At 43.7% G+C, this 121,896-nt stretch overlaps 2 protein-coding genes and 1 non-coding gene across 8 annotated transcripts; 1 reads left to right on the top strand and 2 right to left on the bottom strand.

Moving 5' to 3' along the window:
- The first annotated feature begins 843 nt into the window (after positions 1-843).
- Positions 844-102,347, top strand: Ppp4r4 (protein phosphatase 4 regulatory subunit 4). 4 transcript variants are annotated; one of them, XM_004665620.2, is made up of 25 exons: positions 844-969; positions 2,301-2,374; positions 30,024-30,126; positions 60,045-60,192; positions 61,114-61,187; positions 63,707-63,813; positions 64,601-64,708; positions 69,127-69,248; positions 72,076-72,198; positions 72,785-72,954; positions 73,271-73,390; positions 75,540-75,617; positions 76,724-76,807; positions 77,837-78,019; positions 79,917-80,022; positions 81,936-82,083; positions 84,731-84,875; positions 85,590-85,631; positions 85,728-85,802; positions 89,573-89,642; positions 90,030-90,116; positions 91,110-91,203; positions 92,504-92,574; positions 97,301-97,442; positions 101,343-102,347. In XM_004665620.2, the coding sequence occupies exons 1-25, from the start codon at positions 859-861 to the stop codon at positions 101,365-101,367; spliced, it is 2,610 nt and encodes an 869-aa protein (XP_004665677.2). In that variant the 5' UTR covers positions 844-858; the 3' UTR covers positions 101,368-102,347. The 4 variants fall into 4 exon arrangements, with proteins under 4 accessions (XP_004665677.2, XP_045010822.1, XP_045010823.1 ...); XM_045154887.1 differs by lacking the exon at positions 75,540-75,617; XM_045154888.1 differs by lacking the exon at positions 90,030-90,116.
- LOC123462527 lies at positions 71,724-71,826 on the bottom strand. Its single transcript, XR_006638340.1, has one exon. It is a non-coding gene; the product is annotated as a U6 spliceosomal RNA (small nuclear RNA).
- A 3,316-nt stretch (positions 102,348-105,663) lies between the features above and the next one.
- Serpina10 (serpin family A member 10) lies at positions 105,664-115,319 on the bottom strand. 3 transcript variants are annotated; one of them, XM_045154890.1, is made up of 5 exons: positions 115,292-115,319; positions 112,380-113,123; positions 109,931-110,204; positions 107,700-107,850; positions 105,664-106,014 (listed from the first exon to the last, which is right to left on the bottom strand). In XM_045154890.1, exons 2-5 carry the CDS (start codon positions 113,071-113,073, stop codon positions 105,823-105,825), a joined length of 1,311 nt encoding a protein of 436 aa, XP_045010825.1. In that variant the 5' UTR covers positions 113,074-113,123; positions 115,292-115,319; the 3' UTR covers positions 105,664-105,822. The 3 variants fall into 3 exon arrangements, with proteins under 3 accessions (XP_045010825.1, XP_045010826.1, XP_012805864.2); XM_045154891.1 differs by having other exon boundaries at positions 115,211-115,316; XM_012950410.2 differs by lacking the exon at positions 115,292-115,319 and adding an exon at positions 113,834-114,046.
- Positions 115,320-121,896: the final 6,577 nt, after the last annotated feature.

Here is a 121,896-nt window from a genome sequence, read left to right as displayed (position 1 = left end):
AGCAGGGCATGGCTCCACGAAGGCGTTAGGTGTCTGTCTTTCCACACACCTTGCCAAGCACCAGTGCCCAGCTCCCGGCCCCGCTAAGTGCCCTCCTCACAACCCAAGCTCGCCCAGGTTTGAGACCCAAGGGCTGACTCTTGATTCACTTGAGGATTCAGTGTAGGTTCTCTTCTGGAAGGCCTTTCGCGAAGCCAGTCCTGCAAGGACTGCATTCCCGAGCCCTGTCCCTAGTCACCAGGGCACACACCACGTCCTCACTGCTGGATCTGGGCACGCCCCTGCGCCCCACGACTAGAGCTTGGCTCTGGGGGTGCTTCTCTGCGTCAGCCACCCTGAGCCACAGCAGGAGTCACTACTGGAAAGTTATTCTAGCAGCTCGCAGGAGATGGAGTCCAGCGCACCTCCCTTCTTCCCTCCCCACCCCCTCTCGCTTTCCTCCCAGTGGCGCAGCTCGCGCCCCCAGCAGGCCCCGGGCGCCCCCGGGAGGCGGAGGGCTCTGCGCACGCGCCGCGGGGCACGTGGGCGGGGCGAAGGCTGAGGGAGGCCGACGGGGGGCGGGCGCAGGGCGCGTCGTTGCGCGGCAGTTGCGTCCACCGCGCGGGGGCGGGGCGGGCGGGGGCGGGGCTTAGGCGGGCGCCGCCGCGACTCTCCGCCCCTGGCTCCGCCCCCTCGCGCGCCCCGCCCCCTCAGCGCGCTGCGCTCGGGCTCCCGCCGCCCGCAGCCCTCCAGCTCAGCTCCCGCCGCCGAGAGCCGGAGAAAAAGTGCTCCTGGGTGGGCGGCGCGGGGGTTGCGCGCGCGTCCGGCATCCCGGGGCCGCTCCGGCCCGGGCGGCGAGGGGGTTTGCCCCGGCGGTCCATGCATCCGCCGCCGGCCGCGATGGATTTCAGTCACAACAGCCTGTTCGGCTACATGGAGGACCTGCAGGAGCTCACCATCATCGAGAGGCCGGTCCGCCGGAGCCTCAAGGTGCGCCCCGAGGGCCGAAACCGACCCCTGAGGTCGCCCGCTGCCGACCCCCCAGCCCATCCGCCCACCGTCCCCGGCCCGGTCCGTCCGTCCTGCGCCCGTCGCCGGGTCACAGCTTCCTCCAGAGGCGCCCTCCTCGACGCAGCCCCGGCTGGTCTCCCAGCCTGGCCCCGTCCTCCGCCGCCCCTGTCCCGACCCCCTGCTCCTCGGGAGGCGTCCACCCCTCGGCCGAGCCCCTGTCTTGGGGAGGTCAGCCTCAGTGTCCTCCCCCACCCCACCTGGGGCTACCGTGGCCCCTGCGGGGCCGCCCGCCCCTCGCAGCCGCATCCCCGCTTCTCGCGGCTTCTCCCTTGGGTCCGTAGTGCCGCCCCAGCTTCTGATCTCCGGCCCACCCTTTGGTCCAGCTTCTTCCCGACCTTTCCCCCGGGGACATCCCGAGGGTCTCCCATCCTCTCACCATCAGCCCCTCTAAATAAGATCAAGCTTGGTTTCCCCCTGTGCCCAAGGCAGCCCAGCCTTCCTTCACCTCCCAAGGAGCACCCTGTTCCCAGAGTCGTCCTGGTTCAGGGCTTCAGAGTCCTCAACCCTTGGTTCCCCTTCGGAGCCCCTGCGCATCCTTTCCTCCCAGCCCCTCCAGGACTTGTGGCTGGGACTCTACCCCTCTGCCCCACCCTCACCCCCAACCCCTTGGAAGGAGTCAGTCTTGCGCTTGCTCCTTCCACCCCCAGTCGTGCCGGCTCCCCCACCCAGCAGAGTCATCCTCCTCCCAGCCTCCTGGAGGCAACCAACCCTCAGGGCTGGCGAACCTACTTTAAGGACCCCTCCCCCTCGCTCCTGGCTGGTCCTTTAGAGCATCTCCCACCTCCCTCAGAGGCTGAAACCTTTGATTTCCTTCCAGCCCAAGTTCATTCCCTTCCCAACCCCCCACTCCTGGTCTGGTCCTTCTCATTCCTGCTCAGTTCCATTGTTTATACCTCTTTTAGCATTTTCTGGGGCGGAAAATGCTGGAGAAAGAATCTTGAGATCTTCCATGGAGATTAAAAGTGTGTGTGTATGTCCATATATAATATATACATACATATTATATATGTGTATAAAGTTGATTCCAGCAAGGTGCTGCAATCTAGAAGTTAGAAGAGCACAAACAGACCCCCTCTTTAGAAATCACCCAGTTAGAAACCTCTGTGTTTGACGTAGTTGGAGAATGCATTAGGCCCTTGGTTAGCTTTCCTTATGAAACTTTCTCAGTCTACTTAGTGAGTCACAGGGGGGTGGGGGGGGCCAAGAATGATCAATGTTTGTATGCCTACTTTATGTTTTGTGCTCGACAGACACCAGAAGAAATAGAAAGATTGACGGTTGATGAAGACCTGAGTGATATGGACAGGGCTGTTTATCTGCTCAGGTATTTCTCAGTCTCTGGAATTGCTGTTCTCTGTCAAGGGCAGCACCGATGCACACTTTTGAAATGTCATGTTTCTGTTGCATGTATATTTCCTCTCCCACTGGAACAGGGTACTTTCGTATGCATCACACTTAATTATGTTGTGAACTAGATGAGCTTTGGACTTAGGAATTTGAGACCTGAAATCAAATAAGATACCTGAAGAACATTGCCTGGAAGAAGATGGGACAGCTAATAGTTCCTGCAGAATCTCATTCTTTTTTTATTTCCCAGCTTGGTTTTGCTCACATAAGATTCAGTTAGTTTAGGTAGGATTTAAGAGTATCCAGTGACTTTTAAGAACATTGTAGAATATGAGCATTACATGCTACTTACTATATTAAAAATCCATAAATACAAGTTTGTTGCTCAGGACATCCTATTTATATTACCTTTGCTATGTGAGTTTTACAGTTTTGCCTGAGAGCAATTTTTGTTTTGAAAAAATAGGGGCTGGAGAGATGGCTTAGTGGTTAAGGTGTTTGCCTGCAAAGCCAAAGGACGTCCGTTCAAGTCCCCAGGACCCATGTAAGCCAGATGTACAAGGGGGCATATGTGTCTGGAGTTCGTTTGCAGTGGCTGGAGGCCCTGGCGTGCCATTCTCTCTGTCCCTCTTTCTGTCTCTTTCTCTCTCTCTCAAATAAATAAAAATAAAGTTAAAAAATTAATGAATCCTACTTTTCTTTAAGTCCCCACTTTCATTTAGAGTCCTCACAGGCACCTCAGAATTGCTTAAAGAAAAGTGGTTCCTATAGATAGTTTTACATTTTTCTGAGTCATTTAAAATAGCAAATAAATCGTTGGAATTTCTTCAGAAATAGACTATTCCTAAGGAATTTTAGTATATTTATTTAAACTTTTTCCTTAACTTATGCATTTTTGTTTCTTTTTGGTAAATGAGTCCGCACTTTTGATTTTTGGAACCAAACTTTGAAAACTGGTGTTTCTTGCCTTCTAGGATATCTGTCATTCTTGTCTCCTTAGCTGGGTCTGCTTTGCCTGTCTCAGGTGCTGGCCAGTTTCTTTTTTTTTTTTTTTTCCTGCTATAAACTATGTTTTTAGTCCCATGCTAGTCACTGAATAATTCTATAACAAAAATTCCCTCTTCAGGACTTTTTTTGTTTTTAAATGGTACTCGAGATTGAACCCTTTGCATGCTAGGCAACTGCTCTTTCCCTTAACTATTTCCCCAGCATCTGTTCAGGGTTTCTTCTTTTCTTAATTACACTTTATCCTACTGGTGGCATGTTGATTTTTTTTTTTCCTGCTCTTCCTTTAGAGTGTCAGTATTAAAAAGGAAAAAGAGGGCTGGAGAGATGGCGTAGCGGTTAAACACTTGCCTGTGAAGCCTAAGGACCCCGGTTCGAGGCTCGGTTCCCCAGGTCCCACGTTAGCCAGATGCACAAGGGGGCGCACGCGTCTGGAGTTCGTTTGCAGAGGCTGGAAGCCCTGGCGCGCCCATTCTCTCTCTCTCCCTCTACCTGTCTTTCTCTCTGTGTCTGTCACTCTCAAATAAATAAATAAATAAAATTAAAAAAAAAAGAAATATAAAAAGGAAAAAGAAAAAACGGCTTCTGGTGGCACATTCTTGTCATCACTTAGGAGGCCTAGGCATTTGGACACTTAAGGCAACCTTGGACTATATAGCAATACCCTCTCCTTAAATTGTCCTTTACCATTATTCTTTTGAAAAAGGGTGGACAAATGATGAATGTTTGGATAAATTTCTTTTAATATACAGCAATTAATGATCTGAATGAAGTCCCTGATTATTCCTGCTGAACTCTCTAGTTTAAAGCCTGGCTTACTGTTAGGAAACAGTGTTGCTCTACTTACTGACGAGAGCAGACACCTCATTCTAGATGTCAGTGATAAGACTTCTGTTTTAGGAAAGTTTGTTTTCCACTTTGCTTTTATTGTTGGTTAGACAACCAGGTCATCTCAGTTTTCTTTATTTTTAAGACATCAAACATAAGTTTCCCTTAGCTCTTGAACTTACAAAGCCCTTATAAAGACCGATGGGGCCCCCTGATTCTTAGAGAAGAGTGTTTTTAAAGAGATCACATGTCTCCTTTGGTTTCTCATAGCTTACCTTTAAGGAGGCTTACAAGGTACAGCAGGAGGGGAACACTGGTTTGGTTGTGTGCAGAATCTCCAGCTACCATCTCACCAACTCCTGAGATCAGGTGGGGTTTCACCTTTAGGTCAGCTTCTGGAGGGATTGTACCAGGATTGCCTGAAAGGTTCTTTCTTCTCTGGGACATGAGCTGGGTTGTCTCATAGATGTATTCAAACTGTCTCTATTAAAGCTGTCTCATCTGCTCTTAGAGTGAGCTTTCTATTTTAAGTATAATTTATTCCTTTAAAGAGTTAGTTCTTCTCAGTGCTCTAGAACTTAATACGGACTACCATTTTGTCCTCTGATGATGTTTTTCAGGTTTATTTGCCTTTTTCCTTGTATCAGACATTTAGTGTTTGCGTGTATATGTTCTGTGTATATATTCTCTGCTTTATGTCCTCTGTATGTTAGATGTGTTTCTGGAGTTCTCCCATGCATATTAAGACCCTTAGGATCTTAGGTTAAATTAACATCAGTAGGAGATGCTTTATGTTTGTGGAGGTTCTGGTAGCACTTGAACTGAATCCAGTGTGTACAAAACTGCGTTACATACAGAGTACCGTCATCCTTACACTGTTCATTATTTGCCTCTGAAGTATGCTGGGCCAGTTATAACTGCCATCTTCACATAAGTTCAGAGCGTGGCAGCACTTGCAGGGTTAGCACAGATGACTCTGTGGCTTTGCGTAATGTGATGCTGATACCCATCTGTGGCATTTAGCACTGAAGCAAAGCAGCTTTCCCAGTAGCCACAGCTTGTGTCTTAGTCAAATTCATGTCACAGCATCTTTTTCCTGTTCTTCCTCTTCTGTGTTATGCTGGCATGTACTCAAAATATGTGAATGATTTTATTAGATAACAGTCTAGGTATGTATATTGCATTTTTTTCATTAAGCAAATCTTTACTCACATATTTCCAATATTTCCTAGATAATTGTAGACCTTTAAGGCATTCAGAATACTTCGTAAGTGTGACTCTCCTAGCTGTGCAGTGTGATGTCCCATTTGTTCCTCACTCTAAGCAGTGACTTTCTCTCTTAGTATTAATCACATTCCAATCAGTTCGTTCTTTTCAAATGTGTAGTGTACTGGTTTTTAGTGTATTCAGAGTTGGACAACCATCACCACAACCATTTTTAGAACGTTTTCATTACCTCAAGAAGAAAGCCTGCCACACCTCACCTTCAGATCCTCCCAGCCTTTGGAAACTACTCACTAATGTTCTTGTTTCTGTCTAGGTGGACTTGTCTGTTCTGGCCATTGCTGTAAGTGGAATGGTATTCTTATGACCTCTTTGACTGGCTTCTTTCACTCAGGATAATGTTTTCAAGGCTCATTCACGTTGTAGCATATACTCCTTTTGATTGCTAAATAGTGTTCCATTACATAGGGCTATGACAGTTCTTCCTAGTCTGCTGGAAATATGTTTGAAGACTCCATGATGGATGCTGAAATTGCAGGCAGTACAGAATCCTGTAATTTAATGCCTTTTCCATTGTTATCAAGTACATAAATGCACTGTGATCATACTTTTCTAATTCAAGATGTGACAGCAAAACTAGTACACATTTCTTTTTTCTGCACTGCTTCAAGGAAGATTTCTTTCTTTCTTTCTTTCTTTTTTTTGCCATGTGTAGTGGTTTGAATCAGAGGACCCCATAAACTCATGAATGCCTAGTCCCCTGACCCCAGCTGATGTCAGTTTGGGAGAGGGAACCTTACTGGAGGAGATGTATTTGAGGTGGATTTCAGGAGCAATATAGGCAGCTCCACTTTGCCAGAATTCAGCTTACTTCCCTGCTGCTATTTTCCACCTGCTGTGGTAGAGGTGCTGTCCAGCCTCTGCTTGTGCCATGATTTCTCCTGTTGTCATGAAGCTTCCCCTTGAGACCGTAAGCAAAATAAATGACTTACTCCCTTCAGCTGCTTTTGTTTGTGTGCTTTGTCTTAGTAGTGAGAGGGTAACTGTAGCAGAAAATTGGTACCAGTGGAGGGGGGGGGGTCATTGCTGCTAGAAACCTTATGTGTGGCTTTTGTTCTTTTGGAACTGATTTGTGAGGGGAATGTGGTAGGATTTGAAATCTTGGACTAAGAAACACCTTCCAGTGCTGCAATTAAATAGAGTTTGATGGACTATTCTGTCAGAGTTGAGAGCATAAAAAACAGAAAGACCTATGGACTGTGCAGGCTTGGCTTATGAGGGGGAAGAAAGAGCTTTGTCAGGACTGGGCTAGAAATAGTTTGTGTGAGAGCCTTGCTGTGTTCTGCCTTTGTTGTGACAACTTGAGCAAGGTTGAATTTAGAAGAAATGGACTGATGTGAGCAGAGCAGATACAGCACAGGAAGCTATAACCTGCTTTAGCAGCAGTTATTTGAAGATAACCAGCCATTCTTCACTGGAACAGCAGGAAGAATGCTGACTTTTTTTTTTTTTTTTTTCGAGGTAGGGTCTCATTCTAGCTCAGGCTCACCTGGAATTCACTCTGTAGTCTCAGGGTGGCCTTGAACTCATGGTGATCCTCCTACCTCTGCCTCCCAAGTGCTGGGACTATTGGAGTGCACCACCACTTCCGGCAGAATTCTGACTTTTAAATAAGAGTGTCATTGTATTTGCAGTTTGGTGTGCTTTTTGGAAATGACCACTGGGAAATGTGAGGCAGGGTTGTTGGAGTTTCTATATGGAGGTCCGATGGAGTCATGAGGATGAATTATGTTTTGCAGTGGAGACTCTAAGAAAGTTGAGATGCCAAACTGTGCCAGGCTGCCAAGGAGATCTACCAGTTTGAGATGGAGATTTTCCATGGGCTGAGAGTAGTATCCCAGCTAGAGGGGTATATTTGGAACCCCAGAGATTTCACTGTGGGTTCTAGATGAACATGGAGCTGCAGGATTTGAAGTTTGCTCTATTTGTTTTAGATCCTTGCAGTGCTATTGTTTGCAGTGTGAATGTTTACTGTATGCCATTATGTGCTTGAATTTACAGGCTTACAATTATGAGACCTTGGACTGTGGGAATGTTTGAAGTGTTGGTATTAAAAACTATGGGGACTTAAATTTTTTTAATTTTATTTTAGAGAGAGAGAGAAAGACAGAGAGTTGGTGCACCAGGGCCTCAGCCAGTGCAGTTGAACTCCAAACGCTTGTACCACCTAGTGGGCATGTACAACCTTGTGCTTGCCTCACCTTTGTGTGTCTGGCTTATGTGGGATCTGGAGAGTCGAACATGGGTCCTTAGACTTTGAAGGCAAGCACATTAACCGCTAAGCCCCTGTGGGGACTTTTAAAGTTGGACTGAATGCATTTTATATCATGGGTAATCATCAGTTTATGTGGCCAGGGGTAGAATGTGGTGGTTTGAATCAGATGTCCCCAATAAACTCATGTTTTTGAGTGCTTGGTCCCTAGCTGGTGTCCATTTGGGAGGTGGAACCTTGCTGGAGGAGGTGTGTTAATGGGCATGGGCTTAGGGGTATTACAGCCAGCTCCCCCTTACCAGCTGCTTTTGTTTGGGTGCTTTGTCCCAGCAACAAGAAAGAAACTGCAGCACCACATATGCTAGCAATTTAGCATAGTTTATCAAGCTGAGATCTTCCACTTTTTCAGTTAAAAGAAACACATTGTGGATTCTCTTTGGTCTATCCACATTGCAAGCATCACTTATTTTATGCTTTGACCATTCTTACTTAAAATAAGTAGTCCTGGACACAAGCCTAGCTATTGTAGCATGGTACAGGGTGGTGAGATTTCGTCACTTGCATATGACAATATGTAGGTTTGAAACTTATGAATTGTTTATTTCTGGAATTTACTTTGTAGTATTTTCAGACGGGGGTTGAATGCAGATCACTGACATCTCAGAAAGCAAACTGTTGGGTGCAGAAGGACTACTGTCCCACATTTTGTTTACCCACTCATGAGTGAGTGGTGTTTGGGTTGTTCCCACTCAGACCTGCAGTCTTGGGCAGTGATACTGGCCTGTTCATTGTCGCTCACATTCACTGTGTCACCTTTCCCCACACCCTGGAGTGGCCCTGTTATACCTGCCCAACATGTGCCACCCCCAGGATCCGGCTGGCACCCGGTGTCTGCTATGAGGCCTTCCCTAACTGCCGACATCACATGGACCCCAGACCCCTGACTTCTCCCTGCTCCCACCTCATTGGAGTGGCTGCACCGTCAAGGGGCAGTTAGGCATTTCTTCATCTCCCCTTTTGTGTATGTGTGCCTTCTCTTTCATAGACTGTACTTGGAAGGTGAGCCATGTTTGCTGTTGTTCTTTCCTGTTCTGTGCTGTGATATAAATACATACTTGCTTTAATTTATTTATTGTTACAGAGAATGGGCACACCAGGGCTTCCAGCCACTGCAAATGAACGCCAGATGCCTTACATGGGTCCTGGGGAATTGACCCTGGGTCATTAGGCTTTGCAAGCAAGTGCTTTAACTGTTGAGCCATCTCTCCAGCCCCCCCCCCTTTTTGTTTTTTTGAGGTAGGGTCTCACTCTGGTCCAGGCTGACCTGGAATTCACTATGTAGTCTCAGGGTGGCCTTGACTTCACAGCAATCCTACCTCTGCCTCCCAAGTGCTGGGATTAAAGGCGTGCGTCACCATACCCGTCGTTTTCCAGCCCCTTATATTTATTTTTAAAAATGAATTAATTTTCTGGGCATGGTAGCACATGCCTTTAATCCCAGTACTTGGGAGGCAGAGAAAGGAGAATCACTGTGAGTTCAAGGCCACCCTGAGACTACATAGTGAATTCCAGGTCAGCCTGGGCTAGAGTGAGACCCTAATTTAAAAAAAAAAACTCCAAAAATAATTTAGTTATTTTCAGGAGAGAAAGGTATATATGTGTGTGTTGGTGGCGGGGGGGGGGGGGGGAGGAGATATGGGCATGCCAAGGCCTTTTGCCACTGCATGTGAACTCCAAATGCATGTACCACTTTGTACATTTGGCTTTATGTGGGTTCTGTGGAATTGAATCCAGGCTGGCAGGCTTTTTAAGCAAGCACCTTTAACCACTGGGCCATCTCCCTAGTCTATAAGTACATACTTCTTAGCACCATGAAGTGTTCAAGATGATCAAAGTGCTTCACAGGCAAGCGCTTAACTGCTAAACCGTCTCTCTAGCCCTAACTTGTGTTTTTTGTTTTGTTTTTGAAACAATTTTTCTATGTGAGTGACAATAAAATCAGCTTGCTTTACAGATATATATGTTTGTGTTTGTGTGTGTGTGTGTATGTGTAGTTTACAAATGATCTCCTATATTAGCAGTATTTACTGTAGCCCAGGCTGACCAGAGACTCATTGTAGCTCAGGCTGGCCTTGAACTCATGGTGATCCTTCCATCTCAGCTTCTTGAGTGCTGGGATAAAAGGTGTGATCTGACCAGCTAATAAAGTACATTTTTAATAAGAAACTCGTCTTAATCCAGGTGTGGTGGTGCATGCCTTTAATCCCAGCACTTTGGAGGCAGATGTAGGAGGATGCCATGAGTTCGAGGCCACCCTGAGACTCCACAGTGAATTCCATATCAGCCTGGGCTAGAGTGAGAACCTACCTCAAAAAAAAAAAAAAACAAAAAAGAAACTCTTCTTTCTTCTTTTTTCTTTCTCTTCCTATTTTAAGTATTTTTTTAGTTTATTTTTATTTTTATTTATTTATTTGGGGGGGGAGGGAGGGAGGGAGAGAGAGAATGGGTGCACCAGGGCCTCCAGTCACTGCAAATGAACTCCAGAGGCATGCATCACCCTGTGCATCTGGCTTATGTGGATCCTGGGGACTCAAACCTTTGTCCTTTGGCTTTGTGGGCAAGCGCCTTAACCACTAAGCCATCTCTCCAGCCTGATACTTTTTTTTTTTTTTTAGTTAAAAAATTTTTATTTCCAAGGAGAGAGAAACACAGAGAATGAATGAGAGTGGGCACGCCAAGGCTTCTAGTCACTGCAAATGAACTCCAGATGCTTGTGCCACTTTGTGCATGTGGCTTTATGTGGGTCCTGGAGCATCCAGCCTGGGTTATTTCACTTCCTAGGCAAGCACCTTAACTGCGGAGCCATTTCTCTAGCCCTCTGCCTAGTTTTTAAGAAGTCAGTGCTCCCCCTAGTGACATGCATGAATGAAATTGCTGCCAAATCAGTGGAAATGAACACAGGGCTGAAAGCTGTGGTTCTCACTGTTCACTTTGGGGAGCTTTGCCATCCTTCTGTGATCACAACCTGAATGGGGTGGCATTGAGATGCCACAGCAGGGGTTAGTTTCTGTCATCCAGCTTGAGTTTGTGTGGGGGTGGGGTGGGGGAGGTGCAGGCATGTGCCACAGCATGTATGTGGAGGTCAGAGGACAACTTTGGGTATCTGTCCATGCCTTGTACCTTGTTGGAGACAGGGTCTCTTGTTCACTACTGCATCCAGCAGGCTACCCAGATCTGTAGCCTCCAGGTGATTGTCCTGTTTCCACCTCCCCTCTCGCCATAGGTGTGCGGGACTTACAGGTGCTCTGTTCACAGCCAGCTTTCTGTGGCTTCTGAGGGTGTGAACTCAGGGACTCACACTTGTGTGGCAAGCACCTTCCCCACAGAACCATCTGCCAGCCTTCATCCAGCTCCAGACTGTTTTGTCTTTCAAAGTACCTGTTCCTCTTGCTGTCCAAAAGTAAAAGTTTGTATGGAAAACTCCATTGTATGCCTGAATTTAAAGACCTTGTATTTCTTCACATTGTTTTCATGTTCATCATTATTGTGATTTCTATATTTGATGCCTTCTCTTTTAGTATTGTTCAGGGGAGCATGTCTTGGTCTCCGCTCTTAGCCCATTCTTCCTTCTTTACAGACTTAAAAGTGAAATTATTGAATTTGAAATCTCATGTAAAGAGGTACTTTCATAAGTATATATTTTCTTTTTTTTTGTTTTGGTTGGGGTGTATGTGCATAGAGAATTTGTGGTGCAGTGTGTGATTTGATAGTATCCTGTGCGCATGTGGAGGTCACAGGAGGATGTTGGATGTCCTCTTCTTTTCATTCATCTGTTTCCCAAGTCTCTCTTCACCCAGACCTGTTGTTTTTACTAGTTTATTTTTATTTTTATTTTTTTTCAGTCAGTAAGCCCTAGCAATTTTCTGGTCTCTTCCTCTCTGACAGGACTGGGGTTTTAGATGCATGTGGTCATGCCTAGATAGAGTGGAGTAATTGAGCCAGTTGATCTCAGGCCCTCGCGTTTTCATGGCAAGTGCCCTTAACTGCTGATCATCTCCCTAGCCCTTCCTGTTTTCATTTTGTTTTTCATGTTTTAATACACACACACACACACACACACACACACACACACACACACAGAGAGAGAGAGAGAGAGAGAGAGAGAGAGCTTATACACTTTCATCCTTGCCCTTGCTTCCATTACCCTGGGGCTCCTCCTCAATGTGGTTATGGTACAGGTGGCATGCCTTGTGATGGGCAGTTGACTATCTTTCTTGTCTTATCCCTGATCTTGGTTTTCCTTGCCATCTGTAAAATAAAGCAGATTGTCCAACCAAGAATGAGAGCAGTTTGGGTTAAAGGGGGTGTACAAAGTTATTTGAGGGATTTTTCTTTTGGTGTGCAAGCTCACTCTTCTCCAGAGAGCAGTGGGGCTTCTCTCTGAGGTCTCGGTTTCCTGACCATGGGATTCTGACTCGGTTTTCAGTAGCAGTATGAGTTCTTTCCCACTGAGCAAGCCTCATGTGCAATCAGAGAACAGTTTGTTACTCTCAGAGGCTGCGTGCCACTATTGCACAAGTGTGTACTTCTTGTCTGGCTGGATGACTTTTCAGTCTGCAGGTCTCCTGTTTATTCATGCTTCTGGGGACCATTGTCCTCCTCCCTTTGTTTTTGAAAGCAAACTTTGGATATACACAGAAATGTGCACTACTGAATGGATAGCTTGTTGACGCTTCCTAAGTGAGCACACCTATGTAACTAGCATCCAGATGAAGGAAGAGAACATTGTTGTTTGGATTTTCCAGGAGCCTTCCTTGGGCTCTTGTTCTAGGCCTTCAAGCCTCCTGCAGAGGGTAGCTATTCTTCTGACGTTATGTTTTGATTCTGAATTTTATATAGTCGGAGTTGTGCCATGTATTCTCTTGTGCCTGGTTTCTTTTGCGCACATCAGAGAGGTTTATCCATATTGCTGCATGGAATAATAGACTGATATTTTCATTTCTGCATGGTATCCCATTATAAGACTACATCACAATTTATTATACCATTTATGGACATTTAGTTTGTAGTTTGGGCTTCATGCAGAGTGCTTTCTGGAAGTTTCTGTTCTTTGGGCATGCTTTCTTTACATCAGCTAAGTTCTTTTTCTGTAGGCAAGGGGATTTCTGGAACTTTTACACTTAGTGTTGATACTACTAGGCTGTTGGTTAGAAGACTCTTGATTACAGGACTCGAGACATTTTGTATATTAGCTTTTTTTTTCTGAGAAAGAAAAAGTGGAGGTTGGACCTTGTTTCCAGAAGTACCATCCCTAGTCCCTGTACTTTAATAATTTCAAGAAGTCCTATTTTAAAAAATTGCCCAGGTGCCATGAAAATGATGTCCAAATGATTTGTCTTTCTACATAGGAATTGCAGATGTCCTCATTTTCATTTTATTTTGGACAGAGGGACCGTTGTTTGACATATGAAGCACTTATAAATGGATTTCAGCTCTTTGTCTTCTACTTGCTAAGGACAAATTACTTAAGTTCTTGGCAACCTGAAGTCCTGGCTTTGGAAAAGTACTAGGTCTCTGAATTTGAGAGCTCTGGAGATCATTTTCCATCTCCTTTTCATGGTCTACTGTTCTGAGGACGACCATGGCGGCATCTGCTCCTGTCCTACATGCCGAAGCTTCAGAAGGCTCTCTGTGGACCAGTAGAACGCAGGATGATCACATGGGATCTGTGAGAAAGCTTAAAAATAAAAAGTGGACTATTTTCACCATCAATGTAAAAGTGACCCACATAATGCCACTGAAAAAGCCTGGAGCTGAACAAGTTTTTATTTTGTAAGTATAGCTATTCATTACTTAAAAAATAACTTATAAGTTTCTGTGGCTGGAAAGATAGCTCAGTGGCTAAAGGTACTTGCTTGCAAAACCTAACAACCTGGGTTAAATTCCTGAGTACCCATGTAAGCTAGATGCACAAGGTGGCACGTGTGTCTGGAGTTGGTTTGCAGTAGCAAAGAGCCCTGGTACACCTATTGTCTCTTTCATACTGCTTGTGAATAAATAAAAATATTAAAAAATAAAACTTTTAATGAAAAATTTAAAATAAGTGATTCTATAGATTTGAATAAAGCATGGATTGAATTACGTAAACATGCTATAGCTATATTATAACACATGTTTAGAGTCACAAATATCTGTATATATTTCTTTTCATGAGCATTCAATCCATATAACACATCTGGAAAGTAGACTAGGGTTCAATTTAACCTAAAATAATACCTAGCAAGTTTCTAGTTAAAACTGGAATAAAGGGCTGAAGAGATGGCTTGATGGTTAAGGTGTTTGCCCGCAAAGCCAAAGGACCTCAGTTTCATTCTCCAGGACCCATGTAAGCCAGGTTGTACAAGGGGTTGCATGCCTCTGGAGTTCATTTGCAGTGGCTGGATGCTCTGTTGTGCCCACTCTCTCTCTCAAATAAATAAGTAAATAAATGAAATATATTTAAAAAATAACTGGAATAAGGCTAGGTGTGGTGGTGCACACTTTTAATCCCAGCACTTGGGAGGCAAAGGTAAGAGGATCACTGAGAGTTTGAGACTACATAGTGAATTCCAGGTCAGCCTGAGTTAGCATGAGACCCTACCTGGGGGGAGGGCAACAACAACAAAACCCCAAAAAATGGAATAAAAAAACCCTGGAATTATATTGCTTAGTTAGCAGCCTTAAGCTGAAATGAACAATGGTTTCTTAGAATTCGTGGGGTCCGGGGAGATGGCTCAGTGGGTAAGGTGCTTGCCATGAAAGCCTGCGGACCAAGGCTCAGCTAGCTCCCCAGCACCCGTGGAAATGCTGGGTGGGTGCTGCGATCTGCTTGGAATCTCAGATCTGGGGAGGCAGAGACGGAATCCCTGGGGCTGGCTGGCTAGCTTGACTAATCGAATCAGTAGGCCCAGGTTCACGTGAGAGACCCTGCCGAAGTCAATACAGTGGAGGATGATCAAGGAAGACACTCAGTGTCAACCTCTGGCCTCCACCCATGGGCACGCACACGAATGAACCTACATGGAAACACTCAAACACAGATGCAGAAACAGTTATTGTTGACTGTACAAGTGGTAAAAATCCTACTTCTCTTAGAATTAGGGTCAGGTGAAGAGAAGCCATTGAATGATCTTTTAATGGTCTTTTAAGTCTGCACGTGCTTTGGCTTGGGCGTTTTGATTATTAGGGCATCTTTTGTGGATGATGTTGGCCATCAAAAGTGGGAGGCAGGGAGAAAGTACTGAGGTTTAGCTTTTCTTAGTCTCTACTTCTGCTTTTTCCATATATGAAACTGATATAAGGGACATATAAAATCAGTTGTATACCACCGGGTGTGGTAGCTCAGGCCTTTAATCCCAGCACTCGGGAGGCAGAGGTAGGAGGATTGCTGTGAGTTCGAGGCCACCCTGAGATGACAGAGTTAATTCCAGGTCAGCCTGGACCAGAGTGAGACCCTACCTCAATAAACCAAACAAAAAACAACCCCAAAAAACAAAAAACAAAAAATCAGTTATCCCTTGTCTGTGTGCGCCTCCTCAATCAGAGATGTCAGACTGGAAAAGCAAGTAGTAGGTGCTTTAGAAGAAATGTTTGGATCGACACCAAAGCGTCCCAGACCTGCGTTGAGCACTCCTGAACTGGGCATCAGGGAGGGGTGGCATAGTACAGCGGACACTTGTGTTCAGGGAAGTGCTTGTTTAAGCAGCAAAGGCATTAAGAAAGTCACAGTAGCATAGAAGTTGGCAGCATATTGTGTTGGAATTACTTGGTCTCAAGACTGACCCAGACTTATTTGTAGAGGCCTAGGCTCATTCCTCACTTTGACAGAACCCTGGGTCAGTTGCTTCTCTTCTGGGAGCCCATCTTGCTTACTCTGAAGTGGGAATATTAGCATCTACTCCGTGGGATTACTGAAGAGGTGAGAGCATGTGTATATGGAGAGCATGGGCTTGAGGCAGAGTTGTGTGTTCAGTGAAGGACAGTCTTTACTGTCCCTTGAAGCCATCTGTTTGCAGAGCAAAACATGTTGATAGAGAGGAAAATTCCCACACGGAAACTTCATGTTAGACACAGAGTTTTCTCTATGCTTTCTAGGCTGGGACATCCTGGACATTTTTTAAATCCTACAATTAGTTTTTGAAAAGTAGCTTTATTGAGATGCAATTTAAAGAAATGAGCATTCAGTTTGATGAGTTTTGACATACTCCTATGTGACCAGAATTCCAGTCAACATATTAAACATTTACACTCCTCTTCCCCCAAACCACTGGTGTTCTTTTTGTAATTAATACCTGACTCAGACCATAGACAGCTTCAGGTTGGGCTTTTTTTTTTTCTTCTTCTTTCTGTTACTGTCGATCACTTGGGTTGTTCTAGAATGGAGATGTAGTCTTACTGCTCTTGGATAAGTGCTTTAGAGTCATATGGTGGTATATATATATATTTTCATTTTTATAGCCTTTTGAGGTGTGATTTACATTCAGTAAGCTATACATATTTAAACAGCACAATCTGGTATTTACCTGTGGAACCGTCAATCAGATGGCAAGCAAACACACTCATCGTCCCTGAAAGTTGCTGTGTCTCTTGTCACCCTCCTGCTCAGACAACTGCTGACCTGCAGTCTGTTACTGTGGAGAAGTTTTCCATGTCTAGAGTTCTACAGACATGAGTAGCTAAGGAGCTCTCTCTTCAACATGACCGTGTTGAACTTGAAACATCCCCTTACAAATCTTTGTGTGGATGCACACTTTCCTTGCTCACGGTTAAACATCCAGGGTGGGAGGATGGGGCTGTCTGTACAAGGTATGCTTATAGTTTTAAGAAATAGTTAAACTGTTTTGGAACAACGGTGCCAGTTTATATTTCTACCGATAGCATGGAAGAGTTGCTCCATCTTTTCAATAGCATGTGATCTGATCAGTCTTTTTAGTTATAAGCCATTCTTGTGGTTATGTAATGGTATTTCAGGTGTCTTATAATTTGAATTTCCCCAGTGGCCATAGGGGGTTATGTGTTTGCTTAATTTCATATATTTTTAAAATTATTATTAATACATTTATTTCTGAGACAGAGTTTCTGGTTTAGACTGGCTTTGAGCTATGTATCTGAGGATGACTTTGAACTTCTGATCCTCTTGCCTCTACCTCTTGGTGTTGAGATTATAGGTGCTAGGGGCTTGTGCATACTAAGAGGCACTCTGCCTACTGAGGCATGTCTCCAGCCTGGTTATGTGCATTTATGAAGCAGTCATTTATCTTGTTTGATGATGGACCAGTTCAGATCTTTCCCCATTGTTGGATATGCATTTCAGCAATTTTCTTTCTTTTTTTTTTAAAATTTTTATTTATTTATTTGAGAGCAACAGACACAGAGAGAAAGACAGATAGAGGGAGAGAGAGAGAATGGGCGCGCCAGGGCTTCCAGCCTCTGCAAACGAACTCCAGACGCGTGCGCCCCCTTGTGCATCTGGCTAACGTGGGACCTGGGGAGCCGAGCCTTGGACCGGGGTCCTTAGGCTTCACAGGCAAGTGCTTAACCGCTAAGCCATCTCTCCAGCCCAATTTCAGCAATTTTCTTCCAGTGCTTTGCCTTTTCATTTCCTAAGCATGATGCTGTCACATTTAGCTTTTTCCATAATGATTTGTATGCAATTATTATATACCATAATTTTTTTTATTTATGAGAGAGAGAGAGAGAGAGAAAGAGAGAGAGAGAGAGACAGGGGCAGAGGCAGAGAGAAGGGGAGAGAGAGAATGGGTGCATGAGGGCATGTAGCAACTGCACAAATGAACTCCAGATGTGCCACCTGTGCATCTGGCTTACGTGGGTCCTGGGGAATTGAACCTGGGTCCTTTGGCTTTGCGGGCACACACCTTAACTACTAAGCCATCTCTCTAGCCCCCATTTTTTTGTGTGTATTTCAAATAATTTTAAAAGTTTATTGTTGTAATTCACTTTTGTGTGTATGTGTGTGGTTGTAGGTGTGTGGGTGCCACGGTGTGCATGTGGACTTCAGAGGATGACCCTTGGTTCTGTTCTCACCACTCCACTTCCCTTGAGCCATCAGAGTGCTGGATTAATGAAGCCCACCATGGCTTCTGGCTTCTTCTGTGGGGTCTGAGGGTCAAACTCGGGTACTTGAGCTTAAACAGCCATCGCCTCAGTGCCTCTTTGATATCTTTCCTGATTTTATTAACCTGTTATTTGGTTTATTATACTTTATGATGCTATAAGTTTAAAAATTTGTGTTTAATTCTACTTATTGTCACTTAACATTGTAATTTCTTCTTTGTTTTATATTAGTGTTCTTTTCAAGGTAGTGAACTATTATACATTGCAAGTGTTTTGAAACCTAATGATTTCTTCAATTTTATTTGGCTTGTTCATCTACCCAAAACTAAAGTTAATGCATGGTAAAGACACATACACAACTATAATATGGCTTTGTCTGGGTACTTCTGGTTGAATAGTTTTTGATTTTTTGTTTCTCTTTCATCATCATCATCATCATCATTATTAACATATCTCGTATTGGTACACAATGTGTTGGTACCCTCTTTTCCCTCGTCCCTGGCCCTATTCTTTTTTTTTTCTTTTAGCATTATTTTGTCTTTTATTAAAAAATAAATTTGAAAGAATAAAATTGTATGGTGACAAAATAATTTCAAATTAAAATTTCCTACTTCAAAAAACTAACATAGAGAACCATATTTTATAACGGGGAAGACTGAAATCATATTATCTTATTGCCATTCATGATGTCATTAAATAAAGGGAAGGAGATAGAGTTCTAGAAACAGTCTAACTGGAAAGGAGAACACATGATGTAGACTCGTGGCTGCAGAGGAGCACTGTGGCCGACACCGCAGCCGCCCAGAAGTCCCTGGCCCTATTCTGCTGGGAACCCCCCTAGTGGTGCTGGAGGCATTCCCTGTGGGGCTGTGGGTTATGTGTTGTGGGAACAGCAGTCTGTTATTTTTGGGGGGAGGGAATGCCGCTGGGCATGATGTTTCAATCTGTGGCTCTTACAATCTTTCTGCCCTCTCTTCCACAAAATCCCTGAGCAGTGATGGGTGAGTTTTATTTTATTTTATTTATTTATTTATTTTTCCATTGAGGTAGGGTTTTACTGTAGCCTCATAGTTGATCCTTCAATCTCTACCTCCCACGTGCTTTGATTAAAAGCTTGTGCCACAATGCACAGCCACAATCTATTTTTTTGTTTATTTTTATTTATCTGAGAGTGACAGACAGAGAAAGAAAGAGGCAGAGAGAGAGAGAGAGAGAGAGAGAGAGAGAGAGAGAGAGAGAGAGAGAGAGAGAGAGAGAGGGATGGATTGAGAACGGGTGCGCCAGGGCCTCCAGCCACTGCAAACAAACTTCAGACACGTGTGTCCCTTTGTGCATCTGGCTAATGTGGGTCCTGGGGAATTAAGCCTTGAACCAGGGTCCTTAGGCTTCACAGGCAAGCACTTAACTGCTAAGCCATCTCTCCAGCCCCACAATCTATTTTTCACTTAAAAAATTTTTTTATTAACAACTTCCATGATTATAAAAAATACCCCATGGTGATACCCTCCCTCCCCCCCACTTACCCCTTTGAAACTCTGCTCTCCATCATACCCCCTCCCCATCTCAATCAGTCTCTCTTTTACTTTTGATGTCACAGTCTATTTTTTTAAGATTTATTTTTATTTATTCACTATAGACGGGGGGGGGGGGAGGGAAAGAGAGAGGGGAGAGAAAGAGTGAGAATGGGTGCGCCAGAGCCTCTAGCCACTGCAAATGAGCTCCAGATGCATATGCCACCATGTGCATATGGCTTATGTGGGACCTGGAGAATTGAGTCTGGGTCCTTAGGCTTCACAGGCTTGCGCCTTAACCACAATCAATCTCTCTAGCCCATTGTGTGAGTTTTAAGTCTACTTCAGTGATAAGCTCTTAGGAGCCTCTTGATCTCTGCTTTTGTGTTGAGTATCCTCAGGATCTGTCTTCTTCACACTGGCACTGATTACCAGGTTCAGCGTGGAAGCAGCACTCTTGCTGGTCTCCCCATTTCCTCTGTGGTTTCAGCTGTGGCTTGGCTGAAGTGTGAGGGGTAGTTTATCTCCTCAGGTCTTGCTACCTTCTTTAGGTTGATCAGGAAGCAGAGTGGGAGAATGTGCACACAGGCAGTCTTCCTCCTCCTTCCCTTCTGTTCCGTCTGCCTCCTAGCCTGCTGGCTGGTAGCTATCCCCTTTTAGTAACTGACATCAAAGCTGAGATCTAGAGGCTCAGGGATTTTGTGGAAGAGGGGGTCAGGACTCTTAATTTTGATGAGGTATATATAGCTTGATTTGTTTTATAGTTATTAGTTCTTAGGCTATATTTAAGACATCTTTGCTAAACACACAGTCACCAAGTTCTCTTCCTGTGTTTTTTTTTTTTTCTTAGAAGTTTGCAGATTTTTTAGCTCTTGGTTACTTTCATCCTATCTTTTCAGTTTCTCTTACTGGGTTGATAGTATTTTTGTCTCTCTCTCTCTCCTTTTTTTTTTTTTTTTTTTAGTTTTTTGAGGTAGGGTCTCTCTCTAGCCCAGGCTGACCTGGAATTCACTATGGAGTCTCAGGGTGGCCTTGAACTCATGGCGATCCTCCTACCTCTGCCTCCCAAGTGCTGGGATTAAAGACGTGTGCCACCATGCCTGGCGATAGTATCTCTCTTTAGCTAACCTCCTCCCACTGCTATGTCATGACATATCTAAATATGGTTTAAAAGCATTTTAAGATGGTTTTTAGTTAATGAGGAAATTGGCAGGCAGGGACTTCCAGTGTTACCAGAAATCTTCCCAGCTTATGCAGTCACTTCCTAATTTATAGTTCACATGTCTTTCATCATCACTGTACTAGCTCCTATGTTAAAGCAGATTGCGGTAATCATTGTATTTTACTTTGCAAAATACTGCAGAGCAATGATTTGTATTGTCTCTTTTTATTATCATAGTAGGAATACATTTTGATCTGGCATATATATGTGCACATAGAATTGAAACTAAAATTTAAAAGTAATTATTCTATGAGCCATTTCTGGTTAAACCTTGTATATGCTATAAGTAAAGGTTGACGTTAGTGTATTTTCTAATGTAGCTCTAATGCAGTAGTAAGAGGAAATTTGATATTATAAAATTGGCGTATTTGACTTGGCTATATCCTAGCATTTCAGTTTTATTGAGTTTTGTTCTACCTTTTTTTTCCCCTGTATGTACACCTATGTGTAGATAGCAGTAGAGAAACAGATATCTCCAGGCCACTTAAACTCTTCGTATATCATTCTCCTGTTTTCCACACAGATGTGAGAAATGAGGGGCGGGGATTGGTAGAGTTTAAATTACTGCTTGATTGATCAGGGCACCCGCAATTCCATAATGATAAAGAAGAGGCTGGACCTCAGGTTTTTACCTTATCCACTAGATGGTGCTAGTGGCAATGCCTGTAGGGCAGAACTCGTGTAGATGGACAGCCTCTGAGGCTTTGAAACATGGGTCACGTGTAAGTCGTAATTCCGAAGGTGGCTTTGTTTTCATTAAGGATCCGGCACAAGAAAATTATAACAAAATCGTAAATTTATTTTATTTAATTGAAAAAATTGGATTGGAGTGATCCTTCTTTTTAACAAATTTTGTACATTATTGAATAAGTTTGGTAATGGTTGGGACAGAATGAGTTCTATGGCTAGCATAAATTATTTATATATTCAAGTATAAAAATGAGACTAATTTGCCTGATAGAATTAAAACTATCATACAATTCTCTTGATAATAAGTTACAAACTGGATTTGCCTGATAAGAAGGTGGTGTTTATGAGCTATATTTGCTTGGAAGTATAATCAGTCATGAACTTTACTTGCTTAAAAAGTAGACAATCTTGAAGAGGGGAAGGAGTCACAACAGGGTCAACTTGGATATGTTTGGAGAGAGGACACCTGTTGCAGTCAGGTTCGCATTACTGTAGAAATCACCCGTCCAAGGGCTGCGTGTGGGAAAAAGGTTTATTTTGGCTTACAGACTTGAGGGGAAGCTCCATGATGGCAGGGGAAAACGATGGCATGGGCAGAGGGTGGATATCACCTCCTGGCCAACATCAGGTGGACAACAGGAATAGGAGAGTGTGCCGAACACTGCCAAGGGGACACTGGCTATAACACCCATCAGCCCGCGCCCAGCAGTACATGGCTTCCAGGAAGCGTTAATTCCCAAGTCTTCATCAGCTGGGAGCCTAGCATTCAGAACACCTATGTTTATGGGGGACACTTGAATCAAACCACCACAACACCTCTTCTGTCTGTGATGATGGAGGGAAAGGGTTTTTACATGTGGATGCATAGGAGACCCACTTGATCAGGGAGTATCATGAGGACACACTACCTTAGTAGTGTTAGGGAGTTATGTGCTAATATTTTGTTAGGGCTTTTAATCAGTACTAGTCAGAAAAATCTCTCTGCATCTTATTTTTTGTAATGCTTTTTCCTTGTTGTAATTCTGCTATATCATTCACCAAATAATTTGAGAAGTGACTTCCTATTTTCTGGAAGAATGTATGTAGAAATGGTGTTATTCCTCCTTTAAGTGTTAGGTCTCATAAAATTAAGCTCTCTCACACACGGTCGGGACTCTGCCGTGTCTTGTGTGTCCGCGTCTTGCACGCAGTGCAGTAGTAAGTGGGTCTCACACACGGTCGGGCCTGCTGGTCAGCTGTATAAAGTTTTCAGGGTTCACTGATGGTTAAGACTATTGATGACTTTGCTCTCCTATAGGCTGCATAGGTCTTTCCAGTGTCTTGATAGTCAACAGGATATATGCCAAGAAGTGGTATGTCTGGGCCAAATGGTAAACTTATTTTTTGGCTGTCTCTAGAACTTCCACACTGATTTTCACAGTGACTGTAGCAGTTTCCATTCCTACCAACAATGGAGAAAGGGTTCCTGGGTCGTATTATCCACTTCACATTTAGTCATTGTCTTCGTGGTATGCTTGTAGGTAACCTCCACCCTGCCTCCTGAACTTCCTCCCATCTCAGTTCATTCAACTAGAAAGTATAGAAATATATTACTCATAGACTGTGAATATTGAGACACTGTATTTATCATGCTTTGCCTGATACACAGTAGACCCTTCAGTGTTAATTTTTCTTTTATCCTTGCTGTGGTCCTATTAAAAATACAAAATGTTTCTTTAGAACCTAAGCATGCTGGCTATAATCAGGCTTAAATGTTCTCTAACTTTTGTTCTGAAAAATTTTAGATTGGTTTTTAGTACTGTTATATGGAAATATTTGAATCATGTGCCATATTTAAGAGGTTACTTATATCACAGATTTTATAATTCAATATCTTCTCTTTTAGATCCCTTCATCTAATCATCTTTGCCTTAAAAAAAGGCATTTGTCTTTCTTGGAAGATTATTTCCATAAGATAATTAATTAATTTTTTCTAGTCATAAAAAATAAATTGGCTTAATAACTTAATAGGTAAAGAACTAAATATCAACTGTGTGAATTTAGTTTTCATTGTGAACTTCAAAGCACAGGGCCTGTTTGGCATGGACTACATTGTTACAAAGTCCAGCAGAGTCAGAGATTTTATGTTGTTTTGGAGTGAAGTGAGAGTTTCTGGGACTAGCAGCACTGGCCCTGGAGGAAGCCAGATCACTCACTGTCTTGCGCGCAGTGCAGTAGTGAGCGGGTCTCACTCCCGGTCGGGACTCTGCCGTGTCTTGTGTGTCCGTGTCTTGCACGCAGTGCAGTAGTGAGCGGGTCTCACTCCCGGTCGGACTCTGCCGTGTCTTGTGTGTCCGTGTCTTGCACGCAGTGCAGTAGTGAGCGGGTCTCACACACGGTCAGGACTCTGCCGTGTCTTATGTGTCCGTGTCTTGCACGCAGTGCAGTAGTGAGCGGGTCTCACACACGGTCGGGACTCTGCTGTGTCTTGTGTGTCCGTGTCTTGCACGCAGTGCAGTAGTGAGCGGGTCTCACACACGGTCGGGACTCTGCTGTGTCCGTGTCTTGCACGCAGTGCAGTAGTGAGCGGGTCTCACACACGGTCGGGACTCTGCCGTGTCATGTGTTTTGGGTAACATCTACTTCTTTCTTTTTTTCCAGTTGTTTTGCCATTAAGTAAACCAGGCTAGGAAAATAGAGGACTTTTGTTGTGCATGTCAATCAGTCTTTCTCATTAATGTGAGTTTTCAGGTGGTTGGAGTAAGGCACAAGAACAGTGAAAGTATTTTTAATGTCTAGGTTCCTTGTTACTGCTTAGGATGGAGCCCAGGTCCCCTTACATGCTAGCCAAGCATTCTACCATTAGGCTGTATCCCAGCTGTATTTTTCAGTGTTCTCTAGATGCACAGACTTGATAGATTAAATATATATTGCAAAGGGGATTTTATCAGATTGGTATGTAAGATATGGGCGGACAGTCCAACAGTGGCTGTCTGTAGGCTTTTGAGTCTAAGAACCCTGTCCGTGAGGTTGGATGCAGTTCCAGTCTGGCACCAAGGGCCTGGAGGGCTCCTAGAGAGCTGCTGGAAGGCTGAAGAAGCTGGGTGCCAGTGTCCATGGAGAAAGCACTCAAGTGCCACACAAGTATCCTGGGCAGCCAGGCAACAGGCACTGCTTTTTCCTGGAGCCTTGTTATGTATAGGCTGCCACCCAAAGGCACCCCCCTCCCCCACCACTCTGGGTTATGTAAAGGCCACCACCGGAAGGAAGGATTGCTCACTCTGGGAGCAGGTCTTTCTTTCTCAGTTAATACTTCCTGGAAATGCTCTCACAGACTTGCCTAAGAGGCATGTCTCTTACTTGATTCATTTCCTCTCTCCCTCCCGCCTCTTCCTTCCTCTCTCGCTTCTTCTGTATCATCAACCTTCTTTGACTGTCACAAATTGTTTTTCATTTTGTGTTTCCTTTGAGCATTATTGAGAACCAATGTTTCTCTTAAAAAGCACTAAGCAGCATACTTATAATTTTCTCCAAAAGTTCTGCATAGATAAGGAGCAAGAATGGGATGGATAAAGTGGATGGATGGGTTTGATATTGGTTATGCACACAATTTGAAAGAGAGATTATATTAATTACTTTTCTTGTGGCTGTGACCCAATGCCTAGTGGAAACAGCTTTAAGGGAGAAGTATGTTTTGGCTCATGGTTCAGAGAGAAGAACCCTTCATGGTGGGCAAGGCATGGCAGTGGATGGCTCCATCTGTCAGGAGTTGGGGGTGCAGCTTGTAGCTTCTTCCATAAGGGTAGCAGACATGAGACAGAGAGCTCGACTGGAATCACATGCGGGCTGTAATCCTCAAACACTGACCTTTAGTAGTCTAAGTTTTCCATCTGAGCCCCACATTCTAATATCTCCCCAGCCTTCTAAAACAGCTCCACCAGCTGAACACAAAGGATTCAAACATATGACTATGTGCCTATATATGTTATAATGATTGGCATGGATTTTGGAATTGTGCAAGTTGGATAACCTTAGAAAAGTAGGAGAGATGTTCATATTCAAACTTGAGAATAAGAAGGAGTTTAGGGATGGGATTGTAATGAGCATGAGAACTAGACATATTGAAGGGAAAATGGAAAGAATTCTCAGACAACAAGGGAGGCATAGAGCTTTAGATTCTACATGGAAATTTCTAGGTAATAAGATCTAGCTATCAATAATAAGAATGGGCTGCTGAGGTGAAATGGAGACAAATATTTATGAAATGCTATTCATCTAAGTATGGAGGAATGTAAGACTTGGCAAAACATCCTTTGATTAGAGGAGGTTGAAAACTAGCTATTGATTAACTCACTTGAGTGGTATTTAACACAGCCATGGAAGCAGTGAAAATGACTGCCAGACTATATTATAGCAAAGCATACTTGAGTTTTCATTGGCATGATAAAATGGTTCTTTAAAATAGGTGCATCTCCCAATGGAAATTGAATAATTAGCAATACTAATTTAGAATTTAAGAGATTGCTGTCCTAAATTCATTTATTTAGTCTTATTTTTCTCCTCTTCCCTTTTTAGCCACTAGTGTTCAACTTAGATGATTAACCCAGTTCTTTTCAGTTTGAGGAGTGGTTTCCTTAGTGGGCTGCATCCTGAGTAAGTATCCTAAAAACAGAACTATCCCAAAGAACAATACACCTGTACCAAAAGGAGCCAGGATGTAGCCATGATGATCATTCCTTATGTCTGACTTCTAGTCAAAGTTGGAAATTTTAAGGTCTCAGAAGCTTATTTTATTTTACAAGGATAAGATTGATTAGAAATTTATTTAAAAGTTACATATACCATATTAAATAAATTTTACACTTGTCTCTTTAAGGTTGATTGTTTTTGGGTTTCTTACATTCGTTATGTTGTATAGAGTCATACCCATTACATGTATTTGTATTTTTTATGCTGACTGGCCAGAGTCAGCAGGGGATTTCAGTATGCTCACAACCCTGAGAAACTCAAGTCAGTACCCCAATTTAGCAGTCAAGTCTACTCTTCTCAGTGTTTCTTTTGTATAATCATCAACACTTTCCAGATTTGTCATCATACTAATACTTAAGTAAACTATAGGTTACTGATATTGTGCTACTTTTGGCTATTGTAGTGGTTTAAATCAGATGCCCCACATAAACACGTATGTTTTGAATACTTAGTCCTTAGCTGATGACAATTTGGGAGGTAGCGCTTTGCTGGAGGATATTTGTTATTGAGGATGGGCTTAGGGGCATTATAGTTAGTGTCCCCTTGTGAGAGCTCAGCTCACTGTCCTGCTGCTGTTTTCCACCTGCTGTGGCAGAGATAATGTCCAGCCTCTGCTCATGCCATGCTTCCCCCTGCCATCATGAAGCTGCCCTTTGAGACTGTAAGCCAAATCAAAACCTTTCCTCCCATCAACTGCTTTGTTCCAGCAATGAAAAGTAACTACAACAGAAAATTGGTACTGGTGGAGTGGGGTTGTTACTGCTAGACACCTGATGTGTGGATTTTGCTCTTTTGGAACTGATTTGTGGGAGAAATGTGGAAGGATTTGAAACCCTGGACCCCAAAGATGCCTTGTTGTGCTGTAAGCAGAGTTTGATGGACCATTTTGGCCACAGTTGAAAGACTTAAGTGAAGAAATAGGGCTGGGCTAGAAGTAGTTTGTGTGAATGGTTTACTGTGTTCTGCCTATGTTCTGAGAACTTGAACAGGGTTGAATTTAGAAGAAATGGACTGATGTGAGCAGTTGGATATTGCACAGAAATCGAAGTTGGGCAGGAGACAGCAGTCCCCATTCAGCTGCAATTGTTTGAGAGATTACCACCATTAAGAGTGTGTTAGCTGTTCTGCATTGGGACAGCGGAAAGAATGCTTTCTGTTTTGAAAGTAGGGGGTTTGATGCTGCATGGGTGTCCTCTTCTTCAAAGTCAGCTTGATCCCCCTCCTCACTGGATTAACAAATTTGGTACTGATTGATACTGTGAGAGTGTGATAAATGCAGGAAAGAGAGGATTTGGATTGGCACTGTATCTGCAATGTGGTTTGATTTTGGAAATGGCCACTGGGCAATGGTAGGCAGTGTTATTGGTGTGCCTGTATGGAGGCCTCATACAGCCATGAGGATGAACCGTGGGTTTTAGTGGAGGCAACAGGATTTTTTTTTTGTTTGTTTGTTTTTGAGATGCCAAGGAGAGGTGGTGGTTCAGATAGAGTTTTCCTTGGACTGTGGGCAGTTCATCTGGAGGGGCAGAATTGGAACCTCAGAGACTTTGTCACTGGTTACAGACTTGGAACTTCAAGATTTGATGTTCACCCTGTTTTAGACCTTGCATTGATTCATTCTTTCCTTGCAGTGCCATCTTTGCATTGTAAACATTTACTCTGTGGCATTACATGATGTTGGTTTTATAGGCTCACACTTCAGAGACCTTGGACTATAAGGATGTTTGAAGTGTTGGGATTGATAAAAACTATGGGAACTTTTAAAGTTGGGCTGATTGCATTGCATTTTACATCATAAAATGGTAGTGAGATTATGAGGCCAGGGGCAGAATGTGGTGGTTTTAATCAGATATTCTTCATAAATTCATGTGTTTTTTCAGCATTATAATGCATAATTTAGAAATCATTTAGAAAACAAAATTAAGTATTTTATGGATAGTAAATATGACTAGGAATTAATTAATGAATTTTGTTATCTGATAGAGATTATAGCACTTACAATTAGGTTCACCTTATTGTTTTATTATTACTTTTCTGTTCTCTTTAAATCTTTTTTTGTTTTTTTTCTTATTCCTTTTTATAGTAAGAAATGCTAGCCTATAAAGCATAATTGGTTTGCTAATATCTTATGGCTATCAAAGTCTAATGATAACATGGCTTTCTTTCAATTATTATTTTGCTAAATTTTGCTTGGATACATGAACTTTTTTTTTAGTTTAACAGTATTTTTCAGTGGATTGATTTTCTCAGAAATTGTGGTGTGCCCTTTGGAGATATACATATACATACATAAATAAATAAATAAATAAATAAATAAACATACATACATACATATACACACACATACATATACATATATAAAATTTTAGAAAAAATTTTTTTAGCTTAAAAACAAAATCTCCTGCTTTGGTTTTGTTCTTCAGACTCCTCTTACTAATATGTTGCATATTCTTTGTCCATATTATATGTTTTATTTTATTTATTTATTTTTGATTTTTTGAGGCAGGATCTCACTTAGCCCAGCTGACCTGGAATTCACTGTGTAGTCTCAGGGTGGTCTTGAACTCACAGTGATCCTCCTACCTCTGCCTCCCAAGTGCTGGGATTAAAGGTGTGTGCCACCACGCCCAGCCTTGTTTTATTTTTTTTAAAATTTTTAAAAATTATTTATTTATTTATTTGAGAGCGACAGACACAGACAGAAAGACAGATATAGGGAGAGAGAGAGAATGGGTGCGCCAGGGCTTCCAGCCTCTGCAAACGAACTCCAGACGCGTGCACCCCCTTGTGCATCTGGCTAACGTGGGACCTGGGGAACCGAGCCTCGAACCGGGGTCCTTAGGCTTCACAGGCAAGCGTTTAACCGCTAAGCCATCTCTCCAGCCCTAATTTTTTTTAAAATTTATTTATTTGAGAGCGACAGACACAGAAAGAAAGACAGATAGAGGGAGAAAGAGAGAGAATGGGCGTGCCAGGGCTTCCAGCCTCTGCAAACGAACTCCAGACGCGTGTGCCCCCTTGTGCATGTGGCTAACGTGGGACGTGGGGAACCGAGCCTCGAACTGGGGTCCTTAGGCTTCACAGGCAAGCGCTTAACCACTAAGCCATCTCTCCAGCCCTTGTTTTATTTTTATATCTAAAATTTTCTTCTTTTATCCTTCACTTTCTTATTTATTTAATCTGCTATTAATATAGATATTTCTGCTTTTGTTTAATTCACATTTCCATGTTGTATGATATATTGTCCTTTACTTAGTGTGTTAATAATATGATATTTGAAATGAGTTTTCTTGTAGGTTTCTGTATTAGTCACTTTTTTTTGTCACTGTGACAAAATACTCAGGAAAAGCAATTTGCAAATTATTTATTTATTTTATACTTTTAGCATATAGACACAGAGTAAACATTATCACTCCCAAAGCCATTTTGTCTGGAGTGAGATAGTCTCAAAGTTGTATAAATTTTCACTTTCCTTTAACATTTTAAAATGTTTATATTTGCTCTTTTGGGATTTATCTGCTCAGTTCATTGAACTAATTGTTGATTAGTAGCTTTGGTTTTTTGGTCTTTAAACTTTCGCAGTTTTTATATATTCTAGATATTCACCCCTAGTCCAGTATTGGTGACAAAGATGTCAAGAAAATCAACATTAAAGGAGCAAGGTTAAATGGTTTCAGTCCCTAGTCAGCTGGCTCCATTGCTTTTCACCTGGGATGAGGCATTGTGGTGGAGAGGGGAATTGAAACTTGGGAGACTGGGGAGTTGAGCCTGGGCTGGCAGGTAAATGTCTGTCTAGCCTTACCTGCGAGGCTGGGAGTTGAACCTGGGCCTCAGGCTTTGCCTTCGGTCACAGCATCAGCTCTCCAGTCCCTATACTGAACATAATTTTATTTTGGGTTTTACTTTTATGTCTCACTGATGTATTTAAAACTTTGTAGGAAGGCATTAAAAACAGTCATTTTTCAAATTAATTGAATATTTTCTAATCATAAGAATTTAGCTTATAATTACAAATTTGTATTTCTTTTGTAAGTTCTGGTCAAGATATCCAAGGAACAAGCGTGATTGCAAATCTTCCGGTTTTGATGCGACAGAATCCCAGTGAGACGCTCCGGCGAGTCTTGCCAAAAGTCAGGGTGAGTTGGTATGAAATGAGATTTTAAACTTCCTGCTTTCTTTCAGTTGTGTGTTGCCGTTATTGGGAGAAAGTCTCAGAGCTGCCATGGCTGGTCTCATATACCTGCTAGTTGAGTGGAAGAAAGATTATTGTGTATATTTTGAGTCATAATGAAATATTTTAAACAAATTAATTCTAAAGATTTATTTATTTTTCAATAAATAGTTTAAAGGAATCTTTTAGATAGCTTAATAATCTTAATTGTTATTAAAAGATCATAGATATATCATTTGATAATCTGTTAACTAAAATCTATATTAGCACATTAATTTTATTTCTAAAACACTGCTAATAAAGTTTAGTTGCTGTTTGTAACAAAGACCCTCTGGTGATTTCTGAAGAATCAGCAATAAAGCTTGCATTATGGCCTTTACAATTTTAGTGCATATTTATTTCATTCCTTCCTAAACTTCCTCGGAATTAGTTTTCCTGTTATGATCATAAATGTTTGATCTTTCACATCTTCATATGACTACTTAATATTTATTAAGTATTAATGTAGAATGTTAAATATTTACAATAATTACTAATTTGCACCTGTGTGCAATGTAATCTTCTATTTTTTTGTTTTGTTTTGTTTTGAGGTAGGGACTCACTCTAGCCCAGGTTTACCTAGAATTTGCTCTGTAGTCCCAGGCTGGCCTCAAACTCCTCCTGTTTCTGCCTCAGAAATTCTGGGATAAAAGGTGTGTGTCGCCATGCCTGGCAGTGTGCTCTTTTTTTTTTTTTTTAAGCCAGAACTTGTGTTAATAGCTCAGACTCAGTCTCTGTGTCCTTCAGAATCTTACCTACTATGGGATCAGATCAGAGATAATATTTGCTAACAGCTTTGTTTACCTTGTTTAAGCTTTCCATTTGGTAATAACTTTTAATTTGTACATGTTTAAAATGCTGCAGTTATAAAGTGCCTTTGGGTTTTATTTTTAGGCTCTTATATAGCATGACTCCACCCCTGTGTTTCGATCAGGGATGATGTACTGTGTCACTTCTCCAAGACGCCCACGACCCCAGTCAGGTGGTGAATTGTATATTTGTTTTGGCATTTCATCCAATTCAAGTGAATCAAGCTTTTTTATGTCTATACTTTCCCAGAATCATGTGTAGTTTTGAAGTAAGTAAGCTATAGGCCAGGCCTACTGTTGCATTCAGTTTTGGTGATGCTAGTTGACAGGAGCTGGTCTGCATGGGGCTTGGAAGTCCAGTTAAATGCAGTAGGGAGGAGCCGACTTGCAGGCACTTTGGGCTGTGCAGTTGATATGAGTGAGCATGTAGCACTGTGTTGACTTGGCTAAATCTGGCCCAACGTTGTGTAAAAGAAAATAAAAGATGATAAATCGAGAGCAGTGACCATGAGAGATGCCTAAGTTATTTTGCTAAATCATTTTACTGATGAGCTTACAATGAATGCCATACTAGAACTCTTCTGTGTGTAAGGACTTTGGTTCAAGCCCCTGTATACATGTACATATGTGTGCATGTATGCATGTGTGTGTATGTATATATATGTATACACACACATATGTACATTAATATACATAGCATATATATACAAAGTATCAAATATATCTTCTGAAACTATACAGAATGGTTGCATTATAGAAGATATGATTTTGATAAACTTTTGATAAACTTGAAGTAATTAAGATTGATCATCTGTACAGATGATCTGGTTAACTGGTCAATTGAACACAGAGCAAGTGTGACTAATGAATTTGTTCTATGACACTTTTTACTTATTGCTGAATGACTTTCTTCATTTCTTTAGCTAATCTGTAAGCAACCACTTATTAGGCCCCTCATTTATCTTGCCCTGTGCTAAGTGTGGAAGACATACCACAAAGGTAGAGGAGACTCTAGTTCCGTTCTATGGTAGGAGGGCCTGGAGCCCCTGGAGCGGAAGGAAGAATGGGTGCGTGTGCTCGAGCACGTGTGAGTGAGTGGTCCTCGGTAGGTGGCCCAAGATACAGAGCTTGGTGGAACAGAGCTAGCAGCAAGTGAGGCTGGGACCGTGTGGGTAGGGGTGAGGTGTAACTTGAGGTTAGAGAAATGGTCAGTGATAAGGCATGCAAGAATTAGTTTCTCACTGAGCAGAGCAGTGACTTAATCCATTTGCATTTTATGTCAAACATTTTGGTTGGTGTTTGAAGAAGAGATTAGAGTGGGACAGTTAGAAGGCTTTATCCCTGGTCCTCATGAGCGTTGATGGTGGCCTGGATTAAAATGGCTAGAGCAGCAGAGAGTGGTCATATCTGAAATAGAGTGAACTGAATTACCATCATGGACTGGATTAGGGGAGCAAGGAGTGGCTTCCATTTTACTGACATGAGCCTCCTATAATTCTTCTGACTTGTAGTGTCTTGGTTGATGGCTGACTCTATGGAGAAAAATAATCTGAGTACTTACTAATACATCTATGAGGGTTTACCAAAGTGAACTTGAAGATATGAGCAGTAAATATTTCATGCAAGAAGTAATTGTTCTTGGGCCTGGGACAATGGCTCAGTGGTTCATAGTACTTGCTGTGAAAGCATGAAGACAGGAGTCTGACTCCCAGCACCCATGTGAAACAGCTGGGCATGGATGCACATGTCTGTAGCCCTGGTGCCATGAGGAGCCAGTGCAGGAGAGGGGTCACTGGGGTTCTGTGGTCAGTCGGTCCAGTTGAAAAATTGGGAGATGCAGGTTCAGTGAGAGACACTGACTCCAGGAAGTCAGAAGAGTGATAAAGGAAGGCAGCCAGCATCTTTCTGTGGCCTCCACATGTGTGGGACACACACATTTGCACATGCGCACACATGCATACACCACATGTGTACAAACACACCAACATGAAGAAATAATTGTTCTCAAGGGCACTCATGACCACATCTGTAGCACAAGTATGAGCAGCTTTCAGAGCTGCCCTTCAAGAACATGATTTGGAGATTTTCCTGCCTTACATGTTAGAACATTTTACTGATATTTTGGTTTTATTGCATGTGCATTTCCCCTTATTATAATGTGTTAACTATAAGCAGTTTATAAAATGAGGTTAGGGACTGGGGAAATGACTCAGTGCGTGAAGTGCTTGGCATGTGTGCAAATGTGAGGACCTGGGTCCGGATCCTCAGCACCCACATAAAGTGCCCAGGGAGGTGGCGTGTGCCTTTCATCTCAGTGCCAAGGCAGTGGAGAAGGGAATCCCTGGCACTCACTAGCTAGCTGTTCTAGACAAATTGGTAAGCTCTAGGTTCAGCAAGAGACTTTGTCTCAAAGGAAGGTAGAGAGTGTCTGAGCATGACCTACTGATGTTGACTGCTGGTCTCCACATGCATGTGCACACATGTGCATGACCACGTGTACACACATACCTACACACATATGAACACATGTATGCACACACACACAAAACTATGCTACTGTCTTCACTGTTTTAATGATAAAGGAATTTAAGGTTAAAAATAAAGTGCCAAAAAGATTAAGATTATGGGCTGGTGAGATGGTTTAGGGGTTAAGATGCTTGCCTGCAAAGCCAAAGGACCCTGCTTCAGTTCCCCAGGACCCACATAAGCCAGAAGCCCAAGGTGGGACATGTGTCTGGAGTTTGTTTGCAGTGTCTGGAGGCCCTGGCGCACCCATTCTGTTTCTCTGTATCTGCCTCTATCTCTCTTTCTCTTAAATAAATAAATAAATAAATATTTTTTTAAAAAGAACTAAGATTATAATTGAACTAATTTCATTGCATTTCCTAATTTCTGTTTTAAGTCATCCCCAGAGTGGACAGTGAAGATGGAGGAGCTAGCTCTCCTCTCAAGGGTGTATTTGAGTAAGAATCCGGGAAGGAAGCGCTTAGCCCTCCAACTTGAATTCTCTAATTGTGAAGATGTTTCAACTGTAGTTACTGTGTTTTGTTATGTAATTTAATCCTGCTGTAGTTTTCTCTTTTCTGTGACATATTAGATTAATTCTTAGTTGTTAGGTTGTTTTGGTCACAGTTGGGATTGAATCCAGAGCCTTGTGCATGCCAGCAAATCAATGCTTCATCACTGAGCTAGATTCCCCAGGCTCTGTGGATATTACATTTTAATATCAATCTGGACTTAAGTTATCCAGAAGTAAGAGAATTGATTTTCAAGTTAAGTCTTCAAAACCCTGTATCCCTTTAACTGCTGAGCCATCTCTCCAGCCAACACTCTATTCCTGTATAAAACTGAAAGAGATTACACCTGGGATAGCACAGATGACTTCTTTACATCACAGTATCAAAATGTTTCTACAGCTTTGAGTTCTTGAATTCATTTCATTGTTTATTTGTACTTTGGCTCCAAATGTTTTTGGTTCCCAAAATATGTGATAAAATTAGTTGAGAACATGCAACGTTGGGCATACAGATAGCCACAGTGAGCATTTGCCAAGGCTCACCATGTGTCAGGCACTGCACACTGCAAGCACTTTTTAAAAAAAATTATTTTTGTTTATTTTTATTTATTTATTTGAGAGTGACAGACAGAGAGAGAAAGAGGGAGAGAGAGAGAGAGAGAGAGAGAGAGAGAGAGATATTGAGAGAGAATGGGTGCGTCAGGGCCTCCAGCCACTGCAAACGAACTCCAGACACTTGTGCCAGCCTGTGCTTCTGGCTAATGTGGGTCCTGGGGAATCGAGCCTCGAACTGGGGTCCTTAGGTTTCACAGGCAAGCGCTTAACTGCTAAGCCATCTCTCCAGCCCTGCAAGCACTTTATACTGTTATCTCTGAGTCCTGATAGCACTTCTGTAGCATATATTCCATTGAGGAGAGACAAGTTGGTTAATTTGCCCAAGTCACAAAGCTATCAAGGGGGCAAGTTATGTCTGAGCAGGATGCCTCTTGACTCCCAAATCCTCCCTCGTAACTAATATTCACTCCCCTCTTAGCCAGTCATGACTATATGGTAGATCTCTAATGTAAAATTTCACTCTTCAGGCCCCAGTCACCTTTTCCATAACTATGAGAAACAGATTCCCACGTGGCCTGTTGGTTCTACTTTGCCTTCTAGAAGCCACTTACCTAGACAGGTCTTTTGAAAGCACAGGCATCTCTGTCCATACCCCTCACAGGAGAATTACTGTAAGCAATGAAGTGGCAGAATAGTGTCCACCCCTCCTCTACCTTTGGGATCCCCAGACACCAGACCCTGCTTCCCAAAACTAAACACTACCTGACTTGGGGAAAAACAAACGAACAAACAAACAAACAAACAAAAAACAACTCTTCATAATGCAGTGAAATGAAGGATTTGGAGAGGGGAAATTTTCCTGGATCATTTGGGTGGGGCCTAAACCACATCACATGTGTGTATGAAGAAGGCAGAGGGAGATTTGACTTGTACACGCTGAAGGTTGCAGATGGTGATTGGGGTGATGGGCCCATAAGGCCGGGGTGACAGAGACCACCAGAAGCTAGAAGAGACCAGGAAGATTTTTTTCCTGGAGCCTGTGGGGAGTGTGGCCTTGCTGACACCTTGACGTGGGCTGAGGATGCTGCTTTCACTCTTCTGCCTTCCAAGATGTGAGTTTGCATTTCTGTGTTTGAAGTGACTGTGCTTGTGTTCATGTGCTGTACCAACTAGAGGAGAGCTGGTCCAGGTGACTGCCCATTTCAGGTAGAAGTCCCGACTGCCGTGTGCTGTATCAGCTAGAGGAGAGCTGGTCCAGGTGACTGCCCATTTCAGGTAGAAGTCCCGACTGCCGTGTGCTGTATCAGCTAGAGGAGAGCTGGTCCAGGTGACTGCCCATTTCAGGTAGAAGTCCCGACTGCCGTGTGCTGTATCAGCTAGAGGAGAGCTGGTCCAGGTGACTGCCCATTTCATGTAGAAGTCCCGACTGCCGTGTGCTGTATCAGCTAGAGGAGAGCTGGTCCAGGTGACTGCCCATTTCAGGTAGAAGTCCTGACTGCCGCGTGCTGTATCAGCTAGAGGAGAGCTGGTCCAGGTGACTGTCCATTTCAGGTAGAAGTCCCGACTGCCGTGTGCTGTATCAGCTAGAGGAGAGCTGGTCCAGGTGACTGCCCATTTCAGGTAGAAGTCCTGACTGCCGTGTGCTGTATCAGCTAGAGGAGAGCTGGTCCAGGTGACTGCCCATTTCAGGTAGAAGTCCCGACTGCCGTGTGCTGTATCAGCTAGAGGAGAACTGGTCCAGGTGACTGCCCATTTCAGGTAGAAGTCCCGACTGCCGTGTGCTGTATCAGCTAGAGGAGAGCTGGTCCAGGTGACTGCCCATTTCAGGTAGAAGTCCCGACTGCTGTGTGCTGTATCAGCTAGAGGAGAGCTGGTCCAGGTGACTGCCCATTTCAGGTAGAAGTCCCGACTGCCGTGTGCTGTATCAGCTAGAGGAGAACTGGTCCAGGTGACTGCTCATTTCAGGTAGAAGTCCCGACTGCCGTGTGCTGTATCAGCTAGAGGAGAACGGGTCCAGGTGACTGCTCATTTCAGGGAGAAGTCCCGACTGCCGTGTGCTGTATCAGCTAGAGGAGAGCTGGTCCAGGTGACTGCCCATTTCAGGTAGAAGTCCCGACTGCCGTGTGCTGTATCAGCTAGAGGAGAGCTGGTCCAGGTGACTGCCCATTTCAGGTAGAAGTCCCGACTGCCGTGTGCTGTCTCAGCTAGAGGAGAACGGGTCCAGGTGACTGCCCATTTCAGGGAGAAGTCCTGACTGCCGCGTGCTGTATCAGCTAGAGGAGAGCTGGTCCAGGTGACTGCCCATTTCAGGTAGAAGTCCCGACTGCCGTGTGCTGTATCAGCTAGAGGAGAGCTGGTCCAGGTGACTGCCCATTTCAGGTAGAAGTCCTGACTGCCGTGTGCTGTATCAGCTAGAGGAGAGCTGGTCCAGGTGACTGCCCATTTCAGGTAGAAGTCCCGACTGCCGTGTGCTGTATCAGCTAGAGGAGAGCTGGTCCAGGTGACTGCCCATTTCAGGTAGAAGTCCCGACTGCCGTGTGCTGTATCAGCTAGAGGAGAGCTGGTCCAGGTGACTGCTCATTTCAGGTAGAAGTCCCGACTGCCGTGTGCTGTCTCAGCTAGAGGAGAGCTGGTCCAGGTGACTGCCCATTTCAGGTAGAAGTCCCGACTGCCGTGTGCTGTATCAGCTAGAGGAGAGCTGGTCCAGGTGACTGCTCATTTCAGGTAGAAGTCCCGACTGCCGTGTGCTGTATCAGCTAGAGGAGAGCTGGTCCAGGTGACTGCCCATTTCAGGTAGAAGTCCCGACTGCCGTGTGCTGTATCAGCTAGAGGAGAGCTGGTCCAGGTGACTGCCCATTTCAGGTAGAAGTCCCGACTGCCGTGTGCTGTATCAGTTAGAGAAGAACTGGTCCAGGTGACTGCCCATTTCAGGTAGAAGTCCCGACTGCCGTGTGCTGTATCAGCTAGAGGAGAACGGGTCCAGGTGACTGCCCATTTCAGGTAGAAGTCCCGACTGCCGTGTGCTGTATCAGCTAGAGGAGAGCTGGTCCAGGTGACTGCCCATTTCAGGTAGAAGTCCCGACTGCCGCGTGCTGTATCAGCTAGAGGAGAGCTGGTCCAGGTGACTGCCCATTTCAGGTAGAAGTCCCGACTGCCGTGTGCTGTATCAGCTAGAGGAGAGCTGGTCCAGGTGACTGCTCATTTCAGGTAGAAGTCCCGACTGCCGTGTGCTGTCTCAGCTAGAGGAGAACGGGTCCAGGTGACTGCCCATTTCAGGTAGAAGTCCCGACTGCCGTGTGCTGTATCAGCTAGAGGAGAGCTGGTCCAGGTGACTGCCCATTTCAGGTAGAAGTCCCGACTGCCGTGTGCTGTATCAGCTAGAGGAGAACGGGTCCAGGTGACTGCCCATTTCAGGTAGAAGTCCCGACTGCCGTGTGCTGTATCAGCTAGAGGAGAGCTGGTCCAGGTGACTGCCCATTTCAGGTAGAAGTCCCGACTGCCGTGTGCTGTATCAGCTAGAGGAGAGCTGGTCCAGGTGACTGCCCATTTCAGGTAGAAGTCCCGACTGCCGTGTGCTGTATCAGCTAGAGGAGAGCTGGTCCAGGTGACTGCTCATTTCAGGTAGAAGTCCCGACTGCCGTGTGCTGTCTCAGCTAAAGGAGAGCTGGTCCAGGTGACTGCCCATTTCAGGTAGAAGTCCCGACTGCCGTGTGCTGTATCAGCTAGAGGAGAGCTGGTCCAGGTGACTGCCCATTTCAGGTAGAAGTCCCGACTGCCGTGTGCTGTATCAGCTAGAGGAGAGCTGGTCCAGGTGACTGCCCATTTCAGGTAGAAGTCCCGACTGCCGTGTGCTGTATCAGTTAGAGGAGAACTGGTCCAGGTGACTGCCCATTTCAGGTAGAAGTCCCGACTGCCGTGTGCTGTATCAGCTAGAGGAGAACGGGTCCAGGTGACTGCCCATTTCAGGTAGAAGTCCCGACTGCCGTGTGCTGTATCAGCTAGAGGAGAGCTGGTCCAGGTGACTGCTCATTTCAGGTAGAAGTCCCGACTGCCGTGTGCTGTATCAGCTAGAGGAGAACGGGTCCAGGTGACTGCCCATTTCAGGTAGAAGTCCCGACTGCCGTGTGCTGTATCAGCTAGAGGAGAGCTGGTCCAGGTGACTGCCCATTTCAGGTAGAAGTCCCGACTGCCGTGTGCTGTATCAGCTAGAGGAGAGCTGGTCCAGGTGACTGCCCATTTCAGGTAGAAGTCCCGACTGCCGTGTGCTGTATCAGCTAGAGGAGAGCTGGTCCAGGTGACTGCTCATTTCAGGTAGAAGTCCCGACTGCCGTGTGCTGTCTCAGCTAGAGGAGAGCTGGTCCAGGTGACTGCCCATTTCAGGTAGAAGTCCCGACTGCCGTGTGCTGTATCAGTTAGAGAAGAACTGGTCCAGGTGACTGCCCATTTCAGGTAGAAGTCCTGACTGCCGTGTGCTGTATCAGCTAGAGGAGAGCTGGTCCAGGTGACTGCTCATTTCAGGTAGAAGTCCCGACTGCCGTGTGCTGTATCAGCTAGAGGAGAGCTGGTCCAGGTGACTGCCCATTTCAGGTAGAAGTCCCGACTGCCGTGTGCTGTATCAGCTAGAGGAGAGCTGGTCCAGGTGACTGCCCATTTCAGGGAGAAGTCCCGACTGCCGTGTGCTGTATCAGCTAGAGGAGAACGGGTCCAGGTGACTGCCCATTTCAGGTAGAAGTCCCGACTGCCGTGTGCTGTATCAGTTAGAGAAGAACTGGTCCAGGTGACTGCCCATTTCAGGTAGAAGTCCTGACTGCCGTGTGCTGTATCAGCTAGAGGAGAGCTGGTCCAGGTGACTGCTCATTTCAGGTAGAAGTCCCGACTGCCGTGTGCTGTATCAGCTAGAGGAGAGCTGGTCCAGGTGACTGCCCATTTCAGGTAGAAGTCCCGACTGCCGTGTGCTGTATCAGCTAGAGGAGAGCTGGTCCAGGTGACTGCCCATTTCAGGTAGAAGTCCCGACTGCCGTGTGCTGTATCAGCTAGAGGAGAGCGGGTCTAGGTGACTGCCCATTTCAGGTAGAAGTCCCGACTGCCGTGTGCTGTATCAGTTAGAGAAGAACTGGTCCAGGTGACTGCCCATTTCAGGTAGAAGTCCTGACTGCCGTGTGCTGTATCAGCTAGAGGAGAGCTGGTCCAGGTGACTGCTCATTTCAGGTAGAAGTCCCGACTGCCGTGTGCTGTATCAGCTAGAGGAGAGCTGGTCCAGGTGACTGCCCATTTCAGGTAGAAGTCCCGACTGCCGTGTGCTGTATCAGCTAGAGGAGAGCTGGTCCAGGTGACTGCCCATTTCAGGTAGAAGTCCCGACTGCCGTGTGCTGTATCAGCTAGAGGAGAACTGGTCCAGGTGACTGCCCATTTCAGGTAGAAGTCCCGACTGCTGTGTGCTGTATCAGCTAGAGGAGAACGGGTCCAGGTGACTGCCCATTTCAGGTAGAAGTCCCGACTGCCGTGTGCTGTATCAGCTAGAGGAGAGCTGGTCCAGGTGACTGCCCATTTCAGGTAGAAGTCCCGACTGCCGTGTGCTGTATCAGCTAGAGGAGAGCTGGTCCAGGTGACTGCTCATTTCAGGTAGAAGTCCTGACTGCCGTGTGCTGTATCAACTAGAGGAGAGCTGGTCCAGGTGACTGCCCATTTCAGGTAGAAGTCCCGACTGCCGTGTGCTGTATCAGCTAGAGGAGAGCTGGTCCAGGTGACTGCCCATTTCAGGTAGAAGTCCCGACTGCCGTGTGCTGTATCAGCTAGAGGAGAACTGGTCCAGGTGACTGCCCATTTCAGGTAGAAGTCCCGACTGCCGTGTGCTGTATCAGCTAGAGGAGAACGGGTCCAGGTGACTGCCCATTTCAGGGAGAAGTCCCGACTGCCGTGTGCTGTATCAGCTAGAGGAGAACGGGTCCAGGTGACTGCTCATTTCAGGTAGAAGTCCCGACTGCCGTGTGCTGTATCAGCTAGAGGAGAGCTGGTCCAGGTGACTGCCCATTTCAGGTAGAAGTCCTGACTGCCGTGTGCTGTATCAACTAGAGGAGAGCTGGTCCAGGTGACTGCCCATTTCAGGTAGAAGTCTCGACTGCCGTGTGCTGTATCAGCTAGAGGAGAGCTGGTCCAGGTGACTGCCCATTTCAGGTAGAAGTCCTGACTGCCGTGTGCTGTATCAGCTAGAGGAGAGCTGGTCCAGGTGACTGCTCATTTCAGGTAGAAGTCCCGACTGCCGTGTGCTGTCTCAGCTAGAGGAGAGCTGGTCCAGGTGACTGCCCATTTCAGGTAGAAGTCCCGACTGCCGTGTGCTGTATCAGTTAGAGAAGAACTGGTCCAGGTGACTGCCCATTTCAGGTAGAAGTCCCGACTGCCGTGTGCTGTATCAGCTAGAGGAGAACGGGTCCAGGTGACTGCCCATTTCAGGTAGAAGTCCCGACTGCCGTGTGCTGTATCAGCTAGAGGAGAGCTGGTCCAGGTGACTGCCCATTTCAGGTAGAAGTCCCGACTGCCGTGTGCTGTATCAGCTAGAGGAGAACTGGTCCAGGTGACTGCCCATTTCAGGTAGAAGTCCCGACTGCCGTGTGCTGTATCAGCTAGAGGAGAGCTGGTCCACGTGACTGCCCATTTCAGGTAGAAGTCCCGACTGCGGTGTGCTGTATCAGCTAGAGGAGAACGGGTCCAGGTGACTGCCCATTTCAGGTAGAAGTCCCGACTGCCGTGTGCTGTATCAGCTAGAGGAGAGCTGGTCCAGGTGACTGCTCATTTCAGGTAGAAGTCCCGACTGCCGTGTGCTGTATCAGCTAGAGGAGAGCTGGTCCAGGTGACTGCCCATTTCAGGTTGAAGTCCCTACTGCCGTGTGCTGTATCAGCTAGAGGAGAGCTGGTCCAGGTGACTGCCCATTTCAGGTAGAAGTCCCGACTGCCGTGTGCTGTATCAGCTAGAGGAGAGCTGGTCCAGGTGACTGCCCATTTCAGGTAGAAGTCCCGACTGCTGTGTGCTGTATCAGCTAGAGGAGAACGGGTCCAGGTGACTGCCCATTTCAGGGAGAAGTCCCGACTGCCGTGTGCTGTATCAGCTAGAGGAGAACTGGTCCAGGTGACTGCCCATTTCAGGTAGAAGTCCCGACTGCCGCGTGCTGTATCAGCTAGAGGAGAGCTGGTCCAGGTGACTGCCCATTTCAGGTAGAAGTCCCGACTGCCGTGTGCTGTATCAGCTAGAGGAGAGCTGGTCCAGGTGACTGCCCATTTCAGGTAGAAGTCCCGACTGCCGTGTGCTGTATCAACTAGAGGAGAGCTGGTCCAGGTGACTGCCCATTTCAGGTAGAAGTCCCGACTGCCGTGTGCTGTATCAGCTAGAGGAGAGCTGGTCCAGGTGACTGCCCATTTCAGGTAGAAGTCCCGACTGCCGTGTGCTGTATCAGCTAGAGGAGAGCTGGTCCAGGTGACTGCCCATTTCAGGTAGAAGTCCCGACTGCCGTGTGCTGTATCAGCTAGAGGAGAGCTGGTCCAGGTGACTGCCCATTTCAGGTAGAAGTCCCGACTGCCGTGTGCTGTATCAGCTAGAGGAGAGCTGGTCCAGGTGACTGTCCATTTCAGGTAGAAGTCCCGACTGCCGTGTGCTGTATCAGCTAGAGGAGAACTGGTCCAGGTGACTGCCCATTTCAGGTAGAAGTCCTGACTGCCGTGTGCTGTATCAGCTAGAGGAGAACTGGTCCAGGTGACTGCCCATTTCAGGTAGAAGTCCCGACTGCCGTGTGCTGTATCAGCTAGAGGAGAACTGGTCCAGGTGACTGCCCATTTCAGGTAGAAGTCCCGACTGCTGTGTGCTGTATCAGCTAGAGGAGAACGGGTCCAGGTGACTGCCCATTTCAGGTAGAAGTCCCGACTGCCGTGTGCTGTATCTGCTAGAGGAGAGCTGGTCCAGGTGACTGCCCATTTCAGGTAGAAGTCCCGACTGCCGTGTGCTGTCTCATCTAGAGGAGAGCTGGTCCAGGTGACTGCCCATTTCAGGTAGAAGTCCCGACTACCGTGTGCTGTATCAGCTAGAGGAGAGCTGGTCCAGGTGACTGCCCATTTCAGGTAGAAGTCCCGACTGCCGTGTGCTGTATCAGCTAGAGGAGAACGGGTCCAGGTGACTGCCCATTTCAGGTAGAAGTCCCGACTGCCGTGTGCTGTATCAGCTAGAGGAGAACGGGTCCAGGTGACTGCCCATTTCAGGTAGAAGTCCCGACTGCCGTGTGCTGTATCAGCTAGAGGAGAACGGGTCCAGGTGACTGCCCATTTCAGGGAGAAGTCCCGACTGCCGTGTGCTGTATCAGCTAGAGGAGAACGGGTCCAGGTGACTGCTCATTTCAGGTAGAAGTCCCGACTGCCGTGTGCTGTATCAGCTAGAGGAGAGCTGGTCCAGGTGACTGCCCATTTCAGGTAGAAGTCCCGACTGCCGTGTGCTGTATCAGCTAGAGGAGAGCTGGTCCAGGTGACTGCCCATTTCAGGTAGAAGTCCCGACTGCCGTGTGCTGTATCAGCTAGAGGAGAGCTGGTCCAGGTGACTGCCCATTTCAGGTAGAAGTCCCGACTGCCGTGTGCTGTATCAGCTAGAGGAGAGCTGGTCCAGGTGACTGCCCATTTCAGGTAGAAGTCCCGACTGCCGTGTGCTGTATCAGCTAGAGGAGAGCTGGTCCAGGTGACTGCCCATTTCAGGTAGAAGTCCCGACTGCCGTGTGCTGTCTCAGCTAGAGGAGAGCTGGTCCAGGTGACTGCCCATTTCAGGTAGAAGTCCCGACTGCCGTGTGCTGTATCAGCTAGAGGAGAGCTGGTCCAGGTGACTGCCCATTTCAGGTAGAAGTCCCGACTGCCGTGTGCTGTATCAGCTAGAGAAGAACTGGTCCAGGTGACTGCCCATTTCAGGTAGAAGTCCCGACTGCCGTGTGCTGTATCAGCTAGAGGAGAGCTGGTCCAGGTGACTGCCCATTTCAGGTAGAAGTCCCGACTGCCGTGTGCTGTATCAGCTAGAGGAGAGCTGGTCCAGGTGACTGCCCATTTCAGGTAGAAGTCCCGACTGCCGTGTGCTGTATCAGCTAGAGGAGAACTGGTCCAGGTGACTGCCCATTTCAGGTAGAAGTCCCGACTGCCGTGTGCTGTATCAGCTAGAGGAGAGCTGGTCCAGGTGACTGCCCATTTCAGGTAGAAGTCCCGACTGCCGTGTGCTGTATCAGGTAGAGAAGAACTGGTCCAGGTGACTGCCCATTTCAGGTAGAAGTCCCGACTGCCGTGTGCTGTATCAGCTAGAGGAGAACTGGTCCAGGTGACTGCCCATTTCAGGTAGAAGTCCCGACTGCCGTGTGCTGTATCAGCTAGAGGAGAGCTGGTCCAGGTGACTGCCCATTTCAGGTAGAAGTCCCGACTGCCGTGTGCTGTATCAGCTAGAGGAGAGCTGGTCCAGGTGACTGCCCATTTCAGGTAGAAGTCCCGACTGCCGTGTGCTGTATCAGCTAGAGGAGAGCTGGTCCAGGTGACTGCCCATTTCAGGTAGAAGTCCCGACTGCCGTGTGCTGTATCAGCTAGAGGAGAGCTGGTCCAGGTGACTGCCCATTTCAGGTAGAAGTCCCGACTGCCGCGTGCTGTATCAGCTAGAGGAGAGCTGGTCCAGGTGACTGCCCATTTCAGGTAGAAGTCCCGACTGCCTCCTTTCTGACCTCAGAGTTACCCATCCCGTCCACGAGGGCCGAATCTTTCCGAGTTTGGTGTTCCATTGTATCCTTGAGCCCGGAATTGTATTTGGCAACTAATAGGCATTCCAAAGCAATTTTAAAATGAGAGTTGATTGAATTTAATATTCTGAGGTAGTAAGTGTCTACCTGAAAGACCAATGGCACTTTGGCCTAGTTCACTGAAGCTCTTCTTGAGTGAGAAATAAAAACTGGATATTATTACATGTCTACAAATTCTGATTTTTGTTCCGAGAGAGCCTTTTATAGAGAGAGGAGAAGGTGGAGATGCATAAGAAGAGATAGTAGAGACATCGAAAGTTAAGTCCAGGGCTGGGGAGATGTCTTAGCAGTTAGGGGACTTGCCTGCAAAGCCTAAGGACCCAGGTTTGATTCTCCAGGTCCCGCTAAGCCAGATGCAGAAGGTGGCTCATGCATCTGGAGTTCATTTGCAGTGGCTAGACACCCTGGTGTGCCCATTCTGTCTTTCTTTCCCTCTTTCTTGCCCTTTTTCTGTCCCTAATAAATGAGTAAATAAAAATAAAAACTTAAAAAGGAGAATTAAGTCAATCTGACATTTGATTATTTAAAATCATGGGACATGTGGGAACTGGAGAGATGGCTGAGCAGTTAAAGGTGCTTGCTTGTAAAACCTGGTGGCCCAAGTTTGATTCTCCAGTGCCCATGTAAAGCCAGGTGCACCAAAGAGGCACATGCACCTGGAGTTTGCTTGTTATGGCAAGCATAAGAGCACAGGAGGTCCTGCAGTGCCCATACTAACTAACTAACTAACTAACTAACTAACTAACTAACTAACTAACAACTACCTACCTCTCTCTCAAATAACTAACTAACTAACTAACTAACAACTACCGACCTCTCTCTCAAATAAATAAAAAAATTAAAATAAATACAAAATTGGTAGATGTGATATAGTAATATTCTGATTCTGAAAAGATCAACTAGTTCTACTTTTAGTAATTTTATGTGTAACTGCATTAGAAAATATCATGTTTCTCCCCATGCATGATAGCATTTTACATTAAACATTGGTAGGTTTTCAACTGATCTTATTTAAAAATTTTAATGGAAAGCATTTAGCTTATAGAGAATGATACTTGTGGGTGATAGCCATGTTTTCAGGAAGCAGTTAATGGGCTGACAATGTGTGGAGTGCTTGTGGGCTAGGTGTGTTCCTTGTTGTCTTAGATACAGCCTTTCAACATTGTCATCATGTCTAGATAACATATTAGACTTATTTTATGTTGAGAAAATATGGCTCTAAAATTCAATGTTTGTGTATGGCTGTTTTGTTGGAATATTTCTAAGAAGCATAAAATAATATAATTTGTTTTGATAGCTCTCTGAAAAAAATGAGACAGTCTGAACTAAAGAAATGAACTCATAAGTGAATGATAGAAATTGTTTTCTTCTTTGGTTTGCATCTCAGAAATGTCCCTCTCTTTCTCAGCATAGATATTTCTGAGATAAATTAAAAGTTAGATTCTGAGAAAAGCAAAAAGATTTTGTGAAAGCAACACAGTTATACATCAGAAGCAGAACGCGATGTTCCAGGTTCCCCACAGATCACAGCGAGCCACAGAAGAGCAGAGCATTCTGTTGGAAGGCATGCTAGTATAAAGGAGGGGAAAGAGGAGAGTGAAATAACTTAGGGTGAGGTGGAAGGTAAGAGTCAACCTTGCAGGAGGCTTTCTGGCCTAGAGCCATGAAATTATGTAATGTAATGTTCCAGTTTTTTTTTTTTTAAGGAAAATGAGAAAGGTGGATTTAACTAAGGAATGAGAAAGCATAAAGAGACAATATGATCACTCTTCTGTGATTTATAGCAAAAAGTGCTGACTATTGTGCTTCTTAAGGATAATGGTTTGTTATATTTTTCTCTATTTGTATTTAAGGACAAAATTGACATTGCAAATTACTTTATAGTAGTAATTAAAGTCCCATGGAAACATTTATGAATATATAGTTTTCCTGGAAATATACTGAAAGTTATATGAGTGACATATATATAATTGGACAGGGTTTCATGTAGCTTAGCTCAATCTTGCTATGCACTTGAGGATGGCTGATCCTTCTGCCTTAGCCTCCCAAGTGCTGGAATTACATGCATGTGCCCATGCCTGGCAGCTAGTTAAAAAAATATTTACTGGGCTGAAAAGATGGCTTACTGGTTAAGGTGCTTGCCTGCGAAGCATAAGAACCCACGTTTGACTACCCAGGTCCTACGTAAGCCAGATAGATGCACAAGGTGACAAAAGCAGAAGCTCATGCATGCACATAAGGTGGCACACATGTCTGTAGTTTGACTGTAGTGGCTGAAGGCCCTGGCATGCCATTTATCTCTCTCTTTTGCTCTCTCTCATTAAAAAATATTTATGTGGGCACATGTGTGTGCACTTGTACATGGGGATTTGGGAATTGAACTTGGGTTGGCAGGTTTTGTAAGCAAGTACCTTAAATTGGGAGCCATCTTTCCAGCCCCTTCTTTTAGCTCTTACATTCTTTTTACCACCTTTTCTGCAGTGGTCTCTGAGCCTTGGAGGATGTGATAGAGACATCTTACTTAATGCTGAACTCATCACTGTCATTTCTTCTCAGCACTTTGATAAGTTTTGAGTCATCTCAGAGGTCACTATCATCTGAAAGAGAAACTTCTCCAACCAAAAGCGAGAGTAGCATTTTATGTGGGCATAAACATAAATATTTAGAGAGCAGTTTAGTGGGCATTGTATATCCATTTTGTCAAACAGTGGTAGTAGCCCCCCCCCCCCCCATGCTTATGATATCACCCTTCCTAGGCTTTTGAGTGGGTTTCCAGTACCAGGCATAAATTCCCTCCCATGAAGCAGAGCTCAAATCCAATCAGAGAGAAGTTCATTTCCTCCATAACAGACACGGCACCATCGCACCAGTTGGCCCATGCTAATAGTTTTACAGATTTAAAATCTGGGCTGGAGAGATAAACTGCTACGGAGGGATGGAAGCAGCTGTGCCTACTTCCTCAGAACCTTCTCAGAGCCAGGGCCTGCTGAGGGGAGCACATTAGCCACCTGCTTCTGGGTGCAGAGGAAGATCATTGCTTCTGTGTGAGGGCCAGAAGCTAAATCAGACGCTCTGGGAAAGAGGCGGGACAAGTGAGCCTCCAGGACCACGCATGATGAAGGACTGGGGAAGGGGAAGCCTTGGGAAAGAGCGGGAGAAGTTATGCTAAGCAGAGAGGTCTGCTGCCAGTGGAAGGAGGGACAATAAATTTGACTACCAGATTTCCATTCTCCTCAGGATATGGAGTCCCAGGATAGGAGCACTGAGAAGCTCTGTCCTTGCAGCCTGGTCTCCAAGGTCCTAAGATGGTGTGGAATCAATTAACTGAAAATCACTTACTTTTCCCATTAGCTTAACACACAGTGGTAAGGAACAGTAGTCGCTGACAGAGAGGGCCGAGTGTGGCGAGAGACCTCTGCTGGAAAGCCACAAGGGGAGCAGGAACACCGAGTGAACAGGCTGAATATCAATAGTATTGACTGAAGAAGTGTTTGAAACCAGTGACACTGTAAGGTTACCATAGCAATAATGAAACCTAAACCCAGTTAAGTACTGAGTAGATTTATTCAACCCCCAGTTAGCCTTGTAGAGGAGACATGTCCATTTCAGAGCTGTTACCCTCCCCCATCTGCAGGGAATATCCAGTATTTAATTAAAAATTCCTAATATACACAATAAAGGGTAAAAATGAGCAAGGCATAAAGCAAATATTAAACTTTTGATCAGCAATGGCCCAGTAAGTATTAGATGTATAAATTAAAATAGCTGTGACTACCATATTAGAAATATGGGCTGGGGAGATGGCTCAGTGGTTAAAGGTGCTTGATTGCAAAGTCTGTCACTCTGAGTTTGTTTCCACCCCAGAAAAGCCAGATGCACAAAGTGGTGAGTGTGTCTGAAGTACATTTGCAGTGGCAAGAGTCCCTGGCATGCCCATACGCTCCCTCATAAATAAGTAAATAAAAATAAATGAAAATATAAAAAAAATCTGTTGGACATGGTTCAGGGAATTTTATGGAAGAGGGGCCAGAAAGATTGTAAGAGCCACAGGTTGAGACATCACGTCCAGAGTCATCCTCTTACCCCCACAAAATAACTGCATGCTGCTCCCACAATGCATAAACCACAACCCCATAGGGAATATCTGTAACCCTACTGAGGAGCATCCCCAGTGGAATGGGGGCAGGGACAAGGGAAAAGAGAGTACCAACACATGATGTATCCATATAAAATATGTTGTTAATAACAATAATAAAAATCTGGTAGGGGGCTGGAGAGATTGCTCAGTGGTTAAGGCACTTTCCTGCAAAGCCTAATAGCCTGAGTTTGATTTTCCAGTTCCCATGTAAAGCCAGATGCACAAAATGGTGTATGCATCTAGATACTGTTTGCAGTGGCTGGAGGCCCTGGTGTACCCACTCTCATTCTCTCTGCTTGAAAATAAATCAGTAAAAAATATCTTACAAATTCTGGTGGAAAAGTGATACTCATGGACATGCAGGGAATTTTGACAGGGAGGAGGTGCTATAAAGTAACCAACTGGAAATGCTAAAAATAAAAAGTAATGTCAGAGATGACATTTTTGGTTTATCAGAAGTTTGGATACAACTTCATACATGTGTGCACATGCACCTCTAGCTACATCATTTTAAAACCAGTGAAAATAAAAAGGGAGACAATCTTGGGAGCAGCCACAATTAAGAGAAAAGGAAATACTATATATAGAGAAAGAATTACACAGACTTCAGTTATGAACTGTACAGTCTAGAGGACAAAGTGCTCCTTTTAGACAAACAGCAGCTGGAAGGAAGAGTTGTATCAGATCTGCACTGCCAGGAATGGAAACAGAAGTAAAGTGAGACCAGATAAAAACTTGTATTGATATGAATGCAGACAGAATGCCTGAAATGCTAAAAATTAGTGTAAGTATAAAAGAAATAAAGAGGCAGAAGTACTTCATATGTCCTTCTGTGAGGTCCAGTCCACAACCCTCCCACAAAACAACTATTAAATGAGAGTCAAAGCTACTTTTTAATTTTAATTAACTAAGTAATTACATTTGTGTTTTATTTTGTTTTGTTTTTGGTTTTTTGAGGTGGGGTCTCACTGTAGCTCAGGCTGATCTGGAATCTTGTATGTAGTCTCAGGGTGGCCTCGAACTCACCTCTGCCTCCCTAGTGCCGGGATCAAAGGGTCGCCACCACGCCCGACTCTGGTTTGCATTTCTGGGACAGCGTCTCACTGTGCAGGTCAGCTTGGCTTTGTGTTCGGCACCCTCAGCCTCAGCCTCCCAAGTGTGCACGGTCCAGGTGTGTGCCAGTGCTCTATCTCAGACAGTGCTTTAGACAATGAAAGCCAATTCCAATAATATATCATTAAGAGAATAATGCATCATGACCACCTTATCTCAAGAATTCAGAGTTCTTTCACACTTCAAAACTAGGGCTGGAGAGATGGCTTAGTGGTTAAGGCACTTGCCTGCAAAGCCTAAGGATCCATGTTCAACTCCCCAGATCCCACGTAAGCCAGACACACAGATGACATGCAAGGTTGCACATGCGCACAAGGTGGCGCACACGTCTGAAGTTCAATTACAGTGGCTGAAGACTCTGTCTCTCTTCCTCTCTCTCATAAAAAAGGCCAGTCTGTTGGGCTTGCCTCAAAAAAAAAAAATCAAAACTAATCAATGTAAACCATATTACAACCCATAAAGGAAGCCGCAGCATCTGGCTGTCTCTGTAGACACAGGACATGCACTCGACAGAAATCCAACAGCCGTCCCCGAGGGAGAGGGGAGCCCACAGCAGAGTGCAAGTAGACAGGGGTTTCTTTGAGAGGACCCCCACAATGCTGTAGGAAATACTCTGTGTACTTAAGATGAAAGAAGTGCACCCAAGCCTGTGTGCGCTCATGATCCCGTTGTCACAGCTTCGCTGGTGCTGGGATTGCGGGCACATGCCACCTTGCCTGTCCTCATTTTATTTATTTATTTATTTATTTTGGTTTTTCGAGGTAGGGTCTCACTCTAGCCCAGGCTGACCTGGAATTCACTGTGGAGTCTCAGGGTAGCCTTGAACTCATGGTGATCCTCCTACCTCTGCCTCCTGAGTGCTGGGATTAAAGGCGTGTGCCACCATGCCCGGCCCTGTCCTCATTTTAGAAAGAAGTCTTATCTGCTATGGGGTTTTCCATCCCTTATAGGCAGAGTACTCTTGAATCTGTAGCTTATTTACTTTTGCTTTAGAAAATTCTTAGCTAGCATTTTTTCAAAGGTATACGTATTCTCTCTTCTAGGACTCCAGTTTCATATACACTAGATCTCATAGCGCCTTCTATTTTTCCTTTCTTTTCTATACTTTATTCTCTTTGTGATTAACGTTGGTAGTTTTAGTCCTGACCCATTGTCCAGTTCACTAATTTATTTATATCTAACCTGATTTTAATTTTAATTACTGTATTTTGTTTAACTCTAATAAATCTTCCATAGTGCTTTAAAATATATTGATATGCTACTTTCCAGTTTACTGTTACTGAAAGAGGATGCTCTGTTTGTTTTCTTTCTTGTCTTAATCTTAGAAAATTAATCATGTGCTCTTTATAGCTGTATAGGTTGTATGAATGCATATATCCCCTTACCATACTCTGTCATCACCCCTGTATGCATAGTATGTAAGGATTGTTCCAGAACCTAAAATTAAATAGTCCAAAGTACTGTGGTGGATCTTTTTATGTAAACATTGTATTCTTAAACTCCCTTATTCTGCTGGGGAGGAACTGTGTTTACAGTAGCAGTTATTCACTTGTGTCTAGATATCTCATCTGCGTCCATGCCTTTGAATAGCATCTGCAGAAGTTCACTCACTTAAAAGTAGATCCATCCAGAGGACGTGCATGCATTTCTGCTTGTAATATCCATTTATATGTCTTGAAGGCATTTCAGAATTAGCAGGCCAAGAATTAAGTTCATGGCTTTTCTCCCAGCACTTGAGCTTTCTCCACTGTGGTCTGTACTAAAGTACACTAATATTCTTCTCGCTTACAAGCCAAGGTAGGAGGAACTATTCTTGATACCCTTGGTTCATTTTAAAAAATATTTTTGTGTATCTTAGAGAGAGAAGGTGGGGGAGAGACCGAGCGAGAGAGCACTCGCAGAGTGAATGAATGAATGAGTGCATGAGAGTATGCCAGGCTTCTTGTTGCTGCAGATGAACTCTTGATGTGTGCAACATTTAATGTATCTGACTTTTTTGTGTGGGTACTGGGATTTGATCTGGGATCTGGGATGGCAGGCCTTGCAATCAGGCACCTTTAATGGCTGGTCCATCTCCCCAGCCACTATTTTTGGTCCTTTAACTTCTCTCTTACGTAATAATCCTGCTTATTTTGTCTTAACTATTTCTCAAAATTGTACACCTTTCTGTAACTCCATGACTTCAGTGCTAGTCTGAGCTTTGTAAAGGTGTGCTCAGATAAGTGCAATAGCTTTGCAAGGCTATAGTTGTCTCCTGTCTCTCTCTCATCCTACACTACTGCTGTCTTTTCTGAAACCTTGTAGTAAGCATGCTGTTTCCAATCCTTTAAAGCTGTAGTTTGCATCTCCTCTTGTTTCCTAGCACTATGATTGCCCCTAACTGGGTCTGGGTGGTTCAGTGGACCAGTGCCTAGCAAGCCCTCAGTGCTCCAGGCACATTGGCTGACCTCTCGGTTTCTGATTCCTTTAAAAGCATCTTTATTGGCAGTTTTCATGCATGTGCAGGATGCATTTTGATCACAATCCCCTCCTGCCATTCCTCTCATTGTCTTCCCTTCCCCTTTCGTGAGCCTCTTCTTCCCAGCTAGTCCCTCTTCTATGTTGATTTCTCAGTTTCCTGCAAGGAGCATGTGGCGTCTTCAGCAACAGGGACTTACCATCTAAGTTTTGATGCTTCAAGAGCACTGGTAATAGCCTCTGTTGTTCTGGGGGCCTCCGAGGCCTCCCTGACCAACAGCTCGCTGCAATGAATTCCATCCCGGTGTTGATATAACCCTGAAACAACCCTATGGCTTCTGGGTGCAGATTTATACCAACCCCACCCACCCACCGACACTCCTGCCCAAACTCTCTCTTTTTTTAAAAAAACATGTATATTATATAGCAAGCAAAGAAGTTGGTTTCCATATAGTTTATTCATAACACTGTTGATGTTAGAAGACAGCTATGCCCTCGGCTGTACCACCAGCATTGCACCAACATCTCTAATTTTGATTAACTCTCTTCCTACTCCCTCCGCTCCTTCCTCCCAATGTAAGTGATCGCACTTAAATCATCCCACCCCTGGCAGTCCTCCTCTCTACTGGTACTATCCCCTCCTCTGAAGACTTCCTCTTTCCCTTCTCATGGCCCCGCTGTAGCTTCCCGGCCTATACTAATGACTCCAACTCCAACTTATGTATAAATATAAACACCTGAAGCTAGGAATGTGTGAGGGAGAATGTGCAGTGTTTGTCTTTCCGAGCCTGAGTTATCTCACTTAGTGAAATATTTTCCATATCCACCCATTTTTCTTTGAATTTCATCTTTATAGCTGAATATCACTTCATTGTGTACTGTATCACATCTTCATTATCTATTCATTAGTTGATGGACATTCAGGCTGTTTCATGGTAAAGTTTGGAGTCCTTAGGATGTAGGTCCAGGAGTGGTTTAGCTAGGTTTTATGGTAGGAGACTTTTAGCTGTTTGAGAGCACTACACACTGATCTTCATAATGGCTCCACCAGTTTACACTCCCCCAACAGTGAGTATGCGTTCCCTTTCTTCACACCCTTGCCAGCATTTGCTGTTAATTGTTTTCTTTCTTTCTTTTCTTTTTAAATTTAATTTAATTTAATTTAATTTGGTTTTCTGAGGTAGGGTCTCACTGTAGCTCAGGCTGACCTGGAATTCACTCAGGGTGGCCTCAAACCCACGGCAATCTTCCTACCTCTGCCTCTCAAGTGCTGGGATTAAAGATGTGTGGCTTTTATTCGTTTTCTTGATGCCAGCCATTATGACCAGAGTGAGAGAGAATCTGACTAGTTTTAATTTGCATTTCCCTGATGGCTAAAAATGTTAAACATTAAAAAAAATATTTATTGGCCATTTGTATTTCTTCTTTTGAGACCCTCTGTTCAGTTCCATAGCCCATTTTTTTGATTGGATTGTTTGGTTTCTTATTGATTTTATTTTTTTTCTGTTCTTTGTATATTCTAGATATTAATCATCTGTCATCTGTATAATTGGCAACTTATTTTCTCCCATTCTGTAGTCTGTTTCTTCTCTCAATAATTTTCTTTGTTATATGAAAACTTTTTTTTATCTTTTGAAGTAGGGTCTCATTCTAGCCCATGCTGACCTGGAATTCACTCTGTAGTCTCAGGGTGGCCTCCAACTCACGGTGGTCCTCCTACCTGTGCCTCGTGAGTGCTGGGATTAAAGGTGTGTACTACCATGGCTGGCTCTACAAAACTTTTATAATTCCATGAGATCCTACTGGTTGAATAGTGACCTTATTTCCTGAGCAACTGCGGTTCTATTCAGAAACTCCTTGCCTGTGTCTATATGTTAAAAGTTTTCCTCTAGCAATTTGAGTTTCATATCTGACATTAAGGTTGTTGTTCCATTTAGAATTAGTTGTGCATGGAGAGAGAGAAGGATCCAGTTCCATTCTTATACACACAGACATCCAGTTTTCCCAGCATCGTTTGTTAAAAGGGCTCTCTTTTTCTCCAGTGAGTATTTTTGGCATGTTTGTCAAAAATCAGATGGCTGTAACAACATGGATTTATATTTGATCTATTCTGTTCCATTGATCTACATGTCTCTGACTCCTTTTTATTTTAAAATTGTTTTATTTATTTACTTATTTGAGAGAGAAAAAGAGAGAGAGACAGACAGAGACAGAGACACAGCGAGAGACAGAGAGAGAATAGGCAAGCTAGGGTCTCTAGCTACTGCAGACAAACTCAAGACACATGCATCATCACCTTGTGCATCTGGCTTATGTGGGTCCTGCGGAATAAATCTGGGTTCCCTTGACTTTGCAGGCAAGCACCTTAACAGCTAAGCCATCTCTCCAGCTCTCTGGCTCCTTTTTAATTTAGTGTGTGTTCATGCACATGTGTTTGTGCACATGCCATTGCGTGTAAAGACCTTGCTTTTCACCTTGTTTTGAGATAGTCTTTCATTTTTGTTCACTGCTGCTCCACTCCATTCATGAACTTCTGGGAAATTCTTTTGTCTCTGCCTCCCTTCTCAGTTTTGCACTGGGATTCCAGATGTCCCTTGCCTGTTTTCAGCTTTTATGTGGGATGTGAGGATCAGGTACTCAGCACTGCACAATAAGTGTTTTATCCAGTGAGCCTCCTCCCTGGCCTCACTTCTCTCTGACTTCATGTCTTTCCTTCTCCATGCTGGGAATGTTCTTTCTCATGCTTTCTACTTTCTTACCTCCCTGGTCCCACCCTTTGTATTAAATTGTTGTTATAATTAGAAATCCACTAATTAGATTTATTACATATGTTATTTGCAGTTTTAAAAGTATTTTATTTTTATTTTTATTTTTTGCAGAGAGAGAGAGAGAGAGGAGAGAGAGAGAGAGAATGAATGAGTGTGTCAGCATTTCCAGCCACTGCAAACGAACTCCAGACGTGTGCACTCCCTTGTGCATCTGGCTAATGTGGGTCCTGGGGAATTGAACCTGGGTCCTTGGGCTTTGCAGACAAATGCCTTAACCTCTATCCCTCCAGCCCTTATTTTCAGTTTTAAAGTGCTATTTAGCATTTTAGTTTAAATCATAGTTGTAGAATTACCCCTGATTCTAATTTATTATATGTAAAAAAGTCTTAGCAAAGTCTGCTGGAAGCTGCTTTGAAACCAGGATCTTGGAATTTGTTTTCTTTATGACCTCATGATTACGCATGGCAGGTCATTTCATCACACATCTCCAGCAGTCATGTACCTTTGGTGTTGGTATTTCCTCTAAGGAAAGGTTCTTCTGGATAATTTTAGTATACATCACCATGGACTTTGTGCTTAATCACTAAAATGCAGATTAAAGAAGGACAGGATACATTCTTTCATTATTCTGGCTTTATTGCCTATGATTTATTTTCCCTCTCCTGATTCTTTGTGCTGTTAATCTCTCCCCACTCTGTCTTTCTTTGGTGCAGAATGTGTACTGAGGGCTAGGGAGATAATGAGCATCACAGTGAACTGTTCCATGTAGCTTAGAGATGGCATATTTCATGGTGCACTGGGAGCTTAGTTTTAAAGGCTCTTGTAAGTATTGTAATTCTATAATGAAAAGAGCTATCTTTACTAATAGTTACTGAAAACTCCCACATTTATTTATATCTGCTGTGACATTCCTAGTTTTTCAATATTTTAATATTTAAATACTTATTATTAAAAAATCAGGCATGCAATGTGCTTTTCAGTTTTATTCAGTAAGATTAGTTTCAGGCTGTATAAATCCAAACTATTTGCTCATTTGGAATAAACCAATAGTTTATGTAATGCTTCTCTGTGCTGTATTGTAAAGAAAAAAATTTGTGTGTGTGTGTGTGTGTGTGCGCACGCGCACGCGCACATGTGTATTAGGTGCATGTACATGTGTGAAAGCCAGAGGTCAATGTTAGGTATCTTCAGCCACTCTCCACCTTATTTTTTAGATAGGTCTCTCCTTCAAATTAGAATTGACTGATTAGCTAGTAGGTCCTAGGAATCATCCTGTCTCTGCCTCCCCAGCACTGGCTCCCGAGCACATACTCTGTGTGGTGCTGAGATCCACACCTGCGTCATGCTGGCACAGCAAGCACTTCAGCGACTGAGCCAGCTCCCCAGCTGAACAGAAAAAATATATATTTTTTCCCCGAGGTAGGGTTTCACTTTAGCTCAGGCTGACCTGGAATTCACTATGTAGTCTCAGGGAGGCATTGAAGTCACGGCGATCCTCCCACCACTGCCTCCTGAGTGCTGGGATTAAAGGCGCACACCACCACGCCCGGGGAGAAAATCTTTTTAATGGATTCACTGCGGGTTCATTTCATATCTCTTTCAGCAAGGAAGGTATTACATTGTTTTATAAAATGTTTTCTTGCACCATTCATGTTAAGAAGAGTCTAGTACACCTTCCTTCCTTGAATTGGAGTAGGTCTTTAAATTTGGAAATGTTCCTTTATCTTAATGATTAAATGTCTCATTTAATTTTTGAGGAGTTCGGGTTGGGCTGCCCACCAAGTGGTAGTATGTAAGAGGAGTGGTAACTGGCCTTCAGGCAATGGAGGAATTTACTTTTCAGTGTCTCCCAAGGTCCATGAGGACGCCCACTTATTTATCCAGAGAGAATGGACCTCACAGGTGCTTGTCCCGAGGGTGTGACTCTGTGCAGGAGACACTTACTGGTAAGTGTCAAGTTTGTTACATTATGTTTCAGAAAAATGTTCAGAAATCAACTGATATGTGTATATGTATATTTTAGCAGTGATGAAATCTCTTAGTCTGTGCTGGTTTCTTAACAGTGGACAGTTCCAGATGTTGAAGTCAGCACAACAAGAGAAAAACCCAAATCCTGATAAGACTTGAGGATTTTTCGAAAATAAAAATGCAAAATAGTTGGGGCAAATGTTGCTGCGGGAGTGAAGACTAAGTCATTCATGAGAAGACTGAAGCTGGAGAGTTCCTCACGTTCCTCTTTGCATGCAGTGTGCCCATGTGCAAACCCAGGACATAATGACCTTAGGGGCCAGGATGCAGCTCTCGGAACTCAAAGCAGCAGTCTCAGACTTGTGGACTGGATTTACACTGTGGGCCCCACACTTGACTTGAATACTTTTTTGCAAAGCTCTTTCTGTTTCTAAATAAAAGCTGTGCCTCCTGAAACCTCTATGTGATGGATTCTGGCCATGTCAGATCTTTTAAGTGTTCTCCAAACCTCAAATTGTTAGTGTGGAACAAGTGTTTCTTCTGGAAACAGTAAAACAAGGGTGATGGGAAGGGTGGTTTCGGAGACTGATTATTTCCGTTGCTTTATGCCTTCACCTTCCTTCTCCTCTTCTCTCAGATAAGGACCCTTAAGATGCATAATTGTCTGTTGGTTGAAAAAAAAGAAACTGGTAAAATTACATTGGTATGTGTGTGAAACAAAAGCTGAAAGTGCAACAACAACAACAACAAAAACCCCAAACCAGTCACCCAGTAGTCAATAGGCTTTCAGCCATTAACCATAGCACATAAGCACTGGCCACAGCAAAGGCTACTGACCAATGGCCCACACTACCTAGTGAAGGAGTAAGGTGTAAGCCGTGTCTGAATGATGAATGGACATGCAAATCAGTGAGGAGGAAGGCAGTGCTTGAAGTGAATTGACTTCTGGCAGCTAAGGGTTAAGTTGTAGCATTGTTAACTTTTAACTTGCTGGCCTTCCTTTGGTCTGTAGCACATCACCACATTGCTCTGATGTTGGCTCCTTCTGTGGAATAGGCGTGTCACCTCTCCCATGATGGTGATGGTTGGCAGCTGTCCTATTGTGCCAAATGCAGCAAGGAGTCTAGGTATAGGATGAATATCATGGCGACGGAGGTGTTGGGGCAGAACATGGAGAAACAGGTCTTTGTGGACATGATAGCAAGAGCATTGAGAATGTGTATCTGTGTGATCCATTTTTGCCTTACCGTCTGTCTAATTTTACTCATCCCTAATCTTTAGGACTCACCTCAAAATTTCTTGAAGCCACCTTTTAGGAGATGTGGAAAATGTGTGAAGGGAGAGAACACCAAGAGCAGAAAGTTTAGGTGAAAGGGTAAGAGATATTTAGTTGTCCAGCCATTCCTCCTTCATACCTTCTGTGTGCTTAGAATTGAGGCAAGATCAAAGCTCTTGTGGTCATGAAACTCATGCTCTAGTTGGGGGACTAGACCATGGCATTGGGTGATGGTGTGGAATATGCCTGACAAGGGGCTGGTGAGGGCATGGAAAACTGACTTCCACACACATAAGTGTATTCCTGTTAATAGTAGAGTTAATAATAGTTACTTTGGAAACAGTTTGAAATAGGATCAACAGAGTAAGCTCATTGAAAATAGTCAGAGTTCACCATGTGGAAGTCTGGGTTAAGGAGGATTGGGAACAGATCCTGTAAGTCGCTAAAAGGGCTTTGACTTTCAATAAGAAGGAGAGCCAGTATAGGATTTTGGGCAGAAAATGGTACAATCTTAGGTAAATTCCTAAAAGAATCTCCTTACCTACTGTCTAGGAATAGATACTGGGGGGGGGGGGTTGGGCCGTGACAGGAGCAGAGACCAGATAAAAGTTATTGGAATCATTTTGTCTGGAGATGAGGGAGGTTTGACTAGAGTGGTGGGATAGAGGCAACGAGCGGGCAGGTTGTAGATCTATTTCGAAATAACATCCTTTCGATAGAGACCAGGGAGGAGGTAAGAGGAGCTGGACGGTCCTGAGGGTTTGGACTGAGCAGCTGGAAGGGCACAGTTGACAAACCCTACCCACTGAGCTGAGGAGGACGGCAGGGAAAGCAGGCTTTGCAGAGATCAGTGGAGGTGCAGGCAGTGTGTGATTCCTCCTGGGCTTTGAAGGGCACTGTAGAGAAAGATACTGCATGCAGGATGGCCATTCTTTAAGTGCTCATTTTGCACAGTAAGTTTGTAGGCTGTAAAAATAAAAGCCATTTAGATGATTTCAATTTTGTATGAAGATGGTGCTACGACTCACATTTTATATAAGGAAATAATTACAGGAAGATTAGTTTTCTCAGGGAATGAAACTGACCATAAGAGCCATGATGTTCTTATAACTCTGCTCTGTTAGTCACAAACCTAGCATGCATGGAAAGTTCCCATAGTTGAACAGAAACACTGAGTTGCCTTAGCACCTTCAAAACAGGCATTTAGAGAAGTATGGCTCTCCTTTATAGTTGATGAGTCTCAGTTTTCCTTGTGACTCTTTGACTTAATAATGCATGGATATGGTATGAATATAATTTGTTATATTCAAAACACTCCTTTAAATTATTTACTTCACAGTTATGTTGTTATCACTTGTATGAAGGGGACACTACAGTCACACATTAAGCATTTTCTTTTTATTTATTTATTTATTTAGGTTTTTTTTTTTTCAAGGTAGGGTCTCACTCTAGCTCAGGCTGACCTGGAATTCACTGTGTAGTCTCAGGGTGGCCTTGAACTCACAGCGATCCTCCCACCTCTGCCTCCCAAGTGCCGGAATAAAGGCATGCACCCCCACGCCCGGCTCCTAAAGTTTATTTTGAAGCAGAAGTACGGGAATATGAGCGCGTGACGGTAGATTGACACCTGCAATTGCCAAAGGCAAAGTGAAAATTCAAATCCATCAAAAATACTTACTCTTTTGTTTAAAGGTTTGTGTACTTTTGGTTATTTTCACTCCATAAAGCCACAGAATGTTCTTTATTCCATGTACTCTTAAGATATTTAAGGTCTGACGAGCTAAACATTAGCAATAGATTAATTTAGCTTTCTTAAAGTAATAAGAGGAACGTATCCTGTATATAGACTGTATATAGAAATGTGTGGAATATCCCTATGTTGGATTTTTAGAAATTATACCTTCTGATTTTTCATACTCATAAATACCAAACTTTCTTATCCCATAGGAAGTCCTGCATGTGGCGAGTGTGGAAATGCAGTTGACTGCTGCGGTGTCATTTTTGAACATTCTGCAGGAGGATTCGGTGTCCGTCTCCACTTATGCCCACTCCTTCCTGCAAGTGATTCTCCTGCACCTGGAGCACAGGGACATAGGTCAGGGCCCAGCGTGGCTAATTATTGCTTGCTTGTGGTGTCTTGTCAGTGGCCATGGTGCTGCTTGCATTTTGTGGGCCTGAAGGGTAGCTTAGAGCCATCTCAGGAATTCAGTGTCCTTAAAAGCTCAGGACCCATTACCTCATCTTTTGATTTATACTTTCCTTAGATGTTTTAAATTTATGTTTATAGGACTATCTCGCAATAAGGTAGCATTCCTTAGATTAAAGGAGTCTTTCTCAAATTATTATTATTTTTTTCACCCAGAGCATTTATTTTATTTATTTATTTTTCTTTGTTTTTTTAAAAATTTTTATTAGCATTTTCCATGATTATAAAAAAATATCCCATGGTAATTCCCTCCCTCCCCCCCACACTTTCCCCTTTGAAATTCCATTCTCCATCATATTACCTCCCCATCTCAATCATTGTCAAATTATTTTTAAATGTTGATAAAGATGAAAACTAGAAAAATGTTTTAGGGTAGTAGTAAAATAATTATTCTTACTTTGTAAGTAGATACAATCACAACTATTTTTTTTTTTTTTTTGTTTTTCGAGGCAGGGTCTCACTCTGGCTCAGGCTGACCTGGAATTCACTATGTAGTCTCAGGGTGGCCTAGAACTCACGGCGATCCTCCTACCTCTGCCTCCCGAGTGCTGGGATTAAAGGCATGCGCCACCACGCCCGGCAATCACAACTATTTTTTTTTTGAGGCAGGGTCTTACTGTAGTCTAGGTAGACCTGATACTTTCTCTGTAGGTCCAGGCTGGCCTCAAGCTCAGGGTGATCCTCCTACCTCAGCCTCTTGATTGAAGTCATACAACACCATGCCCTGCTCATGAATGCAACTATTAATGGGTGAGTTGAAACCGTGCTTGTAGTGGAGACATTGAACTTAAATGTTTTTGTGTCCATCAGGCGTCAGCAATGCATGGCTGGAGACCCTTCTGTCTGCGGTAGAGGTGCTGCCAAGAGAGACCCTAAGGCATGAGGTAGGCCGAACGTTTTCTGTAAATACTCATAAGTTATTTTGGCAAACGATGTTTTTATTCTAAAAGGATTAAAATAGCTTCTCATTCTAAAAGTAGGAAATTTAAGTAATACATTCCAGAAAGTCAAGGAAGAAAAACCCTTCCTAGTTGTCCACTTGGAAGTTTTTGGTCTATTTCCTTCCAGGTCTTTCTCATGTGTGATTGCTGCTGGTCACCTTGGCCGTCATGTGGAGTCTTTGGGCTGTTGTTCAGTTGCCGTCATTTTCTAATGCTATGTTAATTTGTTAAACACATAGCTGTTTTCAGTTTTAAATTTTGCTATCAAAATAAGGCATCCAGGAACGTGTGTAGAGCGCTTCATTTTTTCCAGGTAATTTCTCCAACTGCAGGGCCCAGGAAAGTTGTGCTGCTGGGACATAAACCCTCTAAACGCTTCACTGGTAATGTAAGTGCTCTGTCCTTGGGTCTGCGTGAAAAATGGTGTTCCAGGGCTGGAGAGATGGCTTAGCAGTTAAGTGCTTGCCTGTGAAGCCTAAGGACCCCGCTTCGGGGCTCAATTCCCCAGGACCCACATTAGCCAGATGCACAAGGGGTGCATGTGTCTGAAGTTCGTTTGTAGTGGCTGGATGCCCTGGTGTGCCCATTCTCTCTCTCTCTCTCTCTCTAAATGCCTCTTTCTCTGTCTGTCACTCTCAAATAAATAAATAAAAATAAAACAAAAAATGGTGTTCTGGTTTAATTTGATGGGCTAAAGGCAACAGTTGCATTTTAACTGAAAAATTCAAATTACCCAGGTGACTGTTTTTTCATATGTTATATCAATGTTAGTTCTGTTTTTTCTTTTGGACTTGTCTGATCCTATCCTTTAAGCACTTGTAATATGTGCCATTTACCTGTCAATATTTTGTTACACTTTCAGATGTTATTATAAACATGATTCCCAGTTTGTTGTTTGCCTTGTAATTGACAACATTGTTCTACATATCCCTCTTGAAAAAGATAATAGTAATAATACAAGGAAATTTATTCTAATGAAGTAACTTTTCATTCTTTGAACAATATCATTATATATTCTCAAATATGCTATGGTTGAAAAAATTATTAATTAAAAGTCCTGTAGTGATTTTGTCAAGCGTCTTTGACCTTAGTGTAGTTTATGACTCTTTGACAATGCCAGTTACGAGAGCGTCTGTGTGGGCGGAGTGGCGGAGTAGCAGGGCGGTAAGTGCCTGCCATGCAAGCGAAGGGTTGACCCTAGTCTCCCAGGGACAAAGCCAGGGGCAGCCGGCGCCACTGCACCCCAGCCTGAGGAGCATTGTGAGGACTCGCTGCTCAGTCAGTGACCCAAAATGACAGGTCCAGGTTTGGTGGGAGACTGTCCTAAGGAAATAAAGTGGAAGGACATGAGAGGACAGCATTCTTCCCCAGCCTCCACTTGCATGCCCATGGAGTACACATGTACGTACACACACACACACACACACACACACACACACACACACACACAATGTTTTTATACCTAACAGCAAGCATCTGGAAAGTTACACATATTTAAGTGTTGGACATGAAGTAGGATGTGCATTTAGATCTTTTTTATTTTTTCAGGGTAGGGTCTCACTCTAGCCCAGGCTGACCTAGAATTCACTATGTAGTCACTATGTAGCCCCAAACTCACAGATTTTCCTACCTCTCTGCCTCCTGTGAGCTGTTATGTGCACCACCACACCTGGCTCTTTTATGTTTTTTGAACAATAGTATGCAATGAGTTTCACTATAGGACATGTGAAGATTTTGGATATATATTTTATTTCAAATCTGTCACTTTCAAATTATATTTATCATTTTTCATTCAATAATTTTGGACTACTTTGTTGAGGGGAGATGCAACCGTTGTCTCTTGCATGGAGAGAGAGCTCTTAGTAGAGCTGGTCCCAGTTTCATGTTAACTGGAGGAGAGACCTGGAGATGGGAAATAACATGTCACATGGACATATTAAAGAGCTGCTACTAAGAGACTGGGATTTAGAGTTCTTGGCAGTCTGTCATACACTTGACATTTTGGATGTCTAGTATACGTGTAATATGGTACCCAGTGGGGGCTGTTGTGTTCAAATAACAGAATTACTTAAATAGAATTCGTATGCTGTGCTATTAGGATACATATATATTGAGTTTATATAGAATGAATATAAATTTCAGAGTCTATAATTAATTTTCTTTTCTCTGTTAAATGTATATTTCAAAATTATATGTATTCAGAATCTTGCAGAATTCACCGTGAACATTACTTGCATGTTTTGTTCCTAATTGCTTTTAATTGCACAATTTGTTATCTTTCCCTTAGCCCAGAAGAGAAGGAAAATGATCCAGGTTATGAGTAACCATGTACCTCAAACTGTAACTCATGTTCTTTAAAAACATTTTAGAACATTAAAATGTTCTTTGAAGAAAATAGCTGTCATTAGTGGCAAGAATGTGTAAATTTTAGTAAATTTGTTCTCTGAATCATTTCCTTTTAGATTTTGAATCCACTTGTTTCCAAGGCACAACTTTCCCAAACTGTCCAGTCTCGCTTAGTTAATTGTAAAATTTTAGGAAAATTAACCAACAAATTTGATGCCCATAGGTGAGTATATGTATTGTATATATTTTTGTCTGTTACTAGATTGAGTAGATTTAAAATGTATAATTGCAATATTAACAATGGTTTGGTACCTGATATCCCACACCACATATAAGCTTAGTTGATTAGTTACTTTCTTTATATAGAATTCTCAGGCAGAAGTCTGTTTTGTGGAAACATTTCTTCTTAAGTGTATCAGTTTTCAAAATCAGTAAAGTTCAGATATTTTTTTAGACTCTCATCTTGGTCTTCCTCATCTCACACCTCGTTTATTTTTGAGTACATAGTAACATTTTCTTGGGACTTTCACAACTGGTAAGTATGACATAAAGATACAATTTCTACTTTCTTATATTATTGATAGGGTTTTATATTTGGAATAATTCATTGTGGAGCATGCTTAAAATGCATGTGCTACTCTCTATGATAGATAACTAATGGAAACAAAGAGGTATTGTATAATTATCACAGGAGTTTAGTATTTTGGTTGATTGTTGCCAGAATCAGACATTTCATCTCTATAGTCTTTTGTCTTAGCTAGGGTCGTTTAACTGCCAATCCAAAGTTAACTACTAGTCTTTGCAAATCTGGATATGTGTTTATATATATATATGTATACACACACACACACACACACACACACACACACACACACACACGGAAAATACATTATAAGTTATAAAGCCTTATGTTGGTTAAAGCATGAGGTCACTAAATTAATTTAAGATTTTGATAATTGTTTGAAAGTATTCGTCTAAAACATTGACCCATTTGCACATTTCTTCCTCAGTATCAAGAGAGAAATACTTCCTCTAGTAAAATCACTCTGTCAAGATGTAGAGTATGAAGTTAGATCCTGTATGTGTCGGCAGCTAGAAAATATAGCTCAGGGCATTGGGTAAGTGCACTTACAATTTCTTTTTTTAATTTTTAAAATATTTATTTATTGAGAGAGAGAAAGAGAGGGAGAGAGAGGGAGGGAGGGAGGGAGAGAGAATGGGCATGCCAGGCTTTCTAGCTATTGCAGATGAACTCCAGATGCATGTGCCACCTTGTGCATCTGGCTTTACTTGGTTACCCGGGAATTGAACTAGGGAAGGTCCTTTGGCTTTGCTGGTAAACACCTTAACTGGTAAGCTATCTCTCAAACCTATATTTTAAATTTCTTATGCCATTTAGTCTTATTACTGGGTTTTCAGACAAGCAAATCCTGCCCATAAATACCATGAAAGGCTGTTGTTGATCACTGTACAGATTTCTTCAAATGATCATGGCAAATACATCTCTGTGTCTACATTAAAAGAGGTAAAGGATGATATGTTTAGCATGGTAGTAGGTATTCAGTTGGTGTTAATTTCTTTCTTGCTCATCTTAGTTATTTAGTTATTATTCCAAACACTGAGATCCTTGAAAGGAAATTGTCTCAGTATAAACCATGTCTGGAATACAGTTGAATATTTCTTTTGGCTGACGATTTCCTGGCTATGATTTTGAGTGATTTCAGGTGACTTTGCTGTCATTGAAGCCTTGCTATGTCCGTCTGTAACTCCAGATTTTGGGTACTTCTGGGTTTGTGGTGTCTTGTGTCCTTTGGGTGCATGGAGCTCAGGAAAAGGCATAGGGCAATCAGTCTGTCCTCTTCTTCAAACTAGATCCCATGTCAAGCTATAAGAATTTTATTAAAGAAAATCTTACCAAAAAAGTATCCTGGGCAGAGGTTTTTCTTCTAAGGATTCTAGCATGTGTATAAAAACCTTAGAGCCTCTTACTTGTACTAGAAGCTGCACTGACTTCATCTGGTTCTTTCACAAACAGGTGCAGAGAGCTTGTGGCCCTTCATACCATTATAATGTTTTCAACACATGAGCTGGTACTGAGGCTTTGGAAAACTTTAAGATGTCACTAACAGGCTCAAGGAATAGTGCTGTCCGCTGTCCTGCATCTAGTTTTGCTTGTAAGGATGTCAGTCTTCGAAGTTCAAAAGTTAACTGAGTAATCCATCCTCTTGTTTGGATCTCAGAATCACCTTCCTGATAGATCTAAATCTAGGTGACTGTGGGCCATGATTAATCCTTCTGCCCAGATCTGTGCTTATGAGTCAGAATCAGTGCCTGTTAGGACTAAATGCTTCTTCACTTTATCAAAACGCAGAATATGACACTGGGGAGCTAGCTCAGGAGTGGGGCTCCTGCCCAGCATGTGTGAGACCCTGGGTTTAATCCCTAGTGCTGCAAAAAAAAGAGCTACAGAATATACACTTGTTATTTTGATTATCTGAAATTTACAATAATGTTACAATAAAAAAATGAGATGATCAAGTATATTCAAATTAGTCTTCTAGAAATTAATTTAGGATTCCTCCATAAGGATTAATTTATAAAAGTAAAGCTAGAAAGATACCTAACCTTTGTTATGTTAGAATCCACTTAAGAAGCTAATGTTGGGGCTAGAGATATGGCTTAATGGTTAAGGTGTCGGCCTGCAAAGCCAAAGGATCCTGGTTCGATTCTCTAGGACCCATGTAAGCTAGATGCACAAGGGGGCACATGCATCTGGAATTCGTTTGTAGTGGCTGAAGGCCCTGGTGCCCACCACCCACTCTCTTCCTCTTGAATAAATAAATAAAATAAACTAATGTCCTTGATTATTCACACGTTTAGCACTGAGTTATTTTGTCTCCTTAGGAACATAATCATGTCATCCTAGTTAATAATCACTCTTTAAAAAATATTTATGAGAGAGACAAGCAGGCAGATAATGAAAATGGGTGTGCCAGGGCCTCTAGCCACTGCAAATGAACTCTGGACATGTGTACCACCATGTGCATCTGGCTTATGTGGGAAGTGGATATTTGAATCTGGGTCTTTTGGCTTTGCTGGCAGGTGCCTTACCCATGAAGCCATGTCTCCAGCCCTAAAACGCCACTCTTAGTGCTATTTGTGTTAGTCAGCTTTCCAGTACTGTAGCAAATACCTGGGACAACCATTTAGGCACAGTTATCTTGGCTCCACATTTGGGGGCTTTAGTCTGCAGCGGTTGGCCCTGTTCCACGTGGGCCCCTGGCACAGCAGGCAGGTGTATTGTAGCATGGTGGGAGCTTGTAGTGGGCGGAGCTTTCACATCTTGGCTGGGGAGCAGGAGCAGGAGGACGGGGCTGTTGCTCTCCTTTAAGGCCTATCACCAATGACTGGCAAACCGCCCACTATGCTCCCCTTCTTAAAGTGTCCACCCCCTGCCAATGCAGGAAGAACGTTGCTCTAATAAAGAGAGATAATTGATAATTTACCTCCTATCAAAAAATTCCTTGCATTTCCCTGCTGTAAAGTGAGATTGAAAATTTGATGATAATACATACTGAGATGAAAAGGCTGTGTGAAGAAACACTTAGATCAAGTTAAAACTAAGAAATATTTATCACGTTAAAAGTAGAATAGAGGGATTGGGGAAATGGCTTAGTGGTTAAGGCATTTGCCTGTGAAGACTAAGGACCCTGGTTTGATTCCTGAGGACCCACATAAGCCAGATGTACAAGATGGTGCATGTATCTGGAGTTCGTTTGCAGTGGCTGGCAGTCGTGGGATGCCCATTCTGTCTTTCTCTCTGCCTCTTCCTCTCTCTCTTTGTGTGAAATAAATAAATAAAATACTTAAAAAAAAAGTAGAATAGAGACTGGGGGGCTGGCTCAGTGAAGTAAGTGCTTGCTGTACAAGTATGAGGACCTTAGTGCGGATCCCCAGCACCACGTGAACGCAGGTGCTGTGGACATGTCTACACGTCTACACTCTCAGCGCGCCTAGGCTGAGATGGGGTTAGAGGCAAGAGATCTGTGAGACGCTGACTGGCTAGCTCGCTGGTTAACTGAGAAATGAACAAGAGACCCTGCCTCAAACGAGGTGGATGGTTAGGACCGACCCCAAAAGATGTCCTCTGACCTCTGTACATGTGCTGTGGCAAGTGCGCTTCCACTCACACAGCATGAACATGCGTGCACATGCATACACACATACACATATGCTATAACAATTAAAGACAGATAGAAAAAATCAAATGCATAGTGAAACCAGTGGCTAACCAGTGGCTAAATTTATAGTGTACCAGTGATGTAGAATATGAGTTAAGCCTTCACAGAATTCAGCAGAAAAAGATACATGTGAAAAATGGTTCCGAGATAGGACGTTGGGTTTTGGTGAGGGGGTGACTTGTCATGTGGATGGAGAGTGATGTTCACCATAAGCGTTCACAGACAGCAGAGACGTGATAGTCACAGCAGCGCAGAGGAGGGCACAAAGGGCACAAGGAAAGGGAAGGAGTGATCTGTCACTGGCACTCTTGAACTTTGTTGGCAACATGTGTCAGTTATAATTCATGTTATTTTACCTTTGTATCCAAGCCATCTGGCCATGCCTCAAGGCTTTCTTTATCAAAATGTGCCCTTGTAATGATATTTTACAAGGAGTAAGTGGAAAGAGACTGCTGAATACTCATTCCTTGTGATTGTATTGTAGATATCATGTTTTATTCTGTTAGGTGAAACATTCAGTGTTGAGTGTCATTCTTCCACATAGAAATTAATCATTGGGTGAATGGTTAAATAATGTCTGCCCTAAGGTCTAAATCAAAAGATTTGACTTGGGTCTCTATAATTACTACTAAGTTTTTCTATTTAGTTAGCCAAATTATTTCCTGAAGTTACTTAAAATGTAAAATGAAAAGCTTTTTCTGAACTCCTAGTCATTAACACCCTCTATAGGTCCCAATATATATGTTTGTTTTTTTGAGGTAGGGTCTCATTCTAGCTCAGGCTGACCTGGAATTCACTGTGTAGTCTCATGGTGGCCTTGAACTCATGGTGATCCTCCTACCTTTGCCTCCCGAGTGCTGGGATTAAAGGTGTGTGCCACCACTCCTGGCTCACGATATTTTTTTTGGATAATGTGGATCTGATTTAATCACCATTATGAAGTTACTCATAGTATTTCTATTTACTTATTTTCTAATGCATATGTGTGGGTGCATGCGTACACATGTGCATGAATGCTACAGGGTCTCATGGCATAGAAAGCAAATGTCTGACTTTATGCGGGTGCTGGGGACCTGAGCCTGGCCTGGCAGGTTTTGCAGGCCAGGGCCTTTAGCCATTATGTCATCTTCCCATCCCCACTCATAGTATTTCCTCCCTTGTGTCTGCTTTGCTGTCCACATGGGATTTTTTAGAGTTTTCGTATTTTCTATGCCACCTTGTTAGTGTCTTGTTCTTAGTAAGATCCTGCTGCACATTGTTGAGCTGATCTGTGTTCTCCTATTGCTTTTGTGCAGGGCAGAACTTACAAAAAGTGTGGTGCTCCCAGAACTCATAGAACTCTCCAGGGATGAGAGCACCAGTGTGCGGCTCGCAGCTTTCGAAACCCTGGTAAATCTGCTTGCCATGTTTGACGCAGGTAAATCTTCATGTGGTATTCCTTCACTTCAGAGTATGTTTCATATGTTTGGATCACTCATAAGCAATGACAGTTGACAGGTTCTTTTAAAAAATTTTATTTTATTTATTTGACAGAGAGGGAGAGAGATAAAGAGGGAGGGAGAGAGGGAGAGGGAGGAAAAGAGCGAGGGAGAGAGAGAGAGGGAGAGAGAGAAAGAGAGAGAGAATGGGCATGCACCACCTTGTGCATCTGACTTATGTGGGTCCTGGGGATTCGAACCCGGTACTTTGGCTTTGCAGGCAAATGCCTTAACTGCTAAGCCTTCTCTCCAGCCCAGAAAAATGTTTTGCTAAGCTCAATGATGATGCTAAGCATTTTTCTCTTTTATGACCTTTTCTCTTCTGATGTCTTCTGTGACATTGGTGCCACCCCACAGTTGACACTTCTCACTTCTGATGTCTCCTGTGCATCTACTATGACCTCACAGCATCAGTTTTACCTCACAGTTCACACTTCTCATTTCTGATGTCTCCTGTGCATCATCTACTCTGACCTCACGGAATTAGTGCAGCTCCACAGTTCACACTTCTCACTTCTGATGTCTCCTGTGCATCTACTATGACCTCACAGCATCAGTTCTACCTCACAGTTCACACTTCTCATTTCTGATGTCTCCTGTGCATCATCTACTCTGACCTCACAGAGTCAGTGCAGCTCCACAGTTCACACTTCTCACTTCTGATGTCTCCTGTGCATCTACTCTGACCTCACAGAGCCAGTGCAGCTCCACAGTTCACACATCTCATTTATGTTCTCAAAATCTAGCTGATCTGTGCAGAGGGCTAAGAATTTCTCTTGGGAAGTAGACTTGAACTTCAACTAATTGGTGTTCAGATAGATCCTATCTATAACATGTCTAAATGAGTTTCTTCATGGTAATATTTTTTAAAATATTTATTTATTTTACAAGGAGAGAGAGAATGAATGAGTGGCCACATCAGATCCTCTTGCCACTGCAAATGAACTCCAGATGCATGTGCCACTTTGTACATTGGGCTTTACGTGGGTACTGGGGAATTAAACCCTGGGTCAGCAGGCCTTGCAAGCAAGTGTCTTTCACTGCTGAGCCATTTCCTCAACCCCATCATAATATTTTAATGCCATACTTTCCTGGCCATGGGAGGAGAAATTTGTGCTGTGTAATTGAGTGGGAATATGTAAGTAGGTATTTCTTAGTGTTATACATAACGATTGCTTGCTGCTCTACTGAGTCTACACCTATACCCTTTACCTCAGTGGACAGCTAGTTTTATCAGTCCTTGCTGGCCATTTTGCCAGGGTGAAACGTGTAGAGGTAAAGGTCAGGAGTCTGGTGTGAAAATCAATTGTGTGACTGTAGGTTTCCATTCAACAGGATTATGAACATATTTTTGAATTGCGTGGGGCTCTGAAAGATGATTGCAGTGTACATGATACTTCTGTGACGTGTTGCAGAACAGTCATAGGTCATCCACACACAGCACATGATTAATGAGTCCTTTTGTCCCTGCTAATGGGGTGCTCCATCCACAGTGTAAACCATAGCATTATCTTTGATGATTTCCCCTGCACTGGCTCAGCCTCTGTTAACATGGGCATGATTTTATTTCCTTCTGTTTATTCCCACTTCTCCCATGTTGGTTCTAATCTCTAATCTCACTTGCAGTTTTCAGGCCCCATCATGTCTCTAGCTTTCCTCATATTCTCTTCCTTTTCCAGATGTTCTCCTTCCTCTGTTTTTCTCCTACACAGCTTCTCATAGTACCTAGCTCAAGTACATTTTCTCCTTGTCCATCTTTTCAGTTTGGCAGATTACTACCCAGAGGCTCACCCTGGCTTGCCAGGTTTTTTACGTTTCTCAGGGCAGTCATACTTATTTACTTGTAAGGCCTCTTTTGATGCTGTAGTGACAAAGCTGAGTTGTTGGGGAAAATAGCCTGCAAAGCCTAGGCGATTTACAAATGCTGCTTTCAGACACCTGCTACATATCAGCTTGCAAAATGGTGATCACATTGTTTTGTGTTTGATTTCTTTGCTAGTTTGTTTCTCAAGTTCTAACACCATTTATTATTCAACTTTCTATTTCTCTCTAAGACAGTCAATGTTGAATTATGATGATGACAGTAACAGTAATAATAACATTCACACCTATTCTAGCATTTTTCTTAGTATTGGCATTCCCCTAACCCTCATTTCTTAAAGCTTAATCAAACTGAGAAATTTGGAGAGTATTTAGAAGTAAATACTGTTAATATACCAGAAATTTATGACATAAGTACATGTACTCAAAAGACTTGGTCAGCTTTTAAAGAGCCATCTAAGGAGTGAAAGTGGGTAACTGCACTGGTTACTTGTAATAATGAAATAATAATAAGTATGACAAGGGTGCGTGTGGTGTGAGATGGATGTGATGGAGAAGAAGGCGGTTCCCAAGCCTGTCACTTTCTCCTTACGTTAACAGAGCTGGAACTCTTCTGGACCTCAGTCATCCTTGCGCAGGGGCCATGCCAGTCTTCTCTGTAGTGTTCCAATGTTGGCATATCTGCTGCGGAAGCGAGCACGCTAGCTTTTGAACTGTAGTGACCCTGCCCTGTGTTTAGCTCCCTGTGATACACTCCCTGTGTGTGTCATTAAAGTTTCTTAATAATTTCACTCCTCTTCTCACCTTCCCTCCTCTGTTTTCAGATGCTTTCTATTATCTCAGTTTAGTGAGGAGACTTTCTTCAGGAATTTGTGTACATGTGTTACATTCCACATGTGTCATGTGGGCGCCTCGTCTAAAGTATGTTTCTCTTTTGTTTTTCAGATGACAGAAGTCAAACTATACTTCCCTTAGTGAAATCATTTTGTGAAAAATCTTTCAAAGCAGATGAATCAATTCTTATTTCTTTATCTTTCCATTTAGGAAAACTGTGTCATGGACTATATGGTATGCTATATCCCATGAATTTCAAGACTAGATAATTGTTTTCCTTTTTCTTTTACCTTGGCCACTGAACTCCAGCTCTTATAAAATATATTACTCAAGCATAATAACTATTATGAGAACTTAGATTTTGATGCCTGATTTAGAGCATACTTAGAAGTACTTTTCTGGTTAGAATGACGGACCAGGGAACTCTAGTGGTGCCCCTGTCTCCACCTTCCCCGCACGGCACACAGTAGTCCCAGGCTGGCCTTGAACTTATAGCAGTCCTCCTACTTTTGCCTCCTGAGTGTTGGGACTAGAAGTGTGCACCACCACGCTCAGCCAACATTAGTTTTCCTCAAGCTGCAGAAGTAATTCAGACATAATCCTGCATCCCATAGTATATAATTTTGAAATTAAATGAACATAAGATGCAACAGGATGTATGACCTCTTAGACTTCACTGTCGCTGTCTCCTCCTTGCTTCTATATGTGAACAATCATTTAAATATTTGCCCTCAAACATACCTCTATTGTGCTTTTGATTTTCTTTGGAAATTTTCTGTTTAAATTGGAATGTTCAATACAGGTTTTACATTTGTTTTAGGAATTTTTACTCCAGATCAACATTTGAGATTTTTGGAGTTTTATAAGAAACTTTGTACATTGGGTTTGCAACAAGAAAATGGACACAATGAGAACCAGATCCCACCACCAATCCTAGAGCAGGAGAAGAAATACACTTCAGTACGAAAGAACTGTGCCTATAACTTTCCAGTAAGAAACACTTATTTATATTTGCTGAGCATTTTGATTATAATACTAAAATATATGAATACCAAATGTTTAAAATACTGTCTGCCACCTTTGACTTCTGCTGCTTGAAGGTATTATGTCTCCTAGAGAAGGTTCTGAGCAAATGCTTATGGCCTTTATGTTTCTCTCTGTGTCAGAAGAATTCTGCTTCTAATATGACTTCTGATTAAATATGATTGAGAGGATATGATTTCATTATAAGCAAAATGATTGCAATATTAGGTATTGATGCATGTTTCTTTCTCCTTCTCATCCATCTCCCTTCCACCTCCACCAGGCCATGGTTGTTTTTGTTGATCCTAAAAACTTCCACATGGAACTCTATTCTACCTTCTTCTGCCTTTGTCATGACCCTGAAGTACCAGTCAGATACACTATTGCTATTTGCTTTTATGAAGTAAGTCTGAAGAATCGCTGTGGTGTGCATTGGTTGTGAGCTCTGTGTGCTGGGTGCTCTCTGATACTGTATAGACTCTGCTTACAGATTTGTTATAAGCTATAAAAGACTCCTTATATCTCATGTTATAGTTCCAAGTCTAATTTAATTCCCCACAATTCTCTTCTCTTTCTAGTGTGTTTATAGACTTCATTTACATAAATACATTCTACCCATTTATTCATTTGTTTACCTACTTATTTGGTATATCTAAGCTAAATGCTTAATTTAAGCCAGGTATTGTGATAGATATGGCAACAAAAATCAATTTTTTATGCTTTATAATAGTTATACCTTGCACTTTAGCTTAGGTACATTAGAACAAATGGAAAACTGAGAAACAAATTACTTTCATTTATTGTTTTTATGGCACATTAATAGTTTTATAAGCATGAATTTTAGGTTCAGCATTTGGAACTTTGCATAAATTATATGCAAAGTGAATTTAGATTTTTTGATGAATGTAATTAACTTTTAGCCACCAAAGTTGAAATTTTGGACCTGTTTCTTAGATGATGTCAGTAAAAGCACATATGTTAACTTTAAGAAATCCATATGTAAGCTATACTTGTCAATTTTAAAACTGTCAAAACATTTTTTTCTAAATGGTAAAATAAAACATTTCCTTTCCTTGTCAGTGATAATAAATTCTTCTTGTCAGTGGGAAGCTTTCATCTTTTTGTATTATGTTCCTATGTCAAAGCACAATTAGAATAGCTGATAGTCTTAAGGTGTTTTGGCTATTGAGTGACATTCTTTAATTCTTTCAAATAACACATTTCTGAATGGATGAAATATGTTCATTGTACTAAGTTTAGGAAATAGTCCCCTCAAATGTTAATTTATTTAAAGTAATTCCACTGTTACACAGCTACATCATCTTTGTAAATCTACCTATATAAACTTACTTTTGGAAAGATAGAACTAGGCCGAAGGCATTGCCCAGTGGAGCTTCCAAGATACACATTCATGCAGGTAGGTTATCATGTGCATGCGCTCTCCACAGTGCATAAGACTAAAATTTGAGAATGCAGTAAATATCCTTACAACACTACACTTACTATTTAGGTTGACTTTTGTCTCCATTTAATATTTAATTTTTATTTATATTTTGTAATAGACATGTGAAGCACCATATAAATAGACACATTGTAATGTACACACACATAAAGCAGTACCGGTGTGAGAAATCGGTTTGGAGATTGTCTAGCTACCTGTTTTCTCTGTGGCTTGTTTGCATATTCTGGTAGTCACACCATGTTTGTAGGGTAAGAATGATGTTCAGTTCTCTAAAATGAAGGGCCCATTTTATTTCCCTTTTAAATAATGAAAATCCATCAATGCATTTAAATTTTTCTAGTATCATGTTCATGCAGGTTCTCATAATTGCTTTGTTATCTTCTGACTTGATTGTTTTTCAGAAAAAAATATGTTATTTGGGAAATACTTCTAACTCAAAAACAACCCAAAGCAAAGGATTTGAAAGCATTTTCTTTATCAAGGAACCATTTTTTTTCCTAAATAAAACTTCACTGGAGCCTAGTTTAGTGTTTTTACCCCCACCCTTTTCAAAGTGAAGTTAGAAATTGGGACTCCACCATTATGGACTCTAACTTTGTTAAAACGAGAAAAAAAGAATCTCTGAGATGGGTTGTTCTAGAATCATCTAAGTCCTCCCATGCTGACTAAAGTCTCTTTTGCCCCCTTGGGATCTGTCACTCCCCCTGTGATCACTATTTGCCTTTACTAGAAGCTCTTGCTCTGGGAAGTGCTGAGTAGGAGTAATACTCAGAGCCTGTGCTGCTCCAAGACTAAAGTGTTAATAGAGGCGCCTGCCTGCCAGCTCATTGCCTGTGACTGAAGTTCTGACTCTGGTTATTGTCCCACCAGCACGTGCACATCCCACCCTGCTCTGTCCATGCACACACATGTTAGGATGGACATTGAAAGAGCTGATTATCTATGCAGCTAAATTTTCTAAAAACCTAAATTTATATTTGTGTTGTAGTTTACTTTTATTTTAGATAAAATATCTTAAGACATAGCTTTTCAAAAATTATTTTAACATTAAGTAGTCTCAAATCTGAGAGACTTTATTGCTATATTTTAGGTGTCTAAACTTCTGAATTCTGGAGTATATTTAATACACAAAGAACTAATAACATTATTACAAGATGAATCGCTGGAGGTAATATAAGTTCTTACTCTTTGGTTTTTACGTCTTTTATGTTAAACCAAAATATACCAATGCCCTTTCCTCCTGCTTCTGGAGAATAGTATGGATTCTTTCAGCTAATTGGCCTTAAACCTGAAATCAATATACTGCTATGTCATAGAGTGGAAACTGAGAGATCTTTTAAAAAGACTAGGACTTAAAATACATTCAACTTTAAAATGGAAATGTCTATTTGTTTATTAAAGAAAATTTAGAGAATGGCAACAGGTAGACAAAAGAGTACCTTTAATTCCAACCACTGCTAGTATTGCTTCTCTTATTTTTCTGTGTAAACAGTACACACTTGTAATCCTACAACATTTTAGATTTTGGAAGTATTTTACTTTCTAATATAAACTTGTGAAGATTTTGAAGTGCTTTATTTTGGTGCTGTGTTTAACACATCCTGGTCACCTAAATGACTACCAGCCCACCCAGGCTGGGCTCAGCTCCTCAGCATTGAGAGAACCCTGAGGGGATCACTGATGTGGACCCCGTTCCAAAGTGGGAAGACAATTTTGAGCATGTTACCTGGGTAGAAGAGTCTGTCTCTTGGACTGATGGAGTAGTATCAGGAGAAGGCATACTCAGTTCTTTCAGAAGTCAATGGAAGTCGGGCATGGTGACTCACATCTATAAACCAGCACTTGTGAAGCAAGGGCAAGCAGATACCAGTCTGAGGCTGGCCTGGTCTACATAGTGAGTTCTAGGCCAGCCAGAGCTATGAAGTGATATATTCCCCCTCCAAAAATAGAATCAAGACAAAATCTTTCTTAGACTTTTTGTCAATCAAGAATATGCTATTGCCAGGCGTGGTGGCGCACGCCTTTAATCCCAGCACTTGGGAGGCAGAGGTAGGAGGATCACCATGAGTTCGAGGCCACCCTGAGACTACATAATGAATTCCAGGTCAGCCTGGGCTAGAGTGAGACCCTACCTCAAAAAAAAAAAAAAAAAAAAAAAAAGAATATGCTATTTATTCAAGAATACCATTTCTGTGTAGAAATTTACGGGTGGAGTTAACTATTCTAGGAAAACACCATTAGTCCTAGGAAAGTAATCAACATCTCTATTCCAAGGTACTAGATGCTCTTATAGATCATCTTCCAGAAATCTTGGAACTTATGGCTACTGGTGGAGAAAGCAGTGTTCAAGAAAATAAGGTAAATCTCACCTGTCAGACAAGTTTTGAACTTCATAACTATTGCCCTCCTCTGATGGAGGTTATCAGGAATCAGTGAAAGAATGTGTGGGGACATTTATCCTTGGGATGGTGAGTGTCCAGTCTGCTGTTCTTCAGCAGGACCTAGTCTTATGCTATAGACAGAGAAAGAATGGCAGGTTTACTTTCTAACCTCTGAGCCTTCTTTAACAGAGTCACTATGAGATGGTGACAATTCTGTGAAACATTTTAAGCCCCCTAGTATAGAACTCCTGCCCTGTCCTGGAGGAAACGGAGGTCAAGGAGCCACAGACACCCTCACTCAAATCCCCACAGCAGTGATGCTGGAACCAAGCCTCCAAGTCACTGACTCCTCTGCCCTCAGAGCCCCTGAGTGAAAGGCTGGTCCCGCTGGCTGTGTTGTGGCACGAAAATGTACCCAAGCCATATGCTCTCCCGTCTCCTCAGTTCCAATGTTTCTGTTATATGAATGAGGCAGTGAAGTGTGCAGATTATTTGAAAATCCCTGAAGAAAGGTAATTTTCAAATTTGATAGTTTTAATAAACAAGCACAAGCAGCTAGGTACAAGGGGACCTGTTACGCAGTAGATGTGTATATAGTCGCATGACATTTGAGTAGCTCACATTTCCTCTGCAGCTCTAACCCACCCATGGTTCTTGTGTGGTGCATTTGGAAGGTGTATTCACATTTGCAGTATTAACAGTATTCCCCAAAATAACTAATAGAAGGTCGAAGCTTGCCTTGAGTAGTACATAGCAGTTTTTCTCTAGTTAGGACAACTGCTGTGGTGATCAGCATGGCAGGAAGGATGACGCACCCGTCTCAGAAACCTCCTTTCCAGTAACCGCAAGTGTCACTTAAGCATGCTAGGAGAGATTGAGTTCACCAGAAAGCTACCGCCCCGGGACAAGGAGATGCCTTTTAGACTCCGCATCCCTCCAGCATGTGCTCAGGCTGCCTTTGCTGTTACACACTTGGTCACCATTGTCTCTCCTGGGTCTCTTTCAGTTGTCCTCTCTGTCTGACTTGATTCCAGCACTCACAGCTGCGGAGCAACGAGCCGCAGCCTCTCTGAAGTGGAGAACCCACGAGAAGCTGCTGCAGAAATACGCCTGTCTGCCTCACGTCATGTCAAGCGATCAGATATATTACCATTTTTTACAAAGAATATTTACTATCATGATGACCAATGTGAGCTGTGCATCTTTCACCTGTTTCTGTTGAATTCGAGGTTGATTTTGGCATTGCCAAATTCATCACATTTTCAAAGTAGTGTGACAAGCTCAGTTCCTTTCAGGCTGCCTGAGGTGGGGCATTAGGTTTTTGTAGCTTCTCCTCTGGCTGCACTGTGGCCTTCCAAGCTGTAGGGAGGTGTGAACACTTACCCTTTATTTGCACACTGCCAGGGGGAGTGTGGACAGACTCATCTCACACTTGGTAGGATTCTTCTGGAGAGGAAAGTTGACAGGACTGTGATCTCAGCTGAAGAAGACCTGCGCTGGTGTGCCCCTCTGATGTCCCCATAGCTGCTGTCTCACACCAGCTGGGTCTTTCCACCATGGCTTCCACTGTACCCCCTCACATTAGTCTGGGTGCCTACCTGACGGGTCTATGAAATGACAACACTTACGCTGAACACGTGGGTGCCTTAGTAGAGAGAACTTCATACTAGAGTGAAAGTAGCGACAACCCTGCATTGCTGCTGATGCTCAAGCTGCGGCTGCCATGCCTGTGCTCTGCGGCTGCTCTGTGGCTCCCGCCTCCTCTGCCACTACCACAGGGACCCATGCTCTTGGCTGTACTGCTCTGAGCTGCCGCAGGCCCCTTCTCTTCCTTCATGTTATCTGCACAGCCTGCTCCACTCACGGTAAATCAAAAGTAGGCAAGAAAAGACCATTAAAGAAGGGCATTTTCCTAAGCCTAATGATGCAGCGCCAGGGGAGGCGGCACAGAAGAGTCTCCCCAAGTGAGTGGAGCAGCCTGCTTGGACAGCTAGAAAAGGGGCATGTGCTCCAATCACAGCAGACCTTCGTGTAAATGAAGGGTCCTGTTCACACCAGCTGTGGTCCCTTTTGCACTAGTCACAGCAGTCCCTCTGCTGGACCACCAGAGGAAGTGCTCCCCCTCTGCCTGAGGGAAGTGCTTATAAGGAAAGGCCTGGGCATGCTTTCTGAAGCAGTCCTGGCTGCGGTTGCACCTTCAGACCCAGCCTGTGCTGCAGTAGCAGGCAGCCTCAGTTGTGGTGTGACTCCCTCGACACGGCTGTGGGCCGTATGACAGTAGTCTGGCTGGCTGCTGGATGGACGGTCCTTTTGTCAAGGCAGCCAGAGCACCGGGGAAGCCAAATAGCTATCAAATATGGAGTCATATCACCCATCCTCCAAGGTTTTCTTAATTTACAGGAAAATGAACATTAAGAGCATTTCTAAGAAAATACCTTTACACATTAATATTGGTTTTAGTAGTGTTTTAGCCATTTAATAGTGCTTTTAACAATTCTTAGCCCTGGTACCAGTGCCCTCAGGGAGTAGTGGGACCTCCTCACTTGCTTAAGTATGAATGATTGGCATGGTACCCTTCTGGCCTCAAGCTTGATCTCTATCACAGACCAGAGATCTAAAATGACATTAAAGTTGAAGAGCCAGAATGAAACCAGATGTAGCTAACCATGGCGTTTCTAAGTGCGTGTTTTAGAAGTGGCACATTATAGTGACATAACTGACACATGCCATGTTCTAGCACATGCTTGTTGAATGTATAGTGACAGTTACTATCCTGTGAGCCAACAGGACAGGTGACGGAAGCATATTTGAGAAACACATTATTTAAGACCATGTGGCCAGGAAGTGAAAGTCAGGTCAGTATTTTGGATGTGACTGTGCCACATTAACTTTGCTCCCATGTGTGATGTGTTAGGTGATTTATCTGAGTGTCGTTACATTCTGGAGTCACCTCCAGAACAGCATAAGCTCAGATTTGAATGTAGTGAATGCTTCACACTTAACCAATAACTTAAAATGTATTTGTTGGGTAAAATAGTTGTCAATATGCGTTAGGCTAGTATAACTGTATTTCTTATTTCTTTAAGAATGTCTTACCTGTCCAAAGAGCAGCTTCACGAACGCTCTGCATTTTTCTACGATATAATCGTAAACAAGAACAGAGGCATGAGGTCATTCAAAAATTAATTGAACGTAAGTATCCATTTTCTCTTATTTTGGAAAAAACAAGGACCTTACTAAAGCAGTTGACCTTAATTATTTCTGTCATGCATTATGTATCATCTTGCCAGGGTAAATTAGGCTGATGGCAAATAGCTTGTATGTGCCTTTGTTTGGGTTTTGTACATTAATATGTGGGTGTTCTGAAAGTCTTTATGGCAGGATCAAAGTCTGTGCTAAATGAAAGTCATGTTAACTCAAGTCCTTTTTCTTTTTTCAAATTCTAACACATATATAAACTCAGGTTGAAGGTCCAGTTTCCATCTTGAGGAGAGCATTTAGAACTCAAATATGAATAGAGTATTTATGAATTTATGATTTATAATTCTTTTAAATGTTAGTAGAGTGAATAGAATGTGATTTTTTCTAGAACACTAGCAAATACCTACACAAACTTGATGAGTTTATCAGTCATTGAACATTTTCTTTGTTCTCCATTATGCCTGCATTTTTTTTAAACTGTTACCCAGCACGGGCAGGTAATAACATTTTCTGGTTTGAGGCATACCATTTCTTTTCTTTTTAAAAATATTTTTTGTTCATTTTTATTTATTTATCTGAGAGTGACAGAGAGAGAGGGAGAGAAAGAGACAGAGAGAGAATGGGTACGCCAGGGCTTCCAGCCGCTGCAAACGAACTCCAGATGCGGTCGCCCCCTTGGGCATCTGGCTAACGTGGGTCCTGGGGAATCGAGCCTCAACCTGGGGTCCTTAGGCTTCACAGGCAAGTGCTTAACCGCTAAGCCATCTCTCCAGCCCCATACCATTTTAACATGGGTCATTACCACTTTTCAAAAATAAAACAAGTACTTTTACAAAATTTCACTTAGGAAAAATTATACTCAGCATATTTTAATCTTTCATTTGTGGTCTATTTCAATTATGTTTTCCATTGATATAGGAACTTAAGTATGTAGAATAAGCTGTGTTTTGAAAGATTTTTTTTGGCTTTAAATATTAAAAACTTGTATTCTTTAAATATTGACCTGAAATACTATCAATTATATTAAGCAGTTTAATTGTTAAAAGATTTTGAAAATATGTAGACCTGCATTTGAGTTCTAGATAACTCTACTCTCACTGAATCTTAGCATCCTTATCGGCTTAAGTAAGTGCATACCATTGGAGTTACTTATGAGTTTTTTATTAACAAATGAGCTTTGCTTATAGTTAATGATAAAAAAATACTAGATTTGGTCATTGAGTAGTCAATCAGTGCTTATTGAAATTTATTGTTAATTAAACCTTTTCCTAGTTTTTGACACATCAATAATTTTGTAAGCTATAAATCTTGGGCTTGTAATATGAGTATTTTTTATTTTTTTTTTAGTTTTTACTTTTTTCATGTACAATGTATATATGGCAGGGGAAATAGTGTGGGGTGGTGCCACGTATTCCTCACTTGAAGCGGGGCACTTCTCTGCAGTGGATGGAGCAGAATGTTCAGTGTCCTGCTTATGTGCTTTTCTGCCCAGTCTTGTTTTGGGCTGGAGTCTCTCTGTGGATTCTGGAGGTTTCTGGACCCTGATGATTCTTGAGTCTCTGCTCCCCTGCGAGACTAGGGTCACATGTGTACATGCCAAGCCCAGCCCAGCTGTTTATGTTGGATCAAGAGATTTGAGTTCTGGCATCCTCAGGGCCCTCAGTCCCTCATGCTTGCACAGGAAACACACATGTTGAGCCATCTTTCCAGCCTATGACTGTGTTTCTTTTACTTGTATTTTTTTTTCAGTAAATTATGGGCATAAAGGAACTTTTTGTAGATTTTCTCTGTCATTTTGTCATATATAATTTATATATATATAATATATATATTATATATAAATTATATATATATATAATATATATTTATATATATATTGTGTGATAAAATTTTGTCTTTTCTAGAGCTGGGCCAAGGAAAAAGTTATTGGAATAGACTTAGATTTTTGGATACCTGTGAATTTATCATAGAGATCTTTTCCAAATCATTTTTCTGCAAATATTTCTTTCTACCTGTTATTGAACTCACCCATGATCCAGTGGCAAATGTGAGGTATGTTGCACTCTAAGAAAATCTTAAAAAACATTCTATTTCTTACATGTCTGTCATAGTAAATATTTGTAAAATCTTAGTTACTTGAAAAATTGTATGAAGAAACTTTACTTGCTTCAGATTCTTAGCGACTGTTTTTCAGATTGACCTGATCATCACATATACTTATGGGAGCCAATATTATAATTTCTTGGTGTGTGTGCATGTGGTGCATGCACATGTATGTGTGCAAAGGAAGACATCTGTGTTCTTCTCTATCACTCTTCAACTTTATTTTTCCGAGAGAGAGTTTCTTACTGAACCTGGAGCTCCCTGTGTTTCTTTCTTTTTTTTTTTTTTGACTTAAAAATTTTTTTATTAATGAGTTTTGTACTCAGTGAATACAGTCAATTTGGTACCATTATTAGGCTCATCCATGACCTACCCTCTCCCTTTGGCCCCTCCTTGTTGAGGTATATGGGTCATGCATTCTGGAGTTAGCCCACAGTTATGGGTAGGATAAATGTCTCTGCATATCATGACCCAACATGTGTCTCTGACATTCTTTCCGCCCCCTCTTCTGCAAAATTCCCCTGAGCCATGTTGGGTTCATTTTTGGTCTGCTTCAGTGATGAGGTGTTGGGGGCCTCTGGGTCTCTGGATCTCTTATTTGGTAGCAGTTGGATTTTTCTCTGTGTTGATCTCCTTCACCCTTGTGCTGATACCCGGTTTACCAAGAAAACAGCACCCCTGTGTTTCTTGTTAGACTGCCTCCCCCAGATCTCTGCTGGTTCTCCTGTCTTCCCCCACCTCAGCACTGGAGCACAGGCTTATGTGGCCTCGCCCAGGTTTTCACACGGGGCCTCAGATCCTCATGTTTGCACAGCAAGCACTCTTATGTGCTGAGCCATCTCCCCGCCCCAACATGGTAATTTGACACATGTGCATAATATGTATTGTTCAAATTGGGGTAGTCATTATTTTCGTCTCCTTGAACACTGCCATTTGTGTTGGGAGCCTTCAGACTGCTCGCTTCCAGTTCTGCATAAACTGTGCTCTCCCTGCTGCACTGTGGAAGCCTGTAACATTCCTCTTATCTGACTGTTTTTTTTTTCTTTGAGGTAGGGTCTCACTTTAGCCCAGGCTGACCTGGAATTCACTATGTAGTTTCAGGGTGGCCTTGAACTCATGGTGATCCTCCTACCTCTGCCTCCCAAGTGCTGGGATTAAAGGCATGCACTACCACGCCTGGCTTGGAGTTTTGTATCTGTTACCTACTTCCTTCCCTTCTTCCTTCCCCTGCCCTTCCTGCTCTCTAATGACTGCCATCCTCTTCATCAACTTTGTAGTTTTCACAAAAAGTAGGAACATGGAGTACTTAACTTCCCATGCCTGGCGTATCTCACTTTATACGGCGTCTTCCTGTTCTAGCTGCATCACTGCAGTGTTCATTCATTTTTATAACTTAGTGTTTCCATGAATATCTGACAGGCAACCCAGACTTGTCCAACATCCAACCCTGGTTTCCCTCCTCTGTGTCTCTTCCCTCGCAGTTTTCTGCACTCAGTGCATAACCCATTCATCTTCCTGCATACCAGGACTCAAAGCTAAGCTCTCTTCACCTCATCATCTCTCACCTCCTCTTTGCAGGCAGGGCCTGCTGCTTATAGAACACAGGCAGAATCCAGGCCCTTCTCAGCACCTCTGCTGCTCCCTCTCTGGCTCAGTACACCATCAGCTCTTGTTTGGGGACACCCCTATTGCCTCTGTCCCCAGCCACTTACAATCAATCTAACCTCTAATCAGCAGCAGGATTCTTACTAAAGCTGCACTGGAGCACTTCAGTCTCTGCTTACAACCCGTTAGTGCTTCTCAATGCAAACTCAAAGCGTGCGGGGCCAGGCACAGGGTTGGGCCTGTTTTCCTCACTCTGAGGTCTCCTGGTTATTTCATTTTGCTGTGCTGTGCCGTGCCTCAAAGCCAACTTGCTAATGGGGACCAGTTTGTTAATTTGGGATAGCACCATGCCAGTGCTTCTCTGTTTGCATTTTCCAGACACCTGCGTAACTTGCTCACAAATTGTCCGGCTCTGTCCTGCAGTTTCACTTGTTCAGTGAAAGCATCACTGATGTCTCTGACCACTGATTTAAGGTGGACCTTCCCCTCAGCTCTGACCACTGATTTAATGTGGATCTGCCCCTCAGCTCTGGTCTTCCTCCCATGGGCTTTCCTCCACAGCCTCAGCACTGTGTGCAGACATTTGTGTATTCTTGAATGGAAACCCCGTAACAACAGAGAACTTTTTCGGTGGTTATTCACTTTTGTGTTTCAATATCTCGAATGATGGAACCTTTTCTGAAAATTTTTATTGATTTATTTCTATGAAGAAAAGAGAGAGAGAGTGTGTGTGTGTATGGGTGCATCAGGGTCTCCCACCACTGCAAATGAACTCCAGATACACTTTATGCATCTGACCTCATGTGCGTGCTGGGGAACTGAACCGAGGCTGGCATGCTCTGCAAGCAAATGCCTTTAACCACCGAGCAGTCTTCCCCACATGCTATGCACTCCCAAAACATTGGTTGTGTGTGCACACAGACTTTCACACTTTATAAAACTTAAACACTTTCAGATTCATGTTACTTTTATTCTTGGTTATTAAATACAGAATGAAACTTTGCTACCTGTTACCCAAAGTGAAATCAACTCTGAAGATTCCCACAGACAAGCATCTCCTCCAGCAGTTAGAGATGTGTGTGAGAAAACTCCTGTGTCAAGAAAAAGATAAAGATGTCCTGGCAATTGTAAAGAGAGTAAGTATCCCTCTTGCTGGGAAGATGTGTCTTGTATTGTGACAGCTAACCACAGTTTACTACCTGAGCTTGATATAGCAACTTAAGATACTTGTGACTTTGCAAGCATAGTTAGTAAATGATCTGATCCGTGTGTGTTGCAGTTTGATATGCCAGTTCCTACTGGAGGGTACTTCTGAAGGGTCGTAATCTGTGTTACCAGTGGTATGCGCTGCATGAAAGAGAGCTTAGCACCTGCTAGGTTCTCCCTGATGCTGGCTCAGTTAATAGTGAATATTCCATTGCAATCCAGTAAAGTGGTTAGTAAGAGTGGGACCGTCATACTTGATCGGAGCAGCCTTGGTGGCTGTATAGTTAATCCAGTGGTGTGTGTGACTTCACAGTCACTAGACCGAGAAAGATTGTGCTCCCTGTGCCAATGTGCTCATGTGCCAGTAGTGGAAGAGCCCAGCTGTGACAGAGACCTGGTGCTTACCCCGGATCACACCCTTTCTGAGCACCGGAGCCTTATGCTTTACGATTTTCTCTTTGAGCATGAGATCTTATTTTATGGGTTGTTTTGAGATATTGGCAAACTAAATTAGTAGGAATTTGGGTTGATGAGATCAAACCTTAAAATATTTATAGTTTTAAAAAACTGCTGAATATTCAACCAGTGTTTGAGAATGGTTGAATTTAATTACTATTGAATAACTCTAAAAACTTTCATTATAGACTGTATTAGAGTTGGACAGAATGGAAATGTCTATGGATGCTGTAAGTACACTCTTTGCCCTATATTTAAAAGAAGATTTACAAATTGCCAGGCTGTCGTCACTAAGGCTTGACAATGTCATTTTAAATTTTAAACAGTTTCAGAAAAAGTATTATGAAAAAGATTTGTTGGATCAAGAGAAAGAAAGAGAAGAACTACTGTTTTTGGAAATGGTATGTTGTTTTACCATATACACAAATACTCTTTTGATGAACATTAACTGTGCTTTGTTAGGAAAGTTGAAAACAATTTCTTTCAGTTTTACAGTTGTTTCCTTTTAAATGACTAAAGAAAAGTCTTGATTCTCTGCAGTGTTCTCATTTCTAAACTTGGAAGAAAAGTTACACTTCAGAGATTTTAGGAAAATGACTATACTAAAGTAAATCTGACATGTGACTAACCCTATTTATAGTATATATAGGTGCGTCAGTTTCCACATGCGAACATCTTTGTGAAACCATCACAACAATGAGAATACCAAATATTCCCAGGCTCCCAAAAGAAGCCTGTGCTGTCTCCTGCGCTCCAGACCCTCTGGGCCCGGTCCCACAGCCCCTTGGTGACCACCATGCTCTCTCCTCCACTCTGGCTTCTACTGGGATAGTGTTTGTCACTGCCGATTAGTTGCATTTTCTAGAACTTACATATGTTGAGTTGTAGATAGTCTTAGTTTTCTCAATCAGGCTTCTTTTCATCAGCACAGTCATTTTGAAATTTATAAATATCACCAGGCCACTCCTCTTCGTCTTGGGGTAGCATTGTATATTGTGAACAGACTTTGGGGGCATTACGAATAATGCTGCTTTGAACACTAGTGAAGAAGTCTTTGGATAGACATATGCTTTCATTTCTCTTAGTTAATTCTAGTGGTAGAGAAACCTCATCTTTAAGCAAAAAAACCTGTTTGAACTACTGAAAATTTCCATGGCTGGGGCAGAGCTTAGTTACTCTGTCCTTATGATACCTGATGGTGGCATTTTTTTTAATATATATATTTTTTAATTATTTATTTATTTATTTATTTGAGAGCGACAGACACAGAGAGAAAGACAGAGAGAGAGAGAGAGAGAGAATGGGCGCGCCAGGGCTTCCAGCCTCTGCAAACGAACTCCAGATGCGTGCGCCCCCTTGTGCATCTGGCTAATGTGGGACCTGGGGAACCGAGCCTCGAACCGGGGTCCTTAGGCTTCACAGGCAAGCGCTTAACCGCTAAGCCATCTCTCCAGCCCGATGGTGGCATTTTTAATTGGTGCATCAGGGCCTCCAGACATTATAACTGAACTCTACGCGTGTGCGCTGCTTTGTGTGCATGTGTGACCTTACACGTGTCACTTTGTGCATCTGGCTTATATGAGATCTGGAGAGTTGAACATAGGTCCTTAGGCTTTACAGACAAGCACCTTAACCACTAAGCCATCTCTCCAGCCCAGAAGTTTTAATTGTGATGCAGTCTGCCTTATCAAAAAGTTCCTTTATAATTCTCTATTGTAAGAACTCTTTATGTACTTCAGAATCACAGACGTTTTTGCTTTTGCTTCTGGAAATTTTAGTTTAGGGTTTTGCATTTAAGTCTGTAACCTATTTCAAGTTCCTTGTTACATATGTTTACATTTTCACCTGAATATCTAATTGTTTCAGCATCATTTGTCAAGGTAGTGAATTAATTGCCTTGATGCCTTTCAAAACTCTCAGCTGTCCATCCACCCATCCATTTCTTGACTGTCTCTTGTCTCACTGACATTGATTTGTCTTTTGGACAGTACTAGCCTACCTTGATATCTGTAGCTTTATAGTATTTTTGAAATCAAGTAGGGTGTATTTTCCAGATTTGTTTTTTTGAAAAAGCTTTGCTTGGTCTTGGACCTTTAAATTTTTCTTTTTTTTTACTGAGAGAAATGGGAAGAGAGAGCGAGAGCGAGCGAGAGAGAGGGAGAGAGAGAGAGAGAAAGAGAGGAGAGAAAAGAATTGGCGAACTAGGGCCTCTAGCCACTGTGTTCAAATTCTAGATGCATGTGCCACCTTGTGTGCATGCGTGACCTTGTGCACATGTGTCACCTTGTGTGTCTGACTTATGTGGGTTCTGGGAGTTGAACCTGGTCCTTAGGCTTTACATGCAAGCACCTTAACTGCTAAGCTATCTCTCCTGCATTTCAACATAAGGTTTATACTCAGGTTTGTCGATTTCTATCACAACTTGCTGGCATTTTAGTTAGGATTGTGTTTAGATAATCTAGGGACTGGGGATGGGCTCAGTGTTAGAGTGCACACCAAACACGTGCGAGGTCCTGGGACCTTTCCCACCACCACCACAGACACTCAACAAAACAGCAAATACAAAGCTGGGCGTGGTGGTGCACGCCTTTATCCCAGCTCTCGGGAGGCAGAGGAAGGAGGATCGCCGTGTGTTTGAGGCTCCCTTGAGACTACATAGAGAATTCCAGGTCAGCCTCGTGTAGAGTGAGACCCTACCTTGAAAAACTGAAAAACAAAACAAAAGAAAAATACATCTTTAGTATAGTTTTATTAACTTTTTCAGTTAGCATATGAAATAGTGGGTTTCATTATGACATTTTCACACAGATATATCATTGTATTTTATTCATATTCATCCTTCTACATTGGTGGGGGTTATAGCAATGTGGGGAAACTGCTATAGGTTCAGATGCTCTCTGATGACACTCAGAGCTGGCAGAAGCTAGAAATTTGCTAAAAAATACACTTTAAAATATATTTTGCTCATTTTTATTTATTTATTTGAGAGTGCCAGAGACAGAAAGAAAGAGAGAGAGAGAAAGAGGCAGATAGACAGAGAGAGAGAATGGGCACGCCAGGGCTTCTAGTCACTGCAAGCGAACTCTAGATGCGTCCCCTTGTGCATCTGGCTTACGTGGGTCCTGGGGAATTGAGCCTTGAACCGGAGTCCTTAGGCTTCACAGGCAAGCGCTTAACTGCTAAGCCATCTCTCCAGCCCCCCAAAATATACTTTAAACGTTTTTCCTGATAATTGAGAAGATGTCAGACATAGATGTGGGCAGTGAATGGCTATAAAAGGCACTGGTGATAGCTCCACCTAGTTTGGCTCTAGCTCTGCAATATTCCTACTCCACCGTCAATCAGGAAGTTCAAATTAGTGTTGTGGAATCTTCCACCTAGGCGTGGCTTTTTTCTAGGCATTTTAGTTTATAGTCTTTCTATATATCATACTTAAATAAAACATTTTAAATATACCCAGTAGACAGCTTTTCTCAGTCTTTTTTCCTTTGTTTTTGCTGCGTGTGTGCATGTGCATGCGTATACACACGTGTGTGTCCGTGTGACGCCCCGTGCGCTCACCTGCACTGGCTGGCATGGATCCTTGGGTGATCCTGCTCCGCCACTCTTCTGCTCATTTGCTCTTCTGATCCCATAGCTCACAGTTTCCCCCTTAACTCTGTCACTTCTTGCCTCTCTGCTCTCCTACTGGACTGGTTAGAGACATGTGGCCACACCCTGCTATTTATGTAGGTCCTGGGAGTTGAACCTAAGTGGCCTTTTGGGCCCTTAGGCTTGTACAGGCAGCTCTGTTAACTGCTTCATCATCTCTCCAGTCATCTTCTCCATCTTTGAAAAGAAACATATTATTTTACAGTTCATTATTTAGAAGTTGAAATAACCAATAATAACATTAGTAACCATTAAATACACCTAGAAAATAAAGGTTCCTTACACAACGATGCCAAACTCATGTGTAGTTTGACTAATCCCAAGGACAATATTCTGTGATGCTAAAAGGCCACTAATCTGAAAGAGCCCTGAATTCTTTAAACAAAAATATAGGAAAACTCTTACCTTGAAGAGACATTTTTATGAACTGTATCTGTAGCTCTAAGTCTTAGAGTGTGTTGTTCATGGGAACAGCTCTGTAAGCTGCGCATTTAACACGAACGTGCTGTTTTTGTAATAGGAGCAACTAGAGAAGGAGAAGCATCAGAACGATGGGAGGGCCTCGAGTGATAAAATCTTTGAGAAGAAACGTAAGTAGGTTTCTATGTCTTCACCACTTAGTTACAGAACCCATTCTGTACCCCTGTCTTCTTCAAGACCACGCTAAGCTTTTAATTTGGTAGGGAAATTGCTGCATTTTTTTTTCATTTTTGAAGAGTTGGTTTTGAAATCCTGCTTACTATGGCATAAGTGTTAAGAAGACATGAAAATGGGAGGCACTGGCATGAGGTCAGTCTTCCGAAGCTGAATGTCTGACGTCAGCTGTGAGACTGGATGGAGGTGAACTGAACAGCAAAGACTGAGATGTAGAAGCTTATACAGTAAGGGCATTTGAGAAACAATGCTGCTTAACTGGGGATAATGGTTCATATAGGACTTTGATGAAATGATGCAGCTTAACACAGAGTTAATTTTAGGCAGAGATATGAAGACACCAACACAGAGCCTCCCCAAGAGCATCCCCATTTCTGTTGCTGGACCCTCTTCTAGCACCCCATCCACAAGTAAGGAATGATGCCAATTTATTTCTCTTCTAAACACTTTTTTCCTATGTAAGAATATTGCAGGGCAATTCACTTTGCTAGTTGAAATGTGTTATTTAAAGCATCTTTAGCCTTTAATTGTTTGTTTGTTGGTAATTCTTTGCCCAAATTTATTTTATTCATTTGTTTATTTGAGAGAGAGAGAAAGAGGCAGGTGACAGAGAGAAGGAGAGAGAGAGAGAGAATGACTGGGCACGTCAGGGCCTCTAACGGCTGCAAACAAATTCCAGATGCATGTGCCATCTCATGCATCTGGCTTACGTGGGTACTGGGTAATCGAACCTGGGTCCTTAGGCTTTGTAGGCAAGTGCCTTAACTGCTAAGCCATCTCTCCAGTCCTTGTTAGTAATTCTTTTTAAACTAAAAAGATATTTATTTATTTATTTATTTTAGTTTTTCGAGGTAGGGTCTCACTTTAGCTCAGGCTGACCTGGAATTCACTATGTAGTCTCAGGGTGGCCTGGAATTCACGGTGATCCTCCTACCTTTGCTGCTCAAGTGCTGGGATTAAAGGCGTGCGTCACCACGCCTGGCTAAAAAGAAATATATATATATATATATATTTTTTTAATGAGTGAGAGAGACAAGGAGAGGAAGAGAAAGAGAGAGAATTGGCAGGCCAGTGCCTCCAACCATTGCAGTTGAACTCCACACACATGCAACACCTTGTGTGCATCTGTGACTTTATTCGTGTGCATCACCTTGTGTGTCTGGCTTACATGGGATCTGGAGAGGGCTTTGCAGGCAAATGCCTTCACCACTAAACCATCTCTCCAGGCTTTGTTGATAATCTTAATGGGTAGTTTGGGTTAGGGTTAGTCCAGTCAGCTCAGACTGAGGAGTGAAGCTGGATCCATCTGAGTTTTACTGGCAGTGGTGGGAGGGGAGCATGGAGGTTGGGGCAGTAAAGATGATTGAACAACTGCATTTCCTTCTTTCTGCTTATTACTCTAGGCAAAGAAATCAAGAAATCCAAGTTGATTCGAAGCCAGTCTTTTAATAGTCAAGCTTTCCATGCAAAATATGGCAACTTAGACAAATGTGCTAGGTATGATCTGTCAGCTGCTTGTTTTTTTTTTTTTTTTGTTGTTGTTCATTTTTTATTTATTTATTTGAGAGCGACAGACACAGGGAGAAAGACAGATAGAGGGAGAGAGAGAGAATGGGCGCGCCAGGGCTTCCAGCCACTGCAAACGAACTCCAGACGCGTGCGTCCCCTTGTGCATCTGGCTAACGTGGGACCTGGGGAACCGAGCCTTGAACTGGGGTCCTTAGGCTTCACAGGCAAGCGCTTAACCACTAAGCCATCTCTCCAGCCCCAGCTGCTTGTTTTTTAACTTCATTTTATATTTCCAAAATTTATTTACATGAAATATTTACATTAATATCATCAAGAAATTTTGAATTTTTAATGGGTCAATAATTTGCTAGTTTCTTCTGTAAAGATTGTACCGAAACAAAAGTTTATTGCTTCTATAAACAAAGGTATGTTTGTGTTCTTGGAAAAATTTTATCATGATAATGCATAAGAATATCACCATGATATTGCATCAGAATATCATGGAATCAACCCATAATTTATGAAAAAAGTTGTATATTGTATATGCAGCTGAGCTTCAAATTGGCGTAAACACTTGCTAAGACTGAACATCCATGTTGTGTCTGCCTGTAAGGAAGTCAGTGGTGTGGTCGTACAGTAATGTAGTCATAGCTGAGTCCTGATAACGGGTAACTGCCTGACTTCCTTTTATGCCCCAGGAATCTAAGTTACAGTTAGTTAAGAATAGGAGAAAAGCAGCATAAATTAATTGCATGATTTGCTGTGTATGTTATGTGCCATGGATTTAACAGCAGCATGTCAGTGTACAAACAGGGTAGTTTTAAGAAAATGTGGATGTTTCTCAAAGGATTCATTTATCTCTCAAGGAAACAGTTTGTTGACAAAGACACATTCCTTTATTGTTCTTGACTTACTCAAGATCTCCCTGTAGTTAGGCATTAGCAGCAGCTCCATGCAGAGCTCTAGCTAGTCGAAGGTCCTTAGGATAGAAAAAAAGGATTACAACAAAGATAGGCTATTCCCAGGGAACATTTTAACCATCTTACCTGGCTTGAATGGGCATCAGAAGTCAAACTTTAGTTCTAATCAGCAAGCTTAAGGAAATGTTTTTAACAGAAAAGTATGTGCATTGAGGCAGAGTATAAGTGAGAAAAGCAATAGGCACATTTCATCGGAAGTAGAGGAAGCCTTTACAGAAGAAACAAAAGACTGAAACTGCCCAAGTGTTAGGTGACTTAGACTGAAAAAGGCATGGTGTGCTCCTTTAAGTAGCTCCATTGTTTTCCAGTAAGAGCTCTGCGGCAGGACACTCACCAACTGTCTCAGGGCTGGTGAAGACTGCTGTGCTTTCACTGACTGGTGAGTAGCAACCTACCCTCCTCCAAAGTGGTCACTTTTCACAAAATATTATTTTCCTTAAATGACTTAAATCCTTTAATTCTAGCTATGGCATCTTTCCTAAATGTATAGCTTTATCAAATCCCCAAGAAACTAAGCTTTTCCGAGAAACTGAGAAAATACTTGGCTACTACTTTGTTTTCACTATGTCAAGACTCAGAGCATAGTATTTGTAAATAAAAAGGACTGAGGACCCCCTGAGGAATAGACAATGTTTTACAATAACTTTTTTTTTAAATTATTTTTATTTATTTATTTATTTGAGAATGACAGAGAAAGAGGGAGAGAGAGAGAGAGATTGAGAGAGAAAATGGGTGTGCCAGGGCCTCCAGCCACTGCAAACTAACTCCAGACACGTGCACCCCCTTGTGCATCTGCCTAATGTGGGTCTTGGGGAATTGAGCCTCGAACCAGAGTCCTTAGGCTTCATAGGCAAGTGCTTAGCCACTAAGCCACCTTTCCAGCCCTACAATAACTTTTAAGGAAGCCCAACAGCAGAATTCATTGTAAATTTTCTAACAACATCTAAACATTTACTATCATAGGTATTTAAAAGTTTGTTTCAGGGGTCTGAGGCTTCTTAGAAGGGGCTTCTGTGGCCCACATTGGTCTCTATTAGTTGCTCTGCTCTGCTGGTTCAGTGTGAAAACAGCTGTAGGCAATGCAGAATGAATGAACATGGCTGGTTTCAATAAAACTGTCCTGACCCAAATGGGCAATTGCTTCATAGTGTATAGTTGGATGACCTGTGGTTTAATAGAACACAGAGTTATAGTATGACTCAGTTTGAATATATCACTAAAAGTTACTTGTAGCTAAAAATGTATTTCTGACTTTGTATCTTGAAAATATTGGTTGAGATTTGTGCTATCAGTTGACAGTGGTTTTTAACATAAATAATAGCGAACCTGCTCAAAGGTCTGAAAATTTTAATTTCATAGTTTATTTTTTGGGGTGGTGTGCATGCATGTGTGTGGGCACATGTGTGTATGGGTGTGTGTGCTTGTACATACAAAGGCCAGAGGTTAGCGCTGGGTGTCATCCGTAATCACTTTCCACCTTATTTACTGAGGCAGGGTCTCTCACTGGAACCCAGAGCTCAGTGATCTGCTACTCTAAATAGTCAGCTTGTCCTGGAGATGCCCTGTCTCCACTTCTGTGGAACCGGGAAGACAGGCGGGTGCCACGCCTAGCCAACATTTAGGTGGGTGCTCGGGATCCAAACTCCAGTCCTTATGCTTGTACAGCAAGCGCCTTGCCTACTGAGTAGTGCCCTCGTCTCTCTCAATTTGTCATAGCACATCAGTGAATTCTTGAGGAAGTACTAAGAAATATGCAGGGTGTGAGAACTGTGTTCACATTATAGAACCCCTCCAAATCCTCTTAAGTATATGTGGAGGATATTATAAAGTAGCTCAACTCAAGAGTTATTGGTGCAAGTGACTATAAATGATCATAAGGGATTTTTAAAACTTAACAAGGGAAACTGACATCTTATTAAAAATGGGCAAAGCCTTGAAGAGATACTTCTGCAAAGAAGATATGAGGATGGCAAACAAGCATTTGACAGGATGTTGGGCATCATATACATAAAAAAGTACTGGGTGCCATCACACATCTCTTAGAAGTATCAGCCCCCAAAACATGGACCGCAACAAATGCTGAGAAGGATGTGACATGGAAGGAATCTCATCCACTGCCGATGGGAAACTGTTTCCTAAAATGAACCTACTCCTACTATGGTCTAGCAGCCGTGCTCCTTGGTGTTTGTCTGCAGGAAGGGAAAGCTCATATCCACACAGATGTCTGCAGCTCGAGTCCCATTGCCCAGCCTCAGAAGCAGACAAGATGTCCTCCAGCAGGTGAATGGAACAGGAACGCTGCATCCAAAAGGTGGAGCACTGTTCAGTGACTTAAATGTGAAAAGACATGGAGGAATCCTACATCATGCCGCTGAGTGAAGGAGGCTAATCTTAAAAGAGCAGCTACATGTGATCCAGTTACAAAGCATTCTGGAGGGCAAAACCATGGACACAGTGACAGGATCAGTGCCTGGCAGGGACTGGGAAAGGTGATAATGAGGCATTGTGTACTGTTTAGACTTAGAAAGTAAAGTGCTGAGATTAACTCCCAGCATTAAACTATAGACTGTTCTCATCGCTGTGTCCAAATACCTGACAGAAGCGACATTGGGAAGGAAGGGCTTACGTGGCTCACTGTTGGAGGCACACAGTCTGCCGTGGCAGGAAGGAACGGCAGTAGAAGTGTGAGGCGAGCGGGTCACATTGTGTCCACAGTCAGGAGACAGATGAAAGCTAGTGCTCAGTGTAATTTACTGTTCCTTTGCTCACTCTTCTTCAGTCTGGGTCCTTCCCACCTGTCGGGCAGGTGTGTCTCTTGGGTGACTGTGGAATCCAGTGATGTGACACTGCAGGTCAGGTGTCTGGTCATAGGTGTCAGTGTAGGCTCCTCAGTTACCACAGAGGCAGCCTGTGGGGTAGTGATGACGGCAGGTGTGTGGGGGCAGGGAATGGGGGAACCTTCAACTCTCAAGTGTAAAGTCTATTTTTAAAGAATGGTGCCAGATTCATTGGGTAGCCGCATTTTAAAAACCCACGAAAAGCTCAATTCTTATTTCAAATTGTACACAAATATAAACCTAAACATAAATGATAAAATTATAAAAAAATTGAAAAGAACATATAGAAGAATATCTTTGCAAATTTGGAATAAATATGCCTTCTAATAATAACAGAAAAATTAGAATGTTTCAGAATATAAAACTTCCTCTGGGTGTTGAAATAGAGCCATAAAAAAGTACAAGTCAAGACATGGATTGGGAAAACAGTCCTAATGTGTCTTCCTAAGAAGCATTTGAACACAAATGTACAAAGAAGTCTAGGCTATACAGCTCACTTTAGAATGATCCAGGGATTTGAACATGAATGTGTGCAAGAAGATTTACATAGAAGTGTATGACAAGATGCTCATCATCATTACTCACCAGGGAGATGGAAGTGACAAAAGTGAGAGAGCCAGACCCCTGTGATCCCAGTGTGTGGGAGGTGAAGGCAGGAGGATCAGAAACTCAAAGCAATCCTTAGCTACATTGCAAATTTCATGATAGCCTGGGCTACATGAGACCCTGCCTCTAAAGACAAACAAGACAGAGGAATCATGACAAAACCAAACCACAGCCACAAGAAGCCAAGCTGCATAAGAGGAGATACTTTTTTGTTTTTGTTTTTCGAGGTAGGGTCTCACTCTCGTCCAGGCTGACCTGGAATTCACTGTGTAGTCTTAGGGTGGCCTGGAACTCATGGCGATCCTCCTACCTCTGCCTCCCGAGTGCTGGGATTAAAGGTGTGCGCCACCACGCCCGGTTTGGGAGGTACTTCTTGGTGTCCACCAGCATGCCTGCACTTCAAAGGCTCCCGGTGGCAAGTGGGAGGGTGCTGGCATTTTGCAGGCGTGTACACACTGATGCTGGAAACCAGAAGGAGGGAGTGGGCGAGAAGCCCGGCGGCGCTCCAGCAGCAGCTTACTCAGTTACACATGCCGTACACAGAGATCCCGCATCTACTCCCAGGCATTTGCTGCAGGGAAGAAACACACCACCACAGACTTACACACAATGTTCATAGCATGTTTTCAAGAAACTTTTAGTGTGTAGTATGTGTGGTGTATGCATGTGTGTGTGTCCCGTTGCATCCGGTTGTGGAGGCCGAGGAAGATGTCAGGACCTCTGTTACTCTTCTGCATATCCCCACGAGTGAGAGTCCTGCAGAGAGACTGGAGCGCTCCATTTTCCAACTAGACTGGCTGAGCAAGGTGCCCAGCCATCTCCTGCTCCACCTCTTTCAGTGCTGGGGTTACAGGCATGCATGCCCACCTATGCCTGGCTTTTTGTATGGTGCTAGGGACTGGACTCCACTCCTCACACCTGCACAGAAGTGCTGGTACCTGCTGAGCCGTCTCTCCAGATACACAGTGTGGGTTTTCATAGTCAAGAAATGGGAAAATCCAGATGTCTGTCAGCGATCATTACCGACAAGCACATTTTAGCACATGCACAGTATGCCAGTGAGGAGGGAAGGGGCGAGCTACTGACCCCTAGTGTGCGCTGCTCTTAGCTGTGCTCCTGTGAAAGACAGGAGTCGGAGGACACATTCTGTATTTCTTCCTGACATAAAACCCTAGAAAACGCATGCTAACCTTTAGGGACAGACGGGAGGCAAATCAGCGATTTGGGAAAGGAGGAGGCTAGAAGAGGAGTTTCAGTGGCCCTGAAGGTCCGTTTGGGTTTTTTTTGTTTGTTTGTTTGTTTTTGAGGTAGGGTCTCACTGTAGCTCAGGCTGACCTGAAATTCACTATGGAGTCTCAGGGTGGCCTCGAATTCATGGCAATCCTCCTACTTCTGCCTCCCGAGTGCTGGGATTAAAGGCGTGCGCCACCACGCCCGGCTCTGAAGGTCCATTTGGTAGAGATGCGTGCTTCCGCCTTGACCGTGGTGACGGCCTCATGGGAGTCCATGCCCGCCAGACCGGAACACTGTGCACTTTACTGTATGTAAACCATGCCTTCATGAGGCTGACGGAAGAGAGAAGCTGGCGTCACAGCCTTTTCTTCTCTGTGGTTGACGTCTGTCTTGCACACTCAGTGCCTCTGACGCATGTGCCACTTTCAGATGACTCATTCCGGACTCGCAGTGCCAGCAGCGCTCCAGCTTCCTTCTCGCCGCCCTTACCGAGCACTTCCCGCGGGGCAGGCAACAGCGCGGACGTGAAGAGCAGCAGCGGGAAAGATGTGCAGCCCCGGAAGGCCACCTTGTGAGTAGCCCCGTGACAGCGCTGGGCACCGTTCCCCTCCCCGGTGTGCCCGCCTTCCTGCCTCAGGCTTTCCCAAGTGTCAGACGAAGGGGATGGTTTTCAAGGTAGGCTTTGCGATGCAGGTACTTATGTTAGCAGAGATTTGCAGGCTTTCAGAATGAACAAAAATATTTAAGTGGCTTCCACTAACATCTGAGATCTAGCTTTTCCTTGTGAAATGTTGATGTTCCGAGAATTTGTCTCTGAGAAGATGCTAGGTATAGTTGCATCCCTTTAGACACCTAGGTGCAGTATCTGGTCACCTGCTGCTCAGAAAGATGGGTGCAGCTGATGCCATTTTAAAATAGCATGTCAGCTTGCCGGGCGTGGTGGCGCACGCCTTTAATCCCAGCACTTGGGAGGCAGAGGTAGGAGGATCGCCATGAGTTCAAGGCCACCCTGAGATGATAGAGTTAATTCCAGGTCAGCCTGGACCAGAGTGAGACCCTACCTCGAAAAACAAAAACAAAAACAAAAACAAAAACAACAACAACAAAAAAAAGCATGTCAGCAGAACTCCGAGGTGCGGGGTCCGCACACTGCCGGGACTGACAGGCTACTTGTGATCCAAGAAACAAGTTAGAAAGCCCTCTCGCCTTTCCCCACGGTTCCTTCCTCTGGCTCATCTTGTTTGCAATGCTGAAGCCTCTGTTTCTTTTACACGTCTACTGGAATGGGACTGTGAAATGATCACAAGACCACCCCAGAGCGCAAAGGGTCCAGGCAGGATGCCCAACTGTATGTAGCTGCAGCGTGATTCAGATAGAGCACCTGTTCTGACTAGAACTAAGCTCAAACAAGATTTTGGTTAACTTTTAAACATACTTTACTTTCTTATTTTTTATTCTTTTTGGAGTCAGGGTTTGCTAGGCAGCCCTGGCCGGCCTGGACTTTGGGATGGTACTATTGCAGCCTCACTGGTGCTGGCATTACAGGGGTACAGACCACCGTGCAAAGTCACCAGGCAACAATGCCTGGCCTGAATTTGTGAAGAAGGACTTTCACCTGAATCTTTATTTTTGTTATTAAAAAAATACTTGTTTGTAAGCAGAGAGATACAGAGAAAGAGAGAGAGAGAGAGAGTGAGCAAGAGCAAGCACAGGCACACCAGGGCATCTAGCCACTGCATATGAACTCCAAATGCATGTGCCACTTTGTGCATCTAGCTTATGTAGTCCTGGGGTATTGAACCTGGGTCCTTAGGATTTTATAGGTATGCACCTTAACTTTGAGCCAGATCTCTAGTCCTCACCTGATTCTTTTTTGTAGAAACTCTGAGCTGGGGTTTCTTTTCTTTAAAAATAATTTTTATTCATTTATTTGAGAGTGACAGACAAAGAGAGAAAGAGGCGGAGAGAGAGAGAGAAAGAATGGGCGTGCCAGGGCCTCCAGCCACTGCAAACGAACTCCAGACACATGCGCCCCCTTGTGCATCTGGCTAAAGTGGGTCCTGGGGAATCGAGCCTCGAACTGGGGTCCTTAGGCTTCATAGGCAAGCGCTTAACCACTAAGCCATCTCTCCTGAGCTGGGATTTCTTGTAGGAGCTAGCTATATTATCATTCATTTTAAATTTTAACTGGCCACCAGGTAAGTACAAATATAAATGTATATACCCAATCTCATTCCAAATTTACAAATAAGTACATTGGCGGGAGCTCACAGAAGAGTTTACAAAGAGTAGTAACAGAGTGATGTGTACAGACACCGTAGAGTGGGTGTGTTAATTCTTTCCACACACTAACCCTTGTGGGAACACTGGGGAGGCTCCATAGAAGCCACTTGAGTGGAGGTGGCACGGGGTAGTGCGCTGGCCTGGAGCCTTGTGCTCATCTCCAGCCAACCGTAGAGTACCTAAGTGCACTTGGGTCTGCTTTTGGTTTCTGTGAAGCATTAGCCACAATAATTTCCATTACGGTTATGTAAAAATACAAGTATAGGAGAAGTATGAATTGAATTAAATACTGTGCGAGGTTCACATACCATATTTCTTGTTTTGTTTTGTCTTTGTTTTATTGAGTTAGGACCTCATTCTAGCCCAGGCTGACCTATATATTATTCTGTAGTCTCAGCCTGGCCTCAAACTCAGCAATTCTCTTATTTCTGCCTCTCGAGTGCTGGGATTAAAGGCCTGTGCCATTTTGCCTGGCACACATCATTTTTTAAAAAAATTTATTTTTATTTTTTATTTTATTATTTTGTTGTTGTTTTTCTTTTTTAAAAATTTTTATTAGCATTTTCCATGATTATAAAAAAATATCCCATGGTAATTCCCTCCCCCCCCACTTCCCCTTTGAAATTCCATTCTCCATCATATTACCTCCCCATCACAATCATTGTACTTACATATATACAATGTCAACCTATTAAGTACCCTCCTCCCTTCCTTTCTCTTCCCTTTATGTCTCCTTTTTAACTTACTGGCCTCTGCTACTAAGTATTTTCATTCTCACACAGAAGCCCAATCATCTGTAACTAGGATCCACATATGAGAGAGAACATGTGGTGCTTGGCTTTCTGGGTCTGGATTACCTCACTTAGTATAATCCTTTCCAGGTCTATCCATTTTTCTGCAAATTTCATAACTTCATTTTGCTTTACCGCTGAGTAGAACTCCATTGTATAAATATGCCACATCTTCATTATCCACTCATCAGTTGAGGGACATCTAGGCTAGTTCCATTTCCCAGCTATTATAAATTGAGCAGCAATAAACGTGGTTGAGCACGTACTTCTAAGGAAATGAGATGAGTCCTCCGGATATATGTCTAGGAGTGCTATAGCTGGGTCATATGGTAGATCAATCTCCAGCTGTTTTAGGAACCTCCACATTGATTTCCACAATGGCTGGACCAGATTGCATTCCCACCAGCAGTGTAGAAGGGTTCCTTTTTTTCCACATCCCCGCCAACATTTATGATCATTTGTTTTCATGATGGTGGCCAATCTGACAGGAGTGAGATGGTATCTCAATGTAGTTTTAATCTGCATTTCCCTGATGACTAGTGACGTAGAACATCTTTTTAGATGCTTATATGCCTTTCGTATTGCTTCCTTTGAGAATGCTCTATTTAGCTCCATAGCCCATTTTTTGATTGGCTTGTTTGATTCCTTATTATTTAACTTTTTGAGTTCTTTATATATCCTAGATATTAATCCTCTATCAGATATATAGCTGGCGAAGATTTTTTTCCATTCTGTAGGTGGCCTCTTTGCTTTATTCACAGTGTCCTTTGCAGTGCAAAATCTTTGTAATTTATGAGGTCCCAGTGATTAATCTGTGGTTTTATTGCCTGAGCAATTGGGGTTGTATTCAGAAAGTCTTTGCCAAGACCAATATGTTGAAGGGTTTCCCCTACTTTTTCCTCTAGCAGTTTCAGAGTTTCAGGTCTGATGTTAAAAACCATTTGGACTTAATTCTTGTGCAACACATCATTTTTTTAATAAAATATTTTGTTATTATTTATTTATTTGAGGGGGGGATAGGTGCGCCAGGTCCTCCAGCCGCTGCAAACGAACTACCGATGCATGCGCCCCCTTGTGCATCTGGCTAACGTGGGTCCTGGGGAATCAAGCCTCGAACTGGGGTCCTTAGGCTTTACAGACAAGCGCTTAACCGCTAAGCCATCTCTCCAGCCCACACATCATGTTTTTAATAATCATAGGTAATTCTAAATAATGTTTAATATGTAATTCACTTTTTCCATTATCAAGATTCTTACATATTAGGCTTATTCAAAATAGCTGATCTGTATTTTTTATGTACTTTGTAAGCATTATATGAATAAACATTTTCATGTTTTTTCTTCTTTCCCTCCTTCTGTCCTTTCCTGTTTTTCTCTTTCCTCCGTTCTGCTCTTCAGAAAATCCAGAAAACCCAACCCCTAGATGAACTGCTTGCTAAGGGTGCATGGCAGAGACAGCCAAAGCGGATGTGCTTGATGGACTGGAGCTCAACAATGGCTGAGGCATTGGTAGTTTTTTTTTTTTTCCAATGAATGGGAAAAGAGGCATAGTTACAGCTGGTGTTAAACCTACCACATTTGGAATTAGATTTCACTAGGAAGTAGATACATGTTTCATAAACAATAATGTGGTTACAGAATTCCAGTGTTAGAGTGTGTGCTTCCTGTGCAGAAGAGCCGAGCTTGCCTGTGTGGGAACCTGCGGTGTCAGTGTCTGGAGCCTCAGCGGCTCGATCGTGTGTCATAGTCTGAGAGCAAGGACAAGGGGAAGGAAGACGCTCATTTTCTCACAGCTCTCTCAGCCCAGCTGAAAAGTCACTGAGCAGCTGTCTGCTGTTCTATCAGTCCTGCAATCTGAGGACAGTATGTGGTACCTGGACGCCCCCAAATTTAGATTTGGCAATGAAGATCCTTCAAAGATTTCTAATAACTTTGAGTTACAAATACCTTCAAAATGATAGAGTGATGATTTCCTTAATTTCCTAGAGGAATTTCTTTTATAAATACTTTGTTTACATTTTAGATTGCATCTGTCCTTACTTAATGTCACATGATGAATCTAGTTTGAATCAGCTGTGTTCCAAGCTATCCTGCTAATGCTGCGTCCACAGCCATCACTTGTCTCCTGCTAGTACTGCCATCAGAGTTTGCCTGGGGAGCGCAGCGTCCGTAGTTACATGTCACCTCTGGAGATGCGCTGTCCTCAGCTTCACCGTCTCATAGAGTGTCTCATAGGTCAGCATATCACGATGTTGAAAGTAGAAAATGCTTGTTTTTTTTAAAAAAATGTACCAATGTATGATAAAGATGATCTAGTTTGTGAATGCATGCGCGTGTGTGGTTACTTTTTATAATGTGAAATGGATGATGAATTTGGTCAAAATAAAACATAGGTTAATGAGATACCTGTGTTGGTGAGAAAAGTTTTCACTATTTCTTCCAGTCCGTATTCTATAAGAGAAGCATACCAGCACCAACTGCAGCTTACTCAGGGCAGAATGACTTTTTCCACTCCGTTGCCTTCTCTTCTCTTCCGCCAGGCCTCTCTGAGCAATGTGTAGTGATTCAGAACACTGTTTGCCAAGGGCAGCCAGGTAAGAGCCAAGAGGACATCTGCTGTGAGAGGTGTGGCAATCTTTCTTAAAGAGACTTAGCACGCTTTTCTCCCTGTGAATGAATTCAGCTAGTCAGTTATGTCTGCTCCTAGCATTGGGAACGTGGAGCTGAATGTATATGGTTTAGAGAACTTACAGTGCACAATGAGACATCAGAGCCAGTCAGTATTTTTAGTACTGTGGCTCATTGTCAGCACTGAAAATTGGAGAGTTTCAATTTGATTATTAATTAATAAATTTAGCAGAGGTTTTGTGTTCCTGTTATGCATGTGGGCCAGAGGGAACGTGACCTGACAGAGTAATCAGCACTGCTTGCAGAGTGAAGGATGTAGGCAAGCCAGTTGCTTAGGCTTCGAATCCCAATTAAAACAGTTAATCAGAATTATTTTTGGAAGTTATTTTTTTCATGAATGTAAAAGCTTCTAAAGTTTTTGAGTCTTTGTTAAGACTTTACTTCCAGTGTGCTAGAGAGATGGCTTAGGGTTAGGGTACTTGTCTGTAAAGCCTAAAGCCCCAGGTTTGATTCCCCAGTACCCATGTAGGCCAGTTGCACAAGGTGGCGCATGCGTCTAGAGTTTATTTACAGTGGCTAGAGGTTCTGATGTGCCCATTTGCTCTCTCTCTCTGTCTCACAAACAAATAAATAAATAAATAATGAACTATACTCCTAGAGATACATAGTTAGGAACAATAAAGCCAGGTGTTGGCAGATATGAACATCCCCACATATCTCCATTTATCCCAAAGACTGATTGATGCTTTTATCAGATCTCTGGTTAACAAAATATCACATAAATCCTTTGACCAGGTGTGTGGCAAGAAGCCCGGTCTCCATCTGTGGCCAGCAGTGATCATTGTGTAACTGGCTTGGTGTTTATTTCAGAGTGTGGTGTGTTCATATACTTCCTTTTCTAGGTGTCACCTCTTAAATTGAGAGGACAGTTGAACTCTTTCCTTCTTTCAACAATGCTTCCACAAACCTGACAGAACACAGATACTTAACAATGACAGTTAGAGATATCTCTCTGGTTTTGTTTGTTTGTTTTTTAAGATAGGGTCTTGTTCCAGCCCAGGCTGACCTGGAATTCACTATGTAGTCTCAGGCTGGCCTTGAATTCACAGAGATCTCCTACCTCAGCCTCCTGAGTGCTGGGATTAGAGGCATGCACAACCATGCCCAGCTATCCCTCTGTTTTTGTCTCTGTTTCTAGGCCCCAGAGTTTCATGTTCCTAAATGAATTAATATAAGCATTTATAGAAAGACTACAGGAATGAATTAATATCCAGATTTGGGGTTGATAAAGCCAGCTTTAGACTATCTCTTGGTATTACCTCCTACATATTCTTCTTGACTTATATTAATAATTGAGATAACCAATCAAATTAATTTTAAGTTTGTCTCCATGTTAGATAGCAATAGAGAAAAATACAGTTAGGCATTTAGTTAACTCAGTTGTCATTTGCAGATTAGTTAGCTTTGTTCAAGCATTTCTGAGTGTACTCCCGAAGTACCTTGTTTCTGTGACAGAAAATGACTACTGTTGAAGGAGGTTCAGGGCTGTTTGCTTTTTTAAATTATTTATTTATTTTATCTTGGGACAAAGTCCATGCTGACTCCTGTTTAGCCAAGGTGGATAACTGAGGTCAGTGCATGATGACTGATGTTCTAGAGGGAATGGAAAGTAACAGGGCTTGGGACAAGGCTAGGAGAGGCATGCCGTCTGGCTCACCATTGTCGCACCAGGGGAACTTTGCCCATCATGTGCAGTGGACCCTCCATAGTGTAAGGTTCGTAAAGTTGTTTTGTTATATTAGCAAAGAGCAAAACATACACTTTGCATTTCTAAAAAAGAAAGAATATAATCAAGACTGTTCATCTTAATACCAATGTAGTCAGAAGATGCCATTGTTAGTATAAAGATTTATATGTACACATACAAACTATTGTGAAAGGCAGAAGTACCTGTGAAACTCACTGTGTGGCCCTGGTTCTGGCCCTGCAAAGTGAGGCATTGCCCTAAATGCTGTCAACTCACCTGATGCCTCTGCTGACTGACTGGAGTGACTGAGCCAAGCGCCACCCCTGAGCCAGGCACCACGATTAGGACTGACTTCGGTGATTTTTCTGCTAGTTTTTGTCAACAAGAAGTATTTCTGTGATTAATAAAAATACTTTTAGGGCTGAAGAGATGACTTAGTGGTTAGGGAACATGCCTGCAAAGCCTAAGGGCCCAGGTTCGATGCTCCAGGTCCCACGTAAGCCAGATGCACATGGTGTCGCGTGTATCTGGAGTTAGTTTGCAGTGGTTGGAGGCCCTGGCATGCCCATTCTATGTGTGTGTCTCTCTGTCTCTAATAAATAAATCTTTTTTTTCTTTTTATTTATTTATTTATTTTGTTTTTTTCGAGGTAAGGTCTCACTCTAGCCCAGGCTGACTTGGAATTCACTATGTAGTCTCAGGGTGGCCTTGAACTCATCGTGATCCTCCTACCTCTGCCTCCCGAGTGCTGGGATTAAAGGCATGCGCCACCACGCCCAGCTGAGTAATTTTTTCCTCAATTTTTATTAACATTTTCCATGATTATAAAAAATATCCCATGGCAATACCCTTCCCCCCACTTTCCCCTTTGAAACTCCACTCTCCATCATATCCACTTCCCATCTCAATCAGTCTCTCTTTTATTTTGATGTCATGATCTTTTCCTCCTCTTATGATGGTCTTGTGTAGGTAGTGTCAGGCACTGTGAGGTCATGGACATCCAGGCCATTTTATGTCTGGAGGAACACATTGTAAGAAGTCCTAACCTTCCTTCGGCTCTTACATGTAAGAATAAATATTTTTAAAAAAATATTTTAAAAAGAAATATTTCTAGGGTAGACATACAGAAAACACTTTCCCTGATGAGAAAGAAGTAGAAAGAGAGAAGCAGGACTGAAGGACAGTGTGCACGGCTCCCCCACAGGCTTTGCCCTGTAAAAGCATTCTGAGCTACTATCCTTACTGCCCAGGCATGTGATCAACAGAGAAAATATCCCATCCAGCTAGTGTCGAGTCATCAAAGGCTGTTAGGTCAGGTGTAAAATGCCACATGGATTGCAGACGTCTCCTTAAATGTGTATCACTTTAATGTTTGTGTTAATGAGAGAACAGCTACGCTGGCTGGCTACGGGGACGGGACGCATTCAGCACCACCACCCTGTGCCTCAGGCCCCTCCAGCCCAGCCCAGCCCCGCTGTCGCTGAGAGCTGATGCATGTCTCAGTCACAGTGCCGTTGGGTTCACCACCCTGCCCAGAAACAGGAGCATCCTGGAGGTCTCCTCGTAGATCATGAAGTGAAACGGCCGGTCGACTTTGACAATGGGAGGCATGGAATAAGCCACAATCTCTGACAGCATCCCTGCCACCGCCTCAGTTCCTTTTTCATCCACTTCAATCACTGAGTGATGTAAGACCTAGAAAAGCAAATGATGTCGAAGACCACTTGTGTGGTGGTAGAGAGCGAACTGACTGAGATTTGAAAATCTTCATATATTCTTGCCCACCTGGCCCCGCTCCTGGGGTTTAGTGCTGATGGGTCCATTTGTGTAAGAGACGAGTCACATTGCAGCAGGGACCGCCCAGAAATCTGAACAATACCTGGAGGCATGTGAACTTGTATGGACTCTATGAAGTGTTCTGGCTTGGAGCCCGGGAGGCTAGCTAGCCAGTAGACTGTTGCATACAGGCATCTAATAAATATTGATTGAACATGTACTTAGTGCTGTTGACTCTGGACTGAGCTAGTGCCCCCTAGCAGATGCTTGGAGCTGCCTGGCTATGCTCTGAGGGGTTCTCTGGGGCAAGTCTTAGGGTCAATAAAATGTTCCCTGGAGTCTGGTTGCCTGTCCTTAGGTTACCCTACTCAATCTATAAGTGGATACTAGTTTTGTTTAAAGAAAAAAAAATTTAATATTTTAAATTTTATTTATTTAAGAGATAGAAAGATGCAGGGGGGAGGGAGGGAGGGAGGGGGAAAAAGTGAGAACAGGCGCCTCTAGCCATTGCAAACAAACTCTAGACTCATGCGCCACCTTGTGCATCTGGCTTACATGGGTCCTGGGGAATCAAATCTTGGTCCTTTGGCTTTGCAGGCAAGTGCCTTAACTGCTAAGCCATCTCTCCAGCCCAAGTGGATACTAGTTATAATCTCACTTGGAATTGAAAATTACTACTGTATGAGAAATTGTGAATCACACCCCATGGTCAAATAAGAATGTTCTGAGATGTGGCTGTCATTTGGACATGTGTGAACACAGGCCAGACATGCCAACCAGTTCTCCACAATGCACAGAGCTATTGGAAAAGCCTGGAGAAACACTGATTGGCTGAGGGGAGGCTGTGTGAGCTGCCACGGAAGACTAACCATACCCTGCTCCTGCTTTGCTGGACAGAAGGAGGCCAAAGGACTCAGTGGGTCTGTGCAGTTCAAAAAGCACCTTCTAGGAGGCACCAGCTCAGTTCAGAAATGAACAGCCCAGAGTATGTGCACAGCAGTATGGAAGTTAGCTAAAGCTGTTTGTGGTAGTTTCAGAGGTAGAAGTAGGACCAAAAGTCATGAGTTAGGGGAGCTTACCAAGCCAAGACACTATAAGGTAATTAGCCATTTGTAGACCGCTGATTTTCAAGACAGGGATCAATTTCCTGCCTGGATGTATGAGAGAGGGAGGGGATATGGAGAGAACCAGCGAGTGTTCTATAGAGATAATAATAGAGAGGATAGGCTGTCCACCACAAGGGATGAGAGGGTGGCCACATGATGTTCGGGAGTCACAGCCTAAAGGTGGTGCAATTTTATGAGTTTATTCAGTATTCCGCAGGGAGGATGACAGATCAGAAACCAGCCATATCAGGGGCAAGTGTCTTCTTGGAGAGAGAGCCCTGCTGCTGAGGACCTAGTTGAAAGTGTTTGAGTAACATGGTTTGAACTTCTTAGAACACACAACTTGGATGCTATTTCAAGTTATTAGAATTTAAATTCTCTCCTATAGCTAGGCATTTAATCAAAATTATTGCGTGGTTTGCAGAATATTTGTTGGCTATTCTTTTTTGTGGTATTGCATGCTGAGGACTGGGGTCCTCAGCACAGCCCCTGGCTTACCTTGGATGCCTGAAGATTTCTTGCCTTGGCTGAGAGTCCGCTGAGGTCAGCCGAGGGCGAGAAGACTCTCCGGACCCCCATTTGCTTGAGCAGCTGGTGCATCTCGTACTTCTGGTCCAGCTTGAACTTGGGAAAGAAAACTTCCATTTTCCTGTGGAACAAGGACAGATGATGATAAAGTGTGGAAGAGGTCACGGCTGGTGGATACTGAAAAGGATACATTTCCTTTTCCATTTAGCTTCCTCTACGGTTATTTCCGTTAATGAGTTGTTCAATTAACATGTAGCACTTGTGATTCTTTCATAACGGTCTATCTCAGAGACAACACCTATGGCTTAGGCAGTTCGACCACGTCAGCTTCAGTGAACCAGTGTCTCAGCTCCAAAACACCCTGGCCAACCCTCTAGCTGCTTCCTGAATCCCTGACGACTCCTGGAGAGTGCTGTTCCCAGCCCAGCACCCACTGCAGGGTGTTTCCACGAGAAGCCTAGCGGTCTGGAGCTGGGCATACGAGGGCAACAACCCTGGCATCTGAGCCAGGGAGTCTCTGGGATCTCTTTTCCATACTGGAGTTCTCTGAAAGTATGATGTTTAGAAAGATAAGTGTTGTGGCTGAGAAATAAAAAGCATGCAAACTACTAAGTGGTACTAAGTTAATCTTAAGTTCTAACTTTTTTCTTCTGTGGGAGGGTAGCCCGAAGTACTAATGTCGACTTCACAGAGTCATACCTTGAACTGTGTCTGGATGTGGAGGGGACTTCATAAATACAACCCCCCGCCCCCGGCTCACTAGCTCTTCCTTCTCTCCTGGTTGCATAGTTGAGTCAGGCTCTCGGGCTGGAGCATAAACTGAGGACATGATATGTCTGTGGTGGTTTGAATGTGAAATGTCCGCCACAGCCTCAAGTGTTTGTGATTAAGCTTCCTACATAGTTCACCGCTGAAGAAGCCTTGCTGAAGAAGGTGCATCACTAGGCTGGGCCTTTGCTTGGGGTTTGTTAGTCCAGCCCACGGGGGTGTTCAGAGCTGTCTCACTCTTGCTGTTTTCTCACTTTCCTTTGCCAAAGTATGAAGATGTGAGCTGGTAACCATAATTTCTCCACCGTGGTGAAACTTCCCCTTGAAACTGTAGGCCTGAAATAAACACTTTCCTCCCCAAAGCTGCTTCTGGTTGGAGGTTTTGTCCCAGCAATGAGAAGGTAACTGCTACAGTGGCCTGAAGATTAATTCACAAAGTTAGTTAACAAACATTTGTTAGGGCTTAGGCCTGAGTCCTTTGCTAGGTGTTCAAGATTTGGGAGGAAATGAAGGCAGAATAATGAAGCAGAAACTGATAGCTTGGCTCACGGGCAGCAGCTTTGGAAGGACAGGACTCAGTAGGCAGAGCCACTCTCAGACCTGTTCCTCTCTCATGCTTCCCCATCTCAGTAAATGGCAAATCTCTCCTCCCAGATACTGAGGCCAAAACCTTTGTAATCACCTTTGACTGATGTCTCCCTGTCTCCCTGTCTCCTCTGTATCCCTCACCATGCCCTCAATCCATCAGCCAACTCACTCCAGAGTTTGACCATTTCTTGCCACCTCTACTGCCACCACCCAACAGTGACATCTGGACTTCCGTGGTACCCTCATGTGGGTTCCTCACTGTTGTCCTTCCTCAGGGGCTCTAAACACAGGAATGTGTGTGACCCTTTGATCAGACCTTGTTGGGCCTTGACTCAGAATGCTCCATGGTTTCCCGTGACCCTCAGACAAAGCCCACATCTTTCTGAGCTTGCCAGGTGAAGTCCTGAGTGGCTTGTGTCTGGTCTTAACTGTGATGGCTACAGCCACAGCAGCTGTCTTGCTGTTCCTCAGAGACACTGGCCATACTCTGCCCCAGAACGGTCCCCCTTCAGCCTCACACTCCTGTCCCCAGAGGGAGCCATGTGGCTTGCCTCCTTTGACCTCAGTCTGCACCTGCTGATGTGCCCTGTCCTCTTCCTGTGGTGTTGTCTCCCTTCATTCGCTCATCAGTACCCCCCTGGCATTGTGTCTCAGTGGGAAAAACTTTGTAAGGACTTGCTGAGTAAATGAATGAGCAAATCAGGCACTGGGGTTGATGCTGAGGGCAGAGTGGGAAGCAGGGCAGGTGCTCCCCGAGGGAGATGCAGTCAGCTGCAGGGCGCTGGATAAAGCAGAGCCCTCACCAGGCTGGGCAGGCGGAGTCGGTGGAAGGGGAAGCGTCTTACCTGGTTTTCATGTTCTGGAGCCACGTCTCCACTAGGTCTGTGGTCAGGTAGTCCTCCAGGGCCAGGTAGTCACCCGTTCTCTCCATAAGGACCACTAGCATGGTGGCATTTCCTCGATAAGGCAGTTTGAGGACGTGACAACGAAAATTCTTGTCAAAGGTAGAGGCGAAGTTGCCTACCCTGTACATCATGGGCACCTTAACTGCCCTGTACTTGTCCAGGTGGAAGATGTCGTTCTCAGTGAAGAAAGGGTCAAACGGGGTCAGCCATTTCCCTGGATAAGTCAGAAAAGAACACATACAGAAAATGGCCTAGAAAGTGCACTGGTCTTGCTCAAGTGTCCGGGGGAGCCTGCTCTGCCTGCTCTCCCCCAAGAAGAGGCATTCCATTAGCGGATGTAAATCCCCTCAGGACCACACTCAGCTGTACCCATGACCCATGTTGGAATCACACACAAAGTCAGGGCATGTCTCCTCCCTTTCCTTGTTCTCATTCTGGACCTAAACAAAACACACTCTTCACCTCTCCATCACTGGCTGCCGGGCTCTGACTGCACGAGGGAAACACTGGTTGTCACTTAGCCCAACCATGCCCATGTGCAAATGCATGCCTGGCTCATCTGCTGTGTCATGCGGTTCTGGGAGCAGGGTGGCCACCAGGGCTGGGTGCATGACACGCAGCATCTAGCCTGGGGTATCGCTTGGTCCCCTGTGAAGGAGACCTCAGACCTGGGTCTTTAAGTCTGGTGTAGCTCTCTAAGCTCTAGCACTGTCCACAATACACCTACGCCCACTAGGGAGGCAGAGCTAGAAGATCCCTTGTTTGTGTTTGACTTCTGCCATTCATTGTGGGACCCTGATGAGACTAACCTCTTTAACCGTGACCGCCATCTCCCTTGGGAAAGGAGACAGTGGCCTTGCTCCTACCTGCTCTGTTGACCATCAGGAAAACAAAACCTGTCCTCCGTATGTGGTGTTGAGCAGAGGCCACATGCAGTTGGGCCTGTTCTACGCATTATCTCTTGTAAGAGTATTGACTCTAGCAAGTTGCAGTGTCCCTGCTGACTTCTAAGGACAAACTGGTGTGGAGGTGCACCCCTGTAATCCCAGCACTCTGGAGGCAGAAGTAGGAATTCCTGACCCTTGCATGCCAGGTCAGCCTGGGCTCCAGTGAGGCCTCACCTCGAAAAGAAAATCTAGGACAAGAATACATGCTTGAGTGCTCAGCACTAAATGAGACATCTCTGCCAACCCCCCCCCAAGACTCAGCGGCCACTGTGGGAGAGGGGGCAAAAAGAATGTAAGAGCTGGGCTGGAGAGATGGCTTAGTGGTTAAGCGCTTGCCTGTGAAGTGTAAGAACTCATGTTCACATCTCTCAGCCCCACACAGCCAGACACACAGCTCCACAAGCGCACAATATCGCATGAGCACGAGGGGCACCTGCACCTGCGGCTCGTTCGCAGGGGTTGAAGGCCCTGGCGTGTCTATTCTTCCTCTCTCTCTCTCCCTCTCTCTCAACATGAACAATGAAATAAATAAATAAAAATAAATTAAAACTTTTTACAAAATAGGAATGTAAGAGCCAAAGGATGGGGAGGAGTGCTTGGGAATGCTGTCTTCCAGGCACAGTGGCCTTTGCATTCCTGACCTCACAAAGGCTTGGGTTACTGGCACAAGACCAGCATAACACTGGGCCCATCCACATGTTGTCATGGATGATGGAGGAGGGCAACAAAAAAGACATCAAAATAGAAGAACTGCTGGAAAGAAGAGATTCAGTAGAAACAGGATGGGGGAGGTGGAGCATAAGAAAGTAATGGGAAGAGGGGATTATTATCAAAATACATTATGTATATATATGAAGATTGCCAACAGGAAGGGTTTAAAAAAGGCCTGGAAAGATGGCTTAGTGGTTAAGGCACTTGACTGCAAAGCCAGAGAGTCCAGGTTCAATTCCTCAGTACCAATGTGAAGCCAGATACACAAGGTGGCACATGCATTTGGTGTTCATTTATAGTGGCTAGAGGCCCCTAGGTGCCCATACTTTCTCTCTCAAAAAAATATTTTTAAAGTTTTAAACAAGTCTAAGGGAAGAGATTTTGTCACTTGCCCCAGGTCACAAGAACAGAGACTGAGAAGCAAAGATGTAGTTCCAATCTCTCAAATAATGATGTTTTTGTGGACTCGCCCTATGCCTCTCATTCCCAAGGTAGAAAGATGGGTGGAAGTGCCATGGGACGTAGAGGACCACAGGCTGAATGGGATGACAAGGGTGGAGGCCTCAGAGAAAGGACCCACCCTTCTCAGTGCATGCTGTGATGTGTACAACCCAAGGACACATGTGCAGAACGTACCCCTTCACACTCAGGTGTCCGCTGGCCAGAGACAGACAAGGGAAGACAGTGACAGGGCCCTGTGGCTTTGGGATGGCAGAAGGTTATCAAAGTACCTTTGAAGAAGAGGTAATCCACAAGAATTAACTTGGTTTCAGGATTAATTTCCTCAAAGAGCTTGGGAATTTTCCCCTGAGTTTCTTTGTTAATGTAATGGTTCATGAGATCTTGGGCCTGTGAGGCGTTGCGAAAATTTGTAGGCACGCACTCTGCATCAAAATACCTCTTGGAGGCATTGAGGTAGGCCTCTTGGACGTCAAAGTCCTTGTGAATGAAGGAAAAGCTTGCCTGGGTGAGGTACAGCTCCTGGTTGCTGGAGAGGGTTCCTCTGAGCCTCTTGAAGAGCGTTGGCACAGTTAGGGGCCCCGTCTGGCTCAGGCCCTGTAGGTGGAGTCCACTCTCCACCTGGGCTTTGGTCTGCCCCTTGGCTCCCAGCATTAAGCGCCCCATGGCCACAGACACGCCCAATGGCGAGAAGACTACGTTGCCATCGTGCCTCATGGAGATCTTCCGTAGCAGGCTGAACCCGAAGTTTGAAGTCTCCTTGGAGAGCAGCTCCTGGCTGTCCCTCAGCCAGGTCTCTTCCTCCTCTTCCTCAGTGGGAGCAGTCCATACATGCTCCCAAGTCTGGTTCTGAGGCGCCTCCAGCTCTGCCTGGGCCTCTGGGGAATGGCTGAGGAGGGTCAGACTGGGCACAAACCACACCTCTGCCAGGAGAACTGGAAGCAAGAGGATGAAAGTCCCCCTCATGTGGTCAGCTGCAGAGGCCAAGAGCTGCTTTGCTTTGGCAGTGAGATGTCCTGGGTAGAAAGAGGGACAGAGGTGGTCTTAATATCTAATAACATGCCTCCCCTGTGCAAAGCAAGCGTTTCTCCTGCCACCCCACCCACTTCTCTGGGGAGACCTGGGCAGAGAAGGGCTGCATTCATTCAGCCAGGAACTTCAGAGTAAAACTCCAGATCCCTTCCCCTGTTAGGACCTCAGGCAGCTTGTGGTCTCTCATTCCAGTTCCATTCCTTCTATTTCCTCTCACGGGGCAAGACACAGCCATATTCCCTGGGGACAGGAGATAACTAAGACAATGGGATGGGCCTCAGGGCAGGACCCTACAGGAGCCAGCCGCCTGAACCATGTCCCTGTCTGTTCCTGGCATGGCCTTTGCATATAAAGCAGCCCCTCCCTGCTGAGCCATAGGACCTGGTGTGTGCGGGATTTGGAAGTCCAAGATATAACCCGCATGGGAAACGAAGGCTTCCTCACGTGGCTTTTCTGATGAAGATCCCCCCCCCCCCCGCCCTGTGTGGTTCCTCAGCCCCTCCTCTACCCGCAGCCCCCAAGATGTCAGCAGGAGGTACAACTGGTTCTTTTGGCACAACACCTCGGGTCCACCCACTTACATCATAGTCTCTTTGCTCCTCACAGCAAGCCCAAGGACATGCTGGCTCCTGCTATTCCAGTTACACAGCCTGGGGGGCCTCACTTACCCCCCCCCCAGCCCCTCACTCCTCACCTCTGGCTGTCCTGAACATTCCACCTCTCTGTACTCTCCGCACCCTCACCATCACGTTCCTGGTGTTCAGCCATTCACTAGCGCCCCACTCTTCCTGGGCCTGGGGGAAGGCCTGGCTGGGACAGGATACCCAAGCCAGTGGGTACGGGCAATGCTTCACTGCTTCAGGGGTCATGGTAGCTCCATCAGCAGAGCCCCTCGCACTCACTTGGGGCCCTCTGAGGCCGTGTGGAGATGAGGCTGCTTTTCGGTAAGGCAGGACACTTAAAACCCAGGCCCAGCCCCAGAGCTCAGTGAACTTCCCCTCGCTTCGCTGCCACGCAGTCCCCAAGAATCCAGGGCCTTCTTCCTTCCCTGAATGGCCCTGCCTGTCCTTCTGGGTTTCCAATGTTACCGTTTGAAGGATACTTCCAAGTCCCAGTGACAAGGCCCTGCTTGTTAGGTCAGCCCATGACTGTGAAAGTTGGGTCAGCCCTTCCTTCAAGGCACCAAATGTCCCCAGTCTCATGCCTTCATTATTGAAGGGGATTAAATGTCTCCATCCCTCCAAAGCTCATAATTGAGGCTTAGTCTCCAAAGCCAGGAGAACAGAGGCGAAGCAGTTTGGAGGCAATTAGGGTTAGATGAGGCCAGGAGGGTGAGGGGCTGATGCTAGGATGAGTGTCTTCCCAAGAGAGCAGGCCTTCCCCTCTCCATGAAGGACACAGCAGGAACACAGCTGTCTGTAAACCAGAAACCGAGCTCTCAGCACACCCCACACCCGCTGCTCCTTAGACCTCCAGAACTGAAAATACGTGTCTGTTAAGCCCCTCGTCTTTGGTCTGCTACAACGGCCTGCGCTGACCAGGAAAAGTGTGTAACAGTATTTAGTTCTACTTTGCGAATTAAGCCCTCAGTATGGTTCTCTTAGGTTCATTGTTACTTCTGCATGTCACAGCCCCCTAGCTCGATGTCAGAATGCCAAATCTCACTGTTCCTCAAGCTCCTCTTCAGTGTGTGGAACGACAGCCTTGTGACATCTGGCTGTCCCTGCACCTGCTTACTGAGCTTTGCCATCTGCTCTTTCAGACTTTTGTTAGTCAGTGGAACCATCCAGAATGTACAATCAGAGCACTCCTTGGAGCAGGGCACCCTCTGCTCTCCTGAGAGCACACCTTCCCATACGGAGCGTGATGGTAGGACTCAGCCCCCTCCGCTCCCCAGCCTGGGAGTGCCAGGCTTGCTTTCCTGGGCAGTGAGCGGAGGCAGGCAAACACCAAGTTTTCAGAGTCCTTCCCCTAGCCTTCTCCTTCCTCTGTGGCAGACATACCTTTGATCCCAAACCCAGCTCAGTTTGGATGTTCCCCAGAAGACCCTGGGTAACCAGCCCCCACCCACCTTAGAGCCCACCAAGAGCCTCTCCTCTCCCCATCACAGTTAGGTATTCCAGAGGGCTCCCTGCCATCCACCGGCTCTTACCAGCATAGGACCTCTGGTGCCTGGAAGATCATTCAGAGGAGAAAAACAAGCTTTGTAACCCAAAGTCTTCAGCAAATATTTGTTATTCCAAAGTGTGATTCCCTCTGGGACTGTTACTGATTAACACCCTGCTGGGAGATGGTGGTTTCTGGAAAACTGAGGACCTAGGCTTCCGGGATTCTCTAGCTCCGCCTGTGGCTCCAGTCATGACCGGAATTCACGAGGGGCTCTGGCTCTGAGACACCCTCCTGCCGTGTGGTTTCGGCTCATGGCTGTTTTTGAGGTCCCAACAGGGGTAGGACAACATGTGGTGTTGGGGTGTGTAAGACGTGTTCTCTCATCTCCAAGCACTGTCAGACCAGTAGGGAAGATCACCACTTACAACGCAAAGCCTGTTTCACACTAAGCGTAGCACATCCCAGTGTCAAGACTAACCACGTGCTCAGAGTCAACGCTGGAGGGGAGCTTCACGACAACTTCTCAGACTCATCAGGTTTTCAGAAATGTTTTTGTGTGTGTTTCTTAGAATCCTTAAGGTGAAACTTATAGTTGGTATAACCTATCACAAGAATTGACAAACAACAATAATTTTCTCACTATGATGTGAAGGCAAAATAAAGGAAAATTGTAAGAAAATAATGTTTTGTTGTTGTTGTTTTGTTTTTTTCAAGGTAGGGTCTCACTCTAGCCCAGGCTGACCTGGAATTCACTATGTAGTTTCAGGGTGGCCTCGAACTTACAGTGATCTTCCTACCTCTGCCTCCCAAGTGCGGGGATCCAAGGCGTGTGCCACCACGCCCAGCTAATAATTTTTTAAAAATATTTTGTTTATTTGAAGAGGGAGAAAGAGAGAGAGAGAGAGAGAGGGAGAGAAAGGGAGAGAATGGTGCCTCAGGGGCTCAAGCCACTGCAAACAAACTCCAGATACATACACCATTGTGTGCATCTGGCTTTATGTGGATACTGGGGAATTGAACTTGGGTTGTTAGGCTTTGCAGGCAGGCGCCTTAACCATTGAGCCATCTCTCCAACCCACTAATGTGTCTTTTAATATCTTACTACTATAGCATATCTCCCTTGGAAGATGTGGTAATGTGCAGAGCTTTGCTCTGCTACAGTATGATAGAAGAGATAAAGGTTAAATTATATTCTTGTTTTTTGATATTAACTTTTTTCCACATTCGACATTTCAATACATGTAAATGATCTATTTTTTTCATTTATCCACTGGGTCAGGTTGCATGATCATGGGTAGAAGGTTATTTACTGTGCAGTGGACAGCTTGACAGCGGCTACACCGCTGATGAATCTGACTCGCAGCAACTATTAACTGCCATGAGCTACTCTGGGAGGTGAAGGTTTGTTACCGAATCCTCAGTGAAGCGTGGCTTGGCTTGGTCTTGTGTGGGAAACCACAGCTCCCGAGAATCTGTGAGCGTAACAGCCATGCCGAGTCCAGTAGACGGTGTCTCACAACCTCCCACCCAGCCTCTGTTTCTACATCCTTTCTGCCCCTCTTCCTTGAACTTCCCTGAATCTTGAGGGGTTATGACAGTTAAATCCTATTGTCAACTTGAGCATGTTACAAATCAAGTAAGTGACATGCAGTAAGTGACATGCAGTCTATGAAGGTGTTTCCAGGAAGGATTGATGGAGGGAGGATTACCTTTCCCCAGAGTGGGCGGCCATGCTGGTGGCAGACTATATAACAAGAGGCTCCAGAAAACCACACAGTGTCTTCCGCCTGTGCTACTTGCGTCCCTCTATCCTGTCCACCCCAGCTTGTAAGCTAACCTAATCAATCCCACTTATAACACATATCTGCCCTGTTGGTCCTGTTCCTCTAGTGAACCCTGGCTAATGTAGATGCCAGGTGGTGGAGTGCTGCAGTTTGGTTCACATTATTGGTAGAAATCACCCGACCAAGAGCAGCTTGTGGGAAAATTAAGGGTTTATTTTGGCTTACAGGCTTGAGGGAGAAGCTCCAAGATGGCAGGGAAAATGAAGACATGGGCAGAGGTTGGACATCACCCCCTGGCCAACATCAGGTGGACAATAGCAACAGGACAGTGTGCCAAACACTGGCAAGGGGAAACTGGCTGTAACACCCATAAGCCTGCCCACAACAATACACTGCCTCTAGGAGGCGTTAATTCCCAAATCTCCATCAGCTGGGAACCTAGCATTCAGAACACCTGAGTTTATGGGGGACACCTGAATCAAACTACCACAGGGAGAGAAGGGCAATGGGAAGAACTTGGTTAAGCAGGACTAGCTAACTGGAAGATGGTGGCCCGTCATCCTGCAGGAAGCTTGTCACAAAGCTGACTTAAGAGCCATTTATGCAGGAGGAAGTTGATTGCAGGCTGGTGGGCGCCTTCACACAGGTGGAGGTGTCTAGATGACACGCATCGCATCTGAATCGAGAAGTCACAAGATGTTTTCCAGTTCTTCAAATATCAAGAAGAACAGTGACTATTATTATTATTATTTGCATCTTTTATGGTTTTTCAAGGAAGGGTCTCTCTCTAGCCCAGGCTGAATCTGGAATTCATGCTGTGGTCTCAGACTGGCCTTGAACTCACAGGGATCCTCCTACCTTGGCCTCCAAAGTGCTGGGATTAAAGGCATGTGCCACCACGCCTCGTTTTGTTATTATTATTGTCTGAGGTTATTTCTTCAGAATGCCTTGAGCAGTTCCCACCATGCTATGATGGACAGGCTAGAGGAGGCAGCCGTCCAAGAAGACAGCCATCACTGAGCCCAACATGGTGCTCTGTCAAGGTGAGTGGTCTCCATTCATGCTTCACTGTGTGTTCCTGGCTGATTTGTCTCAGTAAAGCAGACAAGGGTCCCCACTAGGATAAGCTAGAGCCTGATTCTCAATCCAGACAGAGATGGCCATCGCGTTACTTTCAAGCTTGGGCTGTGGCCTGTAGAACATCGACCCCCAAATCCTGCCTTTGGGGAAGGAAAACATTCTAATTTGTTCTGTTTTGCTTCTACTTATATAATCTTCTGAAGAATATTTATTACATGGACTGGGGAGATGGCTCAGGGGTTAAGGGTGTTTACTTGCATGTTTTCTGGCCCAGGTTCCGTTCCCCAGTATTTACATGAAGCCTGATGCAAAGTGGTACAAGTATCTGCGATCCCTGTGCACCTGTGATGGTGGGAGGCAGAGCAGGGAGAAGCAAAGCAAGTTGCAGTTTCAAAAAACAATGAGATCCTGCCTCAAAAGAAGGGGAAAGCTGAGAAGAAACCCTGAGGTTGTCCTCTGACCTCCATATATGTGCCATGGCATGCACATGCCCAGGCACACATACGTACACATAAATAAAAAATATTTATTACAGATGTTTGGAGAACTATGAAATCACAAATGCCATTTTTTTTGAGGTGGTTTAGGTATTTCTGGAACCTCCTGATTTGACCACAGAGCTTTCTCCATTGAGAGAGAGAAAGAGAGAGAGAGGGAGGGAGGGAGGGAGGGAGGGAGGAGAGGAGAGGAGAGCACCCAAAGAAGAGATAGCATAAGAAGCTGAAAATTGTTCTGGAACATCCTGGTCTCAGTGTACGAGAACCAGTCCCAAGGTGCCATGAGACTTGCTGACAGAAGTAGGATTGTGAATGGCATCAAGTCCAAGTGGATCCCACAAGTGGGTCTGAAGGCAAGCCTGAAGGCAGTTTTTGGGTAGCAAAAAACTGGAATGTACCTGATTTATTTGAACTAATATCAAAGAATCAGACATATTCTTGGTGCCAGGATCCTGGAGGAAAGCTCCAAGGGATAGTTCTCAGCAGTTTGGTCTATTTGTAGTCTGCAGAGAAAGTAACAGGAAAACTGACTTAGGTCCCTCTGAGGAGGTTGTGAGAGTTACAGCTCAAGATGGCTGCAGTCATGTCAAGCTGAATGCAAACAAAGATTGTAGAGGCCTCATCTTTGAGTATGTAGAGCGCTGTTATTCTAAGACTCTAAACCATCTGAAACTGGCCCCAGGGAGATGTGCAGTCCTCACTCCTTCCACGCTAGTCTAAACCCCTCCACTACTCTCTTGTATATTGTTGAACTCTTTCTCATTTCTTCTTCCCATATTTCTTTTTTTTTAATAAAAATATTTTATTTATTTATTTGAGAGACAGGGGGGAAAGAGAGAGAGGGAAAGAGGAAGATATATAGAGAGAATGGGTATGTCAGGGCCTCCAGCCACTGCAAACGAACTCCAGATGCATGCACCACACTGTGCATCTGGCTTATATGGGTATTGGGGAATTGAACGTGGGTTCTTTGGCTTTGCAAGCAAGCACCTTAACCACTAAGTCATCTGTCCAGCTCATTCTTCCCTTAGTTCTTTATGTAAGAGTAACATATGTGTTAATGCTTTCTCCTTCTTTATTCCTTATGAAATCAGTTCACAGAGATCTTACTCATCATTTTACAGCCTCACAGAACTCTTGTTTATTTGAATAATTTCCTGTGTTTGGGCTTTATGTGATTTCCAAAATTCTGCAATTATCTGTAGTGTTCAAATTAATTACTTTGTGAAGATTAGTTTAAAATTTTCCGGATGTGTGTCTATAGCACACTTCTGTGTTCTCAAACTGATATTTTTAGATCAGAAGTAAATGTATTTCTATTTTTAAAAATGTTTTTTCTTTTGAGGCAATATTGAAATTGACTAAGGAACAGATTTAGTATAGATTTATGCATGGACATTAAGGAAAGGGGTGAGGGCTGGAGAGATGGCTTAGTGATTCAGGTACTTGCATGCAAAGCCTAGGACCCAGGTTCAATTCCCCAGTACTCATGTAAGACAGATGCATGAGATAGAACATGCATCTGGAGTTCATTTGCAGTGGCTGGAGGCCCTGATATGCCCATTCTCTCTCCCTTCCTCTCTCTCAAAATAAACAAATAAATAAAATACTTTTCTAAGAAAGAAAGTGGGTGAGAGACATGTAAGATTAGGGTAATAGTACATTAGTACATTACCTAGACTGGATATGGAGAGAGAAGAGAGAAAGGAAGGGAGGGGCAGAGAGGGGAAAACAAAACCACACTTAAGCCTCTTAATAATAGCTATATATAGGGCTGGAGAGATGGATTAGCTGTTAAGGTGTTGGCCTGCAAAGCCAAAGGACCCAGGTTCGATTTCCCAGTACCTACGTCAGCCAGATGCACAAGGGGGCACACGCATCTGGAGTTCGTTTGCAGTGGCTGGAGGCCCTGGCCCACCCATTCTCTCTCTCTCTCTCTCTCTCTGCCTCTTACTCTCTCTCTCAAATAAATCAATAAAAATAAAATATTAAAAAGTAATAGCTATATATAAAGGAATTTTTGTGGATTTTGACATTGCCTTGTTCAAAATTTAAAAGTTTAAGTAAAAGTTCTTTGGTGTATTTATTTATATATTTACTTAGAGAGAGACAGAGAGACGCAGAGAGAGCACTGGCAGGCCAGGGCCTCAGCTGCAGTGGAACCCTAGACACTTGTGCCACCTAGTGGGCATGCGTAGCCATGAGGGTCATGGATATATAGGCTTTCACCTTTATGCCAATTCCATTGTTAGAAAGGAATATTTCACTGTAGTTTCAGTTACTGGGTTTTAAAAGTATTTTTATTTATTTGCAAGGGGGGAGAGAGAGAACTGTGAGGAGAGAATGAAGGGGTGTGCGTGGACTCTTGTCGCTGTAAACCAACTCCACTTGCACTGGCACTTTGCATGGTAGCTGGAGAAGGCAGCCTGGGCGGGCTTGGTAAGTAAGCCCCTTGAGCAACTGCGCTGTCTCCGCAGCCCTAGCTGGCGGTTTTAATCTTTTATTTATTTACTTATTTTTAATTTTTGTTTGTTTACTTATTTGAGAGTGACAGAAAGAGAAAGAGGCAGATAGAGAGAGAATGGGTGCACCAGGGCCTCCAGCCATGCAAATGAAGTCCATATGCATGCGCCACCTTGTACATCTGGCTTATGTGGGTCCTGGAGGATTGAACCTTGAACTAGGGTCTTTAGGCTTCACAGACAAGTGCTTCACCGCTAAACCATCTCTCCAGTCCCTGGTGGCTTTTATGTTAAGTAAAGTTGAGTACACTTTTTGTGGTGGTTTGAATGTGAAGAGTCCCCCATGGTCTGCTGTGTTTTGAGTACTTGGTCCCCAGCTGGGGGCAGTTTGTGAGGATTGTGAAGGCTTGCTAGAGGAGCTATGTTGCTGAAGGCAGAGGTGATGTCCAGCTGCTGCTCATGCCATGCTTTCCCTATCCTCATGAAGCTTCCCTCAAGACTTTAGGCCAAAATAAATCATTTTCTTCCATGTGCTGCTTTTGGTCAGGTTTTTTGTCCCAACAATAAGAAGTAACTGCACTAGAAAATAGTACCAGAGGACTGGGGTCGTTGGTGCTAGAAACCTGACAGCGTGGCTTTTGATCTTTTGGAACTTATTTGTGAGAGGAGAGGAGCAGTATGTGTGAAAACCTTGGACCTAAGACACCCCGGCAGGGCTGCACTCAAAGCTTTATGGACCATTCTGACCAGAGTCGAAAGACCTACATACAGTAAGAACTGTGGACCATGAGGGTTGGCTTATGAAGGGAAGGAGAACTCGTCTGG

Source organism: Jaculus jaculus, chromosome 7, assembly GCF_020740685.1.
Source record: "Jaculus jaculus isolate mJacJac1 chromosome 7, mJacJac1.mat.Y.cur, whole genome shotgun sequence".
Classification (NCBI taxonomy): Eukaryota; Metazoa; Chordata; class Mammalia; order Rodentia; family Dipodidae; genus Jaculus; species Jaculus jaculus.
This window is presented reverse-complemented; position numbering and strand designations above follow the sequence as displayed.

What these genes read in the sequence shown, in the direction of transcription:
- Ppp4r4 (XM_004665620.2), top strand. Translation starts at nt 859, where the DNA reads ATGCATCCGCCGCCGGCCGCGATGGATTTCAGTCACAACAGCCTGTTC. An exon ending in GAGTCTTGCCAAAAGTCAGG is followed by an intron (nt 30,127 to 60,044) that starts GTGAGTTGGTAT and finishes CTTATCCCATAG; the next exon opens with GAAGTCCTGCATGTGGCGAG. An exon ending in GATCCAGTGGCAAATGTGAG is followed by an intron (nt 82,084 to 84,730) that starts GTATGTTGCACT and finishes TATTAAATACAG; the next exon opens with AATGAAACTTTGCTACCTGT.
- Serpina10 (XM_012950410.2), bottom strand. Translation starts at nt 114,008, where the DNA reads ATGACCCCTGAAGCAGTGAAGCATTGCCCGTACCCACTGGCTTGGGTA. An exon ending in AATGTTCAGGACAGCCAGAG is followed by an intron (nt 113,124 to 113,833) that starts GTGAGGAGTGAG and finishes CTTTCTACCCAG; the next exon opens with GACATCTCACTGCCAAAGCA. An exon ending in GGATTACCTCTTCTTCAAAG is followed by an intron (nt 110,205 to 112,379) that starts GTACTTTGATAA and finishes TGACTTATCCAG; the next exon opens with GGAAATGGCTGACCCCGTTT.